The sequence below is a fragment of the Pelodiscus sinensis genome, chromosome 24 (genome assembly GCF_052426305.1).
Source record: "Pelodiscus sinensis isolate ZL-2025 chromosome 24, ASM5242630v1, whole genome shotgun sequence".
In the NCBI taxonomy this organism is placed as follows: Eukaryota; Metazoa; Chordata; order Testudines; family Trionychidae; genus Pelodiscus; species Pelodiscus sinensis.
Genome location: NC_143075.1, coordinates 18085776 through 18224096, shown reverse-complemented (window position 1 = coordinate 18224096; position 138321 = coordinate 18085776). Strand labels below are relative to the sequence as shown.

Genomic DNA, 138321 nt, shown 5'->3' with positions numbered 1-138321 from the left:
GGTTTTACTGAGGCTGAGCTAGGTCTGTGAAGAGCATGGCAGGTGGGGAAGGAAGGAAACTTATGAAACCCTTGGCACCAGTGGACAGAGACTTCTGCTGAGAGCTGATACAAAATGGCCTGGCAGAGAGAGCTACAGCCATCCACGGGCAGAGGGCCCCAGGGTTGGAACACCAAGTCAGTGGCCTTTTAAACATGCTAATCAAGTATAGATCAGATTGCTGGGCTTTCTATTCAAACCATGTTCTGGTTCGAAAATCAATAACCCCTTTACAAACCCTGACCAGGTTCTGAACTAACTGTCCAAAGAGGAGAGAACAGGAACAAACTGCAGCCAGATGAAACAAAGCCCAGCAGCAGAGGCCAAGGGAAACGGCCGAGTCTATTCCTCAGCTGCAAACCGGTTCTCGGAACTGGTTGAGTTGTGTGTGCTGGCTGGCGCTCTTTGCTTTCCTTGCTCTTGGGAGGCAGTAAGTCCTGTTTCACGCCAGTACTCCCCCGATTTTCAGACTTTCTGACCTGTCTTCTCTCTGCTCTCCTGCAGGCAATCGTTCTGGTGCACTGGCTGCTCACGGTGTGGTGAGTAATTTGTACACTGCTGGGACCTGGTGAGACGCGGGGGCCCTGGAGATCGGAGAGTTAGCTGTCCTGGTGTGGGGGAGAGCATGCCCCACACAGCATTATTCTGCCTGAATATCATATAAGCACAGCACAGTGATGTTAGTATGGGCCTGGGGTGGCTTCTTGCTTAAATCATGCCCCAGGATCTTGTTCGCAAGCGGAGCTGGGCTCAGTTTGGGTGGAAACATAAAACAACAGCCAAGGAAATGCGTCTCCTAGTGACTCACGGATTACTCTTCTCTCTGGGCTGGTCCTGGCTAGTGCTTCAGCGTGGTGCTCGGGGAACCTTGCCGCTTGGGTAGCAGGTTTAAAACTAATAAAAGAAAGTTCTTCTTCACACAGCGTGTAGTCAACCTGTGGAACTCCTTGCCAGAGGAGGCTGTGAAGGCTAGGACTATAATAGAGTTTAAAGAGAAGCTCGATAAATTCATGGAGGTTAGGTCCATAAAAGGCTATTAGCCAGGGGATAAAATGGTGTCCTTGGCGTCTGTTTGTCAGAGGTTGGAGAGGGATGGCAGGAGACAAATCGCTTGATCATTGTCTTCGGTCCACCCTCTCTGGGGCACCTGGTGCTGGCCACTGTCAGCAGACAGGCTACTGGGCTAGATGGACCTTTGGTCTGACCCAGTACGGCCGTTCTTATGGGGGTGCTGTCTTTCAGACCAGAGGTAAAAATGACAAACCACAAGGAACATAATGCTCAACTGGTGTCATTTGGTGTTGCGCTGTCGGCTTCCAGGGCATAAGGCTTCCGCTCTATCTCCTAACTACTTGTATGGCCTCGCAGGGGGGCTGCCACCTCCTGAGCAGTCCTAGTGGCCAGAGTTCCCTTTGCAGCAGCCTCCCTCCGCTCCCCTTTTAGAACCCCTCAGAGCCTCACCACAGCCTTGCTTAGGAGACGTCCTGCCGCCCTCCACTTGAGGCTGCTTTCCCTCAAACAATTCCTGCAGTAAAGTCCACCCTGCAATCCAGTGGTTTACGCTTATCTCTGTCTCTTCTGCCCTCCCCTGCCACCGCCAGCTCTTTGTAGGGTCACTGCCAATGTTCCCTCTCAGGTTTTCCATCCGTGTGCAGAATAAATGTTATGTGCATCAAGGCATCAGGGAGCCAGCAGCCTGCACGGGCCCCTGGGCAAAGTGTGCGTGTTCTGCGGCTTTGCTCCCTGTCCCCCTGGTCTGCAGACCAGGGAGACGGGGAGCAAAGCAGAGCAAAGCCGTGGAGCACGCGGGCAGCGGACAGCCCAGACGGGTCTGGGCTCTCCGCTGCCCGCGTGTTCCGCGGCTTTGCTCCCCGTCCCCCTGGTCTGCAGACCAGGGAGACGGGGAGCAAACCAGAGCAAAGCAGCGGAGCACGCGGGCAGCGGACAGCCCAGATGCGTCTGGGCTGTCCGCTGCCCGCGTGCTCCGCCGCTTTGCTTCCTCTCCCTGATCTGCTGGAGACCAGGGAGACGGGCCCCGTTCGTAACTGCGGATCCGACATAAGTCGGATCCGCGTAACTCAGGGACTGCCTGTACTACTCACATCCAAAAAGCTGCTTCTGATTGGTTGGAAGAGAGAGAGGTGCTGTTCCACCCTGTATTACAGGACTCCTCATCCTGGACCCATAAAGGATTAGAGTCTTGGTGTTTTCTTCCTGTCAAACTTCTAATTCCCTGGAACTGCTTCCTTTCGTCCAGGACCGGGGCTTTTCCTGAGTCTTTGTTCATTCCAGCTGCTTGGAACAGGTTCTTCTGCCCCACCCCCTCCCCATTACAGTTCCCATCACCATAGGATCTGAGTACCTCACCGTCTTTATAACTTGCTATTAGCCCATATTTCACAGGTGGGGAACTGAGGCACTGAGAGGCTAATGGCTTGCCCAAGATCACACAGGGAGTCCATGGCAGGGCAGGGACTTGTACCCAGGTCTCCTGAGATGATTCCCTCATGATTGATTCATCCTTTCTTGACCACCTGGGCCACTAAAGAATCTTGTGGCTTGGTTAGCACAAGAACGATTAACTCAAGTGGGATGTCTAAATTCCCTTGCATTGTGTATTAATGCATCTCTGAGGCACTCTTTGTCATATTATCTGGCTATGAATATTACATCAGTGTGAATTAGCAGAAGATTGCTCAGGATGGCTGAAAAGAACTCCCTGCTAGTCTGCCACCTTTTAGATTTAAGATGCTAGTCATGAAGAATCAAATCAAAACAGCTGGGGCCAGTTCCACCAACCAGTTTCTTAGGAAAAAGGCACCCTGCAATATATCCTGTCTATGATCCCTGCAGCTTTAATTGACTCTAATATCCTTCACTTCTTGTTCTAAACTGCCTTCATGCTGTTGTGGGCTGCTAAATTGCTGTCATATTTCACCCTGGGGGTGGCTGCATTTTAGTGATGGGTGAAGGGATCATTCTATCCCTATAGCTCCAGAGAGAGAGGGAGTTTGGCTGTTGAAGCAATTTAGGATTCTTCAGCATTAAAAGTGCATAATGAACATAAGCTGTAAATGATTTGATTTACACTGCAGTTGAGCTTAAAGATCCTTGTGACAGGGAGTTTCTCTGAGCACTATTGTATTACATTTATGAATGGTTTATATATAGGCTTAGCAGGATTCAGCTGTTACATTTTGATCCTTTCATTGGGCAATGTCGATTTTTTTTTATTTTATTTTAAGCATTTTTTTAGATTGTATCAATTAAAATAATTATTTAATGACAGTAGATGTGATTAGGAAAGCTAAAGCTAAAACACAAACTGATGATGTCACATGTCAAAATATACATCATCAATAGCCTTAAACTCGAGGAAGTTCACATGTTGCATTTTTCTTACTTTGCTTGTCTGTACATTTTGATTATCATTAATGGAAATGTTTTTTGTCGGGGTTTGAGTGTACAGTAAAAACTACGTTTATCAGCACTAGTGATGTAAGCGACTAATCGACTAGTCGACTATCTGATAAGCAAAAGCTTAGTTGACCCCTCCGCCCCGCCCTTGCTGCCTCTATCAGAAAGAGGAAGAAGACGGGGAGGGGAAGAACAGGGGGTACTGGAGACCGCTTTCCCCCAGCTTCAGCTCTGTACATTTCGAAGTGGAAGCGCCACATGGAACCTGGGACCAGCGGGGGATTCACAGTCCCCCACTGGTCCCGGGCTGGCAGCTGATGGTCAGGGCTGTGTCCGTGTCCGTGTCCATGTCCGAGAAAAGGTTTAACGTCCGTGTCTTTACTGCTAGGACCGGGGTCCCGTCGCAGAGGGTGGCCAGCAGGCCAACAGACGCCCCTTTTTATAGGAAGAGCTTATTACACCTTAGATTTTAGCAGCTAGAACACAGGGTTCCTTCGCAGCGGGCAGCCTAGGAAAGGCTGAAAGGTGCCCCAACGGACCTGTCACCTGGGAGTGACACAGATCCAAACGCCTAAGCTCTTCCTATGCCTGTCCCTTTATGACTAGCTGAAGTTCTTTTAAATTGTGCTTGGTTCTATTACAGCAACTGAAGGAGTCAGGTTAAAGCTTAAACAGTTACAGGTTTATTAAAGAAGCTTATAAATCATATGGTTACAATGGCTATTGCTCTATTTCTTAAATGCTAGCAAATATATAGATCTTAAAAATGGTTACAGGAAAAAGGTAAAGATAGAAAATAGAAATAATGGTACCAAGTGACAGCTTAATCTTTAAAGAGCTCTAACACTATGTGTATGTATATACTTAAACAAAGGACCACATCCAGGTACAATTTTTACCCCTTTCTGTGCCTCTCGACTCCAGCGTGTCAGGCCAGAGCCGGTCTCTCAATTCCTAGGAAAGACGAATACGAGGTGGGCGTCCCCTTGGAACCTCGGGAGATCAAACACCTAACCCGACCAGCAGATAGATGGTAGATTGACGCTCAAAGTAAATGTGCTGCTGGACCCATCTTCATACCCTTGGAGGCCCGAATCCTCTTTCTTATCTAAGAGGCCAAATTGTACTGGTCCGTTTTGTGGTGCCAGTTCTTACAAGCAAGTTTCAAGTTAATTTACACTTGCAAGAGAGAGAACTAAATTGTGAGTACTAGACATTTTTTTACTGGGCAAGAGATTCCTCCCCCCGCGGACGGCTGTGTGTTCGTATCAATATGGGTTAAGTCAAGGGCACTCCTTGGCAGCCTCTTGGTCAGCAATTGGCGTATCTCTGTTTACAGCCATTCACAGTCACACAGCCTGGGCCTTCTGCTCTGTGTGCCCTGCATGCTCCAGGCAAGCAAAAATGGATGTTACAAGGGGGGTTCCTGTCTGGCTACACGGGCTCCATGCAGTGTTTCAATCTTTGAAATGCACAAGAGCCCCTGCAGGGAGTCTTGTACATTTCAAGGGCAGAATGCTGCACAGCACTTCCGCTTTTGAAATGTAGCAACAGCCAGGCGGGCTCTTGTTAAGTTTCAAAGCGGAAGCGCACTTATCAACTAATTGAATAGTCAGTGGAAATTCCATTGACTATTTGTTTATTCGATTAATCTAACTTAACATTCCTAATCAGCACTTACCAATACAAATCAAACCCTTTAAAGCCTATTTCTGTATCAGTGTGAACCATTAATTGTGTGCTATTCCAGAGGGGGTTACCACTGCCCCTCCAGGAACCAAAAGCTGTAGGGGTGATTAAGGCACATCACGTAGGCTGTGCCTACACACAATTTTTATTTTGGGAGAAGGATGCAAATAGCGCTGCGTATTTGCATACTTCCTCCCGTGTGTTTTTTTTCCTGGAAGACGCTCTTCCAGTATTTACCCGTGTGTACACGTGGCTGAATTTCAGAATAAACCCCTATTTGAAAAGATCCCTGTAAACCTCATTGTAGGAGGAATAAGGGATCTTTCGAAATAGGGGTTTATTTTGAAGAGCGTCTTCCAAAAAGAAGCCCGGAGGAAATATGCAAATGCGCAGCTTTATTTGCATCCTTCTCCTGAAATAAAAATTACGTGTAGACATACCCTTAGTTTGCAAACTCCTCTGGAGAGCTACCTCCCTGGGGAAGTTTATGTATGCTGGGTCAAACTAGGTTTTCTAGACATCAACAAAAAGAACTTTTGGCATAAAAGGGCTGAGTTTAAAATGATTTGGGGCCTTCCTTCTGACCCAGCGAATGGACAGGTCTATGGTGAGACCCCCAACCCCTGTAGAAGAGTTGGAAAGATGCTGGTTTCCTGCAGCCACATTAGACTGATGGTTGATTCCTAGCATGTTTACTGTGCGTGCTTAATCCCATGTATGGTTTTCATTATTTTTCTCTATGATGATTTTACCCTAAGAATAAATGGGCTTGCTTAGAAAAAGCTGTGTGATAACTTGTTAACACAAGGTTTGTAGACCCGGGAGAGGGAGCAATGCATAGGGCAGGGGCGGGGAACCTTTTCTGGGTCAGGGGCCGCTGAGCCACAGAAAAATCAGTTGGGGGCCACAAACAAGTGAGAAGGCAGGGGAAAAAAGCCACCCCTTCACTGCCGTGGCCCCCTGACTGAGGAGAAAGAAACTCCCCATATTCCTCTTGTACACAAGAACCTAGGGGGCCCATCTTACTAGATTTCGGGTGCTCCAGCCCCACAGTGGGGTAGCAGGGAGGCTGGAGCACCAGTGCGGGCTCCCCAGTGCTGGGAGGGGGGGCGAGAGTCTTGGGGGCTGGATCCACGCAAGCTGGGGGCTGCATCTGGCCCCCAGGCCTGAGGTTCCCCACCCCTGGCATAGGAGCTGGCTTCTAGGCAGTCTGGCTTGCTCAGGATAATGCAGCGTGAGGCAGGGAACTGTACAGCCGTAAAATCTCCCAGCCAGAAGGAATGGGACAAGGCTGTCTGTCCAGAGACCGTTACTGGCTGGAAACCTGACTGGGCAATCCTGGAGTGGCCCATGGAGGTGGGGATATAGTTGTAATTACCCAGAAACTGTGATAGTCCCAGACAAGGTCCAGGCCCCGTTGTGGCAGGCACAGTACACACATCTTGTAAGAGATGGTCTCTGCTCCACCAGGTGTGCAGTGTAAACTGACTTCATCCTGAATCAGAGCATTCGGCTAACTGTTGACTGGAACTTTTACTTAAATGTAGGCTCAGAAGCAGGGGTAACTTGTGGGGGCTGCTCCAGCCCTCTGGGGCCTGCCGCTGGAGGGATGCTCCAGCCTGGCCAGTTCAGCTGCTGTCTGTGGTAGGGTGCTGCTCCAGCCTGGCGAGGGTGGAGCCCCCCCTTTAATTAGTTAACTGGTTAAACATTACATTTAACTGGTGAACCAGTTAAGTGGGATTTTATATGCCTACTTGGAAGCATTAGTCTTTTATCGGTAAATGCCAGTAAACATTGATTTCACCTTACACACATTAAGAATACATATTTCTATTAATAATAGAATTTTACACGCAAGCAATGTACGAAAAAGGCTGCGTGAGAACTTTAGAGTTCGGTTTAAGGCTAAAATTTTGACATGATATTGACAATTCATGTTTTAACAATAATAAAGCTTAACGTTTTGAATCTCAGATTCTGCTGTCATTAAATAATTTGTCTGACCGCCCGCTCCAAAATTTCTTGCACCTGTGGAAATTTAAGATACACATTTAAAAAGCTTAAAAATTATCATTGATAATAGCTGTTGTAATTATTTTAAAAATGAATTTCCACTATGGCTGCTTATGTAATTAGGTTTTTACATGTAAATACAGCTCCATAACGGGGTGGAGGTAATTCTATATCTTGCAATGGAGGATAGCTGGGTACAATGTTCTGAACAAACTTCAAGAGCCCCTAAAGAAATTCATCTTTTTGTTTAAAATCCTAACTCTTTGTAGTAGGCATGTGAAAGTGTAACCATATATATGGTTAACTGATGAGCCTGAGTTCATCAGTTAACATGCCTGGTTATATGCAGGCCCATCCACTTTGTGCTGCTGCCTCTGTATCAGAGGCAGCAGTGTGTGAAGCGGGGCAGGCAGGAGCCAGTGCTCATGGAGAGCCACCTGCCTCCCTCTCCTGCATAGAACCATAGAGCTGGAAGAGACCTTAGAAGGCCATCAAGTCCAGCCCCCTGCCCAAGGCAGGACCAATCCCCATTAAATTAACCCAGCCAGGGCTTTATCAAGCTGAGACTTAAATACCTCTAGGGATGGAGACTCCACTACTTCCCTAGGTAACCCATTCCAGTGCTTCACCACCCTCCTAGGGAAATAGTTTTTCCTAATATCCAACCTGGACCTCTCCCACCACAACTTGAGACCACTGCTCCTTGTTCTGCCATCTGTCACTACTGAGAACAGCCTCTCTCCATCCTCTTTGGAACCTCCCTTCAGGAAGTTGAAGGCTGCTATCAAATCCCCCCTCACTCTTCTCTTCTGCAGACTAAATAGACCCAACTCCCTCAGCCTCTCCTTGTAGGTCATATGCTCCAGCCTCCTGGGGGGCCCAAAACTGGACACAATACTTCAGATGTGGCCTCACCAGAGCCGAGTAAAGTGGAATAATCACTTACCATGTAACTGTGAAACTGCTGACTTTTTCAGCCCTTACACATTTACTTAAACGCATTTTAACATCCCTAATTTGTAGGGGGTTTGGTTGTACAAATTGCACTTGTGGTATAGTGAATGCTTGGGCTTAATTGACCTCATTGTTTATGTTGGGATGATAGAGAGAACTCTGGGAAAGGTTAACTAAGACTGCAGAGGGAATAATCTATGGCTATGTCTACACTGGCGCGATCTCGTGCCAGAGCTATGCAAATGAGGCTAAGTGTGGAATATTGTCAAGCCTCATTTGCATATCTAATGAGCCACCATTTTTGCGGAAGAGGCTCTTGCTCCAGAAGGAGCTGTCTACACTGGCCTGTCTTGTGCAAGAAAAGCCCTCTTGCGCAATGCTGTTACACTGATTATTTTCAGGAATAACGGCATCGCGCAAGAGGGTTTTTCTTGCGCAAGAAGGGGCAGTGTAGACACTCCTTCTGGTGCAAGAGCCTCTTCCGCAAAAATGACGGCTCATTAGATATGCAAATGAGGCTCGGCAATATTCCATGCTTAGCCTCATTTGCATAGCTCTGGCGCAAGATCAGGCTATGTCTACGCTGGCGCATCTGTTTTGTAGGGTTGGACCCAGAGACCCTACAGTAGCAAATAGACAGATTTTTGTAGTAGTCATTCTTAGCTCTTACCATGATTGATCCAGACAGCCTATAATTCCTATATATAAAGTGTTCTAGCGGTGGGGAAGTAATCTCTTCATATTGCTGGAACTGGTTATTAGGATAACCTTGGAGTCTTACGTGCAGGGGAAAACCTGGCATCTTTCTGGAGCAGAGCTAGAGTTGCGTATTGAAATCTTGCCCCACACGGATGTAATGGGGTTGAGGTCCAGTGGTTAAGCTCACACTGTTCATGCCACATGTGTTCTGAGTGGGTTTTTGTGCCTTGTTTGCTAGGGCATGCATGGATTATGCAGCGCTTCCTGACTCCTACCAATGGGGAAACTTCACTGTCCTGACTGTGGGGGTTTGGGCAATCGCTCAGCGAGATTCCATTGATGCAATAATCATGGTAAGTGTGGGGGGGGGGAGAGGGAGGGGGAGGGAGGGGGAGGGAGAGGGAGAAGGGGGGGGGAGAGGGAGAGAGAGAGAGGGAGAGGGAGCAGATACCTTCCCGAATGGGCTCTGTAAGAGGCGTTGTGAGGGAAGACGTCACTGCTTTATGGGTAGAAATTCCCTTGAATCGGTTCCACTTTTCATCTGTGTTCGGAATGAAAAAGGGCAGTTCCGATTCTCGGGGCCAAATTTTCACACTAGTTCAGCACCTAACCAAAGGTCAACACCAGTGGGATCTGTGTGCAGAGCTCTGAATGAACTCTTTACCCTGCATCCTGTTACACTTGCAACAAAAGAGATACACCCTCCATCAGGACATTGCAACTACCACCTACTGCCTTAAAACAAACCACAGTGTTCAACTTGTTTGTAGAAATAAATTGGTCTCCCTCTTTGAAAGGGACATATTCTAATTACAAAATTAGTCCCTCAACTTCTTACCTACTATGGCTATAAGTAAGACCTCAGGTAACTATAACTAAAATATATTTGTCCTTTTAAGTCTTATTTTGTGTACAATAATTCCTCATTTAACACGTGTCCACTTAACACGTTTTTGCGATAGCACAATTTTTTTGTAGGGAATGTTTTCTGAATTACACGACCATCCCACCAATAACACGATTTCCCCAGCCGGCTCGTTGCCGGCAGCTGTGTGGGGCTTCCCCCGCCTCCCTGCAAAGCGGCGGGGAGTTTGCTGCTTGCCACACCATTCCCCACTGACTCCCCCTCACTGGACGCCTTCCCCGCTCTCGTCCACCCCCACTTGCAGGCCGGCGGCTGGGTTTCCCCCGGCAGGCCCATTACTGGCAGCTGCGTGGGACTTCCCCCACCTCCCTGCAAAGCAGCGGAGGGTTCGCCGCTCTCCGCGCCATTCCCCGGCGATTCCCCACTCGCCAGACACAGTGCGGGTCCTGGCAAACCCGTCACAGGGGCTTCCCCCCAATCCAGTCCCCCTTCCCTCTCCTCCCCTTCCCTTCCCCAGAGCCAAACATCTCCCCTCCCTGCTGTAACCCAATCCCCTTTCTCCCCCAACCTCATGTCCCAGTCCCAACAGACAGCACCGCTTGAAATGAAACACTCACCTTTTCCATTATTTTCAATGGGAAAATTGACCCCGCATAACACGTTTTCACTTAACACGATCATTTTCTGAAACATATCTATAGTGTTAAATGAGGAATTACCGTACAATTACAGTTCCTCAAAGGCAGCAGTGTGGTGCGGGCTGCTGCGAAGCAGCCTCTGTCCATGATGGGCCTGGGCTCGCTGTGGACAGAGGCTGTTCTGTTGGATGCGGAGCAGCCTCAGTCTGTGGGGATCCCAGATCCCTCGCGAACAGGGGCTGTTGCCACCATGCGCTGCTGCCTCTGTGTCAGAGGCAGCAGCGCAAGGCGGCAGGCAGCCAGTCTGCGTGGGGAGGTGGTTTTTAAACTGGCTCCCCTCGTAGACCAGCTCCTGCCAGCAGAGGCAGCAGTGCAGGGTGGCAGGGGACTCCCCAGGAGTGGGGCCGGAGCCGACTGGCTGCCTACCTCACCCCCAGGGACTACTGAATAGTTGCGTAACCACTAAGATTTCATGCGTTTACATGATTATTCAATTACACCACATCTAACAACCCTAACAGAGGAAAGCGTCCAGTGTTGAGAAAAGTACAGGAGGGAGGAGACACATCTGTCACAGGGGTGTGAAATCCATGTGCGAGAGGTCCCCATAATTACAATTTCGTGCTGGCCTCCAGGTAAGGCAAGGTAAAACCAGTGGCACATGAGCACAGATCTTCAAAGGCAGAGATGTGTAACATCCTAAGACTCTGGCTTCTGTTGGTTTGGGCTGTTTGGCTTTTGTGGGTGAATCAAATGTCCAATCAATGTCCTCATGTTTCTGATTTCCAGTTCCTGATTGGCTTGTTGCTTACGATCCTGACGGACATCATTCACTTGAGCATCTATTATCCCCGGGGTCACAATCTAACGGACCTGCAGCGCTTCACTGCGGGCATGGCCATCTTCAGCCTCCTCCTCAAACCCTTGTCTTGCTTCTTTGTCTATCAGATGTACCGGGAGCGTGGGGGAGAGTACGCCTTCAACCTAGGTAGGAGGCCACAAATCAATGCAGCCTGCCCCTTCCCTGTTGTCCATCTACCTGCTTTTGGTCTGAGATACGCACAGCTGGATTCTGTCTGTACTAGCGGGTGTCTCTGTTGCCCAGTCTGCACTCTCCCCTTGTTCTGTTCTCATGCTCCCTGTTTGTCTCATGCCTCGTGTTTTTTATATTCTCCGTCTTTTCCCTTGCAGACCTGGAGTCCTCGTCCGACAGCCGCTTTACCTTTGATGGTATTGACTCCGCTGCTATCCCCCTTGTTCAACGTAACTGAGCTGCCCTCTTCCTTCTTAGCTATCTGTGTCCCGTGGTTGTGCTGGAAGCCTTTCTGTCTTCCTTCTTCACCAACCATTTCTGTGCCCGCTAGCTGTGACTGGGGAGGAGGTGGGAGGAGAGGGTAAAAGGGAGAAATGAAGGCATGTTGAGAGAACACATGAGGTTGTGTTGCCTACACAACTAAGCATGGATGTGAGAGCCTGGCTTCTCATCCCAGCCTTGCTGTGTGGCCTTGGGCAAATGGTTTTAAACTCCATGCCTCAGTTTCCCCTTCTGAAATACGGGGCGACTATCTACCTCACTGCTGGGAGGGAGGTTCATGGTGGAGAATAGTTGATGTCTCCAGTGTCTGAGATAGGTGAAACACGTCTATACTGTCGTTAACAATTCCTCAGTGACCTCCGCAGAGAAAAGAGGATGTTATATGCTATGAAATGACCGTCTGCTGTGCTTATCAGCCAGTCTTTGAGTCCTCACTAGCTGGCTTGCAAATCCACACTGAGCTTCTCTGCTAGGGCTTTGATGGCCGAGAGTCCTGCAAGTAGAGGCTGCCAAGAGAATTCTGCCCCTGTTGGACCGTACCAATCCCAAGCCTTGGCTGCTTCCTCCCCCTGCCTGTACGGGGTCCCCATGCATGCTGGAGCTTCCTTTTGCTTCCTAAAAACCTGCGGAATAGCAGCCTTCCACCCTTGTCTCTTCAAAGAGCAGGCTAATGCACCCCTCCACCCCTTGGCTCCCTGCTGATGTGTTAGAAGGACCTCACTGGTCTGCTTCTGCACTGCTACAGAAGATAAGGCTTCCCATGAAAGGAGGCACTGGAGTATCCGGATGGGATCAGCTTGGGCATCTGGAGATGCCAGCTGCAGGATGCCAGCCACATCCCACCTAGTGTAATGGCTTTGATGCCTGCCAGTCGCTCCTGTCACACCATCCATGCAAGCAGAACACTGAGGAGCCCAGTCCCTGTGGGTCCTCTGCATGGTCTGGCATAAACCAAGACCATCAGCCTCTTGCTGTGCTTCTAATCCAGACTTCCCACCTGCTTGCTTGTGGCAGGCAGAGTAGGTGTCACTGAGACATGAGCGCTGCTCCCTTCACCTCTCTGGGTTTTAGATGCGGCCTCTTCCAGCCCATAAGTGAGCCATGGACAAGGGTCCCATTTGTAGCCCTACAATGCTCTGTTATCAAACCGAACTCAATAAAAACGGGAGCAACTAGTTCCCTGCGCTGACCCAGACTTGGCTTCTCTGCAGCCTTTCTGTACGAGGCGTGAGTCACTGATCCAAGATTAACACGTTCACCAACTGCCCCCTCTTCTTGGTTCATCACTGCAATGCAACTGTCCCACTTTGTTCCTGTTACACATTTTCCTGGTCACTTGAGCCTGTTCCTTTCTATGCAGAACAGCTGTCTGTTGCTTGGCAGCTCCCCCTACCCCCTGCCTGCTGTCAGCAGGGGCTGTCACATGTGTCAGGAACTAGCATTGATTTAAATAATTTTCTAGCATATGACAGTTGAGCAGCCTAGATAGACAAAAAGCTTCTCTCGCCTTCTCGTCGCCACGGGGATACACCAAGACCCTGTAAGATGCTGAACACAGCAAACCGTGTTTGTAACATAATCAGGGCATGGTTGTATTTAAATTGAAGTGTGATATGTTTTGCTTTGTACCAGTCCTCAGAGATATGAGGCTGGGCTTATTGGAAGAGGGAGGGATGGGTAAATCATACACGATTTCCACCAGCTAGGCATTGTGCCTTCTGTATTTTATTGCAGCATGGATTCAGTAGCCACCCCCTGGATCTCTCAGGAAACTGTTCAAACGGGCGGAACCAAACTATTTCAACAGCATTTCTCCTGGGGGTAATCGGGCAGTGTGGCTATTTGACTTAGCCATATGGCTGCAAGAGCAGTACCCCTCTGAACAAAACGCAGCCCATGCTCACTTCTCACAAGTATTTTTCTTTGGATGCCTGGCACACTCCTATACACGCTCCTGGTACCTTACTCCTTCCAGGACCCGTGTCTATCACGGCCAGCACAGCAGAGTCACCGAATAAGTGTCAGGCCCCTTCTTCCTGAGAAAGATAGTTGGACTGGAGGCCTCGCTTGCAGCATGGTTATACTACGCCATTATTAAAATACCTGATGTGCCATTGTAATTGTAGAGGACCATTGGGCAGCAGTGTTGGGTATTCAGAGCTGTTGGCAAAGTGAGGTGTCTAGAATTAGCCATAGTGCTCCATCCCCTCTGCCTGCATCTGGCCATTGCCCATTTCTGCTTCAGCAACACTCCTGCACCTGGCAAATTGTGCAATGCTGAGCATGGTGCTCGGGCGAGGGAATCCTTCCTGACCCCTGTGCTAATTGTATTCAGAAGGATACGTGCTTTTACCTGAATGAGCATAATTACAAGCACATACGTCACCAAAATCCTGAGGTGCAAGGGTGCAATTACGGGGATGTAGTGCTGAAGTGCACATGAATTTTATGTGGCTTCCTGAGCTGGCATTGTCTGAAAGCTTGTCCTGTGCTTTCTGTATTTTATTGCAGCATGGATTCGGTACCCGCCCCCCTTCCCCTCCACTCCCACTGCCACCCCCTGGATCTCTTAGGAAACTGCTCAAACAGGCCAAACCAAACTATTTCAACAGCATTTCTCCACACAGGTTTTCCCACCGTGAGCCGGGATCGCAGTGCCTACCAGTCGATTGATCAGCAAGATGTACCATGCCCATACCCTGACCTGGACAGCAAGCCAGCCCCACGTCCTTTCTGAGGCATTCCTCCTTGCCAGAAACAGAGAACAGGACTTCACTGATGTTCCCCCTCCTCCACCCAACAACAAATAAAACTACCCCGCCCTGTTCCCCCCCTCCCCTTCTGGTGTACAAGCAAGAGAGGATCTAATTTTGTGCTCCTAGAACATCTATCCTTTCCTGAAACTCTGTCGGTGGATTGGGTCCTGCACTGAGTCCCATTGATGTCAGTGTAAGAACTATGAGGCTGTATAACCCCACCCCGTCTTGCACTGGGATGTCACTGTTGGCTGAGTAGTTGCGTGCTCCTTTCCCATAGGCTCCCAAATCCTGCTCTCCACAGCTCCTGCATCACAGATCCGCCTCACTGCCCAAGGTGTTCATGGAGAAGCTGGCTCTTTTAAATGTCCATAGGTTTGGGCAGCAATCAGTTGAGCCAGAGGGGGTGACGCTGGGTTGTATGTACCAATCTCACTAGTTGTTGCCAATGGAGTTTGCATAAATCTGTTTCAGCGAGGTGGATGTTCACAAAGTTGTATTTTTCATGCTAATAACTGCCCAGACTAGCTGAGAGTAACTGAACACTGGGCTGGATAAAGGTGGGTCAGCACGGCCAAGGAGCTCTCGTATTTCCTCTACCTAGTCTTGGGTTGTTGTTTGATTGTATGTAAGTTTCAAGTCCATCAGGACCCTGTGCGATTACTGTTACTTGTGCGTTGTAAATACGTTGTGCCTTCAAACACTTTTTGCCTTCACTGGACATCTACATAGAACTTTTTTTATTTCTAAAATAAAATGAGCACAGTACCACTGAAGTTAGAACTGTGTGTTAAACATTATACCTCTTGCCCTACTGCCTCATCTGTAAGATGGGAAATTCCTGATGAGTTAGAATCAAGCCCAGTGACATGGAATAGTGATTAAAACAAAAAGGAACATGCCTTTATTTCTAGGTTGCTGGCTCAAATCTAGGAGAGGACGTTGCTGGGAACTTTTTATTGTAGTTAATCAGACTGGAGTGCATGCTGTGTCTTTTGAGAATTCCCAGTGAAATACAGGTCACTCGTGGCTGTCCCAGTAGTATCACATTTTAAAAGATAGTGCAAACCCTCTAGCCAGCTCTCGTATTCTATTATTAATCATCCTACTTCACATTTTTGCTGGTGCCTTTGCTGGGGAAATCACTGCATTGTATAAACAAATCACAACATTCCTGCAAGGTAAGTATTGTGTATTCAACAGATTGCTAAAGGGATACAGTGCCACAAAGAGCCCTACCCCAGCTCATCTAGCAAATCAGTGACAGAGGTAGAGAGTGATAGAGATGTAGCCGTGTTAGTCTGGTGTAGCTGAAACAAAATACAGGACTATGTAGCACTTTAAAGACTAACAAGATGGTTTATTAGATGATGAGCTTTCATCTGGCCCACGAAAGCTCATCATCTAATAAACCATCTTGTTAGTCTTTAAAGTGCTACATAGTCCTGTATTTTGTTAGAGGTAGAGAGAAAATCCCAGAATCCTGGATACTAACAATCATTACATGACACTGTTGAAACAGACTCCTTATTGGACTATAAGCACAAGTGCCCTTGAATTCAAATATCCTAGATTTAGCAAAAGTGAGCAAATGTGTGTATGCCAGTAGGCATACTGGTGTGGCTCTCAATGCAGGCTTTATTCTGTGCCTGTGGAAATGAACACAATCCAGTGTTTCCCAGAGATCCTGTTTTAAACTGACAGTGAAACACAACCAGAAACTTGGAGGCTACGTCTAGACTGGCATGATTTTCCGCAAATGCTTTTAATGGAAAAGTTTTCCATTAAAAGCATTTGCGGAAAAGAGTGTCTAGATTGGCACGGACGCTTTTCCGCAAAAAAGCCAATCTAGACGCTCTTTTCCACAAAAAAGCCCCGATCACCATTTTCGCGATCGGGGCTTTTTTGTGCAAAACAAATCTGAGCTGTCTACACTGGTCCTTTTGCGCAAAAGCTTTGTGCAAAAGGACTTTTGCCCGAATGGGAGCAGCATAGTATTTCCGCAAGAAGCACTGATTTCGACAGTAGGAAGTCAATGTTCTTGCGGAAATTCAAGTGGCCAGTGTAGACAGCTGGCAGCTGCTTTTGCGCAAAAACTTGCCAGTCTAGACACAGCCGGAAGATGGCCAGTAGAATACACCCACTCTCCTTGATTTACAGAGGTTTGCTCCAAGGGGTTGACTTGCCTTACATGTTTCATTATTGACGGGGGACAATTTTCTGGGTTCAAAATAAGTATTTGTGTGGATGTTTTAGTTCCCTTTCCCACTCTGCTGCCAAGAAGTAATAGCAATTTTAAAAACGGTAGGCACAGCTTTTGTAGGGCCTAAGGCAAGGCAAGGCAGCGCATTCCCTCTGGTGCCAGGACCTCTTGCAGACAGAACTAGAAGTGCTTGATCTTTACAAACTGGAGACGTCGAAAGACGACGAGGTGAACGTGACTGGTAGGTTCTACCTCGTGATTTTTGATGGCGGGGGGTTTCCTAAGCCGTGCCCGGTAAAGCCCCCCCGCGGAGTGGATGGTGAGACCCGCATTCGCCGATGGGGAAACTGAGGCACGAAGTGGGGATTTGTGTGGTTTCCACGGGAGATCAGGCGCCGGGGGCGGGTCTCTCTGGACGGGCGGCGCTGTGCAGCGAGGGGCGGGCTGGCCGGGCGGGGAGGCTGAGGGACCCGCCCCCGACCCCGCCCGTGGCGGGCTGAGCGCGCTCGGTTCGAAAGGGGGCGGGAGACGGACAGACCGACCCGCCCAACGGCCGGGCAGAGGCGCCTCCCGGCACGGACAGACGGACACGTGGTAGGACCCGCCCCCCCGGAGAGAGCCCCACGGCCGCCCCCCCCCCCCCCCCCCGCCACCGCCACGGGCAGATGGGCCGCCCCGCCCAGGCTCTGCTCCCCCGCACAGACACAGCAGTAGCTCTCTACCCTCCCCCCCCAGCACAGACAGACAGACGGACACAGCAGTAACCCTCTAACCCCCCCTCCAGCACAGACAGACGGACACAGCAGTAGCCCTTTACCCTCCCCCAGCTCAGACAGACAGACAGACGGACACAGCAGTAGCCCTCTACCCCCCCCCCCAGCCCTCACAGATAGACAGACGGACACAGCAGTAGCCCTCTACCCTCCCCCAGCACAGACAGACAGACGGACACAGCAGTAGCCCTCTACCCTCCCCCAGCACAGACAGACAGACGGACACAGCAGTAGCCCTCTAACCTCCCCCCCAGCACAGACAGACAGACGGACACAGCAGTAGCCCTCTACCCTCCCCCCCAGCACAGACAGACAGACGGACACAGCAGTAGCCCTCTAACCTCCCCCCCAGCACAGACAGACGGACACAGCAGTAGCCCTCTACCCTCCCCCCAGCACAGACAGACGGACACAGCAGTAGCCCTCTAACCCCAGCTCAGACAGATGGACACAGCAGTAACCCTCTAACCCCTGCAGCACAGACAGATGCAGCAGTAACCCTCTGCCCCCCACCACAGCAGTAGCCCTCTAACCCCCCCCAGCACAGACAGACAGACGCAGCAGTAACCCTCTGCTCCCCAGCACAGACAAATACTTGGTAGCCCCTCCCCCCCAGACAGCCACCCAGCTGTACCCCCTGGACAGAGAGAGAGACACTCCATAGCTCCCCTCCCGCATAGACACAGCAGTAGCCCTCTACCTGCCCCCACCTCAGATAGACACAGCACTAGGCCTCTGCCCCCCCGCCCCTCCTCCCGCAGCACAAACACAGCAGTAGCCCTCAGCCCCCCCCCCCAGCACAGACACAGCAGTAACCCTTGGCCTCCCCAGCACAGAGAGACATAGCAGTAGCCCTCTGCCCCCACGGCACAGACACAGCAGTAACCCTTGCCCTCTTCCCAGCACAGACACACTGAAACACAAAGAAAAACAAGGGCATTAAAAGAGTGAGGGGAAAGGCAGCCGGAGACCAGAGGCAATTCAGACTGACTGACTCACTCACACACATAGCCCCAGCTTGATGGGCAATGGAGAGGGAGGGAGACAGGCCCAAACAAGCTGATTTTCCAGCAGTGCAGAGGGGCACATTGAGGCACACTCTATGGGGGGCCTACGGGAAGCCAAGGGAAAACTTCAGGGATGTGCTATTCAATGGGAAACATTATCCTGGCCCCAGGAACATCTGGATGTGCCCATGGCTGTTAGGCCAGCGTGGGATGGTGGAAGGGCATCTGAGTCTGTAGCTTGGAACACACAGATCTGGCTGCTATTACAGCCTGCTCCCCCTGATGTGGTAGGTTTGGTTTCCCTCCCACATCGTGGGCCTGCATTGCTGTGAGAGAGGCCTTTCCATGAAGCCAGTTTGCAGCATGCAGAGGTCTCGTCTGAGCTGTGTAGAGAGCATGGAGAATACGAATAGGAGCTTGAGCAGCAGGAAGAAGGAAAACATCCCGCCTCTGCTGAGACGCTATCTGCAATCAGGTAAGCAACTGTGTCTGCTGTGATGTTTTTAGGGCACATGACACTGTTACCTAGTGTCTGTCCAGGTAACCTACCAAACTGGGTGTCATGACGTGAGGTCCACTGCTTTTCATTTCCCCATTAGCTAATTTATCTGTGCCATCCTGAGGATGTAGCTCTAATTAGACATGGGTCAAAGCTTCTTTTCCATGGACATCTGTAATCACAATGACAAGCCAGCATCACTAATCATGGGCGATAAGCTTCTTAAAGTGCCTCAGCTGGGGTGCACTTGCTGCTGGGATTTGGGGCATTAAGTGGACAAAGCTTCAGGTTTGCAGCGAGTTCAGAGAGCCAAACACACAGAGACATTTGTTCTCGTCCCCGAGGTCCTGGCTGGAGCAAGCGGCATGTCCTGTGGTGGCTATCGAAGTGAGTAACTTCATACAGGGGAGGTGGTTTAGCCCAAAAAGAGACAGTCCCACTGTCTATATGAGCTACACCTTGTCGTGTGGCTGTGGCGCTTGGGTTGTGTGCCAGAGCAATTTCCCCTGGGAACAGCTTAGCTCCTCCAGGCTCGGCCCAGGGAGAGATTTCCCTCTAACCCAACCCGGTACAGATTACAGTGCTGTTAGTGGACCACCATGGGAGCTAGTATGGTTCTTGGCAGGCAGAGTGTGCAGGGCATAAAGTACTGCAAGATTAAGGGGAGAGAAGGTCTGACTATCACTTAGCAGCCAGGGCAGACCTGCCCATTTTCCTGTTCAGCAAAGTAACATTTGCGTGCCTCTTATCTAAACTCAGTGAGTCAAGATTGGGTTAAAAGCCCATGCGCGTGGTGGTCTATAGCACTGAGCAATCAGGAAATCTCTAGTCCAGAATCACTGTGTGACCTTGGGCAAGTCACTGCTCTAAGTCTCCGTTTTCTTGCCTGTGAAATGTAAAAATCTACCATCTTAAATCTCTGTGGATGGGGAAAGAATCCACTATTGGGTTACAAGCCCTTTATGTGCATGGTGGTCCACTGCTCTGAGCAATCAGGAAATCTCTAGTCTGGAATCACTGTGACTTTAGGCTCAGTTTCCTCACCTGTGAAACATAAAAATCTACCATCCTAAATCTCTGTGGATAGGGAAAGAACCTACTGATCTGATTTAAGTGCTGCATGTTTCCTTTGTTATTGATAAAGCCTATTAGTATTGAAACAGAATGAATTTAAAACAACCCAGTTGACTTTTTATTAATTATGCTGTTTGTTTCCTTTCAGAGAAGACATTGAAAATAAACTAATTAGTTTCACTTTTGTTTCTAGTCTGTTTCACTTTCCAGTGCCAGTGTGCTAGGTCAGTGCTGCACAGATTAGTTTGCAATTACTTGGTTGTGTGTAGTGGTGTGTTTTTTTTTTTTTTTTTTTAATCCTGCTAATTGTCTTTGGAATTCCAACAACAAAATAGTCAATTGGTTGGAGAGTTTGTAATACTTGTTTTTATTTCGAAGCCTAAATCTGGGTCTGAGTTTGACCTTGGTCCCTTTTAAGGCTTATCTCTTCTCTTAGTCTAGACTAGTGTTTCCCAATTTTATTTGGCCACGGAACCCTTTTAAACTCGAAAGAATTTTGCAGAACCCCTAATAATAAGTCTAATATATGGACATCAGCACTGAGTAGTGACATCATTGTCCTTACTCTCTGGCTAAGCTGGCATTACACAGGGACACTTATTGTGGCAAACACAAATGAAAATTGTTTTCAATAAAATTAATAAATGCTTACATATTAAGTATTATTTTTAAATAATAAAATATTATTGTAATGGAATTTTCTTATTTTCATTTTGCGGACCACCATTTGGGAAACACTGGTCTAGACACTTTTAAAAATCTTGTTGGCCTTGATCAATAAATCCTGATTTTTAAACTGTGAAACTGCATCCTCACTAGAATTGGGATGACATTTCTCAAAGCGTTAACTAACACAGGTTAGCTAATGTGGATTTAATATATACCATTTTTTTCTAGTCTGCATGAGATCTAAATGGGTTTGGTAAAACAGTTGTTAAAATCTAATCCTAGCTATGTGGTAAGGACCTAGTGCTTGGCAGAAAGAAATGTAATCTGGACTGGCATAGCATATGTGTCTATATGAGGGAGATTGTTTGCTTATAGCTGCTAGATTCTTAAATTTAAAAACAGACGGATATGACACTGTGGTGAGCGTTGACAGAAGGGAACACAGCACCTGAAGGGGCTTATCCCTTTGTGACTTGGGCTTATCATCAAACTCCCCCCCCCCCCCCTTTTTTTTTTTTTGCAACATGCTGCTAGCTGTGTGGAAATTCCTGGGATGCAATGAATCCTTTTTTGAAGAACCATCATGCTGTGCTTTGTGATTATGCTTTATGCAAGAATAGGCACCGATGCCACGCTGGAAACTTGTGGAAAGTCTGTTCGCTTTTTAGATGCCAGCCCCTAATTAAAATCTTCCCCTTTGCAATATGTTTGAGAACGCATAAAAGACCGTGCCAGACGTTCCCAACAGATAATTGTAGTATCAGTGAATGAGTGTCTCCTTCCCGGCTTTGATCAGATCAATGGCTGAATTTCTGTGTCAGAAGCACCCACAGTCCGGGCCTTTTTCCAGGAGAAAGAGGAAGAAATGTACATAGTCTGGAATTAAGCCTCAGTCTGTAACACCTGACTAAAGATAATGTTGGCTTTCAAGTGTATTTTTCCCAACACTCTTCATGTGACAAAGATGATTGGTGTTCATTTCATAGACTGAACCAAGACCCCAGTCCCTAACAAATGGGGGGTGCTCCCCCGATTCACTGAGTTTGCTGAAGGGGGGGACGTGTGTGAGTATATTTCAGAATGTACTTTTCAGCTCATATTCACTGCCCCCCCCTTTCTAAAGTGACCTAGTTAAACTGCTAACTTCAAGCTGTTCTGTCATTTTCCCCTACTTGTCTCTGATACTCTGATTTGTGTGGCTGGAAATAAGTGATTTCCTATTTTAATCAACCAACAGCCCAGGAAGATGGGAGTAGTGGTGGGGATTTCTTCCTGTAAGCATTAAAAAGAGGTGAATGGTAATAGTTCCTGCCAATCTTCTTACAGAAGTCAGGGGAATGAAAGCACCTAGCCCCCTCAGACTGACCTGGTATCTCAACAATGGGTATGAGCCTATACCCTGGAGTGGGCTTTGAACAGAGGCAAGACTGCTAATGAGTGACCTATGTGCACTTCAGCTCTACTTAAAACATGCTCTGGTCTTGTAATGTAGACAAGACTAAACTGTGATTCCTCAATGTGCTGGCAGCCTTGGACTCTTGCATGATTTGGGAACGTGGTTAAAACAAAGTTCAGTTGCATCTGTTCAGCCAGGGCACTCTCAGGTACCCCAACCATGGAGGAATTAGTATGGATGAGACCTATGCCCTGCTGACACAGACGAGGGAGTGTCCATGCTCCAGTTCAACTAACCACCTTGTTTGGAACTGTTTAAACATGGATCTTGCTAATTTGATGGCAGCTGGGCCTACTCATTCTATAGAAAACCATCTGTAGAGTCAGACTAGTATGTGCTCTGGCCAGGGGTCAACTGTATTCGCATCTTACTAGCAAAACCTGTATTTAGTCAAGGTTCTGGTTAATGGATCCTGAGCTGAAGTTTAACTAGGGCCTTAACCGGGGTTATCCTTAGGATTTATGGGGCTCTATGCAGTACTATGGAACTGGTGCTCCTATGCCGCACGACAGCTGGGGGTAAATTTTTTTAGAGATGTGATTTTATAATCTTCAGCAACATAGTAATGATATATGTTCAAAGCAAATTTTAGATTAAGGTCCTGTCAACTAACTCAATAAATTCAAAAGCTTCAGAGGGGTAGCTGAGTTAGTCTGTAACAGGAAATACTTACAAAACAACAAATAGTCTAGCAGCATCTTAAAGACTAACAAAACATGTAGATCCATGGTCCCCAATCCGGTGCCCGCGGGCGCCATGGCGCCCGCCGGGCCCTTTACATGCACCCGCAGAGCAATCTGGGCTGGCCCTGCCCCTGGGCGTGCGGCAGGTGCCAGCCCCGGGCGCATGGCTGGCCCTGACCCCGGGTGCCGCGCGTGCCGGTGCCGACCCTGACCCCCCGCCCCTGGGTGCGCTGCGCGTGCCGGTGCCGACTCTGACCCCCCGCCCCCGGGTGCGCCGCGCGTGCCCTGGCCCTGGGCCCCTGGCCCTGGCGCCGCGCGTGCCCTGGCCCTGGCGCCGGCCTTGGCCCCGCCCCCGGGGGCGCCGCGCCAGCCCTGGCCCCGGCCCCAGCGGCGCCGCGCGGAACCTGGGCAGCCCCTGCCCAGGATAGCAGCACATGCCGGTGCCAACCTCGGGTGTGCGGCGCATGCTTGACCCCGCCCCCAGTCACGTGGCCTGTGAGCGGCCCCGCCCTCATACGCGCAGCGCGTGAGCAGCCCCGCCCCCAGGTGCCCGGCAGCCCCAAAACGTTGAAGACCACTGATGTAGATGGTATCATGAACTTTCATGGGCACAACTCACTTAAGATGACAGGAGTGTTGGAAGTCCAGATTCAAGAATAAATAAGGGAAGGGAGGGTGGGAGAAGGAAAAAAATGGGGGGAGGGGGGGAAAAGACAGTGAGTTCAGAAACTGACAGGATACATCTGGGGTGAGCAAATGCCTGTTAAATGGCTTTGTTACCACTTGAATGGCTCTTTCACAGGTTAGATGTTCTGCAAATGGGTCTGGCAGGCGTTGTCACTTTAAAGTTACCTAGATCCTCTCCAAAGGAAGCAGAGCCACAGAACAAGGATAGGAAGAGATGGCTGAGTGGACATTAAGACCCAGTGGTGCCCAAATTTTCAAGTGCCCTACGTAAATGGGTAAGAATGGCACTGGCCTTAGCAATTGGTGGCTGCAGGTGTAATAATGCTAGAAGAGATCCTTCTTTTTCTAGGCTGCTAGGCTCCTGTTGAGACCTGGGGCTGTTCTCTTAAAATTCCTCCTGCCCTGCCAGAAGATGGTGTCTCTCTCTAACAGGAACCCAGTGAAGTTCATGGTATTTTCAGTTCTGGGATTGAGGCTGACTGGAGAGAGGAGGTTCATTATATGGGGGCCCTTGAGGTGTGTGGAAATCTATGCTGCTGGGGATGTGGTAATGAACTACCGATTCTCTCTTTAAACAAACTGTTGTTGTTTGTCTTCAGAGCACAGAAATATTCAGAAGAATGTGAATGTGAATCTGTATTTGGGCACTGGAAGCCAAGCTGAAGCTACTCATCAGTGGCCCAGTGCTGGTGCATTCACTGTAACCCCTGGCTGGGAAGTGGAGACAGGCAGGACTGCACCAGCTGTGAAAGGCAAAGGGGACAAGAAGAGGGATCCCAGCCTGATACAGACTAATCTTTCTTGCCCTTCTCAGCCTCTCAGGGCTGCTGCTATCCCGCTCTCCAACTTCTGTTCCCAGCAGCAAAATAACCTCTATTGCAGGCTGCAGCGGCACAGCTCTGGAAAGGTGGGATGTGGCAATCCCCCGCTGCCTTCATCAGCTCCACCCCATGTGGATCTTCAGCGGAGACGCTCCTGCCTTGACACAACTGGGGGAGCAGGAAGTGGGGAGAATGTGAGTGTCCACCTTGCAGAGAAGAGCCTGCAGGACAGGAGGAAACCAAAGGAGGGGGTTAGCCCCTGGGACCAATCCTCTGTGCAGTGCTCCTGCCATCACCTTCCAGAGGGACGAAACCAGAGCAATGAGCAAGCAGTGAAAAAGCAGCAACATGGACCTCACGTGACTTATGGTGCAGATGATGGGGATCCTTTACGAGCTAGTACAGAGTTCCTCTCCCCCACAGTAGTGCCTGTAATCACCTCTGCTGGGCTCCTTCCCCCCCATAGCCCAATGGTATGTCCCTCTCCAGGGAGCTCCAAAAGAAGTGTGAACTCCTTTTGTCCGGGGCCTGCCCTCACCTTGGACGAACTAGGTCCCCCCAGCTTGGCTGAGCCCCTTCCCAGCTCTGCAGCCCTTCAGTCTCTCTTGAAGTCCTCCAAGACCTCTGCCAGCCTGCACTGCTCAATCCAGAGGCTTCAGCAAGAAGCTGCTTTCATGGGGATATGGAGCTCCCTCCCTTTGGATCCCAGGTCTTCTCCACCCGCTTGCAGGATGTGCTTTGCACCTGCTGTCCTGAGTGTGGGGGAGCAGCTTGCCAGAGACCAGAGCAGTGCTAAGCAGGCTAGAATGAAATGGGTTCCCCCATTTGTTAGGGACTGGGATCTTGGTTCAGTGTCCTATGACTTGGGGGAAGCCGAACCTACCTCTCTTTGTCAGAGGTGCAGAAATACTGAATTATATCTGCAAAGAAGCAAAGCGTCAGGTAGGATCTGGCCAGGATCCCTCTGTACAGGTGCCAGCTCAGTCTGCCTGGTGGATACAGAAGCAGGAAGTCCCCAGGAGAGCTCTCCCTACCGCAAGTATCAATCTCAGGCACCACACACTCAAGGGGGAGGCACATTTGGCCGCACAAAAACTAATTTCCCTGAAAAGCCACTTGGGGCAGAAGAATCCTTTGCCAGAGCAGCACCCTGTGCGATGTGTTGCAGGAAGGCCCTTCCCTCTGGGTCAGACCCAGGTGATCTGCAGGTTTCACTGGAGACACAGGAGGGTGGGTCTCCAGTGAATGTCAGTGTCACTGTGTATGGGACTCCAAGGGAAGTCCATCTGAAAGTCCAGTCTCCTTCTGGAGATGCAGGGATCAGTCAAGTCCAGCAGCTTAGTGTGGGCTCCATAGATGTCGGCGCCTCAGAGCCTCCTGAAGAAGACCAGGGAGTGTCAGTCAAAGCTTGTGACACCATATTGTCTGCTGCCAGGAGAACAGCCATGGTGAATAACAGGCGGTCTGTGCCTGGTCACCGGTACAGCCTTTTGAGGGGAACAGCCAGCCAAGGTCCCAGTGAACCTTCCTTGGTTGCCACTGACATGGATGGTACAAATGCTCCCAGCGAGGGAGGAATTGAAGAACACTCCCAGGAGGCCTGCAGGGCTCTGGGGCTCAGTGCTGACCAGGACCAATCTGAGATGCTTCCTGCAGAAAGGAGCAGCAGGAAAGTGTGGAACTGCGAGGAAAGCAGCCAGGTGCAGGACGTGTTACCACCATGGGTAAGGCTGCTGTCAGTGCATGACATCTAGGTTCTCCTGTTCATTTCTCTTCCCTGAAGGGGCAGAGTGGTGGTCCGTCCCGCTCGTATCTCTGATGTGGGCCTTAGAGTAAGCGTCACCGTTTCCTCTCCGTAGAGTCGTCTTCTCAAAGATCGGCTTGTCACCTTTGCATGTTAGCATACCCAGGGAGGGAAGGCAGCACGGTGGCTCTGACTCTGTTGCAGGCGTGGCAATGGAGGGCTGAAGGCCAGTTCTCCCACTCTTTCTCATGCTGAAATTAAAGGAAGCACTTGCAGAGCAAGGCTCTACTCAGCATAGATTGAGCTGAGGCAGGCAGCTGGGACCACCTAGCCTCATGGCTGGACGTTAGACTTTTCCAACCAGAAGGGTGGTGTGAGGTTGCCCACCACCCCAACCGCAGACTGATTCTTCCACCTGTGGGTTGTGAGTACTTGTGAAACCAGCACATATGGTGGCTAATACCAGTGTGTCACTGTCTGCTCTTACCTGTAGGATCCAGAGAGCAGCTTCCCATGTTTGGAGATGAAGGAAAGAAGGTAAAATGGGGTTGGGGTCGGGGGTTGCCATGGGAAATGTGTGGCATGGTTCCAGGGACAATACCGCAGGACACATGTAGAGTGGGGAGAGTAGTGAGCCCTTTGAATATAAATACATGCAGCATCCTGAACGGAGTACACTAAAAAACCCCTCTTTGGCACATCTTTTAACTTTCACCTTGGTAGCTACCAGCAGTAAGCAGAAAGCAATACTTACGCCTGTTTGGTGCAGGGCTGTGGCTGAGTACGTGGTGTGGAAGCCGCTTTGGAGAAGCTTGGGATCACAGTCCATGGGAATGAGAGGACTAGCTGAGGTGGTGATTGCTAGACAAGGAGATGGATTCCTACCAGTGTTCCCTGTAAACTGGGCGCTTGTGCGTCCACTCGGGAGATTCCAATACAGCCCAGCTGATTAGCAGAGTGCTCACGGCCAGGTTTTGTGTCTATGGGTGGTGCACTTTTGCACTTGTCTCGGTACACACACATTTACTCTGCCCATATATGGGAAAAATCTGAGGGAACACTGATTCCTACTGATGTGTCCTGGCTGGATTTGACCTTCCTTCCTAAGTTTGGAGTTCAGTCCCTCATTTCTGTTTCAGCTCTCAGGTGCTGGGTAATAGGCGACAACTAGCCCGGTGCTTCCAGGCCTGGAGAGGTTACATCCTCAGGAAGAGGACTGCAGCTAGGGAGCTGTACAGGCAGCAGCTGCTTCGTAAGGGGCTTGGGGCCCTACAGTGGGCGGTGCAGCTGAGGAGGGTGCAGATGGAGACTGCCCAGCGCAGACACGCCCTGGCTGTGTTGGCCGTCAGCTTTCACAGGGTAAGGATGGTGGAGACAATAGAGGAGATGATACCAGGGAGCTGTCCTGCGGTAAGGGGGGCAGGAGAAGCCTGCTGGGGTAGGGTGCAGAGTGGAGTGGGAGCCTGAGGCCTGGGGTTCTGGTGCAGGCGGCTCTCACCATATCGCTCCTCTTCCAGTGGAAGGAAGCTGCGGTGAAGCGAAACGAAAGCCAAACCTCCCAGCAGGAGCCGGTGACTCTCTCCCAGGAGTCGCCAATAGATCTCGTCAGGCTGGGGAGGAGTCCAGCTGTGACCGCGCCAGTGTGGAGCCGGCTGGCTGCAGGGTCCCCACAGGAAGCGATGTGGCCTAGCCGGTAAGCTGGGATTTTCTCATCAATGGCTCTTTGTCTTGGATGGCTGCCAGGCTGGAGCTGGAGGCAGAGGAATTTTCTTTAGTAAGAGAAGCTCAGCTGAAGGGTGAGCTGGTGCACAATCCTTCCCAGCTCTGTGGAGACAAGAGAGGGTTTCCCGGGCGGGAATTTACACTTGTGGCCTCTGAGCACTGGAGGATCCTACCTCAGACATGTTCACGCTAGCATTGTTGGTCAGATTTTGGTGCCGCTGATGGGACAAGAGGGAAACCCTGGGTGACTTCTCAAATCCAGTTGCTTTCCACACGCGTGGAGGGGGGTCAGTGAGTCATCATCCGATTCTTCATCCATCCCTGGCAGGAGGATGGATGTAGCAAGGGGAAAGACATATTTGCTCGGGTTCTGTGGTAGAAAAGCTGAGTCCAGGACAGGAACAGCCCTGGAGGAAAGGGAGGCCTTGGTTGTAACCCCTCCCTTGCTTTGGATCTGCTAGGGCCCTCTCTAGTGGTCTCTGGGGTTAAACGTGAGCTTGGGACTTTTCAGGGTGGAGGCAGACCTGTGGAGGCAGCTTCATCGCAGGCAGAGAGCAGACGAGCTCTGCCAGAGGATACAGGCCATCAGGGACCTGAGGCGGCTGGCTGGTAAGCACTTGCTCCAGAGCATTTGACAGATGTGGTTAAACAGTATGCTCCAGGCTGGAAGGAAGGTGGCATTTCACCTGACTGCTCTGCTGATCTCGAATTCCTGCCTTGTCTTTGCCCTTTCAGGACCTGGTCCTGTGAAGTGATAGAGAAGCTAGATAATTTCATGGAGGTTAGGTCCATAAAAGGCTGTTAGCCAGGGGATAAAATGGTGTCCTTGGCCTCTGTTTGTCAGAAGCTGGAGAGAGATGGCAGGAGACAAATCGCTTGATCATTGTCTTCGGTCCACCCTCTCTGGGGCACCTGGTGCTGGTCACTGTTGGCAGACAGGATACTGGGCTAGAAGGACCTTTGGTCTGACCCAGTATGGCCGTTCTTATGAAGTGCTGAGCAGTGGCTGGTGGGAGTGGAGACTGCTCAGCATCTCATAGGACTGGATACCTATTGTTCTGTTTCAGCACCTCCTTTGCCTTATCTCCTACATGAGTTCAGTGGTAGCAGATGCTCTGGCCACAGCAATGTGAGCTTTCTCTTGGCAGTGCCCAGCCATTGCCTGCAGGAGTCCCACCGATGTGATGGTATGAAAACACAGAATCATAGTACCCTAGAGCTGGAACAGACCGCAAGAGATCAAGTCCAGTTCCCTACCTTCATGGCAGGACCAAGCACCATCTAGATCATCCCTGATAGATGTTTGTCTGACCTGCTCTAAATATTTCCAGTGATGGAGATTCCACAACCTTCCTAGGCAATGTATTCCAGTGCTTAACCACTCTGACAGGAAGTTTTTCCTCATGTCCAACCTAAACCTCCTTTGCTGCAATTTAAGCCCTTTGCTTCTAGTCCTATCATCAGAGATTAAGGGGAATAATTTTTCTCTCTCTTTCTTGTAACACCCTTTTAGGTACTTAAAAGCTGTTATCATATCCCCTCTCAATCTTCTCATTTCCAAACTAAACAAACCAACTTCTTTCACCCTTTCCTCTTAGGTCATGTTTTCTAGACCTTTAATCATTTTGTTCCTCTTCTCTGGACCTTCTCCAGTTTCTGCACATCTTTCCTGAAATGTGGTGCCTTGAACTGGACACAATACTCCAGTTGAGGCCTAATCAGTGCAGAGTAGAGCAGAAGAATGACTTCTCGTGTCTTGCTCACAACGCTCCTGTTGATGCATCCAAGAATAGTATTTGCTTTTTTTGCAACAGTGTCATATTGTTGACTCCTATTTAGTTTGTGGTCCACTCTAATCCCTAGATTTACCTCAGTCAATTTCTCTAGTTTGTCCAGATGATTTTGAATTATGACCCTATCCTCCAACATTTTAAGTTCTCTTCAGATCCAGTTTTTCTCTCCCCCCCCCCCTCCCTTTATCTGGTCTTGTAACACAGCAGCTTTCAGACTGTGGCACTTGCAGAAGGAGCTGCTGGACAAAGAGGAGGCCAGAGTGCAGGAAGCCCGGGCCCTGCTGGAGAAGAAGCAGCTACACAGTATTTTCCGAGCATGGCGTTCACGAAGCTTGGAAACCGAGCGGATTTGGCCTCTGCTGAGTCAGATCCGGAGAGAGCTGGCTGCTCGGTAAGAAAATGTGGTGCAGCTTCCTTCCCCGGGGAATGTCAGATTCAGTCTGGAACATGTTCTGTTGTGAAAAGCCAGGCAGTGACAGATTCAACCCAGAATGACTCTATGGAATTCTGGACAAAGCCCTTCCCTTCTTACTGCTCTAAATAGTTGGAGATTAAGTCAGTGCTTATGGGAGGATGTGGGGCAATGGGTAGAGACAGACGTCACGTGGACCAGTATGGGGCAGCCTCCCTTGCACAGCTCAGTCAAGTCAAGTGTGAGCTCTGTGCTTTGCTAGCCTAGTCACCAAACCAGAGACTGCCAACCTTGCTGAATTGTTACAAAGGGTGCGCTGAGTTTGTGATGTGGGCAAACGGATTAGGGGAGAAGAACCCAACTCCTTTTCCTTTCCTGACCCAATTTGAGACTTGAACTCGGGTCTCCAGAATTGAAAAAGGCTGGCACGCTAATAGCACTGGTGTCTCCCTTCACTTGACATTATCCCACCCTGTCACAGCGCCCACATGAAAGATTCAGACTGTGTTGTGTGTAAGAACTTAACGTTGTAGACTGATGTCTACCATAGTTTGTCAAGGATCGTGGTGGAATCTCCATCACTGGAAATTTTAAAGTCAAGATCTAGGGATGTTAGCTATCGGGTCATTGAATTGTCATGTCATCGCATACAATTTTAGCAGTTACATGACTATTCGATAGTCCCTGGGGGCAAGGCCAGCGGCCAGAGCTCTCCCAGTCCCACTCCTGGGGAGCTCCCTGCTATCCCATGCTGCTGCTTCTCTATCAGAGGGGAGCCAGTTTAAAAACCAGTTCCCCTTGCAGACCAGCTACCAGCTGCCTGGAGCTGTTGCCTCTAATACAGAGGCAGCAGCACAGGGTGGCGGCAGCCCCTGTCTGCAGGGAGCTCGGTCCTGCTGTGGACAGAGACTGCTTTGTGGCAGCCTCCCCTACCCTCACTCCCCAGCGCTGCTGCCTTTGATACAGGGAGCAGCACAGTGGGGACACACAGCACTGCAGAGCCGGCATGCATGGGTTGACTCCAGCCTGACCCCCTCGCCCTCCGCACTGCTGCCACTCTTATCAGAGGCAGCAGTGCGGGGGTAAGGTGGGCAGGCAGATATGGTGCTTGTGAGGAGCCTGCTTAAAGCCAGCTCCTCATGGGCACCGCTCCTGCTCCTCCCACTTTGCTGCTTCTAATACAGAGGCAGCGGAGGGAGGGATGTGAGTAGTCAACAAGATTAACCGATAAGTCTAGTCTTCTTGGTTAATCGTATATGTTGACATCCCTGTCAAGATCACATACTTGTCTAAAAGATCCGCTCTAGTTCGAACAGGAGTTAATTCAGGGAATCCTAAGGCCTGTGTTATACAAGAGGGCAGAGTCGATGATCACACTGGTCCCGGACGACTGAATCCTCTGCTTATCCAAAGATCAGGTACAGCACAGGCAGTACTCGTGCAAACTTCCCCAGTACAGTCCCACTAAGAGGCCTCACCATTGACCTGGGAAGAGGATTGAGAGGATAGTTCAGTCCCCATGGCTCATCCAGCTATTGGTTTTTCTGTTGAGACTGTCAGTAAGGGGGCCAGTTGCTGTTTGGGTGCAGTGGATTCCTGTCCATCGGGAACTGGCCTGAAAAGCCCAATTCATGTCATGTAGGCACCCAATAGCCATCCAGTAGTAAGATGTCTGGAGTCAGGTCTAGGACCGAGAAGTGGAAGATGATTAGTTCAAGGGACTGTAGCATTCTCCCAAGATCCCAACATTACCCAAGCACTCCGGGAACGAGCTAAGGACAAGGGAAGCCTGATTCACAAAAGTCCCAGAAATAACTGGCGATCCAGCGGTTGCAGCTGGATTTATTTTATTTTTTGGTCTCCTCAGGTGCTTCCGAGCCTGGAGGCAGTTTGTGGAGCGGAAGGCATTGTGCAGGCACAGCCTGGAGCATCACAGGGCAAGGTCCTTGAGGAAGTGCTTCCAGCAGTGGGTCCTGATGCTGCAGCGCAATGAAGCAGACAAGAGGACAACGATGAACTTGCTGATCCTGAGGCAGAGGAGATGTTATGGTGAGGAGCTGAGGACCTATCTAGTCCCCTTAGGATCAGAAGATCTGGAAGTGCCTCTGCTTTCCCCTCCGCTTGTGGGGCACTGCAGACTGGATGGGAGCTTTTCCTTGGGCAGCATGAGTCAGGTCTGCTGCACTCAAGAGGAAACATGACACTAATGTGAAGTGGCAAGTTGGGAAGAGGGTTGTCCCCCTTGGCCAGCTTAGTGACACTGCAGGAAGATGGGGTCTTGCTAAGCCTAGAAGGAAACACAAGAGTAATCTAGCAAGGAAGCTGTGGGGCGGGGTAGTTGGTGGCTGTCCCCTGCATCCAGCTGAGTTTCTGAGCATTGAAGAATCACTCCTGACAAATGGCTTCTCTCTCTGTGTGTCTCTTTCTCTCTCCTGTCTGTCTGTGACCTGAAAAGGACAAGTCAGCTCAACTGCCAGTGGGTCTGCGACGAAGGAAGATGAAGCTCATCCATGCTTAGCAGTAAGGAGATGGCCCCTGGGGAAAAGAGGTGGCTCTTTAGATGAGCTCTATCAGCGAATGACACTCCAGAGGATATTTCTGCTGTGGAAGGCGAGGCTCTGTCAGCAGCAACAGGCTGAGTAAGTGTTAAGATCCAAGGCTGAGGGAACACTTGGATTCTTGGAATCCCAAGTTTCCGCTGGGTCCCTGAGCAAGAAACCACTTTGGTCTCTCAAATTGTGCCTGCCACAGAGTCTCTCTCTTGCTGGCACAGATGAAATTACATTCAAAGGAATGAACTGAAGGGATCTGTCTAACCTATCGAAAGCCTTTGAGGGGCTTATCATGGCCCCAGTGAGACCTTTTTGAGGGTCTGTGCATGTGTGCTGTCCATGCCAACCACAGAGGCTGCCAGGAGGGGCTTTGGGCTGCTCTGTCAGGAGAGGTCCCTGCCTAGGAGCAGGGAAGAGATTGCTTCTGATGGTACCTTAGCGGCGCCCCCCTAAAATGTGTATGAGAGGTTTCCTTCTCGTTGATCCTGAATTTCAGAGCTTTTTATACCCACAGCTGCATCATATCTAGTGTGATGGGGAAGAGATGCCTGCATTGCTGCCCATGGTACTAGGCGTGTCACTATCTGAAGGGCAAGTGTTCTGCAAGGCTCTTCAAGGACCTGCTGCAGGCCCTGAGTCTGGAAATGGAGGGGTGGAGGCTGGTGCTAGAACCCATCACGGATTCAGAAATCAGCACAGCACGGTCTTCCTTTCTCTGCCCCCACCAGTGTGCCTCAGTGATCTAGGAGCTGGGGCAGTCTCCATGTTCCACTCAGTACTTGGCCTCCCTGTGGCTGTGTAGGGCCGTTAATGCCAGTTACCGTGGTGGGATCCATCAGGTGACTCTCGGGTGAGACCCCTCACCCACTGTGGAACAACCGTCCCATGGTCACTCGCCCTACTGAGCTGGGCAGGGTTTGAATAGCAACCTTGAGATGAAAGACCCTATAGCCCAGGGCTACTCAGCACACAGCCTGCAGGCCACATGCAGCCAGCAGCCTGTTTTGTTTGTGGCTCACGGTGCAGTTTGGGTTTATGGGGGGCTCAACACGTGGCCCACAGGTGGAGCCAATGTAATGGTCTTCTGTTGACATGGGTTTAGTAGTTAAAATCCTGGACTGTCATTGCTCGTTAAAAGTGCTGTCCTATGGGTGGAAATCGGGTAAATGTTGCATTTTATGAATATCAGCAGAACTGACTTAAACGGGGTCTGTGTGTCGTGTAGTTTTGCCTTAATCTTTGTATTCATGCCCATCAGTGGCAAAAGCTATTTGCATATATATTTGCATGTAGATGCAGCCACACTTAAGTTGCGGCCCTTAGCATGTGCTGTGAGTGTCATTGTGGCCCCTGGGGCTTCCGAAGTTGAGTAGCCCTGCTATAGCCCATCGCCAATCTGCTGCGCCATATGCAAACTTTCCTCACTCTCCCCTCCTCCTCCTCAGTGCCTTCTCCCAAGCTTTGGAGCAGCGCCGACTGCGGGAGGCTCTGAGGTGGTGGCACCAGAAGACACGTCAGCTGAATCCTCTTAACCACGATCCCAGGGCACCTCCTGAGAAGCCTCTTGCCTTGCTGGATTCTGAGGAGTCATCTTTGTCTTCTGGTTTCCACAGCAGCTCCCTCGCTCCTCTTGTTTCCCATGGCTTGTTGGAAAAGGTGAGAGTCCCACTGACAATCCTGTCTGCACCCATGCAAACGTAAGAGCAGGGGTGTTCAGCTCCAGGGGGGCTTGGGACTTGGAGGCAGTGCTGTCTAATAGTGACAGCAGTGCACTGGCAGTCTGCAGTATATTTCTGCCACTGATTAGCTGGGCGGCTGTGGGCAAGCTATTGCAATGCTTCCCCATGTGAACGTCAGGTTGTCCTGGTGCCCTTCGCTTTCACCCTGCCGATGTTGCACTGACCTGCTGCCCTTCACCCGAGTCTCTCAAAATTAAATCGCCCTCATTTTCAGATGGGGAAAGTGAGGCACGGATAAATGATGCCTTACGGCACTGAAATGCTGAATTTGAACCTATTCTGCTTCGGCACAGCCCCCCCACCAACAAGCTGATCTGCTTGGCCTTAGACTTGAAGGCTCCGATGCCAGGGAGTTGGTGTGCTGCCGAGAGTCCTCCAGGCCCGATCTGAGAGAACTCCGAAGGGAAATCTTTCTGGTCCTGCCAGTCCCCAGTGAGGGGTTAGAGGGCAGGCTCCAGGGAGGCCCGGGCTGATGGTTCTGCTGTGTACTCATGACATCTAAGTAGCTAGTTAGAGATCTCTTTGCCATCACATGTGTGCCCATATCATACTGGCTGGCAAGAGCGCTCTCTGGCAGCAGAGGGATGGATGCATCTCCGCTCTCCCTAAGCACCGCGGCTAAGAGGGCTGAGCATAGGGGTTGAGGGTCATGAGCAGAGTGTTGGTTGCTAGGTACACTAAACATACAGCTACATGCTTTCCTCTGTGACCAGGAGAGCAGCTTCTGTGACAGCAGCCGGAACAGTCTCTCCTCCTTCCTGACCACCGAGGATAGCACACATCCATCCCAGTGTGCCTGCTCTCTGCAGCAGCACCGCTGCCCAGACCTTCCAGCCGGGCTGGGGGAAGAGCTCTGTTTGCAGGCGTCCTCTCCTCTGCAGAGTCCCCGAGGCGGGTGAGTTGGATCCTGGAAAGAGGTGGCTCTTCTGTACAGATGGAGGTGGATTGGGTGGCTGCCTGACTCCCACCCCGGTGCCCCTTCCAGCTGCTCTTTTCTCTCCATCCCACTCCACCAGCAACGAGAGCTCAGCCTGGTGCCTGTGTCTTGCAGAGGGAATCAGTTGATGGGAGGCTGGCTCCAAGCGGCAGCTCTGTGTCGACCCTACAGCAGGATCCAGCCTCTTGCCCGTTACTCTGTATGGGAAGAAACAAGGTTCCAAAGTGACGCTCGGCAGGTAACGAAGGGTTTCTCTGTACTGCTCGATTCACTGAAGTCTTTGGGTGTCAGCCACTGCTAACCCCACTCTGGACCTGCCCGCTCTCAGTTGGGTGAGACGGTTCGCCCAACAGACAAGTGTGCGCCGCGGTGGCAGACAAGCAGGGAGACTGGCCCCACACTCCAGAAATGGAAAGGATCCGGTTTGACTTTGGTGGAGGGGTTTGGCGGTGCCGAGCGCAGCGTTGGTGCAGGGCTCGTGGGTTAATCAAGGTCACAGCAGCAGTGAGAGAGAGGAGGATGAATGGGGTCCAAACTCTTCTGGAGCCAGTGGGGCCGACAGGCTCGCTGGACTCCTGGGCAAGGTGGGGGGGAAGGGGACATCTCTGCATGATTAGAATGGGCGGGGCCTTGGGCAGAAGGGGTGGGGCTAAAGGCTAGCCTTTTCCCAGGCAGCCCTCCGTGCCGTGTGGGGCTCTGACGGCAATTTAAGGGGCCTGGGGCTCTGGCCATTGCTGTAGTAGGGGCAGCCGGGAGCCTCAGGCCCAGGGGCAGTTGTCCCCTTTATGCCCCCTCCATTGGCAGGCATGGCTGGATTCCAGACCCCTTTCTGGTTTGTTGTGTTGCAGGATTACGGTTCTGGAGACGAACTGGAGAGTCCCTGCGGCTCCCTCTGGCACCAGGCAGAGCGACGGCTCCTGCAGGAGTATTTTTTGGTCTGGTCTGTTCGGACTCAGCAGCATATAAAGACCCAGCAGCATCACAGGCTTGTCCTGCTATCCCGGTAGGAGCCCTAGAACCAGCTGATACTTGTCAGACACTCTTCTGCTGGCATCGTTTCCAGACAATCTGTAGAAATGGTTTTTGGGTGAAAATAATAGTAACCATCCCTCGCTCTTCTTATCCATAGCTCTCAAAACTCTTAATCTAGGAGCTTGGCAACATTATTCCTATTTTACAGATGGGGAAACTGAGGCACGGAGTGGCAGTGACCTGCCTGAGCTCATCCAGCAGGTTATAGGACCCAGATCCTTAGAGTTTCAGCACTAGGCCACCTGGGCCTTGAGCTCTGAATTAGGCCCAGGATTTTCTTTTCTAGAGTTCCCTCTCCTCTCCCTCCCCTCTTCCCCTACCTTCTGGATTTCTTTTATTTCCCCCTCTCCAGAGCATGGTTTAGGAGCCCCTCGTCGTAGGCTGGGCAAGGAACCTCCTATGTAGAGACTGGCATGTCTGAACAGAACAGCAGATCAGCTTGCCCTGCTGTCTGTGAGAGTGGCCAAACACCCCCCCCCCCACACACCCCTCCTGTCCTCATTCAATGCTCAGTGCAGCTCAAAAAGGAAAGATTAGGGCCTAAATTAACCCCCAAAACTGCCTAGGGGATTTACACACACAGTTCCCATCGAACGTATGCGTTTTGTATGTCTCAATCCAAAGCTATTTGTCTTAAAACTACCTATGATTTTCCAACTGGCTACGCTTACCATGGTCCAGTACGATGCACAATCTCATGGTTAGAGCAGAGAGCTAGGAGTCCCGATGCCTGCATTTACTTCCTGGCTCTGCCACTAACTTGATTGTGACCTTGGACAAGTCACTTAACTTCAATTCCTCAGTCTGCCCATCTGTAACATGGGAAGATATTCATACCCACTCCCCAGGCTGTTATGAAGCTTAATTAATGCTTGTAAAATACTAAGCTCTCAGCTGGAAGGGGCTGCACGTATGCCAAGCACGAGTCCACTGCGTATCATTGGGTAAGAGCTCTTCCCCCAGCAAAGTGATCCCAAGTGACATTCCCAGTGTACTTTGCCTGGCTGTTTAAAACCAGGTCTGATGTAATTGCTGACGTTAGTCTCTCATGTGTTCTGCAACCCTCCCCCCAGGGCACTTCTTGGCTGGCACAAGTGGGTTGTGGAAGATAAGAAGCGGAAAGCCATGGCATCCCAATACCATGGTCTCTGTTGCTGCCAGGCTGCCTTTGACTTGTGGAAGCGGCGGCTAGCTCAGAAAGTGGAAGCTGACAGGAGATTCAGACATCAGATCCGCCAAACGGCAGCAGACGCCCTGCAGTGCTGGCATACCTGCTGGCAGAGTGAGTTAAACCAAGGCATAGCAGGTCCTGAATGCTGTTTGTAGAAGGTGATGAAGGACAAAGATATTTTGCTATTAAAGTGGTTGGAAGGAAATTCTGCCTGCCGAGCTAGCGTTGGGCTCTGTGGATCTTGGTGTTGCCCTTGTAATGACTGGCTAGTATGTGCTCACCACTGCCCTCTGCTGGTTGCAACCAAAATAGCTCAGTTGTATGTGTCATGCCCTGTACTGCTTATTGCGAAGGGAGATTCTCCTTTGGCTCAGGTGGTTTGAAGCAGGAGGATCTGAGTTCTACCCCTTCAGTCACTATAAAGTTCCAGGTGGTTGTGATGGGTAGTAACAACTGCGATGTCCTAGGTGACTATAGTTTTGATGCAACCGAATGGGCTGGATGCTGCTCCCATTTGAATTGTCAAAACTTCCTTTAGCATCAGTGGGAGGATCCAGCCCTCTGCAGCCTGTAATAGTCCTGCTTCCGTAGCACCCTTCATCAGAGGATTTCCAAGTGCTTTATAAAAACAGGTTGAACCTCTCTAGTCTGGGCCCCTCAGGATCTGGCTGATGCTAACACTCCTCCAACCCCCGGGAGGTTGATATTATCTAGCAGCATTACCAGCACTTCCATTGCTTACTGGGCTCTTAGATGAAATAACAACACAGAACACTGAGCACCGGGACTGGTGGCTGGAAACAAACTTTTATGGGACCGCAGAAAACTTGGCCATATCCAAGATAAGTGGACATCTAGCTAACTAAAATCATGCTGGACCACGGATGTTACTGGATCAGAGAGATTCAGCCTGCAGTAAGTTCCCGTAATGCCCAGGGAGGTAGGGAAGAATCCTCTGTTATAGAGGGGTAGCTGAGATGTGGAAGAGCAACAAAGTCATTTACTCACAGTAACACAATGAGGTGGTGACAGGAGATGAATCTAGAGTCCTGATGCCTCGTTGCCAGGTTGAACCACTAGGCCAAACTGCCCGGGAATTGTTTTTCGCGCGCAGTGGCTTGTGTGGCAGGAATGATTAAAAACCCTGCGCGAGCTTGTCTGAGAGTTCGGTCTTTGTGCTGCTGCCTGGCCTTGGTGATGTGGCTGCCTCCTGTGAGCTACTTTGGCCTGACTCTTGGGTTTCCTTTCAGAGCAGCGCGCCCTGAGGGATCTGCAGCTGCAATGGGCCCGGCAAAGCACCCAGCGGAGGAAGAGGATAGTCCTGCAGGCCTGGCGCTGCCGCGCCGCCAAGTGCAGAAGAGCCGCTTTGTGCGGGGAGCGTCTCCTCCTGCGCAGGTTTGTCTGCTCCCCTGGAGGCCTTTCCTAGGGATAGAAATGTCACTAGAGCTGGATCTGACCTGCACGGGGGGAGCTGGAGGCAACAGTTCAGGGGAATCTTGCATGACTGATGTTTCTGTGGAAATGCTCCCTTCCTTCCCCCTTCTCTTCTGCCCCCGCTTTGCTGCCGAAGTCCTGTGTGTGGCATAGCCTGTCAGGGTGGCAGTGACCCATAGCCCGATGCACCTCAGGAGTTCAGGGCGTGAGAACATGTCTTACTGGAGAAGGTGGCCTGGGAGAAGTGAAGTGACACAGCTTGAGTGAGCGATTGTGCAGCCTTCCCTGTTTATAGGCCTTTGACTATTTCTGCTCTCAGATGGGGAGAGCAGAAGAGGAGGGTTATTCAGTCTCCGCAAGGAGTTTCCCCTGGTCTCTGCCAGGTAGGGTCAGGCCCATTGGAGTCTCTTTGAATAGCTCTCTCCAGGCTGTCTGCCTGCTTTGTGAGACTGCTTTGCAAGTGAGTAGGGTCATGCCAGGGATGAACTGGGCCCTCTATGTGCTAGGGCCCTGGCCACCTGACACTCTGGGCTCAGTGCTGAAGGTGTCAGGGTTACAACTAGGCCCCACTTATGACCCCTGTGTTCACATCCTTATGACCCCTGTGTTCACATCCATGCTCCCTCCAGCTGCCAAGACCCCCAATGCCTTTAGAAAGGTTAATCGGTCACCTTCCAGCCATTTGGCTTTGGTTAATAACCCCCTAGTAGGCAGTACCAATTCCGGCGCTTTGCTGTATGTGCTAAGCTGGATCAGGTCTTGGATGGCAGAAAGCAAGAAGCTTTTCCTTTTGAAGATCCCCTTTACAGAAGGGCCTTGTTGCTGGGGATCCCAGGTCAGGCAGCAGGGGCCTGAGAAGCAGAATCTCTGCAGGAGTTCGCCCAGTGGGGCAGGAAGGAAAGATCTGCTTAGCCGAGAGGGAAGAGTCTATTGAATGGGGCTGGAGAAGAAGATGCAGGAGTGTTCAGGGAGAAGGGCTGGTAGGAATAATCTGTGGAATAGAGGATTGTTTTGATGGAGCTGAGTCTCCTGTGGTTTGACTCCCCTCTTCCCCCTGTATGTTCAGAGGAGAAGTTTGTTGGTTTTAAGGTGTCTCCAAGTTTAGCATGGGCTAGTGTCACTGCTTGGGACTCAAGCACAGGGGACAGAAGCGGTCTTTGCTGAGCAGAAAACAACCCGTGGTGCCCGTCAAGCTGCTGTTTTCCAAGCCCACAAGCTAGAGGAGGATACTACCCAAAGAGGAGGATACTACCCAAAAAGCTACTGGCCTCTGGGGAAACATGGTACTGCAGGAGAGCTAATAGGCACCCACCCTGTGGGTCTTTCAGAGCTGGAAGCTGGTGCTCAGCAGGAGACCTGACGTATACAAGCGGGTCCGTCCTCTTTCCTGGTATGAGCAGACCTTGCGGCAGAGACGCGAGAGCCAGCGAGCCTAAGAGATCCAGAAGGAAAGCGAAGAGGGCTGTGCAGTGAAGCACTGGAATCAGGCTGTCGCAGCACATGCTGTCCATGTGCAGCAGATCCCGTTCCACCAGCATCACAAGCCAGCTGTGAAACGTGCCTTAAGTCATCGCCTGAGGGCTGTAAAATTGGGTACCTGGCAGCGATGGGTCTTCAAGGCCACCTGAACTGTCCCGGCAATTCTAGGCATGATCATTGCAGGGTGGTGACTGAGATCCATAGCGCAGGCCTTGCGCAGCCTGATGGGTAATAATATGAACTAGATGTACCTAGTACAGAGAATTTTTGTTCTTTCATGTTAAGTGAAATCCCTTTCCCACTGAAGCCCCACTGACTTCCTAGAGTCAGGATTTCACCCCACCAGGTTAAAAATCCTGATTTTAAAAAATGAGCTCCTCTCTTTTCCTGTGTTACAAATAACATCGTAGATTGTTACAAGTGAGAATTTTAAACCTCTAATTTGCCTATTCCCCTATTTCTGCGTTTCTCCGAGCAGGCCGCGTAGACAAACTATTAATGATTGTCCCTAGTCACTTTTGCTTGCCAGCCCTTCTGCGCTCAGGGCTGCAATGTGTGTGTTGCAAACGCAGCAAGAGAGATCAGTCTTTGTGTGTGTTTAAAAAAGCAACCCCCTCTTTCTTCTGGAGTTGCACAAGTCCCATGTTTGGGGGCCTGAGCACTTGGGAAATCGCTTCTTTACTGAGCCTATGAATGTGAAAAGTTGGAGTAAACGATCTTGTGGAGAGAAGCAGTGTCCATAGAAAACAAGGAGATGAAACTATCTACTGAACCATCACACGCTTCTCATCTGGACCCATTTTACTTGGGGTTGTGGCTTAAACCTGTAAAGCTGTTCGTATTTTTCACAACCTCAAGCTAAAGCCAGACCCTAAGGTCCTCATCCGGAACCAGCATGTTTGAAGCAAAACAAGGAGGAATTCTGCATATAACTATTGGCACAATATAACATCGGTTTTGTTCTGATCTTTTGGTGACGTCAACGAGGACTCATGGCTGGTCTATGGGGCAAGTTATTGCATAACAAGCCAGCATATGACTCTTCTGCACACCAGCTTGCTACCTGCGACTGCCCCCTGTGGATCCTGCTACAGGACACTAGAAGTCCAGCTCTGCTGCTCTAAGCCTGCAGGATTTGGCCCTATAGACTTTCTTGTATGGGGTCAAATTTCCATTAGAAAGCAGCAGAAACAAAAAACCGGTGACCACAAGCTCCCTCTAACTGGGATAGCGATTCAGTCCATGTAGCAACTGTCCCAGAAGGTGTTTGAGAGAGACTCAATTTTTCCTCTGCCTGCTGCGTGTCTGTCTGTCAATAATCTTTCCACTGAGCACTTCTTTGATAGGGAAGCACTTCCCGATTTCCCACCTGAGCATGCTACAGGCTGAGCCGTGCCGCCTCTGAAGGGGGGCATTTTTCATGCTCGGATAACCCACTATAGATGCTCTTGATCTCAAGAGAGGCCTGTCAAATGGAGAATATTTACACCTCAATCCTACAGCACAGTGGGATGACTTGTATAATGGAAACCCTGGTGGAGCAAGGAACAAAGAAGCAGGCCAGAAACTAAAAGTGCATTGGCCTATGAATCTCCAGCAGAAAGCCCCGGTGTATTTCATGTCCGTGTGTTAGGCTTTGGCTTCAACGGGAAGTCCTTCTGGAATAAGGTAGGGTGGGAACTGAAAGTGCAATAGCTTTTCTGGAATAAGAGCTTGCACACCGAAAGCTATTGTGGGATAGGTCTTGTGCTCAGTTTCTCCATGGAGACAAGCCTGTAATTGATCCATATACAAAGCAAAACAGATATAAAACCTTCTTTTTCATTTCTAATCAATCTGCTCCAATCCAGCCCAGGCGTGTGTCTGCCAAGTATGGTGATAGGCTGTTGGTGTTCTTGCTTCAGTTCCCCAAAGAGAGAGAAAATGTGGGCTCTAGGGATGTGAGTGTGTACCTGTTGAAATGATTAACTGATCATCCTGGGCGCATTGGTTAATCCTAATGATTACATGCAACCGTCTCCCCCCCCCCCCCGGCCTCTGTATCAGAGGCAGGGGGGAGGCAGGAGCTGGCGCACATGGAGGCAGCACCGCTGGAGGTGGAGGTAGGCGGGAGCTCCTCTTCAAGTACAGGCTCCTGTGGAGCTGCCTTACCCCCATCTCACACTGCTGCCTCCCACAAAGGCAGCAGCAGTGGGGAGGGGTCAGGCACGTACCAACTCCCAGAGCCACCTGCCCACCTCCCCCGCCTTGGATACAGAGGCAGCAGGGAGGGCAGATGGGAGCTGCCTACCTCCCTCCATGCTGCTGCCTCCCACTGAGACAACAATGCTGGAGTGGAGGGGCAGGCGAACACCAGCTCCTGTGGAGCTGCCTGTCTCCCACTCTGCTGCTCTGATACAGAGCACCGACTCCCGTCGGGCCCCCAGCGATCACAGGTTTACAGAATTAAACGCATTTTAATATCCCTAGTGGACTCCAGTTGATGATACTGGAACCCATCTTGATAGGGAGGAAATGGCTGATCGACTGTGAAGTCTGAACTGCCTTCCTAGCCCTGGCCTGGCAGGCCGTTTCTTGGGGTTCCGTGCAGTGTGGGGGTAGCGTGCCCACGTGGTCTCTGGGCAAAGCAGGCTGTTAGTATCCAGGGCTCTTGCTCGGATGCCTTTTGTGAGCGTAACATTCATGCGATCGGAGCCTCTGCACTGCTAAGCGTCCCAGAGACTCATCGTTACAATGCGACTGAAGGAAGCTGAGGTAAGCACAGACTGGTAACCTGCTGGGAAAGACTATGTGAAGTGATTGGGATCACTGAGCAGAAAGCGGCTGCAGTGCAGAAATCTGGAGCTATTTCACCCCATTCTCCCACTGCACAGGATGAAGGGTGGGGGGTAACACTGCTGCCAGCGGCACAATGTGATCTGGTAGCTTTTTGCACTTGCCCTGAGCAGTTGTAAACGACCCCACTGGATGGCCGGCAGGGGAGACTCGGACTCAGGCCTAGGCCTGTTTGTCTCTAACTGGGGCAGAAATGTTACCGGAGGCACCTGCGATTACTGATTCTTTTCCAGGGTCCTAGTAGCCTGGGCCCAGGTTACCATCTGTGGACACGCGCAGCATGAAGCCCTCGCCCAGTTTGAGCTCGCCAGGCAGCGGCGTAGCCTCGCGCTCTGTTTTGCCCGGTGGAGGACGGGGGTCTTGAGAGCTCAGAAGTGGCCAGGGGAAGATGGCAAACAACCCAGGCCTGCTTGGGCTAAATCCTTTCAGCGCTGGAGAGTGGCCACTAGGGGGCATCAGGCCCTGCACTTAGGCTCCACGGCTGTGGTGAGACAGGTGAGCAGCGTCTGTAGGAGACCACTCCGTGTTCTACAGCTGGGTCACGCCACTCAGATACTCAGTGAGAGGGCTCTGCTCAAAACTTAGATCCACAGGCTCTGATTGTGGGCGTGGGTCTGCAGCTCTGCTTGGCCTCTCCTCTGGAAGTGCTTTGCCAGCTGTAGCCGTGCTGCTTGCCCGCTGACACGCAGCCACCTCTGAGGTTGAGCATCACACTAGCCAGCAAGCAAATCCCCTGCTCCTACAAAAGGTGCCACTGGGTAATTTATGCCCCCCCAGAGCAGACTGGCTCTTGGTTAACCTAGCCCTTTGGGTCAGGCCCGCTGCCAGCAAACTGCCTAGGTCTCTGTTTAGTTTGAAGGCTTTAGTCAGCCCTGCTGGGATTTGACCCAGTGTGGTGTGTCAAACTCGGGGCTTAGCTCGAGAAGCCTCCCCTCCCCGCTGCTTGGATAAACCCCTGTGTTTATATGGTGGGTGGGTGGAGGGGTTCTCCCCCTCCTTGCTTTTGTGTTAGATCTTGACCTCTGCTTTGTAAATTCTGTCCTCAGGCCTGCAAGTACTGGACGAAAGCAGCTGCCTTGTCCCTGAGCGCCCGGCAGCAGTGCACCCTGATAGGAGTCAGGAAGTGCAGGAAACTGCCTCTGTCTTGGTCACGCAGTAAGAAACAAACCTGCTTTCACCTTCCTGGGGGGTGTGCAGGGGTTGTTGGTGCATGTGGGTTTCTGTCTAGAAGGGAACCATCCACTGTTCCCTCTAATTTTTTTCCATTCATGCGCAGAATAAGATTTATGTGCCCTAAGACACGTGTGGATGTGCACCACCTGTAGAAGCACATTGGCAGAGCGCCCACAGCTGGCAATCAGTTGGGTGGCACCTAAATCTCTCCTGGGTGGCCGCCTAAGTGCTCAGCTTACAGGGAACACTAGAGTCCCCTGCTTGAGCTCTTCTGTAAATGAGTTGGTCATTAATTTAACAGGATGGAGGGCGTGCTCTGTCCGTGGGGCTCTTGGAGTTAAACAGAGAAGAACTCCTGCCAGCACTTTATATTGCCACAGTGTCATTCCTTTTGTAACCGCTGTGTCTCCTCCCACAGAGTCAAGACGATGCATTGAAAATGGTCTTGGACCAAGCACAGCGTCTTACCATAGGCTCCTTCCCAGCTCTTTCCGTCGCTGGCTGGTGATCTACAGAAACCAAAGCAGGAAAGAGAGGCTGCCAGTTCATCAGCTTTTGGAGAGGCCCGATATGATGGAAGGGGCACGTGGACATGCCTGGCCCCAGGAGAGCCGCACCGAGCTGGTACCAGATGAGCAGTATAGACGATGGCTTGGGTAAGCACAGGCTGGACTGGATCTGAACAGGGTCAGCACCAAGGGGAAGGAATCACAGGTAACCTGGCTGTCCAGTTCAGGTTGTGTTCCCAGCAGTCAGCACGGGCTGGTGAAGATGGACGTATGTGACCCAGCAGGACTGTTGTTTTTCCATCTCTAGGGGGGCTGGGCATATGGCCTGGCTGTTGAAATGGAAGGAGCGTTGCTTAGGTCTCACTTACGTGCATGTGCCTGGTTTCCATGCTGCTGGGAGGCAGCTCCATGAACCATTTCTTGTGCTCTCGGGGCTCTGAAGCAGGGAAGGGGGCCGGGACAGCGGACTGGGGATGGGATCTGGATTTTTACTTCTGGGTCACTGGTCTGCATCTGGACCAGGTGGGTAGTGACTGAAAGGTGTTACCATCGTACAGACTATGCAGAGTAGGAGGGAGGGGGTTGTCAGTCCAGGCCCTGTGGGAAGTCATTGTTGGGGCACGTTGGCAGGGCAGTGGGGGAAAGTCAGCCCCTTTGAGTGGAGAAACAGAGCCCTTCAGCATGCCGGGTTGTTAATCTGACCCCTTCTCGCTGCACTAAGTGTACCAACCGAATGAGCAGCGAGGAGGCTGATGTCCTTGTTAGAGAGGGCAGTGAGTCATGTCTTGTCCTTGCGGCCCATGGGGAGCGCACAGTAGAAGTGCTGCGAGTCGCGGTTCACTGGTGTAAGGAGCTGAGTGCAGGTTAGACCTAAGAGCTGCCAGCATCACTCCCATCCTTGCCTCGCACAGTGTCAGGTGCCCTGAGAACCTGTCAGGTGCCCTGTCTGCTGAGGGAGAGCAGCAGCAAGTGCAGCTGTCAGTGTGAGCACGTTCCTCTCCCTTCTCCGCCTCCAGGACAAAGTACCTGCGGCGATGGCGACACAACATGCTGCTTCGCCGGTTCCGGCGCGACAGGAGGACGCGCTCTTTGGCGAGTGGGTGGCTGCAGTGGAAGGACGCCTGCAGGACAGCACTGATCGTGCGGGTGCTGGTGAGTGCTTGCCTGGGCCCTTCTCCTGTGTGTCTCAGCTTAAAGTCCTTTCCAAACCTCCACCCTCCTGGGAGGTGAGTGAACGCCTCATCCCCCCTCACAGAAGGGGAAGTGGCTTGCCCCTAAGTCCATGGCAGGAGTGACACGAGAGCCGAGGACTCCTGTCTCGTGTCCTTGACAAATAACTAACCCACATGGCTTGCTCAGGGCCCTCCTTCCTCCTTTACTTCCTGTCCTTCCCACTCATCTATTCAATGCCCATGACGATTGGGACCTGTTCTAAGCCCCACCTGAGGTCCCAGCAACTCGTTCAGCTGGTCTCTGGCCCCTTGTGGACCACACCTAGAGCTCTGCTGGTAAGCAGGGACCCTGGCCCACAGTTTAAACAACCTGAGTGCTGGCTGAGGAGGGGGAAGGAGATGCGTGGCCCAAACCAAGTGACTGAGCAGTTTGCTGCAGGAGTCTTGTAAGCTCGGCGGAAGGGACATGGTGTGAGTGATGGAGGCAGGCCAGGTTTTTGGAGCTGGAAATGTTGCTGCTGAGCAGATGAAACCAATCATGTGGGCCTCCTGGGAGTAGCCTGAGAGGTCTGGCCAAAGGCCACAATCATGCAAAGCAGAAATGGGGTTGAACAAAACGGTGTAAGAAGGGGCAGGGACCTGGAAGCCTAAGAGGCAGATAGTGCTGGGCAGGGGGAGCTCATCTCTGGGCTGTTTTCTCCTCACAGGTTGGGCAGCGGCTGCTGGAATGGGGCTGGAGGATCTGGAGAAGGCGGTATCTGCAATGCCGAGTGTCGCAGGGTTTCCTGGAGGGTGAAGACCGGAGCCTGCTGACCAGGGTAAGAGCTTATTGCTCTTGCAGTTAGTAACTGCAGCATCGGTCCTATGGCCTACAAATCATTTTGTATTATGGGAGCACCTAGAAGCCCCAACCAAGTTCATGCCCCGTCGTGCTGGGCCCTGCACAAATACCTGCTGAGAAATGGTCTCTGCCCACAAAGAGCTTACAGGCTAAAAAGTCTAGATCCCAGAACTATTACTGCCAAGCCCTGGTACACAGAGCTGCAGGGAAGAGGTGGGAGCAGAGGGCACCGAAGGGAACGGTGGGTTTTCATGCTCATCCCATTGCAGGTGGAGGTTCTGTTCTGTGGGCCCCTGCCTTGAAGGGAAAGAGATTTGAGGCCTTTTGGTGCACAGGGATAATTTGGAGACTCAGCTGGCGGCAGGGTGGGACGGGGGCTGTCGTCTGGGACAGTGTGTGGATTAGCATGTTCTGCCTGTGATGGAGCCAGTGCGGGGGCCCTGTTCTCTCAGCTTCTAGGAGGCTGTTTTCAAAGGAGAATGATGCTGTTTATGCTTTAACTAGCAGGGCAAGTAAAGTGGGTTGGGAGGTAGCCTGATCTGAATACACGGACCCAGCTCAGCACCCAAGGAGCTTTTCTGGGCTAGGGCATCAGGGGGATTTTCCTCTGAGGGCCCCTCCTGCAGTCGGCTGAGCACAGGAAGGAGTGAGCCGCGGGGTTAACTCTTTGTGGAAATCTCGCTGCTGGCCCATGTGCTGTATTGCAGAAGCAGTGGAGCATCGGGTCATGAACAGCCTGCCGCTAACGCTGACCTCCTGTGTGCAGCAGATTGGCTGGCTCTGCTGGTGTGATGTGGTCCTTCTGCCTCGGGACAGATTCTGGCTGAGTGCTAGAGCGGGACATGGCTCAGGGCTGGGGGTAGCAGAGAGGCGCCCAGGCAAATGCTCTGGCCCTTGTGTGGAAGGGGATCCCAGTTACGTCCCGGTAGGTGAGCCCAGGCCATGCTCAGCCCTCTTGAGCTGCTTGTGAGAAGCCAGGCTCACACCTAACAGTGTATAGAGAGTGCAGGGCCCACTAGGGCTGTGTCCAGACTCAGGGTTTTTTTTGGGAAAAGTAGCCTTTTTCCGAAAAAACTTCCCCTGCGTCCAGACTCAAGCCGCGTTCTTTTGAAATTAAATCAAAAGAACGCGGCTTTTCTTTTGATGGCGGTAAACCTCATTTCACGAGGAAGAACGCCTTCTTTTGAAAGTTCCTCTTTCGAAAGAAGGCGTTCTTCAATGTAAATAGGGCTTCTTCGAAAGAGAGCATCCAGACTCACTGGATGCTTTCTTTTGAAAAAGCAAGCCGCTTTTTCGAAAGTTCAACGTGCAGTCTAGATGCTCTCTTTCGAAAGAGGCTTGCAGTCTAGACATAGCCTAGGTGTGTCAGCCTGATCCAGAGGGAGCACTGCAAGGTGGGACCTCTAGTCTTGCTTTGTGGTGTACTCAAGGGGAGGGTGACGGGGGCTGCATTGCAGAATGCTGGGGCCACTCGGCTGTGACCCAAGTCTGACTTCTCCCCTCTTCCCTTTCAGGCTTTTGGAAGGTGGCACCAGCTGACAGCATCCCGGCTGGAGGGCCGGGGACACTGCTGAGCTGCTGGAAGGACGGGCCAGAGCTCATCTCCTTGGGCCAGCTGAGAACATGGCTGGGTATTGAATGGAAGAGGAGGGTGTCTCCTTTGAACACTTCCCAGGAACGTGGGGCACTCTCTCCCTTTCAGAACTACCCCCACCAGATAGCTGCAGGGAGCCTCAACTGTTGGCCCAGTCCCTGCTGCTAGTGGCACAGTGGGCTGGCAGAGGGAAGAGCTAGGGAGCTACTAGGTGCAGAATGAAGCTGCACCCTGGGCCGGATCCAAAGTGCGGAACACTGGACTGTCTTCCTGCCCAGCTTTGGGGCACGTTCCTGCTAGTAAGCTGGGGCACACAAGGGCACTCCCCTAGGCCCGGGCCAGGCAGGACTGATGCTTCTGTGGGGGCAAGTGGCTTGCAGGCTGCACGCTGTGCGGAGTTGGAGTTGGGATTAAAGGTCAGTCTGCCACATGCTCTGTCCTTTGAATCAGGTTCAGCAGGGACATGAGCCTTCCAGCTCCTCCAGCCCCCACTTCCACTTCGTGGCAGCCTAGGCTGCCTTGACCGCAGGCTTTATTTTTAGATCTGTGGCTTCTCGTGCAGCCCGCAGCTCCTGCATGTGTTCCCGTCCATCAGCTCCTCATTAAGCCCCTCAGTGGGTGGCCAACCTCTGACCCGCTGCCTCCCACCGCGTCCTTTTGCTGCTGAATGGGGCTGTGATGGAGAAACCTGCTGGGTACAGCTGAGCACCAAACAGCTTTGCTGAGGCCAGCTGGGCATGTCTGTCCCCAATCATTGCTGTGCCCGCCCCCTCCCCTCATTAGCTGCTGCAGTGATTGATCGATGGAGGGTGATTACATGGCATCAGCTATTCCCCACAAGGCCAAAATTAAAGGGACAGAAGGATGCAGAAAGTGCTTCTCTCCGCTGCTCATGTAAAAAAGCCTTCACCCAGCTGGGTGGGGATCTTCAAATCCCTCCAGAAGCTGCCCTGAGGCCCTGGCGCTGTTGGTCAATGGTGACAGCAGCCCAAGCTGTGCAACGCTGGTTTGTCCAACGGTCAGCATAGCCCCTGCAGGCACCTGGCTCCTGCTGCTCCCTGAGGTGCTTGTTTCAGACACAGCCCTGCGCTCTGGGGCCTTGAGCGTTGTCAGGTCTGGGCTCTGCCTCCAGACGCGCCACAGCTGCAGCCTCACTACACGAGCGGGCTGAGGTTTGGCCCAAAGTCACATTTATCTTCATGTGCCAACTCTAGGATTAATGCTGGTGAGACACCTGTGTAGAATGTGCCTTTCCCACTGCCCAGCTAGGCCCTGGAGGGGGCTGAGTCCTTGACTGCACCTGCTGCTGTTTACACAGAACTGCCACTGCTAGAACCCCTAGGCTGTGTCTACACTGGCATGAATTTCCGGAAATGCTTAAAACAGAATAGTTTTCGTTTTTAAGTATTTCTGGAAAAAGAGCGTCTACATTGGCAGGCTGCTTTTCCGGAAAAGGCTGTAGCAGGCTGAGGCAGGACCCTGGCTGTTTTTCAGGGCCCCAGGCCCAGCCACCCTGCTAGCAGAGGCTGTGTTCATAAATGTACACTCAGTGACTCCACCAGGCTGGGCTCTCCCAGTCCTGAAGGGAGAAATAGGTAAAACATGGTGTGGCCTGATCTTGCACACCAATCAGAATACTGTGTTCCCCAATCAGAATACAGGACAGTCTCGGGGTGTTACAGAAGGGAGCCTTGTTTTAAATGTCAGACTTAGTGTTGCCCCAGGTACCCTGCCACTGTAAGAATTAAACACAGTGGCTGCGTTTAGACTGGCATGATTTTGTGGAAATACTTTTAACGGAAAAAATTTTCCGTTAAGTATTTCCACAAAAGAGCATCTAGATTGGCACGGAGGCTTTTGCGCAATTTTGTGTATTTTAGCCATCAGGCTTTCTTGTGCAAAACATTAAGGTGCCTGTCTATACTGGCCCTCTTGCGCAAGTATTCTTGCATAAGAGGGCTTATCCCTGAGCGGGAGTGTCAAAGTATTTGCACAAGAAGCACTGAATTCTTACATTAGAATGTCAGAGCTCTTGTGCAAATTCAAGCAGTCAGTATAGACAGCTGGCAAGCTTTTGCACAAAAGCAGCCGCTTTTGCACAAAATCTTGCCAGTCTAGACGCACCCAGTAGGGTTCACAGTCCAGCCTAGGGCAGGGATAAGGAACAGTTTTTCTTGGCCTAAATGCTGGAAAACAAAAAGCTCACATCCTGCATCCTATTGTGACACACTTCCCTGGACATACAATAAAGCAGGAGTATCCAGTGCCTGAGGCTGAAATCACCAACTCTGGAGCAGGTGTAACGCCATGTGGCCCAGCCCCTGTGACAGGTTGCATGAACACCCTTCTACACCTGTACCAGTGGCAGTCAAGGACTAAAATCCAGGACCTAAGTGCTTGTTGCGTGAAAGGCTCTAGCTTCAATGCTATGGACTCCTCATGCCTACCAGCTTGGCCTGGCTGGCTCCACCATTAAACAGTAAGTGCTGCTGCTTACAGACAGCCTCAGTGTCAACCTTGAGCATAAAGAGGATGTGGATAACCTAGGCTAGTTCATTGTTGTGGGCTGCATGATTGTAGTAACCAAGACTGGCTCCCAGGATAGGGTAGTTTTGCTAACTGTACTTGTCTACCTACAATTTTTAGAAGGTGCCAGCTGCACCATAGCAGCATTGATTAGATGCAGAGGGAGATGGCTCTGTCAGGTGTGTGTGTGTGTGTGTTATATTACTAATACCAGTAGGAAAAACGACTATATGGACAGATGCCAATGGAACCTGGCAACTCTATGCATGGGCAACAGTAAACAAAATGTCTTGTGGGCCATACACAGAACTGCACTGGGCTGCATGTTTTTCCACCAGTGGCCTAAAAGCTCCTTTCAGCTCTATTTAAAGCTGAAATAGCTAAAAAAGAAGCCCAATGAAGAGAGATTTTGAACTTTGTCTTATTGATCCAGAAATCAGGCATGCTTGAGTGTCAGCTATTTATTAATCATTTAAAAATAAAAGCCACACATTTTAATTCTTAGTCACTACACTAGAGATGAAGCAGGCTTGGAGAATTCCCTTATTCATGTTTAAAAAACAAACAAAACAAAAGGGGCTGGGGTGATAGTTAGGAAAACAAAAAAAACTTGACCAAGTCTTTTAGACCATTTAGTGTTTAAATACTCCAGCAGAGACTGGACAAGTCTCCACTACCCTGCTGTTTAAAGCAGACCCTGAAAAAGTAGCTTGTGTTAGAGTGCAGCCTGTAACTGCTGGGAGGTTGTAGTGGTTCTAGCTGCCGTTAGCATAGGAGACCAGACAGTGGGTGTGTTTAGTCTGTAACAGGAGGGATTCTGGGAGCCCCTGGTGGAGTCTTTCACCTTGAGAGAAGGCAGGTCACAGGAGGGGAGTGGCGTGGAGCTGGTCTTCGGGTGGAGTGTCTGGTTCCCTGTCACGTTGAGGAGGGCTCCTCACCCCCTCGGTAGTTGAGCTGCCTGCAGTGAGTGGTGGATGGATGGCACAAGTGCCTGAGACTGTCAGTCACTGCTCTGTGGGACAGTTCAACAGCTCGAAAGTGTCCTCCATGACCTGCCACAGGCAGTTCTCCAGCGGGAAATCGTTGTCCACCAGGTTGACCAGGTAATAGTTGTCGTGGATATACTGGATAATCATGCGAGAGGGAGACTCCTCTTCATATAGCTTAGCCCACTGCTCGATCCACAAAGCAAAGGCCTCATCCTGCCAGGACCAAGGCAGAGAGCTTGGTATCGTCACACGCACGTGTGTTACATTAGCTGAGACTCCTACAATGTCCTCTAGGGGGACTGGTCTTGGGAGGGGAAACTAGAGTGTGTAGGGCTTCACTTCTGCCCCACTCTATAGCTAAGAAGTTGGGCAATCAATGCAGCCGCCTGCTTTCTAGAAAGCATTTGCAGGTGTATTTTTGCACCAGCGCTGCTCCACAATGCCTCAGCACAGAAATACTGGGGCTGGCACTCAAGTCTCCCACTTTGTACAAAGAGCAGATACATAACCCAGGGCAAATCTTGCAGTCCTCAGGAAGAGCTCCCATTGCATAAGGACTCAAGTGCACAGGATAGATTCTATCTAGGCACTAATGTGACCCTATGACTTTATCAAGACCCCCTGGAGAGAGAAGAAAACCCCAAACCAATCCCCACCGCTCCTCTCTAACCCCCAAGTGAGGGGAAATTCAATATTTCTCAGCTGGAGCAAGGCTCTTACCTTCCAATACATGAAGCTAACAGGATCCACAACCGTTGGCTGAATGATCTCTCTGCCTGGGAAGATCCCCCATGTCACAGCATTGGGCTGCAGGTCGGGAGAGTTGGCGATGTTCTCACCCTGCCAAGAGGACAGGACATTGGAAGCAGCTTCTAGAGCAAGATGGTCCTGAGCCAAGAGTGGAGCTAGGACATGGTGCAGAGGTATTTTTAGGGGCCCTACTTTCTGGGAATTAAGCTTCCTCCCTCCCCATGTGAAAAGCCAGCAGGGTTCATCCCACCCAGCTGCCATCTCCCATCTTCCTTCCCTGCTGACACACTGTCCCTATGAGCGAGGCCATCTGTGTCTCCTGTGATGTGGTGGGAGGGAAGCCTGCTCTTACCCGGACGTTGACAATGTGGTAATTCACACGGAGCTCGTACTTCTTCATCTTCAGGACTTTGAGCAGTGCTGTGATGTTCTCACTGGAGGTGAAGAATTCCAGGTATGCCTGCATGGGTGGGAGGAACCGAAGCCACAACTCATTGCAGTGCAGGAAGGAGAGGGGGAAAACCAGTGGGAAGCCCAGCTGTTGGACTCACCCACTTTTCTAAAATCTCCACAGCTAACATGGGGAAGGTACTAAGAATACAGCCATCCCCCCAAGGCAGGCCCATGCAATCCCCATTTTACAGATGGGGAGACTGAGGCAAGTCAGTGGTCAAGCTGGGAATGGCCAAATAAACAAAGGGCAGAAGTGGTGCTGGCATCCAAGGTGCCTAGCTCAGAGAGCCCAACGTAGCAGCCTCTTACCCATCCTCCTAGCTTAGGCCCTTCAGAGCTAAGGGGTCCAAACTCAAGTCTGGGATAGGAGACGTACCCCTAAGTCACAGCCTATGCACCTGTCAGTCCAGGGCCCCATAGAGCAGCAGGTGCTGGCTTGACATCTTTGTTCCGCACTGCCCCCTTGTTGGCAATTTAAGCCCTGCGGCCTGGTGAGCAACGGGTGAGCCCAGCTGGGACTCTGAGGGTCCGACCAGTCACAGCAGCACCTCTTTTGTCTGGTGTGCACTGCGGGTGCCTAAGACAGCCTAAGTCCTCCTTCGCCCCACTGGCTGCCGCTCCTGCCTGGATTCAGCCACTGGCCCTCCCCCGCCCAGCAAGGCACTAGCTCGGTTTCCTGGCCATTGTGTTGGATGATGGATTTCCTTGCTCCTGGGGAATCTTTCTCCACTGAACTGCATTTGCCATCTGCTGGCCCTGCGGCTTTAACAATCCAAATCCCTTTGAATGAGCTTGCTTTGTTCCCCACCATGTGCTCCACTCCCACTGTTTACCTGGGCTCTGGGGGTCCCTGTAATGATATTTTGCACTTCTATAGAGCCATTCACAGGCTGTGTGTGGGGGGGGGGGGGTGGGGGGGGGGGGGTGTCAGTGCTGCATCTTTCACAGGAGACAGGCCAGGGAAATACAGCAGCCGCTGGGGGGCAGTACAGTCACTGCCATGGTAACACTATGAAACTGCTCAGGACAGGCAAGGAAGAACTAGGCAGACAGTAGGGCCCAGAGCTGTGATCTGGGATGCCAGAGACCTGGCTTCTATACCTGGCTCTGAGAGTCAGCTAGGGAGCTTGGACAAGGTATTTCCCCATTCTGTGCCTCAGTTTCCCTGATTATCCTTTGCAAAGCACTTTGATCTGCTGAGAAGTGCTACCTAAGAGTCAGGCATCTCTATCTTTAGAGGGAAACTTCAGGGCATTTAGGGAGGCAGAACAGACTGACACCAGCTGAACAGGACACTGGATTTAACACTGCTGCTCTTGCGGTCATGAGAGGTCCCGTGATACTTTCTCAGGGCTCTATTTCCTCCCAAGGATGATACCTGCCGTGGCCCTGGGTCAGGACTGACGTGGAGGGAAGAGCATCACCTGGATTCCCATGCAGGCAGTACCTAGCATGGGGTCTGCTTCTTGAGCAAATAGGAGGCCTCCTGGGAAAACCTAAAGCATTCTCCATCCCCCAATGTGAACACTTCAAAGATCGGTAAGCGGCACTACTTTACAGATGGGGAAATAGAGGCTCGCACATTAAGTAGTTTGCCCAAGGCTACAGAGTGAGTCAGCGGAAGAGCCAAGAGTACAGTTCAGATCTTGGTCTCCATCTCCTGCCAGACCGCCCTGTCTGCTCTTGCCCAAGACAGCAGAGTCACGGCAAGATGGCAGAAAATCCTCTTACTAGGCACATAGCCAGATGCTATTACTTTCCTGAAGCCCGCATCACAGGCAGCAACAAGCAGAAAGGTCTGGGAGGGAGCTCAAGGAATTGAAGCTAGACTTGTCCTTAGCCCAAAGAACCTCAACTCTGAAATAAGCAGATGTGGAAGAGGGTGAGTGGAAGAGGCTGGTACAGCCACTGGGGTAGGACTTCCCAGGTCTCAAAGCCTGCCTTTCTGTGAGAAACCCTATCTAGTGTATCCATGAGAAGATTGACAGGCGAAGGGCTAATTTGGGAGAAGATACCAGATGATAAAAGGCTCTTTAGTCTTAGCTGGCCCAGATGGGTCTCACATGATCCAGTGGTTGGAAGCTGACACTAGACAAATTCACATTCAAGTCCCATTTTTTAAATGAAGGTAATTGACCATTGAAATAAAGTATCTAGAGAGGAGGTGGGTTCTCCGTTGTATGAAGCCATAAAATGCTAGGCTGGATCTCTTTCTACAGCTACTTCTTGCTCGACCTGCCGTTACTGGTGGCAGAAATCCAAGTTCTTCGATCTCCTACCTAAGATGCCAGGCTAGACGATCAGGGTTCCTTCTAGCTTTGCCCAGCTATAGTTTGGTACCTTCTGGAAGACGTAGCCCCCGCTGGGTCCCCAGCCCACGATGGGATCAGTGGAGGGTTTGCCATTGATGTTTGGCTGGGAGTTGATAGTCAGGATTCCTCTTCTGTTCACCTTCTCCAGCTGCTCTTTCAAGAGGTTGGTTTCAGCCGCCAGAGGGTCGTCATTCCAGGGCAGGCAGGTCACCTACAGGAAGGAAAGAGGGTGAAAGCCAAGCAGCTACCCGTTACCATAACCTCACAGTCCCTCAAGGATGCTGACTGCCTACCTAAGAGGTAAGAAGAGCTTGTGAGAGCACTAGGGATGTAAAACAGACAATCAATTGACTACTCACTCCCCCACCACTGCTTATATCAGAGGCAGCGGGAGGGGAGGGGGGAAGGAGGAGTCAGGGGCCGGCTTAAAAGCCAGTTCCCCCTCAGCACGGTTGCCACGGGCGGGTGGGTGAGGCAGAGGCACAGCAGTCAGGGACTGGCACGAGCCAGGACTGCTAAGTCCCAGCTCGCGCCGGGTCCAAACCTTTTCCTGCTGCAGCTTTTTAAATGCAGTAAGAGGCCTTACTACATTTAAAAGGCAGAGCCGCAGCGGGGTAGGTCTAGGCCCCAGCACGAGCTGGGACTGGAAAGTAGCCCTGCTGTGGCTCTGCAATTTAAATGTAGTAGGAGCAGGGCTGCCTGCATGCCCAGCTCCTACTCCACTGAAACAGCAGAGCGACCCCTTAACTGATCACGTACTCGATGCAAACTGTGTCGGACACGATGAGTCAATTACCCGTTTCTTCACATCCTTAGAGAGCACGTCCCACAAGTGCTCTTACCGTAACCAGCCGAGAGCTCACTTCTGGGTGCAAGATCTCACACCGCTTCTTTAAAGCCCTACGCGGTCTAGGACACCCTGTCTCGGAGACCCCCTTCAAACCACGGGGCTTTCCAGCCTCCGGGCTCCAGGGCTGGACTCATGGGGGTTGTCCCTTCTGATCAGACTCATCTTTACTCTGAAAAAATCAACCCCACCAGTGATCATCTTGCCCCATTCACAGCACAAAGATGTCTTTGTCCAGGCACGTTCCTAGCCCTGGGCGCGGGCTCTCCCGTGCAGAGTCCCCTCCGAGCATGGTCTCAGAGTGGGTTTGGTGAAGAAAAGCCCCAAGTCCTGTTCAGAGGAACATCACAGGGTGCCAGACGCCTTTGAGAGGGTATGAAATAAGCACCATCGTCTCTCCCCAAGCCCATCCTCGGTCTGTGCCACTCTGACTCATCCCATGTTCTCAGCCCTGGGCCTCCACTCACCTTGTGCCCCTCCCTGTTGGGCTCCCCAGAGATGTAACAGGTGAACACCTCGAAGACGCTCTCCTCGCTGGTCAGCTCCTCCCCCCACATCTTCAGAAGTTCCTCCCGGGGAGACTTGCTCTTCAGGTAGAAGAGGTAATAGTCCTTCAGCTCGCCGAAGGCTGGGGAGGAAGAGTTCCCCCTGCGGGATGGAGCAGAGAGGGGGTTTGCGTGCTGCTTGGGGTGGAACGTGACCTGCTTGACTGCTCCAGAGAGTGGGGGGGGAAAGCCACCCCCCCTCCAAGGCAGGGAGAGTAGCCAATACGATCAACCAGGGACCCATGACCTCACTGTGGTGGGGCCACCCACTCAACCCCAGCCAGCAGCTCTGCCCCTCACGTAGCTCCAAGCAACAGGGCATCCCAGAGATTCTCCTAGCAAAGGACCAAATGGACTAAGTGACAGGACTCCAAAAGGGCCCTGAAATGGGTCCAGCAGCCTCTGCCTTTCTGACAGAGTCAGCCTTCCACTTCAGACTGGATGGGCCCATTACTCAAACAGCTTCTTTCTCCCCCCGCCGCAATTCGCCTAGGCCAGAGACTCACCAGCGGCCATTGGGAAAGTCATCCCATTCCTGAGTTCGGTAAATGTAGCTCTTTGGTCTGGAAGCCCAGAAAATAGGCCGGACGTCTTCGACTCTTCTCTTGGGGTGGGCACTGACTGCCCAGGGCAGAGGCCGCCTTGGGGAAAGCAGATTATTAGGATGGTTTCTCTCTCACAGACGCCACGATTTGGGATAGAAAGCGCTGCCAGTAACAGTGGTTTACTGGAGAGGCCAGGCTCTGGGGGAGGCTGATCGGCAGGGGCTGCAGCAGGAAGAATTGAGACTTCCCTGCCTCCAGAGAGCCACCTTCCTCCAGAGCAAACGCCTCTCTCCCCTTTCAGGAGAAGGTGGCTCACGCGGAGGCATTCGTTATCTCTACTCTCACGTATCCTACCTGGCAGCAGGGCAGTTTGCTAAGGATGACTTGCACAGATTAGACACACAAGTGGTTTCCTGCCCTTTTCTGGTGGCTAGAGAACACTATTCCCTTTATTTTTTTCAGTCTCTGTGCGGAATACATTTGGTTATGTGCACCAAGGCATGTGTGGATGTGCACCACCCAAATGTTTGTGCATCACCATCTCCCACCCACCCAATCCTTGCTGGAGATCCTCCTGTTCACTTAGGGAACATTTTCCCTATTTTGGGCTAGAGATCACAGTAGGAGCTTACTCAGCACTTAACAGCAAAGGGCAGGGAGGATGAAAAGTTCCTTCTTCATTGTTCATCAGGCATTTGAGTTAAATATGTTAAAAAAAAAACCCCAAAACCACCACCAAACACACCCCATCACACCGAGCAATAATTTTACATAGTCCAACTACAAAACACCTTCCCCTCTCAGTTGCTGACGCTCTCACAACCTTGGCACTTGGTGATCATAATGCTCCAAGCTATCCAGTCTCCCAGGACATGCCAGACCTGCATTTTTAATGTAGTAATACAAACAGCAGGAGAAGGTGGAAGTGGGTAGAACCACCACGGAAGGCTTCTGTCTCCCGCAGAAAGCAGTAGGAGAGGTGCCAGCTCTTTTTCTCCTCTTCACAGGTCGTATCTATTGAAGATGACACTGACAGGGGAAAGATGCCCCCGGGAGTAGCTTTCTGCTCACCTGGGGTCTTCTTTCCAAATGCCCAAACGTTTGAGGATCTCGGTGGTGGCCACTTCTCTGTTGAGGGTGTAGAAATGCAGACCAGGCACCATCCCACTATCCAGCAGCTCCCGGCACATGGACACCGCCAGCTCCACCCCGTAGTTCCGGATGGCTGCGTCGTTGTCCTTGATGGGCTCGATCACTTCTTTGATCTCCTGTGGCACCTCGAGTTTGGAGAGCTTCACGAGCTGGCGCAGAGAATGGTAGCCCTGGGCACGGGATACAAGGGGAACAGGGGAGGGTAATACCTACGGCCCTACCAAGGTCACAATCCATTTTGGTCCATTTCACTGTCATGGGATTTAAAAATGGGAAAGTTTCATGATTTCAGATACTTAAACTTGAAGGCTACGTCTACACTGCAGGCTTCTTGTGCAAGAGCGTGTCCACATGGTCATGTGCTTTTGCGCAAGAGCATCCATGGCAGCGTGGAGGCTCTCTTGTGCAAGTAAGCTCTGATGGCCATTTTAGTTATAAGGGTTTCTGGCACAAGAAACCCCTGTTGCCTGTCCACACTGCCCTCTGGCTCAAGAGGGCTTATTCCTCGTGGGGAGAGGAATAACTCTTGTGCAAGAAGCCCTCTTTTCTGAGGCTTTACTGTAAATTTACTTGCACAAGAACGCACGTGCAGTGTAAACGCTCCTCAAGTTTTTGCTCAAGAACAGCCGTTCTCGCGCAAGAAGCCTGCAGTGTAGACGTAGCCGAAATGTCAGTGTTGGTCCTCACTCAAAAAGGAGTTGTGGGGGGGGGGGGGGGAGTGGGTAGGGGGGAAGGGTCACAAGGTTATTGTCGGAGGGGTTGTGGCACTGCTACCCTTGCTTCTGCTGGTGGCAGCGGTGCTCTCTTGAGAGCTGGGCAGCTGGAGAGCAGTAGCTGCTGGCCAGCAATGGAGTACTGAAGGCAGAGCTACTGCTAGCAGCAGAGTTGCAGACGTAAGGCTGTATTGTTAGTATGGTATTGCCAGGGCTCGACAAACCGCTGTTTCTACTCGCCTGTGGCAAGTAGATTTCAGCCGGTCGCTCCGTGCGCCCCATTCACTGGCACTGCGCATGCGTGCAGTGCCGGTCTGGCGCATGTGCGGTGCAGGGCTGGCAAGTAGCTCTCGCCACAGTTTGTCAAGCCCTGGGTATTGCCATCTCCATTTCTGCACTGCTGGGTGACATGAGCATGGTATTGCCACCCTGACTTCTGCCCTGCTGCTGGTGGGGTGCTGCTTTCAGAGCTGGGCACCTGGCCAACGTTAAAATCATTGCTTTCCAGTTGCCTGGCTCTGAAGGCAGCACAGACATAGGGGCTGCAATACCATGACTCTCCTAAAATAACCTTGTGATCCCCCTGCAACTCCCTTTTGGGTCAGGACTCCCAATTTGAGAAACGCTGGTCTCCTCCACGAAATCTGTATTGTAGAGGGTAGGGTAAAGGCGCACAAAGCCAGATTTCACAGGACGACACCAGATTTCTCAGTCCATGATGCGTTTTGCATAGCTGTGAATTTGGCAGAGTCCTAGCGACGCCCAAGGGAAAAGTACAGGGCTGCTTACAACGTGTCTCAATTTTCAGGCTTACTTCTGTTTTCCATATAATTGGCAAAGTAAAATCTGTACCAGGAAAGATCCCAGCTAGGGGGAGAGTATTGGTGATAGTCAAAGCAGGACACTGAGTCAGGATTCCTGGATTCTGTTCCCAATTTTTAGTGCAGCCTTAGACGAATCTCTTGATTACCCCTCCACCCACTCATCTTTGAAGAAGGGACCAGTATTTACCTCCTTCAAAGGGGGTGGGTAATCAGGGGTTAATTAACGTCTGAAAAGCACCTGAGACCCCTACTGACAATGCGGAGCACAAAAAGGACCACAAGGTCCGAGCTGCAGTTCTGTACCGTCGCATCCTGCCAGGTGTCAGACTGTAAACTCCGCAGGGAAGAGACATGCAGCTAGCAGCTTGGCTCCGTTTGGCCGACGGCTCCAGTTTACCCACTGCATCATGCTGGCTTTGCTTAGTGACATTACTAATGGAGACTGCGGGGAAAGTGGCTACCACTCTCCTGCCATTACTTTGTCCCTCTGCAGGGATAAGATCCTACAAGCTTCCGGTTGCCTTCTGGGGCACACTCAGCACCCTCATTGACTGGTGAGTTAGAGCCTCAGTTAAGTGTGCTTGGCCCCAAAATCCAACCACTGACCCCTTCCAGCTGCTCACTTCGCTCTCCTGGCATGGGCTGGGGATCTCACCTGTATTGGAAAAATGCCAGGTACAATGGGGCAGGTGATGCCAATGGCCTGACAGTCCTTCATGAACGTGAGGAAGGTCTCAGACCGGAAGAAAAGCTGAGTGATGATGAAGTCAGCCCCAGCGGAGACTTTCTCCCTCAGGTGCCTCAGGTCGGCTTCATAGCTCTCGGCTTCAGGGTGACCTTTGGGATAACCTTCAGAGAGAAGGGGGAAGCTGAGCCAGGAGGCTGCATGCTCTCTCCTGCAGCACCTCAGACCCTGGGGCATCAAACATCTGAACCAGTCAGGACTGAGACCAGCACCCCCCAGCCATCGCTCAGAGCCCTGCCGGCACAGTCTGTCGATTCCGCGATCCAAGACAGACACCGCCACAGTTGGCTCAGAAAAAGATACGTTTACCTGCCACGCAGATGTCAAAGTAGTCATCAAACTCGCAGCGAATGTGCTTCACCAAGTCGACGGCATAGTTGAATCCGTCCACTTCTTCCTCCCACTCCTCGCCAATGGGGTCTGCGTGAGGAGAAATGGAGACCGCACTGACCAACGGCCGGTGTAGAGCAAAGCTCCGCCAGCACCTGATGCCCGTTATTGCGAGGAAGGGGAAATGGAGTTTCTCAAATCCACTGGCTTCCTTATATGGTTTCCACGCCATGAGCCAGCCACCTCCGCCCTGGAGCTGGAGACACCACGCCTCCTGAGTCAAGGTTAACTCAGCTCCCTGAACAACCTGCTCAGCCCTTACCCAAGGGCCGCCCTGTCCTGGGGCAACAGGAGAACAGATCCCAACAGATGTTTAATCCCACAGCCTGAGAACCTGAAGGGACACTAGATTGCCAGGTCGGTTCATTCTGGTCACCCCCTTCCAGAGAGGTCACCTCTGGCATTATCCCCAGGGCCGAGAGGAAGACTCACCTCCTCGCAGTGCCATGATGTTCTTCAGTCCCAGCCGCTTGGCCTTTTGCAGGTGCCCTGTGATCTCCTCCTTGGTCTGGTTGCAGCACGTCATGTGCAGGATGGTCTCCAAGCCACAGTAGTTGACAGCCGTGTTGGCGATGATCATGGAGGAGGTCTCCTTGTCAGAGCCAGGGTCTCCTGCTGGGTGCCAGGTCACATCAATGAAGAGAGGGCCGCCCATCCCCATGCGATCGAACCTGCAGAGCGCGGCAGAAGCAGAGCTCATTGCTAGGCTGTGGGGCTGTCACCCCCATGCCTGGGAGATCACATTCAGTGCCAGGCGCCTCACCACCAGACCGACAGGAGGGAACAGACAAGAGCAGCACAATTACTGGGCTGAAGTGATCGCCTCAGGAGCAAAGACCAAAAACTAACTCACTCCAGGTTGGTAAAGAAACCATGAAAGGCCACGAGAACCCAGCAGATCAACACCACAGAGACAAGCCACATTCTGGGAGGTCCAAAGGGGTGGAAGGAGCAGTTGAGGCAAGGTTTGGTTGGTTTTTAGAGGGAATTCTAGGCTGGATTTCCTGGAAGCTTCCGGTCAGCCACAGCTTTGAGGCTGTGGCATCTTCTTCCAGAGGAGCAAGTGGCAGGCCCGTGGCTAGGATACACATCTGGGGAAGAGGGTAGAATGGGAACATCGGGGGAAGCGGGTGCTGCAGGGGCCATTAGGAAGGGGAATAGGTCGAATCCAACTCCCAATTCCAAACTGTGGCTGCTCCAGATGGCGGAGGCCCCCTGCCTTCAGTGCTGCTGTGCCTGCTTACCCCAGGCCGGAGCCTGGCCAGGGCATGCCAAGCAGGGCCCTGCTATTCCATTAGCATAGGCCAGAGACAGGACAGAGGTGTACAGGCCATGCTTTTCCCTTTGGGCATTGCCACAGGGACTGGGCACGAGGGGCAGAGCGTTTGTGTTGCACAGCACTGCAGAGGTTTGGTCTGGACATGGGGCGAGACTCCCACCAGGAGGAGGAAAGACAATGGCCCAGAGCAAAGCATCCAGATGAGCAGAAGGCAAACAGCCTTCACACTGCATGGCCATGAGCCCTGCAACAAGAGACCAGCCACTGGTCCATCTAATTTGGTCACTGCCAAAGGCAAAAATTAATACACAATGCTTCACCAGGAGACACTCGTACACACCCCACTAATGCACCTTCCAGACCCTGCACACGAAGGCTATGTCTAGACTACGCTGTATTTTCGAAAGAGGATGTGCAAATTCTGCAGGAGCTTTCGAAAGTGAAAGTAGTCAGGACGCAGTTTTTTCGGGGGAGGAACCCCACCACCTTTGTCGGAAAAAACAAAACAAAAAAACCCCACATACCAAACCACTCTTCCTTAAAAAATGAGGTTTATGCGTTTTTTTTAAAAGGGTTTTTTCCCCAAAAGCAGAGTTTTCGAAGGTGAGATCAGAAGACGAAAATACAGCATAGTTTAGAGGTACCCTATGTGGAGGATTGCTTTCTGCTCCCCTACCTGACCCCATGATGATCAGCTCAGACTCTGAAGCATGAGAGTGGATTCATCTGTAGCAGGAATATGTTTGTGTACGAAATGATCCAGCCCCTTAGCAATCCCATCGTGGTGTTTAACTCTACAGGGATGCAAAGATGAATTACCTGGAGTCCATCACCCTTCTCAGCAGGAAAGCACAGACCCATTACCTGCTTCTTCACCTGGAAGGGAGACAGAGCACAGGCCTGAACCTGCTCTATCAGGCTGTCCCCCAATCAAAGCACCTCCTCCCCGTTCCCCCCACCCTGTAGGGCTCACCTGGAGATCAGGTTGACTGCACCGTTGGCCGTCCGAGGGGGGAAGAACTCCAAGGAGAACCACTTGTCTCCAGAGTCGTGGCGCCGGCGCATCTTCTCCCGCAACCTCTCGTGGCGCTCAGCATCCAGGATAGGGGTGGAGCATCGGGAGCTGTCCTTGGAGCTCTCACTGCCGCTGCTGCTGCCGCCGTCTGACCTGGAACTCGCGCTCCCATTGCTGACACAGGGGGGCTCCGTGACCATCATGTACTCTCTGCAAGGCAGAGAGGGGAGCAGGGTGAGCGTTGCGGCCCAGGGGCTTCTGTGGGGTGACTGGGAAGGCGGTTCATAGGAGCTGGAAGAGGGAGCAGGAAGACCAAGGGATCACAATGCACAGGATGTACCAGCTGCCTCCCTAGTGGCAACTAGCCACCACCCCGCAGAAGTCAGTGGAGCGGGCAAGAAACTCAAGGGTTGTTAAAAACCACTCCACACCCTCCCTTCCCTGAATGGTCCATCTGCAAGTGCTCATGATCCTGTTGCTGCCCAGTGGGAGTGCTGGCAGGTACTACAGCTGGCCTCCAAGCTAGCCCCTGCAAGACCCTCGTCAGCCCTACTTGGCAGCCGCACGGGGAGATCGGCCTAAGTATGCAGTTACAAACGGCACCCTTGGGGAGTAGTTAGTGATGCAAATCAGTGGACGTTATTCTACCCTGGAGTTTAACCAGGAGTGATTTTGTTGCTCATCAGAATTGGCAGGGTTCAGGGACTCCTTCTGAACTTTCGACTGCTTTACTATTTATTTACCCCAGCATAAGGTGGTGAAGGTCAATCTGACCTTCTGGACAGCGCCAGCAGCTCTGTCCAGGGTGGGCTGGGTTCAGTCCTGTCTGGCACAACACATGCCCACAGCAGTGTCCTGTTATTTCTCTTCTGCGTATTCCTAAACAGCAATGTTTCTTAAACAAGCATGGAGAGAGAGAGGCTGTATTGCTACTCAGCATGCCCTCCCCTCAAGCCCCTAGCATCCTCCTGTCAGAAGTCAAACGGGAAAGTCCAGCACAGTGATCTAGTCCTAACGCCCTCACGTACGTCAGGTTTGGATGCAGCTCTAGGTAAGGGAACAATATGGCTTCACACAATTTGCACTTCCTAGAATTTGCTGTCAGCTGAGAACTCACCAGTCACCTGGCATTCTCCTCTCCCTGCATTCTGTCTACACACAGCCTCCTTTTCCACGCATCCAGTACACCATGCTGGCTCCTCACCAACTGCACCTGCCTGGATATGAGCTAGGAAAAGCTCTGTTACTTGCCACAGTGCAGCCAAACAGCTACCCCTTTTCTTTTGTTGTCCCTGTGCCTCTAAACTCCACTCCAGTTCATCTGATGAAATGGGTTTTGCCCATGAAAGCTTATGCCCCAATACATCTGCTAGTCTCAGAGGGTGTGTCTAGACTACACCTCTCTGTTGACAGAGCGATGTAGATTAGGCACATCAAAATTACTAATGAAGCAAGGATTTAAATATCCAGTGCTTCATTAGCATAAACATGGCCACTGCTTTTTTCTAAATGGAGCTTTCGAAAAATGGCAGTCTAGATGCGGATCTGTCGAAAATAAACCCTTTTCCTACAGATCCTGTAAACCTCATTTTTTGAGGAATAGGGGAGCTGTCAAAAGGGTTTATTTCTGACAGATCCGCGTCTAGACTGCCGTTTTTTGAAAAAGCGCCGTTTCAAAAAAAGCGGCGGCCATGTTTATGCTAATGAAGCACAGGATATTTAAATCCCTGCTTCATTAGCAATTGCGATGTGCTTGATTTGCATCCCTCTGTCGACAGAGGGATGCAGTCTAGACGTAGCCTAAGGTGCCACAGGACTCCTCGGTTTTAACTTAGTTTATTCTTTGGTGGACAAGCTGCCAAATAGCCCCTTGACAGAGGGGATGCACTAACTGGCAAGTCTAACCCGACACCAGGAATGAGACCAGCCCATCCTGTCACTGGTCTTGTAACCAAATCAGCACTATTAGCTTGGCTTTACAGCTGGGGACAGAGCAGCCGGGAGATGAAGTGACTTGCCCAAAAACATGCAGCAAGTCAGTGGCAGACCTGGAAACAGACTCCAGGCCTCTGAGCTCCCAATTCGGAGTTTGGCTCGCTGGCCTAGAGGCACCGTGCTAAGCATCTCCGCTCAGCTGCGCTCCATCCAGTGCTTTGGAGCACGCAGCCAAGTTAACAATCCAGGTCATCCCAGGACAAGCTGCTTTAACTCCTGAGCCTGTTTGGAAGGCACAACACCACCAACACTGTACATGTGGCACCACCTGGCCATGTCACCCAAACCAGCCACTGATAGTCAGACTTTGCTCTCCCCTTGCCGCTTGCACGAGGGCTCTGGCTGAACCCATCAGGAGAAAGGCTTAGTCTAGCCTCTGGGGACCTGTCCAGCTGGCAGGAGTTGTTAAAGGAGTGGGGGTTGGGTGAGGCTGGTGCCAAGAGGGACCAGGGCCTCCAATCTCTTGTGTGCATACAAACCGGATGTGCAGACAAAGCCATCACAGAAACTCGGCACCACAAAACAACTGGAGCAGAAACCACCAAAAGCAGCACAAAAATTCAGCTTGGCATTGAGGAACTGAGAAATGATACCTGAGCCTCTCCACCCCTCCCACTACGGACGTGGGAATTAGCTATTAGACCAGTGGTTCTCCGCCTGAGGCTCATGGACTGCGTGCAGCCCAATCTGCACACAGCTGCGGCCCATGTGACACCCTCAGTGTCATACAGGTAAGTCTACAGGTTATACAGCTATTGGAGCACAATGGTAATAAGTTGAGAACCAATGGTTAGAATAAAAGTACCAGGAAACAAAAGTCACGGGCTCTCTGCCCAGCTCCGTCACCAAATATCTGCTGTTCCCTGAGCAAATCACAGATGTGCCTCAGTTTCCCTATCGGAGATAACATCTCCAGGGAAGGGTTGAAGCTTCATTCATAAAGGTCCGTGTTGTGCTTTGAAAGCCTTTGATGGGAGTTGCAAGAGGAAAAGGCGCCTGCAGATAAGTTGTCTCCACCAGCAATACGCAAGGCTATGCCCTCAGCCTCAGATTCAATAAGAGCTTATTGGCAAAAGAAGCCAGGCAAAGGTTGGTAACATGTGCGAGACTGTCAGCTGCCCAGACTCTGCCTTCACAGTAGGTTTAGTTCATCCCAGCTACCCATACGCCGTTATTGAAGTGATTGCTTGGATTTGCACAGCCACAGCTGAGACAGCAAGCAGAGGCTGGAGAGCAAGGGCACTAGTAAGAGAGGATAAAGGCTCTCACAGCTTTGTAGGCTACTAAGAAGGACCAATGAAGTTACAAGGGGGAAGGCAGCTGGAGAAGAAAGTGCAGATGCAAGGACGTGCTGCTCCCTGAAGTCAGCAGGTGGAAAGTTTCCAAAAGGCAAAACTCTTCACCAAGGCTCCAGAGGTAAAAGCAACTGGGACTTTTCAGTTTAGAAAAAAGGAGACTGAGGGGGGATATGATAGAGGTCTATAAAATCATGAGTGGTGGGAGAGGGCGAATAAAGAAAAGTTATTTCTTAGTTCCTATAATAGAAGAACTAGAGGACACCAAATGAAGTTAATGGGTAGCAGGTTAAAACTAATAAAAGAAAGTTCTTCACACAGCGTGTAGTCAACCTGTGGAACTCCTTGCCAGAGGAGTCTGTGAAGGCTAGGACTATAACAGAGTTTACAGAGAAGCTAGATAATTTCATGGAGGTTAGGTCCATAAAAGGCTATTAGCCATGGGATAGAAATGGTGTCCCTGGCCTCTGTTTGTCAGAGGCTGGAGCAGGATGGCAGGAGACAAATCACTTGATCACTGTCTTTGGTCCACCCTCTCTGGGGCACCTGGTTCTGGCCACTGTCAGCAGACAGGCTACTGGGCTAGATGGACCTTTGGTCTGACCCAGTATGGCTGTTCTTATGTTCTAGAAGTGCCTAGTGAGAGGAGCAGCTGGAGGCACCAAGCAGGGGCGGATGCTGCCCCTTGTGGTGGCTGAAATAGAGCCAGAACCTGTGGTGGTGAAACATGGCTTTTCTTCCAAGGGCTGGATTAGGACAGCTTGGCCTCTTTCCATGCTCATCTGTTCTTCTATACAGGAAGGAGCATGTGCTTAGCTGCTCAGACAGATTCTCTCTCCTCCAAAGCAGAGCAGAACCAACAGCCAGAAGCAGGGTGCAGTCAGGGCTTGTGATGGACATCTACTTCCCAGCTTTGGGAGGGGTGGTGTAAGCAGGCATCCTGCCTTGGTCTCATATTACCCTGGCAATGGGGGAGCAGACAATTGCCCCAAGTGTCACATTCCCAAACCAAGGTGCTTCCTTCCCTTGTGCATGTTAAGCCAAGAAGCCTCACACAATGGTTCTCAAGCAGGGTACTTCTATCCCTGCAGGTACAGGGAGATCTTCCAGGGAGTACATCAACACAGCTAGAGATTTGCCTAGTTTTACCAGAGGCTACATAAAAAGCACGAGCAAAGTCCGTACAAACTAAAATTTCAGACAATGACTTGTTATACTCCTATATTTTAACACTGCAATGCAAGCACACTATATATGTTCCAATCAAAGTACTTTGTAATTATATGGTAAAAAGCAGAATAAGCAATTGCTCAGTAATTAGGTTCTGTAACGCTTGTATTTTTAGGTCTGATTTTGTAAGCAAGTAGTTTTTAAGTGAGGTGAAAATTGGGGGTACATAAGACCAATTGGAGGCAGACAGTAGCCTGGAAAGGTTAAGAGCCACTGGCCTAGCAGATGAGACATAGCCAAGACATGAAGGGCAGAAATACAGGGTTCCAATGTGGGCTCTCCCACTGAACATGAAATATTACCTGCCTCACTCGGAGTTGAGGATTCGAGTAGTTTTTTCCTTCCCCCCCAAAAGGTGCAAGTCCCTTCTTGCTTCCAACTGCACGGCTGCTGCCAGCCCAGGAAGGCTGGGTCCATGCCACAGCTCACCCATTATTCTCAAGGGCAAAACTTTTCCTCGGGCGTTTTAGGGGAAGCCGGGGAGTGGGTGTTCCAGAAGTTGCTGATGGAGCATTTTTGCAGGACCAGTTCAGTTTCCACTACATTTGGACAGATCACAGGCAGGGTTTGAAAGCTGTATTGGCTTCCGGGGAGCTCAAGGGCTGGGCTCCTCCCTAACCTGCTTGGCAGCAGATTTCATTTGGAAAATGCCATCGATCACAGTTTCCAAAAGAAAATATTGTGAAATTTCAGTTCAATGAAAAATTCCAAATTTTCACCTTTGTGTGTCAGTCCAGCACAGGCAACTTTTTATTTTTTTTTTAATAAACTCTCTCTCTGGATGTCTCAACAGTTTCCCACCCAGGTCTAGGCTCAACCCTCTCCCCCCCCCCCCCGCGTTTCTGTGCTGTCTTGCATCAGGGCTTCCTCCGGATCCGGGTGCTCCACGCTGGGTCCTGCTCGGTCAGCTCCACCACTGCGGTGGCTCTGAGCTTTCCCCGGGGACGGCGTGATCGGGGGGGGGGGAGGGGGTCTCTGTGCACCAGACCCAGGACTGCGGGGGGGGGGGGGTCTCTCCTCCCCCGCGAGCACCCGCCTCAGGGATGGGGTCGGGGAGGAGGGTCCCCCCATGCACGCGCCCCGGGGATCGCAGAGGAGGAAGGATCGCGGGGGTGTCACCGCCCCCCCCGCATGAACCCCGAGGGAGGAGCCAGGCCGCCCCCTCCCGAGTCCGACTCACCCCGGCTTGCAGCTGTCTCAGCTCCAGCACGTTCCTGCGCGCACCCGTTGCCACGGGAGCGCGCATTAAATGCCTCCCGCCCCCCCCCCGAGGAGGAGAAGCCCGGCGCGTCTCACGCTTGTCACGTGATCGGGGACGCGCCTTCCCTCCCCGCCTCTTTCCCCAACATGGCGGCGCACGAGACGGCTTCGCTCTGCCCGCTGGCCCCCTCACCCATGGGAGGGGGGGAGAGCAGGCGGCAGACGACACGTGATCGCTCGGGGAGGGTCACGTGAGGCGCTGTCGGCGGGGCGGGGAAGGCGGCGGAAGATGGCGGGGTGCGGGGCTCCCTGGTGCTGCTGCTGCTGCTGCGGGGAGCGGGAGAGCCGCACCCCGGAGGAGCTGGTAGGGGCGGGGCCCGGCCGGGGGCGGGGCGGGGGTTCCGTTGCCCTGAGGTGAATGGGCTGCGGCGTTCGGTCTCCTTGGAGCCGGGGTGGAGTCCCCCCCCCGGCCCCTCCCCCCCGCTCGCGCCTCTCCTCGCGCCTCCCCCCCCCCCCCCCGCCGCGCGGCCCCATTGGCCCCGCCGCAACCGGGCTCCGCTCTTGGCGCCTCTCCCTCGCGCGGCAGAGGGGGCGGGGCCTGCGAGGCTGACAGGAGGCGCCGGGCGTGTCCAGCGCTGGGCGGTGGCGGGAGCAGGAGCCGTGGCCAGTCCTCGCTTTCCCCGGTGGCCCTGCCCGCCACGTGCCGTGCGGAGTCCCCCCCCTTCCCCGCGCCCACCGGGCCCTGCCTGCCCCTTTGTTCGCACCGTGTCCCTCGCGTGTCGTCTCCCCTCGCGCTGTGCGCGCCAATCCCACGAGTCCTTCCGCCCCCCCCCCCCTCCAGTGAGTATCGGGACCCTGGGAGGGGGGAGCAGGAATTCTTCGCAGCGCGAAGGGGGGTGAGTTCGGATTTGAAGCTTTGCCGGCAGCCCCTGGATACGCACCCTGGGGACTGGCGGGATCGGACTCAGGCAGATAAAATGGCAGTGGCCGCTGAAACTTAGTTGCTAACTCTAGCGGTGCCAGTTAGGGCGGTGAGTGAGCAGGCGATTGCTCGACTGCCCAGTAACCGTAAGTTGGGTGGATACTGAACTACTTACTTTCCATTCACTCTTGCTGCCTCTGTATGAGGGGCAGGGGGAGGGACGGGAGCAGTCTCACCCCAGCACAGTCTCTTTCTCCCCCCCACAGCGGGGAGGGGAAGAGGGGCTGCTGGACCCAGTGTGGGTCCAGGACCACCGTGCCGCTGCATTTTATGTGTCATTAGAGTCGCCAGCTCTTTCTACATTTAAAATATAAGTAGAGCCTGCCCTTATCAACTAATGGTGTAGTCAACACACATTGTATCAACTACACCAGGGGTGGCCAGCAGTTAGACACGAAGAGCTGAAAGAGTTGTGGATAGTAGTGTAAAGAACCACATAGCCTGCCCCGGAGCCAGGCACCCACAGCCCCCCCCAACCCAATACCCTAACCCAGCCCCCCAGCTCTCCCCCCCCCAGCTCTCCCCACTCTAACCCAATGCCTTCCACCTCCCCATGACCTCTCCCATTCTAACCCAGTGCCTGGGTCTCACCGGAGTTCCCACCGCCACAGTCATACACTAAGTACAGCTCTGAATGAGCCGTAACCCTGACAGCCGCATTTCTGTGAGCAAAAAGCTTCATGTGGCTCAAGAGCCACTGGTTGGCCACCCCTGAACTACGCGATTGGCGAAATACTCATTCCTTAATGTCCTTAGTGCTAGTGTCTGTCGTCTTAAGCTGGGAATTACTCCTTCCAGCTGCAGTGTAGACATATGCTCAGTAAGGAACTCCTGAGTTATTGTGTTGGCTGTGCCAATGTGTTCTGGGCAATTCATGTAACTATGGTATTTGCTTCCTCAGCTGTAAAATAGATATATGTATATTTCTTGCTTTGAGGTGTTTTATATGGGTTAGTTAACGTTTGTACTGCATTTTGACAAGGTGAAGCGTTGTAAGTGTGGGTGATTACTATGGTACTGAGTTTGAATATGTCACTATAGCTTCAGGTTCTGCTTTCTTGGATCTGTCTATAATGGGGTAGGCAAAGGGGCCTCTGTGGGCCAGATTCAGACCATGGACACCCTGTCAACCTCTCGCTTCCTGCCCCTGCCCTGCAAGCGCCGTTTGCCTCTTACAGGGAGAGAGAGACTTGGTGCGCTCCTCCTGCCCCCAGGCCCTGATTGGCCTGAGGGCAGGGGAGCACACGAAGTTTCCTCCTGCCCACAAGGGGACAGGCGCCTAGAGGGAATGGCGGGGGCAAAGACTTCATGTGCTCCCCCACCCCCAGGCCAATCAGATTCTGTGGAAGCGGGAACATGGAAGCGTCCTGGTCCTGCCCCTTCCAGGGTGGCCCGGGGTCACTTCAAAAATTAGTGAAATGCACCCCCCGCCCCAGTCTAAAATCATTGCCAACCTTTGGTCTATAAGTTGGAATATCAATCAGCCCCAGAACATAATGGGAAGAGGGTTGGCCTTGCAATGTATCATGGGAAGGTGATTTTTCATCTTTAAGGAGTCCAAGAATGTAAATTATTCTTCACATGCAGCTTGGAGTGCGGTGTCAGGCCTGCACCACGCAGCTGGCTCTAGTCTTCTCTTCAGCAGTAGGACCTGGGGAAGTGACCATACCAGGGGAGTTGGCAGACTTGCTGGGCCCCGGGCTAGGTTTGAGGATGGGGTTTCCCCTCTCCAGCATTTTAGAGCACTGCCCTGTACTGGGTTCCCTCCTTGGGACCTGGATTAACAAACACCTATCTATGAACAATATCTGGTGCCTGTATGTTAGCTCTCCTGACTATTGTTCTGCATCTGGGGTTTATTCCATAGACCATCCTGGGGGAAACACAAGAAGAAGATGAGATTCTTCCACGCAAGGATTATGAGGTGAGAAACTAAATAGTTGCAGCTTGTGAAATGTGTGAGGAAAGAGGTGGGAGGAGACTGGATCTCAATCCTTTGATAGTGACACAAGCACCAAATCATCATTGCAATGAGTGCTATTTGGCACCTTTGGTATTAGCAGACATGCCGAGAATTGGGTGGGCAATAGAGAGCTACCTCTCAGTACTGGAGATGGTTTTGCTAGGCAGGGTTCAGGTCCGATGGCTGGAGGGAAGCCTGCACAGCTGCCATCTAGGCAGGAGCCATTTCTGAGGTCAGGGTCCCAGGATCCTCACACTGGCCCCCTTTCATCAACACTGTATTTATTTGACACTCTAGTTCAATTTCTTATGATTTCCTAGTAGCTGTAGGATGTAAATGTCAACAGTCAGCTATAGCTGCCTCCTTGAAATGTCTGGGAGCTTCCTGGCCAAGAGCCATCCCCTTTCTACTCATCAGGTTCCGATTCCTTGGGAAGTTTTTCATTTTCTTACTGGAGGATGGGTGCAGTTGGGTTGGCCCCAGGGCATCCTTTCGCCATTTGGCTTGTAGAGGGAAAGATGCTGCAGACAACTGAGATGGCTGGAGTGCTGCACTTGCAAACCACAGCTCATGATACAGCTCAGTCTTGCTATGCTTCTCCTATAGTATACAGTACAGTCCAGACCCTGTGTGTTGCTTCCTGCATGTGATGAGCCTGTCATCTGTTCTGGAATCTCTCCAGTTGCCTGGAGAGGAGTTTCTCAGCTGGTGATCTTTGTCTCAAGCAGTTCATATTTCTGGGGAGTTGAGGCATAGGGATGAGGAGAGGCCCTATAGAACCCTTCTGTGACATACATCGCTTTTAGGAGGAGGAGAATTAGGCATACCATTTTAATGCAGTCCATTGCACCGTGGAATTTGAATTAGGGTCTCTGTCAATCAAAAATCCTGCTTCAGTCATGTGTGTTATGACTACTTGAGATTAAAACCAGATGGAAAGCAACTGACATTTTCAATCTCCTACTATGCTTTCTTGTTCACCTGTATATTTTGCACAGTTTGGGCAGTGAACTAGATTGGCTTGTTTCCCTTCCTGGTTTGCAGGTGCTAATAATGCTGTAAGATTTGGGTTTCCAGACCCACAGCAGTAACGTTTCAATCTCTCAAAACCTCTGTAATGCCTCCCAAACACTTCTGCTCTTTATGGAGTCTGTCAAACCTACATATAGAGCCTGAATTATTGCAGCAACCTTTAACATGCTTCCCCATCTCCAGCTGTGAACCTCATAGTTCTAGATCAGTCACAGCTTGATCAGTTTCAGCTGTTTGTCTCCCGTTAACCCTGTGGTGTCCTTTGCCAGAGCTTGGATTATGACCGATGTATCAATGATCCCTACTTGGAAGTACTGGAAAGCATGGACAACAAGGTAGGATCCTATTTGCGCTCTCCCATTTTGCTGGTTTAAGAGAACCAAATCCACTGCAATAAACCTCCCCTGCAGCCAAATCCACCGCAATAACCTCCCCTGCTGACCACTGTTCACATGGGAGAAGTATCATTTACCTTTGTGCTCTGCTCCACTACTTTATCAAAGGGGGAGAAGTAGCCATGGTGCTCCCACAGCACCTATTCCGAACCTCAGGCTTAACATGATGTATTTATCATTCATACTCCCTCTCCCCAGTCCTCTGATTCCTCTCAGGATACTGGTGTGTGCCCACAGTTTTATCTCTCCAGCTGGTGACTATGATGTCACATTTCCCTAGTCCCCATTTGTGTGCTCTTTGACTTGCCTATGTTTCCTTGCCCTACACAGAAAGGCCAGAGGTACGAAGCAGTGAAATGGGTGATGGTTTTCGCCATTGGAGTCTGCACTGGACTGGTAAGGAGCCTGTTGGGTGATAAGCAAGGAAATGTATTGGAACCAAGGACAAACCAAGAGAGCACCTTGTGTTTCATGAAGAAGGCTGCTTTGCCTGTGGCTGCTGCTGGGCCTTTCTGAGCATCGCTAGGGCGTGCATTTTCTTTCTAAAGGGCAGGTTTCTTCTCCTCTTGGTGTGTTTTCCTTGTAGGTCCTCCTTGTAGATCCTCAAATGCTAATATTCTGCTTGCAGTGAGTCCTGCCTTTAAGAAACCATTTGATGGAATCATAAAATTGGACATGAAGTTGGAGTACAACTGTATCCTCAGACATACTGCATGCTAGCTTCACTGTGTGTTTGGATCTTCTGGGGTGCCTCTGAAGTTGGGGAGGCTCTGTGCGTGTCTCAGATTTAATAGGCTGTTAAGATCAGGGCTCTGTTGACAGAGCTGCTCCTGTGAGACAGATGGATTCAGTGGCAACTTGCCCCTGCTGCTGATGTGCTTACATGAAGGTATCTCTTTCCCAGCTCTTATCAGTTTGCCTGGGCAGTCGTATAGAGAGATCATTGCCTCATCTTGATTACAGGAAGGAGGTGAATGCATTTGAGAAGAGCCTGGCAGGGAGCAAGTCTGAACATCCAGAGTTACTTTGTCTTGACTCACCTTCCCTACTCATGGGACTTAGCAGCCTGTATGTGGGCTGTGATGCATAATTGCTGCGTTACCAGTGTTCAATCAGACTGCAGCTGTCCTGGTGGGGTGATCTGTTGGCATTTGCAAGTAATTGATCTCTGATGCCAGGTTTCTCCTCTTCTCTCTTTTACAGGTGGGCCTATTTGTGGATTTCTTTGTGCGACTCTTTTCCCAACTCAAATTCCATGTCGTACAAACCTGTATCCTTTATGTGGTGTCTGGCTTATTGTTGAACTGAATTGACCTCTTCTTTAAAACCATCGCCTTGCCCTGAAAGGCTTCATTCTACCAGGGTGGAGGCGTTTATTAACCAGTAAATTTCCTACTGTGGGTTCTGCTTCAGTAGCTGGGACAGTCCCCCTGGCCAAGGTGACAGAGCATGAATAGCACGGTGTCCTGTGTAACAGGGTGCTTTCCAGCCTGCTCTTCCTACCACTGAAACCGTTGGCAAAACTCTATTAACCAGAATCTGGGCTTTGAATCATTGAGACCAAGAGAACTGGTTGACCTGCCCCTGTTTTGTAAGAAATCCCTGCCAGGGAGTCTCTGCAGCAGCCCCTTTAAAATGATTTGTTGTTAAATCATCAGCAATGCCTGTTAGATCCTCCCTGCTGTCTTTCTGCAAACCTGTGGCTTTCTAAACCATGTGTTTCCCTAGCTCCTTCTCAGAGGAGCTGCTTTATATGTCATGCACAGAAGGGGCCCTCTGCTTTACTTGTCCTTCTCTGTTGCTGGGCCCTGTGAACTGTCCGCCTGGACAGCACATAGAAGAGGAAGCCATAATGAGTTTGCAATGGAGCTGGCGTTCAAGACCACTTTGTGGTTACTGGGGAAGTGCCCAAGGAGTGGGCTGTCTTCCTGGGAAACGCTGATCCATGAAAGAACATCATTGGCCTGTCAGATACTCCTGCTGACTTGTGGTTTGGGCATCTTAGAGTTAGTCCAACTTGGTCAGGGAGGCTGGGGTGGGAGCCTGCCTTCTGAAAATTGGCACGAGAATGGGAGATTCAGCTTTGGACCCTGGTAAGAATGGGCTGACTGAGGTGTGTGTTCCCATTGCCTTGACTCCCTCTCTGCAGCGGTGGAGGAGTGCAGTGAAAAGGGCTGCCTTGCTGTGTCCCTACTGGAACTGCTGGGATTTAACCTGACCTTCGTCTTCCTTGCCAGCCTTCTTGTCCTGATTCAGGTGAGAATGCTTTTAAAACATTCTTTCTGCCCCCTCCCTCCCTTGTGTCAGGCAGGTAACGCACACAGTCTGTTGCCTACTGCAGCACCTTCTGACTCAAGATTTCAGAGCATTTTACAAATATGAATGAGTTTTGCCTTCAGTGCAGTTTCCCGTCATCCCTTTCTGCATTCACTTGTGGGAGATCGTTAGTCTGCGGAGGTGCTGATGCGCTGTGTTGTGTTACGTGTCCTCCCCACAGCCCATAGCAGCTGGCTCTGGAATTCCGGAGATTAAGTGTTACCTGAATGGCGTGAAGGTGCCAGGGATAGTCCGTCTCCGGACGCTGGTGTGCAAAGTGCTTGGAGTGCTCTTCAGCGTGGCTGGAGGTAAGCGGGAGATGGCAGATACATCGTGGACTAAGTGTGTGGTGGTGAGGAGCAGGGTGTGACGGAAAATCTCCAGGAGAGCCAGTCGGTAGTGGCTCTGCACCTTTGTAGCCAGTTATGGCAAGGAGATCTAAGACCCTGCTCATAAATGCTTGCTGGGAACGTGCTGCCTAGAGCTGCCTGAGTGGGCACCAGGAAGCATTTCCACCACGCCTTGGGTGAGCGCAGACACTGGGAATGGCAGCCCTTTCTGATGGGTGTAGTAGTACAGGTGAAGGGCCACGCTTCTGGTGCATGGCTGGTAGCAAGTGCTCACTGTGCAGTAGCATGTCTGCCCAAACATGTATGCGCCCCAGTGGGATCTACCTGCCTTCCATTGCCTGGACTATTGACATCCTGGAATTGTGCAGCATTCCTGGGGTTCTCCCTTCGGTCACCTCTGGAAGAGCAGGCTCCTACTTCGGGGGTCTGCATTCAGCCTCCATGCTGGGTAGAGTGTTGGGATCTAGCTCTTCCCAGGCACAGGAGTGACTGGCTTCCTTGCTCCATGGCCACTCTGTACTCTCCTGGTACTGCAGAGCAGGACAGAGTGTGCTGGGTTTATCTCAGACTTCTGCAACAAGAACACTTTCTGTTTTTTCAGGTCTCTTTGTAGGGAAGGAAGGCCCTATGATACACAGTGGCGCTATTGTGGGTGCTGGCTTGCCTCAGGTTAGTGCTGGAAATGCACTGAGACTCTGACTTGGGTTCTGTCTGGGATAGGTTAGGCAGTGAGAATGTTGTTCGGACGTTTATCCTTTCTTAGACCCATGGATAAGATCAAGCGTAGAGTGTGTTGGATGAGTTCCCTTAGACTGATCTAATGAAGGAAGGATGATATGGCTGCGTTGGCCTGGTTCTGCTCCCTTTCCACTGTGAGTTTCTAGGTCAGACATCTGGGCCATCTTAAATCTGTGCGCATGCTATAATCACCTCCCTCAGCTACCTGGTGAGGACTATTCCAGGCTCAGGAGAAACCCAGCCCTAAGCAGGGATAAAGACAGGCTCCCCGTGACAGGATCAGTCAGAAATCCTCTTGAGATCATTCCCTAATGGGCTGGTCATACTACTAAGCCCACACACCTGCCCTCTGGGGCACCCCTTCACCAATGTTTCCACTAATCTTTTCCACCCATGTGCAGAATAATTTTATATGTGAATGTGCACCACCAGTAGAAACCAAAAACATAGCTGTGGACGCTCTGCTAATCTGCTGGGTGGCATTGAAATCTCTCCTAAGTGGCCGCAGGGAACACTGTCCTCCACCTTGTCCTGCTGAGCCAGACCCTCTGGTCTTTCCCGGCCAAGGCACAGAATTGGGGTCACAACCCACCGCAGAACAACACAAACACTGAGAACAGCTCATCTCAGGAAAGGCTCAGTCACAGGGATGTGACACACGCTCACATGCACAGCCCCAATGAGATCAGAACCCCAGATAACTTACGAGCTTACTCTGTATGAAACTTTCATGCAGAATAAGAAGGATTTGTTTGCTCCCTTTATCAATGAAAAAAAGATCTGCCCAGCTGTTATCCCTCCCCAGATGACAATCATTTACACTTGTTTTATTAATAAACGGATTTTATTAAATAGAAAAAGTAGGATTTAAGCGGCTGCAAGTGATAAGACCTATCAAAGTAAGTTACTAAGCTACATAACACAAAATATGCCAGCTAAGGTTAATATTCAAAGAAACTTGTAAACATGCAATTTTTTACCTTAATGGTAGTTCGTTATCATCTTTACTGACAAGCTATGCAGCTTCCTAGCTTGGGCATGATCCTTTCCTCTGTTCAGTCTTCCCAAAAGCCATCTGGGTGGTCAACAGGGGGTGTCTTGGTGTCCGGCAACTGCCTATTGTTTTGATTTCCTACCTATAATTGGATTTTGGCCAAGGTGGGAATTCTTGGTATTCCTTTTTAATCCCTATGGAAAAGTACCCCCATCCAAAATGGGTTCAAGCATCAGGTGACCTGGTCATATGTCTTGGCAGAACAAGTGCACAGGAAAAACAGGACTATTCACAGATCATTGTCACGAGTACCAGGCTATTAAGTTCCTTGAGTACTATTAATGGCCTTCATTAGCACATCTAGTTCTATAAACAGGTTTATGCTTCATATTTTTAACTTCAAGTATAGGAATGACACATGCACGCAGATACACATTCAGGGGATGGCAGTTTCTCCAAAGATAGGTTACATGCCACGCACTGCATAAAGCATATTCAAGTTAGTTTCTTTTTTAATAAGAATATGCCTATTTCCATAAAAAATATGGGGGTGCAGCATCACAACAATCTCCTTCTGCAGTGGCGGCTCCTAGGTGTGTGACTAAAGCGAAAGGCAGCACACAGGGTAACCGTTTGCCTTGTGCTAGAACAGGTGGCAAATGACAGCGCTTTCTCCAGCTCTCGAGGCCTCCTGAGTACAGACGCTGCCTCCTGGCTCAGCCTTGCGGCCTCTGGAGTGTAAGTGCTGGCTTCAGGGCCCCTGTGTTGGAGTGTCTGGAGATCTTCTGTACATGCTGAGGAAGGAGGAGGAAACTGACCCTGATCCCCAGTGGGATACATGCCTGTTTAAGCCAAGATGTTGCAGGAAGGGAAGGGAGCATTGGACCTTTCTCTCCCTCGTGCTGAGAGGAGAGGTCAGCAGAGGCAGGTAGTGTGTGCTGTGCTGAACTCATCCTAGGGCAAAGCTCCCAGCTCCTGCATGCACTGAGCTCTGCAGGATCTGCTCCTAGAGCAACCAATCCCTTATCACAAAGTACATTTCCTTGTCCCCTTTTCCCTTTGCTACATCCCTATAGTGGGAGTAACAATATACAGGCAAGAGAGTTGCGTGTTTCCTAAGTTTTGGCTGCTCCCAAAGGCTGTTGAGGGTAGGAGGGGGAGGGGGCTGCCTTGGTTTATCATTTTATCAGTTTTGACTCTGTCCTTCTGTTTTTCAGTTCCAGAGCATCTCCCTAAGAAAGATCCAGTTTAACTTTCCCTACTTCCGAAGTGACAGGTACTTAGGGTGGTCAAGGTGGGATGGGCTTGCTGGATTGGGTGGATCAGTCAGCCCAATAAAGGGAGGGTATACAATTGTATATCCAGGAGAGACTCCTTCCTGGAGCACATGGTTGCCCCCACAATTCTCTTGTGCACATCCCCCTCCAAAAGGGGCTGGAGATACATTGTGGTTAATTTTGTATCAGACCACTGCTCCCCCTTCGATCTCAGATCCTATCTCTGGCTGTGGCCAATGTTTACTGCTTTGGGGCGAGATGATAAATCCAGCCGCAGATCGCTAACTGCACGATGCTGCCCACCAGGCACAGCTGGATACAGGAATAAGACCCCCTTCCTGATCCCATCAAGCAATTAGCGTAGTCCCCGGCTTGATTCTCCTTGTGTGTGCGCACGCATTCGGGGTGGGCTGCATCTGAAGAGTTTCTCCAGTTCCTTGAAGATTGTGACTTAATAAACTCTCATTGTTTCCCACTTTGCTTAGGGACAAAAGGGACTTTGTATCTGCAGGGGCTGCTGCGGGGGTTGCTGCAGCCTTTGGGGCCCCAATCGGGGGTACTCTCTTCAGCTTAGAGGAAGGTTCCTCCTTCTGGAACCAGGGGCTCACGTGGAAAGTGGTGAGAACTTGGGCTCTTTAGATTCCTGTTACCTGAGAGATGGGATTCGAGCTAGAACCTGAGAGATGGGATTCGAGCTAGAAGCCAGTGAGCTAGACTGAAGAATCTGAGATACTTGAATCTGTCACACTGAGCTCTCTTGGCACAATGTAGACTGCTTACAGTGTCCATGCCAGAGGGAACTTCCTAACTCTCAGGGTGGTTAAGCAGGGGAATATATTTCTTAGGGAGAACATAAGAATGGCCATACTGAGTCAGACCAAAGGTCCATCCAACCCAGTACCCTGTCTGCCGACTGTGGCCAATGCCAGGTGTCCCAGAGAGAGTGAACAGAACAGATAATGGTCAAGCGATCTCTCTCCTGCGATCCATCTCCACCCTCTGACAAACAGAGGTTGTGGAACCTCCACCCTTGGGGTGTGTCTAGACTACAGGGTTTTGTCGACAAAATGATACCTGCATCTACACTGCCATTGAGTTCTGCCAACATAACGTCTACAGAGCTCAGCAGTTTTGTCGACAGCTGTAAACCTCATTCTACGAGGAATAATACCTTTTGTCGATAGAGTTCTGTTGACAGAGGGCATTATTTCATCTACACTGACCTTTGTGTCTACACTGTCATGTCGAAAAAGCAGCTTGCTTTGTCGACAGAACTGGATGTAGTCTAGACGCTCTTTGTCTACATAAGCTTTGTCAACAGTATCTGTCGACAAAACTTCTGTTGACAAAAGCCTGTAGTCTAGACGTACCCTTGGAGACTTATAAGAGCAGGTTAGACAAACACCTGTCAGGTATGGTCTAGATCTGGGCTACTCAACATGTGGCCTGTTTGTTTACAGTGTGGTTTCAGTTGATAAGTGTTTTAGTAGTTAAATTCCTGGACTGTTGTGAAGCCAAAACAAAAAAGTAGTCAATATAATGGTCTACTGCTGAGATGTGTTTTAGAAGTTAAATTCCTGGACTGTCATTGCTCATTAAAAATGCTGTCATATGGGTGGAAAATGTGGTAAATACTGCATTTTATTATCCACGGAACTGACTTAAATGGGGCCTGTGTGTTGTGTAGTCTTGTCTTAATTTTTGTATTCATGCCTCAGTGTAGAAGAAGCTATTTGCATATATTTGTATATATATTTGCACGTACGTGCAACCACACTTAAGTTGTGGCCCACAGCACGTGCTGAGGGCCACGAGTATCACTGTGGCCTCTGGGGCTTCCAAAGTTGAATAGCCCTGGTCTAGATGGTGCTTTGTTCTGCCATGAGTGCAGAGGCCGGGACTTGACCCCTTGAGGTTCCTTCCAGGTCTGTGATTCTGTGAATTACAGCTGGGGGTCAGTAGCACTTTCCCATAACTCACTTGGAGGAGGAATTGTTCCACATTTGTTGGGGCAGCACTCAGACGCGGCTTTGCTCCTATGTCCCGTCTGGGCAGTGGAAGCACAGTACGCAGCGGTTAGATTGCTGCATCCCCAAGTGCTGTGAGAAACAGACCTGGCTTTGCCTTAGGGTGGGACACATTCTCAGACTCCGATTGCTGCCCTGGGCTGGAGTTGGCAGACTTCTAGTGCAGTCTTTTTTGTCCTAAGAATAGAAGCCTTTGGTGCTGCGACTTGGCCTTTTCTTTTGCCAGACACATAGTGCAACTTGAAAGCTGTGGCAGGCTACCCTCAGCAGAGCCAACTGAAGGGTCTGAGAGCTTCCCCAAGATGGTAATCCAATCCAGAGCAAATTTAGGCCTCAATTTATAAATTACATACACCAACAAGCTGTGTAAGTGATCCTACACAAATCGATTCTAGGTGCTGCAGATCTGTGCTCATGACTAACGGGGCTGGTTGCAGGAATTACTGGATTAAATTCTGGGGAGCCGTGTTATGCAAGAAGTCAGATTAGATCAGCAGCTCTCAACTTTTCCAGATGCTTGTTCAGGAGTCTGTCTCACCCCCAAATTTCACCTCAATTAAGACATTTAAAAATACACAAGTGTCACAGCACTCCGTTACTGGAAAAGAGTTTGCATTCTCATTTTTACCATAAATCCATTGGAATGTAAATATTGTACTTGCATTTCAGTGTAGAGTATGTAGTTGTGTAAAATCATTGTATGAAACTGTAGCTTGTACTGACTTTGTCAGTGCTTTTGATGTAGCCTGTTATCTAGATAGTTGCCTAGTTTTACGAGTTGATGTACTACCTGGAAGATCTCTGCCTACTCTCAGGGGTACATGTACCCTTGTTGAGAGCCACTGGACTAAGTGATTACAATAGTGTCTCTCTGGTCCTAGTCTCTGAACACAGTCAAAGGGTCACATTTTGGAAAGTGCTTGTAGGTTACAAGTTCCCTTCCCCAGACATGATTTGTATGGAGAGACTGGCCTTCTCACTATTGACTTGGGTGTTTTTCTTGCCTCTCTACTCCTCCAGCTCTTTTGTTCCATGGCTGCCACCTTCACCCTGAACTTCTTCCGCTCCGGGATTCAGTTTGGAAGCTGGGGGTCTTTCCAGCTACCTGGGCTGCTAAACTTTGGGGAGTTCAAGGTATGTTTTTCTTGCTTTGCTGCCTTTCCGGGTGTGCCCTTTTGTAGCTCCTGGCTGGCTTTGTGAAAGGAACGAACACTGTTAGTTGCAGTCCCACAAAGGGGAGTGAAGAGCTCCAGCTGGAATGCCCTAGCTGCTCTTTGGAGTAAAGGGGGGGGGGGGTGGGAAACCGCTGCTCTGTTTTGACAAAGGGAATTAATCCGGTTCTGTGATTGGCGCTGTTGAATGTTTCCTGTCTCTGAGGTAGAAGTGGCTGGCGGATTTAGTGGCTGCTTTGGTACGTCTCCATCTTCTCTTTTGCATCTTGCTCTCATTCCTGCATTTCTCCCCCTTTCTTCCTGCCCCTTCCCGTCCCCCCTCCCCCCTCCATCATCCTTCCTAGTGTTCAGACTCTGATAAAAAATGCCACCTCTGGACGGCTGTGGACTTGGGGTTCTTCATTATGATGGGAATCGTGGGAGGCCTTCTTGGAGCCACTTTCAACTGCCTAAATAAGAAGCTGGCGAAGTATCGCATGCGGAACGTACATCCGAAGCCAAAGCTGGTCAGGTATCCGGTCTCCTTTCTGCCTCCCGCGGTGTAATCTCTGTCTATTTTTGCCCACTGCCTGTGTCCACAGAGACTCAAAGAGCTGCAGGGGCTAAAATATGGAAAAATGGGGACTAGAGAACAGAATGCAAATCCCTCTGAATGAACTAACAAAGCCTGGCAAACCTTATAGCAGGGTAGGCAACCTATGACTGGCCCCTGGCTTGCCTGGATCTGGGCCCCGAAGCTCTGGGCTCTCCCCAGCATCTGGGAGCCTGTGCTGGCACTCCAGTCTCACAGGCCAGTCAGATATGGCAGGGCTTGATCCAATGGCAGGCTGTGCCTGGCAGGGGGGAGGAAGCTGCTGCTCTCCCTCTCCATTCCACCCCCTCTCCCCTGCTGGAGAAATCCTGCCTGGAGGCTTCCCTCGCCCTGCTCTGATTGGCCGTAATTGAGGCCAATAAGTGCAGCAGGGGGTGGTGCCTGAGAGCTGTGGAGGACACAGACCTTGCTCCCCCCATTTCACTCCTGCACCCTTTCTCCTATCCAGACCCCCCCCCCCACAGCCCGCTCCTGCACCCTCCTCCAGTCTTGCACACTACCCCACCCCCAATCCGCAGCCCGACCCTGCATCCCCCTTTCCTGCTCCCACCCTGCATCCCCATTCTGCTTCTGTGCCCCAGCCTGCTTCCTGACAACCCCCTCCCACACCCTGAACCCTTCATTTTTGGCTCCACCCCAGAGCCTTGGAAGCCTCCTAGGCTCTATTGTGTGAGGGGACTATGGGGAGTTGGGGGCGTTATCAGTGAGGAGAGTGTGGGTTGTGTGTGTGTGCGTGTTTGTTTCTGACTTTTCTGGCCCCCGACTGATTTTTTTCTGTGTGTCCGTGGTCCTGACGTAAAGGTTCCCCGTCCCGCTTTATGGCTTCTGCAGAGAGAATGCTAAGCTAACCTCAGCTGCTAAAATTCAACTGTCATGCCCCTTGTGATGCAAAGGAACCAGGAGTCCTTTATGATGCATATGAAGGAGATTCTTTGAGAATGCCGTGCAGTGTACACGGACCCTAGGGATCTTTTCAGTTCTTAGATCAGGGGTGTGCAACCTTTTTACATTCGCAACCCCCGGGCCCAATAAAAGGGGTCGGGAAAAATTTTTGTTGAAGGGGGGGAAAAAAAGCCCTTTAATTGCTGCTCAACTTCAGCATGTGTCACCACTAGGTGTCCCCCTAGGTCTTTTTTTCAGGCTAAATAGTCATGGAAGGAACAGCTGTGTCTAGGACAGTGCCTTTTGCTTAATTGGTTCATTCAATCAGAACATCTCAAGTCAAACCGTGTCCACTCCATTGATGCAGGAAATTAGTGCATAATACAAGCTCTGTTTACAGAAAATTACCATGTAGCTAAGAAGGAAGAGACCAGTTCTGAATGATACAGCAAAGCCCATGGAAGGCAACTTAAAGACGGTCTGTCAGGTGATGCCATCGATGCTGTTTCACCATGTGCTGTGTAGGCCAGAAGCCCTTGAGGGCAGGTGGATAAGTGGAGGAAAGGCTGTAGCAGCATCTAAGATCTTAGTCCGGGCCTCTTGGATTAATATGATGGCAGTAAGGGTCAGTGCAGGGCAAGCCTAGTGCAGAGTTAAATGACTGTGTCCAAATCTTCTCTGGCTGCTGAGTAGCTTTCAAAGTCTATCAGCCTTCTCTGGCCAGCGCTGGTTGGAATGACCATGCTCATTAGATGGCCCATCTTACAGGCTGATTTTAGGCTCGGCTGTCTGCTTAGCGGAGCCCCAAATAGCTGGTTACTGTAGCTCTTTCAGAGCAACGTTGGGATGCAGGGCTGTTTGCAAAGACCAAGGATTTGATCATTCTGAGCATGGTTTTCCCTGCATGGTTTGTGCTTTGTGCTTGCAGAGTCTTGGAGAGCCTGCTGGTGTGTCTAACCACCACCATTGTGGTGTTCGTAGCTTCCATGATTCTAGGAGAATGCCGGCAGATGTCTTCCGCCAATCATAGTGGCAACAGCACTCTGAGCCTTCAGGTAACACTTGTCCACCAGACAGGCACTGTCCCCAGCACCCCAGGAAACATGCCATCAGCTACGTTAATATACACCCCTCATATCCCCCTCTCCCTAGAACTAACACTCTGCAGATACGGCTGCATACACTGCTGAAAGCTTGATGTGCAAGAGAATATTGCCCCCTGGACCAAGGGATGGCAATTGTGTATCTGGTCTCATTTCAAGTCCTGTATCATGTGTCTGGATGTGACTGCCCCCACAGGCAGTGCTGAAAGCTGTGCGTGCAGGTTTATTCTGGTCCTGGTGGCCGCTCCCGGTGTGGTGTGATCGGATTATACCTTCACATACTGCCTGATTGCTCCTGTTTAGGACTCTTCCTCGGAGGATGTGAATGCAAGCATCAAGACTTTCTTCTGCCCCAATGAAACCTACAACGACATGGCAACGCTCTTCTTCAACCCCCAGGAATCAGCCATCCTGCAGCTCTTCCACCAGGATGGTGAGTATCCAGGAGACGACCTACTCGGGTTCCATGCCAGCATCTTCAGAGTCTGGTCTAAGCTTTACCTACGATCAGCCAGAAGCATCTTCAGATTCCTGTGGCTTTCAGGGCCTGCTGTGGACCTGGGCTAGCGCTCCAGCTGCAGTGAGTAGGCTCTGCTGTCCTGGCTTCCCCCTTGCTCTGTCTCACCACCGTCCTTGGGGCTCATTGGGACTCTGGGGCTAAGGAGCTGCTTTGAGGTGGAAAGGAGAGTCTGCAGTGAGGAGGTGGGGAGATCCCAGCTTGACTGAAAGGCTTGAGCCCCTGGGTCATAACTCTTCTTGTGTTGCAGGTACTTTCAGCCCAGTTACGCTCTCCCTGTTCTTCCTTCTCTATTTCTTACTCTCCTGCTGGACGTATGGGAGCTCTGTGCCCAGCGGTCTCTTTGTACCGTCGCTGCTTTGCGGGGCTGCCTTTGGACGCCTGGTCGCCAACCTCCTCAAAAGGTGCCTTGTGTGTGTGTGCTGTCAAACGCTGCTGAAGCTGGCTAGGCACTTGAGCAGCTTGGTCCTGATGCCAGGGCACTGTGTGTGCTTCCTCCCTAGCTACATTGGGCTGGACCACATCTACTCAGGGACCTTTGCTCTGATTGGTGCAGCAGCCTTCCTGGGAGGAGTGGTCCGCATGACGATTAGCCTCACCGTTATCCTGATAGAATCCACCAATGAGATCACCTATGGGCTTCCGATAATGATCACCCTGATGGTGAGCACCATTTCAACGCCCCTTTCGTGGTTCTTGGCTAGACTCTGGCTTCTCACTGCTTGGCTGAGGGAGGCTCCCATGCACATCCATGCTATCCATCGCCTCTCCGCTTTGAGACCCAGGAGTCTTGTGCTCGCAAAGCAGGCCAACTGCTGCTTTTCTGTCTTTGCAGGTAGCCAAATGGACAGGAGACTTCTTTAACAAGGGCATCTATGACATCCACGTGAGCCTGCGAGGGGTGCCGCTGCTGGAGTGGGAGACGGAGGTGGAAATTGACAAGTAAGGACGTGGCTCTTGGCCGTACCGGTGTTGGAGAACTGCTTGTTATTCTCTGGACCGGTGGGGAATGGGGCACCCCTTCCTATGGGACTTCCCTGGAGTGTTGGGGAAGTAGGTGGAGATGGTGCATGAAGCCAGAAGTGGGGTGGGAAAGCTGGGGCTTGAGAAAAGGTAGATGGCGGAGTGATCAGCATCAGGGCTATTAGCCAGGATGGCTAGGAATGGTGTCCCTAGCCTCTATTTCTCTGGAGGTGGGTGATGGGAGGGATCACGTGAGGATTACCTGTTGTGTTCCCTTCCTCTGTAGCATCAGGTGTTGGCCACTGTCGGCAGACAGGGCACTGGGCTAGATGGACCTTTGGTCTGACCCAGAACGGCCGATCTTATGTTTTTAAGGCACTCCTGCGTGCTATCCCTTTCTCTGCCACTGTGGACTGGGAAAGTCACCTGATTTCTCTGGACCTCCTTTTTCCCTCTAGAAACAGCACTAATATCTCACCAAGGTTCTTGGACTGACTGAAGTGCGTTCCCCAGCTACTCCGAGAGCCTCTTTGCTCTTTAAGTGAAGGGAGGCAGCCAGGTGGGCTCTGCCTGACATGGCTCTAGAACCACTGACCCCAGGGTGCTTTCCCATATACTCAGGGTGCTTCCTGTAGAACGGCACAGCCTAGTGGTGCGACAGGACAGAGCACCGAGGGGCTTGGTGAAAACGTGGGGGCTGTATCTGCTGGTGGCTTCATGTGACATATCTCTTCCTTGGTTTTCTTTCCCTTTCCTGGTGGTGTTGCAGGAACCTTTGCGTTGTCTAACATAGGTTGCAGGCTCTTTGGGGCAGGAGCCTTTGTCACCTTGTCTAATGCATCGCGTGCTCCTGCGATGCTAGGTAGGGAACGCAGCTGCCTCCGTAACCTTCGAGCTGCTCTCTGCAGACAGGGTTGGTTGGAAGGGCAAAGGCATCGCAGAAGGGAAATGAGTTGCATAGGGTTCTCTGAAGCTTGTTCGGCACCGTCCTGCTTTGCAGCTAGCATGTTAGCACCCCCAGGAGCCACGTAGTGACTTCGCATTTCTCCACTGCTTCAGGCTGAGAGCCAGTGATATCATGGAACCCAACCTGACCTACGTGTATCCCCACACCCGGATCCAGTCGCTGGTCAGTATCCTGCGCACGACAGTCCATCATGCCTTCCCTGTGGTGACGGAGAACCGGGGGAATGAGCGGGAGTTCATGAAGGGGAACCAGTTGATCAGCAACAACATTAAATTCAAGGTGAGGAGGAGGTAGCAGCCTGGTAATCTTGGGAATACGGGGCTTTTCACTGATGCTGGAGGGGGGCGGCTTCCTGTGTTGGCTGGGCTGTCGGTGCATGAGTCATGTTGCCTCAGCGTGCGGCTTGTCCATGACTTTGTCCCCACAATACATTGTGTTGTCAGGAAGAGTTTCCCAATATTCTAAGCGTGTGGCAGGAGGGATGGAGTGAAGTTGTCGTACTGCATGAGGAAAGATCTCCATGGGCCATGGTGAAAATTCATTCCAAGGGGACACTGGCAGGGCTGGATGGGAGGGAGTGAAATGCGAGTGAGTTTGCTGGATGGAGCTCTGCTGAGCTCATAGTAGGCCTGTTTCATCTCTCGTGCCTCTCATTTTTAGAGAGTGAATCCTGCAGGCCTGGGAGCGCCTGCCAATACGATGCAAGCAATCCCTGGGATAGCTTCCTAGCAGATAGCCCTTTGCTAGCCACATATACTAAAGCGAGGCTTAGATCAGAAAGAGCTCATTCTGGCACTCCGTGGATACAGCCCCGATCTCCCTCTTTTGCACAAGATCCATGTCCCTTGGGTAAAGTTTCTGCCCCCACCCCCTCCAGAAATCCAGCATCCTCACCAGAGCCGGAGAACAGCGCAAGCGGAGCCAGTCCATGAAATCGTACCCCTCGAGCGAGCTGCGCAACATGTGCGATGAGCATGTGGCGACGGAGGAGCCGCCCGAGAAGGAGGATCTGCTGCAGCAGATGCTGGAGAGAAGGTGAGCTGGCTGGAAACAGAGTGGGCTTTATCTAGGGTACTTACGTAGTCCCCTTTACCATAGTAACTGAGCACCTCACAACAACTCACTGTAGGTTAGGCCCAGGCCATTGTACAAACAGGCAGCTGAGAGAGATGTGACTTGCCCAAGGTGAGAACTGTCGCTACCCGAGTCTGTTGCAGAGCAGGGACTTGGACCCCGGACTGCCATGTTGTAAGGCTAGTGCTGTAACCACTAACACATTCTTCCTCTCCCTTTACTCCTGCCTGGTCCTCACCACTCCTCACAGCCTCTCCTTTACTCCTCTAGACTTCCCTGCTGCCGCCTGCTGGGTGTCTAACACCGTCCCCTCTTTCATAAGGGGGGCATGGTGCTTGTGAAACATGCCAGCCCGCTGTGTCTGCAGCACAGACGATGGCAGAGCAAGGTTCCCCCTTGTGTGCCTCGCTTGGCCTGGGTGAGCTCTAAGCTAGCAGCCAGGGTCCTGCTACCCAGATCTGGTTTCAGTGTGGCCAGCAGCCTGCTGGGACTGGGCAGGGTGGAGTTTCATCGTTAGAGCAGGGACTGCAGCTTGGGAAGGCTGTTTTCTGGTTTGCTTCCCCCGCTGAGTTGGGGCAAGTCACTTAACCCTCTTTATCTTGGTTTCGTGATCTGTAGAAGAGATGGGCAAGTGTTTTCCCCAGTGTGAAGCGCTTGGACATGCTTGTATGGAAGGCAATCTGTGCATACAAAGCACTCCCCAGCTTGCCAGACACTATCCTATTCAGGTACTTCCAGGCAGTCCCCATTGTAACCAGTGGTGTGAAATCTGTCACAGGTATACTCCCTACCCCAACCTGTACCCAGACCAGTCCCCCAGCGAAGAGTGGACCATGGAGGAGCGCTTCCGACCGCTGACCTTCCACGGCCTGATTTTGCGCTCGCAGCTGGTTACCCTGCTCATCCGAGGAGTCTGTTACTCCGAGAGTCAGTCGGTGGGTCTTGTGGATTCTGGGGGAGATGCGGACTCTCCCTGGGAAGGGAGGAATTGGGCAGACTGCATCCCCAGGGGCTGGCATGCAGGGTTTTAAACTCCTCTGTCCTCTTAGAAGCTGCAGTGTGGAACTGGCATCCCTGCTCCCTGTAAATTGAGCACTTGGGAGACCATCCAGGAGAGATTCAATTGCTGCCCAGCTGATTAGCAGAGCGCCCACAGCCGGCAGCATGTTTTTCTACTGGTGGTGCACATCTGCATGTGTCTGGGTGCATGCCACAATTTATTCCACACATGGATGGAAAAAATGGGGAGTATTGACTGTGACTCTTCCCTTCTGGCTTCGAAGGGAGGGTTAGGCTATGTAACTGGGCAAGTGCAGGAAAAGGTGCAGACCAAACAATAGCAGCTTCTCTGTGAAAATACATCGTGCACTAGTGACATCCCCTTGTGGAGCAGCCAAAGGTGGAGGGAAGGTCTGACAAGCCCTTGTGCACCCATCAGCATGGTGTCTTTGTACCTGGTCTGTCTGCCTCTCCATGGCTTGCTGGACAGACGTCTCTCCGAGCGTGTAGAAAGCAAAACAGTCCAGCCTGTTTGCCCAACTCCTGCATCGTGTCTTGGAGCTGCCTTCCAAAGGGGGGAGTAAACCCCGCAAGGATCGCAGACACGTCAGGCCTTTCCTCTCCTCTGCCAAAACATGGCTCCTTGTGTTGATTTACATGTTCCCTGCTCCACTGAGAGTGATCTCTGAGAACTCTCTCTGGATGTCTGTGTAACTCCCTGAGTGTGTTGGAGGACTGGGGAGAGCTCCAGTCTTGGCTGTGCTCTCGCATGGCTGCGGCTGTTCAGGCACTTGAGGAACACTCTTTAGGAAGGGTAACACTTCTCCTGAGTTGAGTGAGGGCTGTTTTGGGATTGCAGAGCACCAGCCAGCCTCGCCTGTCGTATGCTGAAATGGCTGAGGATTACCCCCGTTACCCAGATATTCATGACCTGGACCTCACGCTGCTGAACCCACGCATGATAGTGGTAAGAGATGCTGATGGGAGCCTGCTGCCGTACAGTGGTGCCCTTTCTCCCTGGTGCATGTTCTTGGGAATGCTCTAAAAACTTCCCTGGCCTGGGGTTACAGAGGCACTTTCTACCTAATCTTACTCCCCCTTCGAATTCTGGTCTCCCTGTACTGCTGCTCTAGCATGAGCCCAAGTTAATGGAGTCCTCTCTGGATGACAGTGATCAAAAATCCTGCACCTCTGATCTCTTGGTCTGAAGTACTCTTCCAACCACTTCGTAGCTCTCTGAGAAATCAATTGCATGTTGGTAGGAGAACAGCTCCTGTTCTCCATAGACTTGGCTCATGGTTCAGATGAATTTGGATCTCCTTCTACTCTTCACTTGTAGCTGTTCAGAGTTTCCCTGCTGGGTTGGACCAACAGGTTCCACCCATTTGCTTGAAAGGGCCCAAGACTCATAGAGTCAACAGGCAAAACAGCACCTCTGTCAACCCCTTGATTCCAGGCAAAGGGAAGTTCACCTTGAAAGTAAATGATTCTGGTATTTCCTTCTTAACTCTCCCCAGGATGTCACCCCTTACATGAACCCGTCTCCCTTCACGGTCTCTCCAAACACTCATGCCTCACAAGTCTTCAACCTGTTTCGGACGATGGGGCTTAGGCACTTACCAGTGGTGAATGCAGTTGGAGAGGTGAGTCCTTCCTGCAGCAGTGTCATGGATAAGTGGGAAGCATTAGGGTGCTGCCCCGTGCTCTGTTTCAGCCCCAGGTTGATGTTTAACAAACCCTGTCTGACCGAGCGCGAGATTTGCAAAATTTCACCTGATTGTGTCTGAACCGACATCTGCTCACTTGAAAATCTTCACTCAGGGCTTGTAATATGGTTGAAATCTTCACTTGTCCCTGGTCTGAATCCAGCTCTGGTTGGCTGTGACTGGAAGCTAATGCTATTGCTGTCTTTTCAGGCCTCTTAGCCCCTTTCCCAGTAGGCAAGGGTCTGCTTCAGAAAAACCACCACAAGTGATACTACCTATCCTCTGTTGTGGCAGCTACCGAAAGCTGAATGAGTCTCAAAGACTGAAAGCTGCCTGCAGCCCTGGGAATGATCTGCCCAGATTGTGGTTGGGACGTATCTTCTGTCAGGCAGGAACTTGTATTTCTAGGAGCAGAGACAATCATGGATAGAACCAGCTGAATTATCAGGATTTGAGATTAATCATCTTGTGATTTTGCAGTGTACAAATTGCCCAGCAGGTGTCCTCAGCTTCCTATAAACACAGTAAAGAATTAGCAGCCCTCCCATGTGCTGGCGCAGGACAAAACTCCGCAAAGCACAGCCAGGACTAACAGCAGATGTGCAGGGACGGGGTCTATCTTGTGGATTGGCTGAGCTGTTGCAGTGGTGGCTTTCTGGACAGTTTATCATGTGATATGAAGCAAAGTTGCCCTGGAGATTGTACGTGTCATTTTCTTACTTAATGTCTGGAACTAGCTCAGGTGTATTTCAGGGATGTGGTGGGCGAGGAGGAGGCTGCAGAAGCTTTCTCTGAATGCCAGGATTTCTGATGTTTACCCCACTGAGCCTGCTAGTGGAATGCAAACATTGCAAACAAGAGTGATTGAGCGGATAGGCATTTTCTACTGTGACCCTACAGAGTATGTGAAAGGATCCTAGCACTGATCTTTACATGCCTCCCCATTCTGCTGAACACCTGGTGTTTCTGCCACTGGCCACACTTCACAAGGTTTGTATCTCCCCCCAGCTGTTTGTGAGGCAGAGCGGTGCTCTAGGAGAGGGCAGTGGTGACTTCTCTTTGAAATGGGGAAGCACCCAGCACTTTATCTTGTTCAGCCATAGTCCTCTAGCTCACCAGGGCTTCCTAGAATTTATTGCTGCTACCTTAAGTCTCCTGTGTTACATCTCAGAGTGGTGTTAATGGGCATCTCTCTCTAGTACAGCCATGCGAGGGTTGTGCTGGCCGGAAAGAGCCACCGAATGGACTCTGAGACTAAAAAGGCAATTAACAAGATGAGCTAAAATGTCTTCATCCAGAAATGCCCAATGCTGCTGGCTCATGAGGAGAGTCCAGTACATCTCTGGGCTGGACTCGATCCTTGTATTGGCCCTTTTAGTGCAAGTTAAGCTGGGTAGAAGGGGAAGAGATCTTGGCTTTAGCTGTCTTTGCAGCTGTAGTATAAAGTACTCCCTGACTGTGTTCCTTGCTCTCCCAGATTTCATAGTGAGTGTGGAGCTGTTCTTGTGGGTGAGGGAGGAAGCTGTAGAGGACCTGGCCATGTAAAGCTGGGCCATGAGCAGATGGACAGGTTTGGAAGAGTGGGTGTCTAAAACCAAGCTAACAAATGGCACTGGGGCACTTCTTTCCTAACGAGACACTGAAATGTAACTAGCACCCTCTAGAAATGGACAAAGCCACATATCGGTGATATTAAAGTAAGGGAAAGGTGTTGACTAGAAACAGACTGGAGAGCATCGACACATTGGCCAAAAACAGTCCATTTAGCTGCCTCTTCCTTTCCAAAGTGATGCACTGAGCACCTCCAGTATCCTGAATACAGAGGTGCCCAATTTTTTAAGCACCTGACCTTGAAAAAGTTGGCAGCATTATATAGCACGTGAAGCATTGCAACCTCATGTGGGCAGTATTAAGCCAGTTTGAGATGGAGAAAGTCTGGGTTAGTGACTTGTCCATGGCTTTGACTACATGCAGGGTTTGTACCAGTATAATTTTGGTTAGTGGTATGTCTTTTCTACAGATGTAGCTAAATTGGAACAACCCCTAGGTTGGATGCAGTTACACCAGTATAAATGTCAGTACAGCCAATTCTCCTTCCTATATGGTTACAGCTATAAAGTCTCTTTATACTCATAGGGTTTGCGACCATTAGCAACCGGTATAGCTACATTGGCCTAACTTGGTGTGTAGACAAGCCCTGAGAAAAGGAATCAGGTCAGAGAAGGGAATAGAACTTGAACCGTCTAGACCAGCCATCTCGGAGAATTGCCTTAGATTTCTCACCTGGTTTTTCAGGTCAGCTAGAAAAAACACTACTGCCTCCTCTCCTCCACCAAGCCCTTGTCTCTTGATGTGACTGACTTGTACACTATCCTCTCTCCCTTCACCAGATTGTTGGAATAATAACTCGACACAACCTGACTCATGAATTTCTGCAGGCAAGACTGAGACAGCACTACCAGACCATTTGACCCTGCTGCCGGTACGGCTCCCTTCTTCCTCCAAGCCTGCACGTGCCCTTGCTTTCTGCTTGGACGCCCCATGTCCAAGGACAGGACAGTGGGTTTCTCTCTCACATAGACTGTGGACCAGAGGACATCTTGCTCATGGAGACTAGAGGAGCGATTTGAGACCAGAGCTGCTAGCTGGCCTCAGAGAGGTGCTTTGTTTGACTGCTCTTTGCCAAAATGCTTTTTTCTCTCCAGCTGTCTCTTTCATCAGAAGTTGCCCTGCACTGCTCTTCCTATAGAAATGCCTACAGTTTGGAGAGTAAAAATAACACCGGCTCCACCACGTCCCATGTGAAGGAGTGCAGCCAATTTCTTCTCTCACTTGTTGATTTCTTCTCCGTCCTTTCTTTGCTGCAGTAGTTGCCTTACTGTCACGAGAAGGGCTTGTTGTCAAAGCTATCAGTGGCAACATCAGACCTCCTTTGGGGGTAGGGTGGGGAATTTTCTGCCGTTGGGAACTCTTAAATTGCCCAGGTTTTTCACTCTTGCTCCATGTTTTTCAGTTCAGTTCTTAAAGCTCCTAATTTCTTAATATCCTTCAGGTGCTGGAATCCCCGCTGTGGATTTGTCTGATAGCAGCTAGCTGCTGAGAGCATCTGGGCAAGCTAAGAATCCAAAACAACTTGGTTCTAATGCCTGTTCTGGATAAACCCTTAACACACTGACAAAACAACATGGAAGAGAGAAATCCCTTCCCCTTCATTTGCTGCTTCCCCTTACAAGAGAAGCCTTTTATCAGGCACTCTTGTCCCTTCCTTGTAATACTATGTTGCACCTCTATGGTGCATTACCTAGTGCTCTGCTGCAGAGACCCAGTGATAGGAGCCTGGTTTCACTTGGGGGTTCTGGATTTCAAGGCATCTCTACTGCCAGGGCTGTGGAGGTGGAGGAAATCTCTCTCACCCCCCAAGCATTGAGCTGCCCATGGAGAAGAGCATGAGCATTACTTCTCCAGCTCAGATTCCCAGCCTCTGGCAGCTGTGCGGGTTTACTTTAGTTTCATGAAACAAGATGATGTGATTTGTGCTGCTGCCGGACAGAAGGAGCCTGGGGAGGTTGAGGCTGCCAGCCAGCCAGAGCTTTGCAGGGAGGTTAGTGGAAGGACTGTCGGCAGCTCTCAGCGTTTGGGATGCTTGCGATAGCAGACTCACCTGCCGGGTACCGTCAGCACCAAGAAGCTGGTCAAAGCCAGTCTGATGCTCTAGCAGGCACCATCCTGGCCAGTACCTGTCGTTCTAGGGGCTACGGAACTGATTGGCTTGCTAAAGCACAGAGCACGCTTGCTCACCTGGGGATGGCATCCCAGACAATTTTCCCCAGAACCCTCTTACCAGCCCTCTGGTTAACTTGTTTCATGGTACTGCATGAAACTAGCTAGCTGTGGAAGAAGCTGCTCGTTTAGGAGTCTGGCTTATTCTAAAACTGAGCCGTCTGGAGGGATGGAAAACTCAGTTGTCACGTGTCCATTGCAGAGCCTGTGATCTTTGATTTTGTCTAGGGACTCTGTGTGTTCCCTCGCTGGGCAGCGCTATGGCAGAGGTTGCGTTGCTCTCATTGCTTTAATTGAAGAGGAGTTAGCGTGCAGAGAGCGCATGTGTCGCACGCTGGGCCTTTCGTTAAGCAGGTTTCTTCTAGGAATTGGTGAAGCTTTCCCCTGTATTGGTTGTGGATGGCTGAGTTGGTACGGGCAGATCGAGTGTCTGGGGATAGCTACATGATACAAAGGAGGTGATAACTCTGCCGTGTTGGCATTAGAACCTGTAACCAGCCACAGGACTCAGCTACATATTGGTTTATTCATTGTGGTGGTTTTCTTCTAGTCTCCCCTCTCCCCCGCGCAATCTAGCAGACTGGAGGTTTTGGCCCTTCTTGCATATCCTGCTGAGCGGAGAGGGAAGAGCTTTGCTGTGTGTAGAGCAAAACTTCCCTTCAGCACATGACATTCCCCCTGCTGGGTCCATCTGGTCGTAGCAGGTACCATCCCAGTTTTGCATGCCGGCCAAGAGGGTGCCCTGTGTGATTCAGGTGCATCGAACACCCCCGGCTTGTGACAGCTGTTCTGTCTCCGCCACAATTGCAAATAGCCTGTGTGCTCAGGAGACCCTTCTGCACTAGCCCTGAAGGGGGGAGGGTTGACCTTTCCGCATGCCAGATAGACGGAATGACATTTTCCCAAGGCCATCACCTATCTCCTACCTCTTCCCCTGGGGCTCCAGAGCTGTGGGGGGAGCGGCCCATACCAAGATGGCTCAGTCCTGGCTGGCCAGGTAGTTCTTCAGGGAGAGCTTTGGTTAGAGGAGTCTAAATGACTGTCAAGGGGGTTGACTTGGGCTTGTGCTTTTGACATAGAGGGTGCCTTGTGCTATGTAAACAGACTAACGATGTAACGATGGTCGGCCTGTTTCGCCCATATGTAGAGCAGGCCTGCAAGTAACTTGTTTTCCCTCTGCTTTGGGCCAGGGGCCAGTCGTTTCTGTAGCTGGAAAGAGACTGAACTTGTCCCAGAAACTCTAGGACCTTTCCCTCCTCGCCCCAGGTGAATGGGATGTTCGAAATATGCTTGTGTTGAACTAGCTTCCAGTCCAGAGGGATCTGGCTCCTGCACAGTCCCCCCCATCACTGGTGTGTGGCCTTGTACACAGTCTTATCTCTTCATTAGCCCAGCGAGAGACCTGGTTCTTCCTCCTCTATTCAGATGCTATGTGGGAGTTCAGCCTCTCTCCCGCCCCATCCCCCCTAATAAAATAGGGCTTGTTAATTTTGTCAGTCGCCTTCACCAGGCATGTCCGGTTTGCTCAGTACATGAGGCGTGGCAGTGTATTTTGCCAAACCACGTCTTGGCCTCACTAGTGAGTTGTGGTGCGAGGAGCCCCAGGCCAGCCAAGCTGAAACATCTCACTCTGGTACATCTGAGCCCTGGCCTTAGTGAAGGCTGCTGGACTCCAGCCTGTGCTCAACCGCACTTGCTCTGCCCAAGCATCCATCCTACTGGTAACTGCTGTGCAAGGAAAACATTTCCTTTCACTGCTACAGCCAGGAGAATGTGTAACTGGCCGCAGTGGGACTCTGCCAGCTGCTTTAAAGGGAATCCACAAATGGACGTGCCCCTGCTCAGCAGTCTTGTCTATGGGCCATAGCAGGGAAATTTCCTTCCTGAAGTAAGGCAGTTCCGGGGTGCCCCTCTCTGAGTGTGGTTCTGAGATGCAGCACTTGCCTCTGCCGCTTATCACGATTGCACAGGATCCCGGATCCTCTCTTCCATCGAGACTTCTCAGACATCGCAGACCACTGCACTCCCTTCTCCCCAACCTTAACTGCTTGTTGTCTGCCCCTGACGGCTAAGCAGCTCACTAGACCGGTGCCTGTAATTCTTATCAGAGTAAAACAGAGAGAGAGTCCACATCGTGGGTCAGTATTGATGGCAAACGCGCAGGCGAGCAGACGGCACTGCTTCCTGTGCAGCGTCTTAACTCTTCTGTGCTACGAGCCACGCCGGTGGCAGTCACGTATCATTTTATTTTGCACTGTTTTGTTACCAGATGATGTAAGCTAATTCCACGGTGTATATAAACTGTATTTTTTTTAAATTTGTATGAATATATATTTTTATTTGAACTTTGGCACTTGGGATGTGGTCTTGTCACCGTAAACTGTCTGAGTAAAATGTCTGTGTCCTTCTGCAACTGCTGGGCCTCGTGATCTTCTTCCTCCCCATTGCATGGGTGGTTTACACTTTATTCGTTCTATTTTCATCCCAATAATAAAAATGGTCGAACAGCTGCAGAGCCAAGGACATGTGTTTTCAAGGTAGGTAGTCATTCGGGCTGTTTGCTGTGTATGCTTTCTGGGCCGGGCCCCTCACTGTTTGTACTAGAAGGCAGTTGCAAATAGGCATCACCCGACTGCTTCAAATCAATGGTTAATCTAGACCCAAACCTCTCTGGCAGGGGCCAGTCCCAGCTGCTTAGCTGAAAGGGAGACACATGTTTCCGGGCAATCTTTTCCCCCTTTCCCCAAGTTCAAAATTTGGTCTTTGGTAGGGATAGCTCAGTGGTTTGAACATTGGTCTGCTCAACCCAGGGTTGTGAGTTCAATCCTCAAGGGGGCCAGTTAGGGATCAGGCAAATTTGTCAGGGACGGTGCTTGGTCCTGCCGTGAGGGCAGGGGAGTGGACTCAATGACCTCTTGAGGTCCCTTCCAGCTCTGAGATTGGTAATACAGGTTGAAGAACATGTAGAGGCTGCATATGACGATAATGTGTTTATCCTTTTCAAAGCCCGTTTGCTTTAATCGTTGCTGCGGTGTGACTGGCGCGTCTCACTGGCCAGAAGTCTGGTCCTTTTTGGAATCCTGCTAAACTTGCGCCTAACGCATTAATTTCAACAGAGGATGGTGCCACTGCTCCTGGACCTAGTTCCATACTCAGTTACTTGATGGGCTAGCTTTGCCATTGATTACAATGGTAACAAGATTGGTCCCATGTGGTTTGTAAATTGGCCCTAACACCCGAGAGCTGATCTGCTTTGTTAGCTAGCCTTCCCCTCCCTCCTTCCCCTGCCCAATAAGCTTTAAAAAATCCAGAGAGAAGTAAGGTATCCTGCCTTTTCCGTAGTGGAGGCAAGTCATCCATATTGGTGGTGCTCTAATTTCATCCTGAGCACTTGCAAGGAGTCCCGGGGGTGGTTTTATCTCAAGCAGCTGTGTTCTCTCCCACTGCCCTACAGAAAACACTAGCTGAAACAAAGCACAGCTTAGCCTTAGGCCTGGCAGAGCTGCCCAAGGTGTAGAACCCTGTGCAGATACAAAAATGTGGATCCACATCCACCAGGCTCAACTCATCCGATCCACAATCCGTGTTCTGGATTTTACTTGCATCTGTGCAGCAAACCCTGGGGAGGGGAGCACAGATGAGCAAGGATGGGGCAGGGAAGAGGCAGGCAGCACAAAAGCAGGGACTTTGGGGATAAGGGGCAGCAGGGACCTGGGTCTGGGCTCTGCAAATCAGTGCTGGTCAGAAAAGAGGGGGGCTGGGCAGGGCTGGCACTCAGCCCCTCATGCAGGGAGACTTAGGATGGAGCTTGTCCTTTCCTTGCCTGCAATGCAGGGGCCTGTTCTGGTGCTCCCCCCATCCTTGGCCAGGCAGAGGGTGGGGAGAGCCCTGCATGGGTCTCTGCTCCCCGATTGGCAGATATGCAGGGCTTGACTAAGGTGTATCCTAAAATGTAATTTATGGGGGTGGCAGCAGCAACATCAGCCCTCCCCCTGAGTTACCAACCAGTATGTCAATGCAGCCGAGAGCGAGACCCTCTCCTGGGTAGGGTTGCCAGATGGTTTCGCCAAAACTACCAAACATCTCTCTCCCCCCGAAAAAACACTAGGGAAAAAATTCTGTTGGGGGGGGGGGGCGAAAGGGAGGGAGCCAAAGTTGAGCAAAAAAAAAGGACTCCAAGTTATTTAATAATAATTAATAAAACAGCACGACCCCTTTCAGAGTGCCTGCAGAGTTAGAATAGGGATAGGAACGGGAGCGGTTGAGCACTAAGACCTAGGGAAGGCATTGCTTCCCCTTAGGCTTTTTGCTGGTGGCCATTTTGTTTTCTTGATCAAGCCAGAACACCACTTCCCTGCGGAACCAGGTAAGCTGGGGTTGTTGGGGACCCAGGCCGGACCCCTGGGCCGGGAAAAAAATCAGAAAGTACTGGACATTTTAGGTGTCCGGTATTTTCTGAATTTTTTTACCGGACAGGAGGTGAAAATACCAGACTGTCTGGGTCAATACCAGACACCTGCAACCCTACTCCTGAGTGGGTGGGTTGGGAAAATTCTAGGGCACCAAGCATCTCTTGGCAGGGAAGGACTGGAGGAGTCAGGCCCAAGGGACAGACGGGGACACTCCTGCCCCTTGGACAGTGGGGATGTTCCAAATTTGGGTTAGTGACTGTGGGTGAAATTGCAACTACTCTGGCCCTAGTCTCTTGCCCTTCTGGGTCAGGGAAGATGTGCTGGGTGGGAGGGAAACCTTTACTCCATCAACACTCCTCCTCCTTCCCCCTTGTCACAGTGTGCTGGGGTGGGACTAGGATCTGCCTTTTTCGATTTCTGTCTCGGGTGTCATGTAAAAATGAGGAAACAGGCTCGGTTTCTCTGAATGGGGCCAAGGCAGCCCTGGGCCATCGTGGTCACCTGACAGCTCAGTGCAGCTGCAGCTACCTTCTGTCAGAAACATCCCCCCAGATACAAAATGGACGCTGTGCACTTGGCTGCAGCATGGCCTGCTTAGGGCCTCGGCCTGTGCTGTGGGGTCAAGGTTGTATATAGGCCAGCGGGTTATTTCCTAGGACGGAAGCAGTGAGTGTCTTTCTGATGGAAGGAAGGAGTAAGCTGATTGGAAACTGTCCCTCCGTGCCCTGGGTTTTATACTCTGCACAGCTGAGTTAATACAGCAGCTATAATAGGGTTACACTTAAACCAGCCTGCTGCCTCTACTCAGGCTTAAATGGGGTTTTTAGGCTTGTTAAATCCCAGCACTCATTAGACCCCAGTACCCTTAAATTACTTACATATACCAGGTGTCTTACTGCAGTTCAGTGAGGTTTTGTCACGGTCTTCTAGCTGCATGTGAGGTGTGTTTTTACAGGGTTTGAAAAAATTAACCGTAGCCTTTTTATTGTACTCATTTATTTGATGGGGCAAGCAAAAAAAACACAGCTCTGCACTTTCTGTCCAAGGTGCTGAACTCTAGGCTGGAATTCTTTCCAGTGCCAAGGGACTGATGATATCCTTTAACGCTTACGATTCAGGGAGAAAGCCACCATCCTGTGCTAAGGTTGGGAGGGTAAATTGTTTGCAAACAGGTGAAGACAGATGGCAGCTTCACTTCATCTACTGTACCTGCTGCAATGCAAGTCACCAATGCGGTGCTAAGAAGATGCAGCTGATTTTGACAGCACTTTGATCTTCGGGGCTCTGAGGAAGATGTTGAGGATTGCCCCCGTCTCCAGATACAGCTTCAAAACTGAAGGAGAGAGAAGAGACCAGCAGATGCAGGAGTGGGACATTTCTCTTTAGGGGGACTTATTTGTGCCAGTGGAGCATAACCTGCTGGTGAGTTTTACAGGTTTGGAACTTTAGCTCAAGCCTATCGACCGATGCGTTTATCTCTAAAGGTCCCTGACTCAATCACCAGCGTGGTGCTCAAGAGGACAGCCATCACGATTGCACCTAGAACCATCAAGAGCAGGCCCCCCATGTGCTAGATGCTGTACATGCCCACAACAGCTAACTGCGCTGGAGACCTGCCTGTCTACAGAAGGGCTGGGGAAGTTTTTTTGGGTCGGGGGGGGCCACTGAAAAAAATCAGTCAGGGGCTGCACAAAAGTGTGAAGCAAAAACCTACATCCACATTCCCCTCGCACGCCAGAACTTGGGGGGTTCCCTATGCTTTGCAGTGGGGCCAAAAAATGAGGGAGCTGCCGGGAAGCAGACTTGGAGTGTGAGGTCTGGGTGGAAGGGAGGGTGTAGGAGTGGGTTGGGATTGGTGGGTCTGGGAGGGAGAGAGGTTGCAGAAGCAGTGTGGGGTCTGGGCAGAAGGGGGGGCTGCAGGGCTGGAGCATCAGCTCCCCAATCCTGAGGGAGAGCCCTGAGGAGCCCGATCCAGGCAAGCTGGGGGCTGGACCCGGACCATGCTTTTCCCCATCCCTGGTCTAAATAAGTGAGGCAGATCGCGAGGGGGAGAATTCTCTCCATTTCCCAGAGGGTGAATTGGGCTAGAAAGAGATGACGCCACTTGCCCGGGGTGCCCTGTAGCAGAGCCAGGGTTTGATTTGTGTTCCACCACTCAACAATCTTTGCTCTTAAAAATAAACCATCGGAATTGGAACCAATGCAACACATGGTTTCAAAGGGTGGATAAAGACAGGAGCAACTTAACCTGCTACTGGTGCCTCGGCAACTCTTTCCCGCCAAGCCATCCAGCAATATTCCTCTTTTCTCTGTTGTTCTTTTCCCTCCCACTCCCTCCTCCTCCCATCTGCAGCTGGGCTGCTGCTGTTTTACATGCTTGGGCCACCCCTCTGTCCTGATCCCATCCCGAGAGAGGTCGGAAGCTGTTTCCCCTCTGGTAGCTCGCTTACGCTTTGACTGTTGCCTTCCCATGCTTTGTGGTAGGGGCGGGACATTTCTCTGCCCTCTTCTTAGGGGGATGATTATCCCTAGCTGGGATCTTAAAGTTCTGAGAAGGTAACAGGCATCCACAACCTGTGCTCCCAAATGTTGCCAGAGCACGGCAGCTTGAGCTGAATAGGTAAAACCTGGCTAAGACAGGAGTGAGAAGTGGGTGTGGCAGGCAAGGCATAAATCTTTATATCCTTGAATTGGTCGAGCACTGAGGCCATTGAGATGTTTAGAGGGGTCCACTGTGGGCTTTGGCATCATTACAGAGCGTTCTTGGGTGAGACCAGGATCTGGAAGAGGTGCGTTAGCTAAGTGATGACTTTGCACTCAGCATAGACAAGGACGGGGGGGTTTGGCGCTGTGCTGGCTAGTTCGTTACTCCTCACTAGGCTGGGATGTCACCGTGAGTAGGTAACATGATGCTGCAGAGGCTTTGCTCTGCGTTCTCGGCCTCAGGCTGGTTGACCCTGAGGCTATGATCTACCCCAGAAAGATGGTGTATTGAGGACATGCCCCGTGAATGAGTTGCTGGAATGACAAAAGGCTGCATTTGAGTCTAAGGAGGGTAAATTTGCTGGCAGTGATACCATTCAAATAGCAGACAAGTTGCCAATGGGAAGAGCAGGTAGAACCCCCTCAGTCTGATTGGAAAAGCCAGCCTGAGCAGAACAGTGAAGGGGGCCCTGCTATGCTGACCCCCCACAAATGAGCTCTGACGTCTCTGATACTTAGGGTGGGAAATTCCATTGCTCTGGAAGCAAATGCATCACCCTGGAAAGGATTCTGCCTAGGGTGGTTCTTCTGGCGCCCAGGACATTGGTGTCTGAGGGTGCGTCTGCACAGCAGGGCTTACCTCCAAATAAGCAACGCAAATTGAGCTGTGTCAATTGCATAGCTTATTTCAAAATAGCTTATTTCGAAGTGTCTGCACAGCTCTTATTTCAAAACCGAGCACTCTTCCTCCGACTTGACCTGTTCCTCCTCCAATGAGGATTACAGAGGTTGAAGTAAGAAGTCCTCCAGCTTGACCGTATTTCAACATTATTGCAAAATAACTGCCGGCTGTGTGGACGTGGGCTTAGTTATTTCGAAATAAGGCCAGTCATTTTGAAATAATGTTGCTGTGGAGACCTATCCTGAGTGCGCTCTTCCACCTGTAAAATGGGGGCACCGAATTCCAGGGACTGAGCCAGAAGAGGACAGTTTTCATTATTGTCTAAAAATTAAAATGTCCTATAAAAGTTCAAAAAAGGCAGGTAAGGCCGAGTGTCACCCACTGCACTGTTAGTTGAACCCCAAACCCATTTCATGTCCCACTGTTTTCTAAATTATCCACCTAGGTGGACACAGCAGCAAAAGAGTTGTGGCAGGTGACCCCTCAAAACCCAGCATCCATCTTTCAGCCTGGACCACTCAGTGCACCTGAAACTTCCCAGGAACTTTGCCCAGACCATGAGCTTGCTTCTTCCTTACTCTACTTGGTATTCAGTCCCCCAGCTGTGCTTGGGTGATTCTAGCCATTCCCTCCCTCTCTTACCCTGTAGCCGTTGCATCCAAGGCCACTCTGGGCTCCTATTCTGTCTATCCGTTGGCCGAAGCAATCCGAGAACCTTCTCATGCTGCGGGGCGAGTTCAGCAGGGCTCGCAGCTTGCTCCTCGGGGCGGAAAGAGGTTTCTCTGGCAGCTCCCAGCTGTTGTGCCCGTAGGCAAGGCCTTCTCTCTGGGGTCTAGCGTATTCATTGTTCCGCAGAGCATCGCTTGCGGCTTCCTCGTTGTGCTCATTCATGTCGTGGGACAGGCCTGTGTCTGCTTCTTCGGAGGGGCCCTTGCTCTGCAGGAGATCCAGCAGGGTCTGCAATGTAGAGACCAGCAGCAGAGGGGAGAGCATTACCCTAGGGGCTGTGCACACCTTCCCCACTCCCCCAGCCCCAGGTGGCAGTGTGTTTGGACAGGCACGCCTGCTGCCCTACCTTGAAGTCGGCAAGTTCAGCGGAAGAGGCCGAGCTGTACATGGGATGAGCTTTAGCTCTTCCTGTGGGCTTCATGGTGAGCAGCAGCAGCAACAGCGAGAACCGGAGAGCAGCTGTAGTCCACCAGCCCATGCCGCAGTCCAAGTTGGGCTCCAGCGTTTAGCCCCCTCTCGCTATGGGCTGCGATCTTGACCCCTCCCTTTTTATACCCACGGAGTCGGCAGGCGGAATGCCCAAGGAATGAAGCCCACTGCATTCCGTCACTTGTCCGCGATGAAGGAGCTGAGGCTGGAGATGGCAGAAGATTCCCTTTTAAAGTTATCCAGTCTGTGTCCGGCTGTCAGGGGGCGGCGAAGCTACATTGGCCCCAGCAGAGCGATGGCCGTGAGGGCCGCATTCCTGTTGATTTGTCTCAAGAGGTTTCACACTTCCAAGGTGTGAGAGAAGCACCAAAAAACACCCCCCCCCCCACCCCCTTTATCTCTCAGCCCTGCATCCGGATTCTTGCTTCCTAACAATGGAAACAATGAGGCAAGTGTTGGACAACTGGCCAGCAAACCTGGAATGGGCCTGGCGGGGGTGTCCAGATATGTAAAGGCGGCACCATGAAAGGATGCCGGAGAACTGGCCACAGAGCTACCATTAAAGCCAGGGACCTAGACTTGTTGGGACAGATTGTCAGCTGGTGTAAATCACTGGAGCTCTGTGGGGCCAGATCCATGTAAAACGGGAGTTCATGCACCAGCCAAGTATCTGTCTCTTAAACTTCTGTCCCGTTCCTTGTGGGCACAGAACCGTGCAACACCCCTTTCAGCATGATGACAGGGCTTCCGGCTCTTACCGCCTGAGACCAGGGATCTCATTCAAGAATGGTGCTAGGAAGGAAGCCGAACAAGGATAGAGAAGGAAAGAAAAATCCTCATATGCTCTTTTCAGACAGACCCAGCATCCTAGTTTGGGCAAAGATTGCAGCACAGGCGTGAGAGGGGTGTAAAGTGTCAGGGCAATTTTGTGTTTCACACCAACTTCTTGTAACTAATCTATCTGCTGAAGGGCAAAACGGCTGGATTTTGAATTTCCTTTCACATTTACCATTTGCATTGATTTCAAGTGTCTTCAAGAGTGTTAGAAGGAGGAGGGGGAAAAATTGTTCTTGGCCTCTGAGGACAGGACAAGCAGCAATGGACTTAAACTGCAGCAAGGGAAGTTTAGGTTGGACATCAGGAAAAACTTCCTGCCTCTCAGGGTGGTGAAACACTGGATTAAATTGCCCAGGGGGGTTGTGGAATCTCCATCACTGGAGATATTTAAGAGCAGGTTAGACAGGCCTGTCAGGGATGATGTAGACGGTGCTTGGTCCTGCTATGAGGGCAGGGGACTGGACTTGATGAGCTGTTGAGGTCTCTTCCAGTTCTAGGATTCTATGATTAACCAGTGAGTCTGCAGATGTTACTGTTGCATTAAAGGAGTCAGGTGTTCTTAAGGGGGACTCTATAGGACTGGCCTCGAACCAGCTGCCTCTAGCTCCCTTTGGGATCTTAGTCAAGTAACAGGACCTCTCTGTCCCAGTCTCCCTCTTTGGTGATGGCGGTGATACATTTCTGATTTTTGAGGCCCTGCTCCGGGCCTCTGGCACCTCCTTCACTCTCGCTATAAAATAACAACAAAGGTTGGTAGCTATTAAATTGCATTGGAAACCAGGGGGGTGCTAGCAGGGTCTCAAAAATGGGAATCACCTAATAAACGGGACCTCGTTAGATGACTTCATTCTCCAGGTCTCTAGGCACCTAGCAGCCACTGTAGCCTGTCTCATGCAGACAGGGTGGCACTGGTCCTAGACCTTTGATCTGGGATTACTGGGCTTGTGATGCTGCAGAAATAGAATCATAGAATACTAGGACTGGAAGGGACCTCGAGAGGTCATCGAGTCCAGTCCCCTGCCCTCATGGCAGGACCAAGCACCGTCTAGACCATGGGCTCCCAAACTGGGGAGCATGCCCCCCTGGGGGGGTGTGAAGAAATTTCGAGGGGGGGGCACAAGGTGACCCAACCTCCCCCCCCCCCATCAAGTTTTGCTGCCCTGCTCAGTTTGTTCTTTCTTTTTTTTCCCCAAGTTTTGCTACTATTTGGGGGGGAGATGGGGGTTTTTCAAAAATCAAAACGGGGAGGGCATGATGCTGAGAAGTTTAGGAACCCGTGGTCTAGACCATCCCTGATAGACATTTATCTAACCTACTCTTAAATATCTCCAGAGATGGAGATTCCACAACCACCCCCAGGCAATTTAAGCCCTCAGAGGCCAGGAAGAACAAGTGTTCTGCCCACTAATGCCAGCAGAGACACAGGCTAAGTTGTCAGTGCTGGGCGGCTAATGTCAAGTTCCTAAATCCCATTGACTAAAACAGGCCTGATTATCTAAGGTGCTTGAGCTCTGTCATTCCCCGAGATCAGTGGAGGTTGCTGGACACGCTTAGCCCCTTGGGAAATCAGGCCATTGACATTTAGGTGTCTAAGTAGAGACTTGAGACACTGAGTACCAGAGAGGGTGGGCAACGTCTCTTTTATTGGACTAACTTCTGTTGGTTAATGGAGACAAGCTTTCACGCTCTTCTGCAGGTCGTCTTCCTCAATCCCTTGCGTGATGGGACTGTTTGAAATTAGGTAAGAGCTAGGTATGGGGATTGTTGTTATAGGCAGCCCCAGAACAACTGTCAGCAAGGTAGCGTGTTTCAGCTAGGCTAGGTCCAGGGAGCCTGAACTCTTAAGTTTCCTACAGGGATTTTAAAACTAGCCCTGCCTGTCCCTAACCTCCATAAAGAACCTTTCTTTGAGACAAAGAAAAGCAGAGTCAGGAGGTCATGGGCAGCTGGTCATGTAGGTCAGGGAAGGCAATTGCCTTCCTAAAACTGCCTACACTCTCCACCGGCTGCCCCCGAGGGCTGGGGCCATGGCATGGCTGCTTCTGGCATTCTGACCACCAGGGAAAGGAGGGACCATGCCACTTGCTGGGGCTGGGGGCACTAATCTGGAGTGGGGGCTGAGCATGACTTCACACGGGGAAGAGGTGGGACCTCCGGCTTGCCTTTCCCAGCTCTGCCTTCACCCAGTGCCTGTGCAGGATGCAGTTTAAGATCGTGCTATAGGATGAGCACACAGTGCAACTCAGGTGAGAGCAGTGATCTCGGGGGGAAGGAATTAGTCACAGTGAAGTGCAGCTGCGTACTTGGCTGGGATTTTGTTTGTGGGTATCAGTGAAGTGGATTAAAGGGTGGAAAAGTGCAATGAAGAGAACTGAAAAAAATACAAAACCAAAAAATCCTTCAGAGCATGTTCCCTCTGTTTTCTAGAATAAATTTCAGTGTGCAGAGTAAATTTTGTTATGTGCACTGAGGCATGTGTGGATGTGCACCACCAGTTAAAAACAAATGTTGCTGGCTGAGGGCACTCTGCTAATCAGCTGGGCAGCATTTGAATGTCTCCTGGGGGGCTGCCCAAGTGCTCAGCTTATGGGGAACACTGTTCAAGAGTAATGAGGGACCATCTATATTTTCAAATATGCTACAAACCACAGGTCTACTCTCTATTGTACCTCACCAACTATAGGAACTCAGTTAATTCTGCCTCATAAACCCTCTTTTCTGGTAGGGAAGTATTAGTGTACCTACCTTTTGATGGGGAGACTGATGCACAGAGCAGGGAAGTGACATACACAAATCACACATGACAAAAAGTCTCAGAGGGGTAGCCCTGTTAGTCTGTAACTGCTCATTGTTTTCACCATGTGGGAGTAGGTTTAAGAGCCCTAACCACTACACAGCACTGCCTCTCTGGGACTGATCTCCAAAGCAGACCATGATTTGCAATTTGGCTGGTGATGAGGACTTTAGGGGATGATTCCCTCCGAGAGTAGAATCCAAAATTTGTATCTGCATCTCTGTTAGCAAAAATGAGCAGTGGCTGCCCATATCTGTGGCTGCAGACACCAATAGATGTAAAGCAGTTACCCACGGATTTGCAGGGCTTTCTTGTTCTTGTGCCCTTTGAAGACAATGGCAGGCTACCCCTTCAGGCCAATGTGAGGCAGGAGCTAAACACCAGGCATTCCTGCCCAGGGGTAAGCACGCGACTCGCCGTTGGAGCAATGTTCCCTCTAATGTTTTCCATCCATGGGCAGAATATATTTAGTTCTGTGCATCGAGACATGTGCGGAGGGGCACGGCCAGTAGAAACACAAGCTGCCAGCTGTGGGCATTCTGCTAATCAGCACCTGAACCCTCCTGGGTGGCTGCCAAAGTGTTCAGCGTACAGGGAACACTGCAGTGGAGCTATTGTCATTGTGCGTGTGATACTCTCGCCAGGTGCTTTGTGCTTACCCCAGAGAGTGATGTCTCCGGAGGAGGGGCAGCAGCAGCACCAGGATCTCTCCTAAGCAGGCCAGGAGCACCCTTCTCTAGGGCTGAAAAGCAAGATCAGTCACCACTCTATAATTGTCCCCTCCATTCAGATTGCTAACGAGAGAGGCGGGGAGGCCGGGCTGTCTCACTGAGGAAGCAGTGGAGGGGAATCTAAAACCACCTCAGTGGTTATAATAGTTTGGGGTGGGGGCTCTCCCCAAGCTCTCCCCACATACCAAGCTCCACCCACAGGGAACAACCTCACAGCAGATTGTGCAGCTTGTCGGAACCAGCTGCCCCTCTTCTGCTGGGAGCACTTTCAGCAGCAGTTGCCAAGTAGTTCAAGTGACATTTGAATCATCCTCCTCATCACCTGGATGCAAAGTTAATGCTCCATTGAGATCAACGGGCAGGCAGCGCAGAGCTCTCGTTCATGTTGCCTGCAGACTCAGGCAGACAATACTGCTTCAGCTACACTCCCTTCACAAGCTGAACTTTAAAAATGAAACTCCAGCTTGTGGATCACACGATAGCAATATCCCCAACTCTCTCCCCCTACCCCCCCCCCCAAAATGGGCTGTTCTGTCACTGTGAGCCTGGTGCGGGTTGCGTTTCAAGCAGTGGTGTCTGTTGGGACCGGGACATAAGGTTGGGGGAGAAAGGGGACTGGGTTACAGCAGGGAGGGGAGGTGTTCGGCTCAAGGGAAGGGAAGAGGAGGAGAGGGGAGGGGGATTGGGTTGGGAGTATGACCCTGTGATGGGTCTGCCGGGACCCGCACTGTGTCCAGCGAGAGGGGGGGGGTTGCTGGGGAATGGCGCGGCGAGTGGCAAACCCTCCACCACTTTGCAGGGAGGCGGGGAAAGCCCCACGCAGCTGCCGGAGATGGGCCGGCTCAGGAAATCATGTTATTCTGGGGACGGTTGTATAATTCAAAAACCGTTCCCTAAAAAAAAATTGTGCTATCACGAAAACATGTGAAGCGGGCACGTGTTAAATGAGGAATTACTGAACCTGACATGCCCAGGACAAAATGGTCACCCAACTCTTAAACTACATATCCCAGAATGCCAGTGGCCAAGGGTCAGAGGTCATATAGTCCAGGTATAAAAACTCCACCCTCTACTTGTAACTCTATTTATTGGTTGTTTCTGCTACCAAGACAGTAGTGAAGGAATGAAGTAACATTGCTCCAGCTGTGTCTGAACATGCCATAGTGCAATCTATCAAGTAACCAGCTTTACTAACACAAAATAAGGTACTTTCTTGACAATTAATGTAGGGTTTGGGTGGGGCTTCATGTAACTGGTCTCATGTTTACTCTTCCCAGTAATAATGCCTTTGGTACTCAAAGCAGCTCAATATACAGTGCTGTAAATATCTCTCTTTCCCCAATGTAGTTAGTCTCTGTCTGGATCAGCTGGGGCTGTCCCAGCACAAAAGGAAACATCTGTTCGCTGGTAAATGCAGGGTAGACTAGAATATCCTTCTACTTACTCCTGTGTGTATTGGCAGTGGTCTGAATTCTCTGTCCCATATCTCTCAACCCCAGGCAATCATTGGATACTATTATTCTAGCATGACTTTAAACCCAAATAAGTATCACCTAAGCCTGGTTTACACTTAAGTTGGGTTACCATTGTTATGGCACTTGGGTGTGCAAAATACCCCCCTCCCCAACAGACAGCTGTAAACTATGCCAACCTAATCCCTGTTGCAGAGATGGCTAAGTTTGTTGACCTAATGATAGTTGGTCAGGGAGGTGGATTACCCTATCACAATGGGAAAAACACCTTCCGTTACTCTAGGATGCATTTAGGCTACAGTTATTGTGCCATAGCTATGCTGTAGTAGCGCTTGTTATGTAGACGTGGCTGTAGTTGAGTAAAGAGAAATCCCCATGCTTTAAAGCTGGCTGGTAATTGTGCTCGTGCTTTTTGTGATGCATTGCTTAGTTAGGAAACAAATTGAGAACATAAGAATGGCCACCCTGGGTCAGACCAAAGGTCCATCAGGCTCAGTATCCTGTCTTCCAACAGTGGCCAATGCCAGGTGTCCCAGAAGGAATGAACAGAGCATATAATCATCAAGTGATCCATCCCGTCACCTTTTCCCAGCTTCTGACAAACAAGCTGGGGACACCATCTATGCCTATTCTGGCTAATAGCCATTGATGGACTTATCCTCCATGAATTTATCTCATTCTTTTTTTAATCTTGTTATAGTCTTGGACTTCACAACATCTTCTGGCTAGGAGTTCCACAGGTTGACTGTGCTTTGTGTGAAGAACAACAGTTCACTTTGTGCAAATCACTGGATAGGTTATGTGCTTATAGCATCTATTTCATCTGCCCTGTGTGGAGTTTGAACTACTGTTCTAGATATAGAAACAGAACTCAGCAGCCCATTATAAAAACCCCAGGTCCTACCACCCCATCTTACCTCTTTAAGTATTTATTGCAGCAGGGTTGACTGTTCCCCACCCATAGGACTCCGAAAGTAGTGTCACAAGAGTAGGTACAATTGGAAAAAGCCTCTCACAATTGGTGTGAACACCAAGGATTTAGAACATAGAGCAGTGCTTGCTTCCTGACTCTCATCAGGACAAAGAAACACTCAGGTGAGAGATCCAGTTATCATGGGAATTAGATAGCAGATACCACTTTCTCTGTGTAAACAGAGGGCTATTCACATCAGCGAGGGATATGTCTACAAGAGTGTGTGTCCCAGTACAGGTTTATAGTGGTGCTCGCTTGGCTCAGCATGCTCAAAATGGCATTTTGGCTGCAGCATGAGGGCTTGGGGTAACCACTTGACCCTCCCCTCCCCCCGAGTACATACAGGAGTGGCTAGTCCCAGCTACTGCAGCTACACAACTATTTTTAGTGAGTTGCCAGACACTGTGTAGCACTGGGTTAGATATCAGGGGACAGGGAGTGGGATAGCTCAGTGGTTTGAGCATTGGCCTGCTAAACCTAGGGTTGTGAGTTCAATCCTTGTGGAGGCCATTTAGGGATTTGGGGCAAAAATTTGCCAGGGATGGTACTCGGTCCTGCTGTGAAGGCAGGGGACTGGACTCAATGACCTTTCAAGGTCCCTTCCAGTTCTATGAGACAGGCAATCTCCATTATTTTTTTTTATCAGCTCAGGAGGAAAAGTGTGAAACCTCCTTTGTTTAATAGAAAGGAAATGAATTTCCCAACCCACAGCTCTTCAGAGCTACTGCAAAATAACTGCCGCAACTACTTGTGGACCCTTGTATGGACAGCAAGCCCTGGTTTGATGCTGTATCATTGTGGTGTTGTGTCTTTGCTGTTGGTGGCCTGGTGTGGGTGGTGATGTGTTACCCACTTAGATTGTCAGTGGGAAGAAGCCGTCCTTTCCGTCACATCACTCTGGAGTCTAGGGTTGTTGAACTGGGGCTGTGCCCCATTGGGGCAGCGTATTACTGATCTTACCCCCAGCTGCATTCGGCCTCGTGACTCTTACAAGGGGGAAGTCCCACAGCAGTCTTTGTGGCAATGTAAGCAGCAATAGAAAGGGCATCAGTTACACATTGGGAGAGCAGACAGCTGAGCAGCGTGACTCCTACAGAGCTGCCATGCTGAAGGTGTGCGAAACTCTCGCGCTGAGAAGGGGCATGAGGGAGTGCATCAGGAAAAGCACCTCGCAGGGAAGTGAGAGGCAAAGCAACTCTGTAATCTCAGTGGGAGCAATTGTAATTCCTGGGCAACTTGACTTGCCGCAGTGTAACTGTCACTGTCATTGGGGTTACTCCTGTTTTCCACTAGCATGTTTGAGACTGTGGTTAGACTTGCTGCAGTGGTCCCTGTAAGCAGAGTGCTTGTGCAGCTGATCAGGAGCAATTCATGTGCCACCCAGCTGATTAGAAGAGGGCCGACAGTGCAGATTTACATATGCCTTGGTGCACATAGAAAAATTTATTCTGCATATGGATAGAAAAATCCACACATGGATGGAGAGGGAACATTGCTGTTGGGACACATTCATTTTGGCACCGGTGCGGCGACAGATACCTTGCTCTTCTGCTCTCCAGACCTGTGCTTGGGTGTGCAGTGAAGAAAAGATTCTGGGCCTGAGATTTTCAGAAATTGGTTCCCAAAGTTAAGCACCCAAATGAGTGACTTGATTTCCCAAAGTGCCTGGAATCCATTGCTTCTCTAGTCCATTAGGCACTTTAACAAATCGGGCTACTTATTTAGCCTATGGGCTTGATTTAGGTGCCTAGACATGGACTTAGGTGTCTAATGTTAGATAATACAACACAGAGTCTAACACATAGCTTTCTTTTTAAATAGTTTGTTCTGGGGCCTGTTTCGGATCGTGACTGTAAATCAGGAGTTAAATCCATTGACATCAGCAATTACATGAGTGTAAATGAAATCAGGATCAAGCCCACAGCATGCAGGTGGCAGTGATTAAGGGCGAAGGGATGTCAATGGAAGCTGGGGAATGTTAAACAGAATTTGCTACAGAATCATGGTAATCAAACCTGCAGAGTCCAGAATCTTGGAAACTTTGCAGTAGAATCCCAAATGCCAAGGTGTCCTGCCTCACCCCAGATATGGGAATGTTGCAAATGCGACACTTGGGCTGTGAATCTAAAAGCAACTGATGATGGATTTCTCCCTAAGTGCTCAGGGCGTTCATTTGGTCTGGCAGTTAAACACATGCAATTTACCCACCCTCCATGGCTCCAAAATATATTAGAAACTGGCTCCTAGTGATAGACAAATCTCTGTCCCATCTCTGCCAAGCGTGCTGCTTTTGAATCTCCAAACCATAGTAGCAAGTGCACCTAATAAAATGTAGGCATTTGAATTCAGGGACGTACAGGGATTTTTAATGCAACAGACAGAGGGAAAAAATTCAGCATAAAAGACTAATGTGTTAGTTTTATTTAAACATGATTTGTTTGAAGCTAAAGTAAGAAATGTTCTTATAAAACATCAAATAAATAAATAAATAAATAAAAATAAATAGGAATAACTTTTTCCATGAAAGAGTTTAGAAAGCACATGTAAAGCATCCTGGGAGGAATCAGCGCTGTAACACATTTCTTCAGAGCTCTGCAGAGTTGCCTTAATTCTTCCTGGAACCTGCAAGCAAGTCATGAAATAGGAGTTATGGCAAGAAAAGGCAGAGACCTCGAATGCACTTTGCTCTTATGTCTTTTAGTGTTTGCCATCTTCATTCTCACCCTAGATCTAGGCTTTGAAAATCAAATTCCTAAGAAAGGAGCATCCTTTATTAAAACGCAGAAGGTGGTTTTGTGGGGCAATCTTTGACAAACCATTTCCCTTGCTGTCCCTCAAATTAACCCGTGGTACTAGAATGAGATTTTATAATCTATTATAAAGCACATTGAGATCTACAGATGAAAATCACTACAGAATATGAAAGCTGAGCAATATTGTTAAATCCTGGGTTAATATAAATAGTCTGGAGAAAGGGGAGGGGGAGGCTAAAGAAAAACACCTCTCTGTGGTCAGAAATCATTACCAGGGTTGCTTTTAAAGGACATGGTTAGCTTAAAAATTATAACTAGGCTTGGGAGAATGAGGTGTTTATCGGTAAATGTCAGTAGATGTCAATTTCACTGTATGCACACAAAGGAAAAAATATACAGCTTAGCAAGGTCTGATGCGGCTTGAGAACGTACTACAGCTTGATTTAAGATTATTTACTTGCTATATGTTGACATGTCCTGTTAACAGCTTGTGTTCCTGACTCATAAAACTGTAGCTGTTGGCGTGTCAACATTTGCGGCATAAATAATTGGCTGCCCCGTTCCCTGGCTAATTTCCTGCAACTGAAAATTTAAAGGATAAAAATGCTTAAAAATAAACATTGATATTATCAGTTGAAACTCTTTAAAAATAATCAGTCTTGCAAGCCTGGCTATCCTAAAATAGTCTCAGAGGGGTAGCTGTGTTAGTTTGTATCTTTTAAAAACAAGTATTCCTGTGGCAGTTTAGAGACTAACAAAAATATATATAGTATCATGAGCTTTTGTGAGCAAAATCACTTCTTCAGAAGGGCCAGAGTGGGGAAAAAACGGGAACCCAGAATAAAATAAACTTTCAAAAAATGTATTTTGTTATTTGTAATAATCACTGCAGATTATTAAAATGAGGGCTATTGTGAATCAGCAAAGCTCTACTGAAGACCGTGAAGACCGTTTATACCACCTGAGGATCTGGCTCTGAAATCCGAGGCCACTTCCTCCAGGAGTGTTTCATTTGTACACTATACTGGTATCCTCCTGTCCCAGTAAAGAGCTCCTAGCATGGAAGAAGCTATAGCAGCAAAGCTGGGCTTTTGAAGGCATAACTTATTCCAACCTGCCCCCTCTCCCCCCGTCCTGAAAAAAAACTGCATTCATAGCAGGACCTTTTGTAGGTACAAATCAGCTGGTCATGCCCTGAGCAACACAGCCATAGCAGCCCAAGTCTGTAGTGTGGACATCATTTGAATCACTTCTCCCCATCTTTGTGGCTGGGTTTACTTTTTGTTCTTCGCTCAGACAGGTCGATGAAAACAGACCTAGCCTAATGCAGCAATGAGTGGTTACCAAATTAAATTAAACCCAAACCAAACACTACGGCTGTGTCTACATTGGCACCCTTTTCTGGAAAAGGGATGCTAATGAGACCAGTCGGAATTGCAAATTCTGCGGGGATTTAAATTTTCCCCGCGGCATTTGCATGAACATGGCTGCCGCTTTTTTCCAGCTCGGGGCTTTGCTGGAGAAAAGCGCCAGACTAGACAGGGATCTTTCGGAAAATAAACCCTTTTCCAGAAGATCCTTTATTCCTTCTTGAAATCAGGAAAAGGGTTTATTTTCCGAAAGATCCCTGTCTAGACTGGCGCTTTTCTCCGGCAAAGCCCCGAGCTGGAAAAAAGCGGCAGCCATACTCATGCAAATGCTGCGGGGAAAATTTAAATCCCCAGGGCATTTGCAATTCTGACTGGTCTCATTAGCATTCCTTTCCCGGAAAAGGGTGCCAATGTAGACACAGCCTATGTATATGGAGACTCCTCTAGACTAATGCCACTAAAACATTTTCATTTTAAATGTGTTCCTTGTCTTAAGCAAAAGCCAAATTTGAGGCCCAAGCTAAGGCACATCATTTCTTTAAAAGATGTCTTGGCAGCAGAAGCAGCTCTCAGTGCAGATTTTTATGCTATGCCTAGCAGTCTGGTGTCCGGACAATTAATACCACTATTAAAATAAATATATATAGGAGCACTCATTTGCATGGTGACTTGCAAAAACGGGCTTAGATCCTACACCTGGCCCCTTGTACTCCCAGCTGACTGGGTCCCAGCCATAGACCTGAAGGTCCTTACTGCACAGAGCGGACACTTTCAATGCGCTGCGATGAAGGCTGGACAGGGCACAGGCCTGGAGAAGGAGGGTGAGGTGGGTGTCGAGGGTGGATTTGGAGAAGGAAGCCTGGTGCAAGGGGTGTGTGTATGACATAGGGGTAGATGGTAAAAGGCCCAAGGACGGGAAGAGGCGAGGGCACAAGGAGTGAGTGTGCACTGGGCAGGAAGGCATGGGAATGGGCAGAGGACGGGGTGGTTTGACAGGACAGGGCTTTAGTCTGGAAGCGCATTCCAGAGATCATGGTTATACAGAGCCTAGCACAGGGGGTGCTGCTCTGTGCCTGGGGCTTCTAGGTGCTATGGCAACACACATCAATAAGAATGGTACATTAGGAAGGAGGAGGGACTCACCATTGCAGCCCATCCCGCTCAGCGAGCCGATCCGGTCAATTCTCCTCCCAAAGCAGCCTGATTCTCTCATCATCTTGGGAGCTTGCAGCCCCCTCAGTCGCTTGAGGAAGGGGTCCCTATAAGACAGAGGGGCGCTGGGAGCCAGCCTGGGCTCGGGCTGCTGGTCATTGCTCTCATCCATGAGTTCTGGTGGGATCTCTTGCTGAGTGTCGGGCTCCTGCAGATCGGGGTTGGACCCCAGGGCTTCCATCAAGGAGAACTTGTCCTCCAGCCTCTCCAACAGAGCCTGCAACAGAAGGGCACAGGCTGAAACTCCCATCCCGGTGGATTTTCCCTTTCCTCCTATCGGCTCAATCTGTGCTACCAGCAGTCACCCCATCGCCACCCAGCCTGGGGGGATTGTGGGACCGGCTGGCCTCTCCCGCCCCAAATTTAACAGTTTGACTCAACTTGTGCCTGTTTTATTATGAGAGGCTGTTGTAATACTTTTAGGGGGCTTGTTATTTAAGGGCTTGGTCCTGCATAGGGCTGCTCATGCCAATCCCAGTCCAGCCAAGCACTTAAGCATATGCTTAATTTAAATCACATGCAGAATCCTATTAAAGTCACTGGGATCCTTCGTCATGCATGTCCGAACCTGAACGTTGGCTGCTATGACAATGGATGCTATGAATCCCTTGGGTGCGTGATGATTTCCCAGCTCTGGGTTTTTGGTTTTTTCCTGAGGGAGTCCAGCTATGTGATCACACACATTTCTTAAAGAAAATGAATGATCTTCCAAAAATTCCTACCCTCCACCCCTCTCCCCTGCCCAGGCAGACTCGGATTCTTTCCTCGTGTTTCCCAAATGTGCATCCGCGTGCTCTCCTCTTCCGTGCAGCTTAGCGAGAGAAATTGGACGAGGGACCTCCTCTTAAAAATGCATTATGTCCTCTTGTAAAGCTACACGGATCCCTTTATAATTCTCCCTTGAGGAAGGTCCCTAAGTTCTAATCAAGCCTTAAGGAAAGGCGGTTTCTGCATTGAAGAGGGAGAGGTTCCGCAGCCTTGGGTCCCTCTTCATCCCTGCTACCGCCAAAGATCATCAGCTCAACCCACTAGCTGAAGGAATTGCTCCCTCCAGGCTGCTGGGTTCTCTGAAATAGGAACCCTGTCTGCATATGGCTTTGCCGTTGACTGTACAAACCATATGAATTTGGCTGGCTCACCATGGGCCCTGTGAGTCTTCGCTAGCTACACTACTGCCCTAGAGAAAGATGCTGTCTGCACACCGCTGAACCCTATGAAATCTAACAATGTTCTCACCTCCATGCTGGCCAGTTCTTTGGCCGGGCTGAGCCCAGCGAGAGGGTTGGTTCGGCTGGACTGGAACTGAAGGAGCAGCAGCAACAGGAACCCGCAGGCAAATGAACCTTTAGTGTCCATCCCTCTGGATCAGTTTGGCCGATGGGAAAGTTCAAGCTTCTTTGGAGATGTCCCTTCAAGTCTCTCTTCCTTGTCCTGTGCGCTCCCTCCCCGGCTGGTCTTTTATACCATTTGGGTGTGATCCCTGCTCCCTAGGTTATCTGTGGATTTATCTGGGGCACATTCCAGTCCCATGGCAGGCATGCAGCTCTGTCAGGAGAAGATTCCCTTTATTAGCTGTCATTAGGAGGCAGCTGCTGCCGCTGAGGAATGTATGTCACAAGTCAGTGATTTCATGTCACTCTTTCCCCACCCCACCTCCCCCCGCCTTGATACCAGGCACAGAGATTACATAGTCCACTTGGAAATCTTAACAATTTTGTATGAGACCCCTGTGATCAAATTCATGGTGATGGGGGGGAGAGAGGCGGAGGGGAGAACAACCCTGAAACTGCTCTGAACACCTCTTAATTAAGAGGGAAATCACCTTGTTCGGGGAATGGAAAAGATCCCAGGCCCTGCCTTTGGGGAGGTAGAATCTGGAGAAGGCAAATCTCCTAAAAGTAAATGGGAAGTGCTGAACACCGGCTTCCCTTCTATATATGGAATATGTGCGGCAGCTGCATACCATGGCATGTGCTGAACATCCAGACCTGGGGCTAGTCTCTTCTCATAGGGTTAGGAGGCAATAGCACTATAGGAATTGTCTTCGTGTGTGTTTGCACAAAGGGACCCTAAGTCTCTTTTTTTTGCCCTCTCCCTTCCATTGCAACCCAAATGGACCTTCAGGGTGACTCTTCAAAGGTTCTGAGTACCTCCTCAGCCCCGTGACTTCAGTGGCAATTGTGGATATTCAGCACATTTTGGAAATCAGGCTACCAGCCTAACTATAAGGGTGTGCGTGTGTAAGTGTAGAATATATTAAGGTCAATGCTTGTTTTGTCTAAACGCGAATTGCAGGGTTTGGTCCTCAATGACTTTGGCGAAGGCATGATAAGCAACCAAAGGTTCAGGAATCATCTCTGAGAGCCAGAGTCTAATGCCCATGTGCAGAACAGCACCTCATTCCACAAGCAGTCATGCTGACTTGGGTGTAACAGTGACAGATGGCTGCTCAGTGTGAGTAAGGGCATCAGATTCTGGCCCTATGAAAATGTGTGGGATGCACCCACAAGCACGTGTGTGGTATAACACATTTGGGGTGTTTTTTCTTAAAGATCTGAAATTTTCAATCTGAATTAAAAGCCCCAGTGCTTAACAGTTATCACATCCGATGCCTTTGGAAAATATTGATCCATCATGAATTCACTCTTCAGCCTTGTACACAGAGGCAGATGAGGATTTTGCGGGGCCCAGGGCAGCACAATTTTGTGGGGCTCCCCCTTTAACACAGCGCATGCGCGGTGGCGCCACGGTGCATGCGCGGGGCTTCTTGAAGCGTGGGGCCCGGGGCGGCCGCCCCACTCGCCCTGCTCTATATCCGCCCCTGCTTGTAGATGTAACACAAGAGCCCATAACAATGACTCAATTGATAGATGTTGCAGGTGAGATCTAAGCTTGGAAACAGAACCTTCTCTTTGGATCCCTTTTCTGTAAAGGGAAATCCTGTCTTACTAATCTATTAGTTCTTTGAAGGGGTTAACAAACATGCAGACAAGGGGGATCCAGTAGATATAGTATACTTGGATTTTCAGAAAGCCTTTGACAAGGTCCCTCACTAAAGGCTCTTGTGTAAATTACATTGTCATGGGATAGAGGGAAGGTCCTTTCATGGATTGAGAACTGGCTACAAGACAGGAAACAAAGGGTAGGAATAAATGGTAAATTTTCAGAATGGAAAGGGGTAACTAGTGGTGTCCCCAAAGGGTTAGTCCTGGGACCAATCCTGCTCAACTTATTCATAAATGTTCTGGAGAAAGGGGTAAGCAGTGAGGTGGTAAAGTTTGCAGATGACACTAAACTGTTTAGGATACTCAAGACAGAAGCAGACTGTGAAGAACTTCAAAAAGACCTCACCAAACTGAGTGATTGGGCAACAAAATGACAAATGAAATTTAATGTGGATAAGTGTAAAGTAATGCACATTGGAAAAAATAACCCCAACTATACATACAGTATGATGGGAGCTACTTTGGCTATGACAAATCAGGAAAGAGATCTTGGAGTTATCATGGATAGTTCTCTGAAAACTTCCACACAGTGTGCAGCGGCGGTCAAAAAGGCAAATAGGATGTTAGGAATTATTAAGAAAGGGATAGAAAATAAGACACAGAATATCTTACTGCCCCTGTATAAAACTATGATTCGCCCACATCTTGAATACTGTGTACAGATGTGGTCTCCTCACCTCAAAAAAGATATTTTGGCCTTGGAAAGGATTCAGAAAAGGGCAACTAAAATGATTAGGGGTTTGGAATGGGTCCCCTATGAAGAGAGGCTAAAGTGACTGGGACTTTTCAGTTTAGAAAAGAGGAGACCGAGGGGGGATATGATAGAGGTCTATAAAATCACGAGTGGTGTGGAGAGGGCGAATAAAGAAAAGTTATTTATTAGTTCCCATAATAGAAGAACTAGAGGTCACCAAATGAAATTAATGGATAGCAGGTTTAAAACTAATAAAAGAAAGTTCTTCTTCACACAGCGTGTAGTCAACCTGTGGAACTCCTTGCCAGAGGAGGCTGTGAAGGCTATGCCAATACAGAGTTTAAAGAGAAGCTCGATAATTTCATAGAGGTTAGGTCCATAAAAGGCTATTAGCCAGGGAATAGAAATGGTGTCCCTGGCCTCTGTTTGTCAGAGGCTGGAGACGGATGGCACAAGACAAATCGCTTGATTATTGTCTTCGGTCCACCCCTTCTGGGGCATCTGGCACTGGCCACTGTCGGCATAAAGGCTACTGGGCTAGATGGACCTATGGTCTGACCCAGTATGGCCATTCTTCTGATCTTACTGGCTAGAACCAGAGTTGTTGACTCGAGTCCCATGACTTGAACTCGAGTCCGACTTAAGTCGCCTAGGTGACTTGACTTGAGACTCGACTCAGGTTCATTGTTTGTGACTTGAGACTCGACTTGAGACTTGCTAATTTTGTTAAATCGACTTGGTGAAAAAATTGTCCAAAAATGCCTATTTCGATGGCTTGTACAAAAGTGACTTGACATTTTTTTAAACTAAGACTTGAGACTCGACTTGGGACTTGACTCAAAAGTGACTTTAGGGACGCGAGACTCAACTTGAGGCTTGAACTGTAGTGACTTGAGACTCGACTTGGACTTGACAATGACAACGTGAAGACAGCACTGGCTAGAACAGCAAAGCTGAAGCAGAGGAATTGATTCCTGAGGGAGCTGGATTTCCCAGCCTAATCTAAAACAAATTGTTTTATCAAAAAGCCAAATCAGTTATTGAAAAGACTCTCCCCACACATTATGTATATATTTATAAATCTATACATAATTTTCACTATAGTCATGTGTATAATGTATTTGTATATATGCACACACTTTGTGTATAAGTGTGTGTGTAATATATATATATAACTTCATTAAAGCTGAAAAACCAAACTCTCAAAAGTTAGGAAATGCCAAAATGAAGGGGAACTGTGCAATTTTAAGTGAGCCCTGGCATGCATGTGCTTTATGCTAATCTTTAATTACACCCTCAGATACCAGTTCACCATCTCTCACAAACCCTCTTCCTCATTCTGTGCACAGGAGGGAGAGTGCACAATTAATGAGCAGCTATTCAAGAGGTTGGTTTTCTTCTCATTGTTCACTGCATGGCCCTGGGCCTTATTTGCTGCACATAATTCAAACCCTGCTCTGAAGAATTATTAATGCCCTCCTGGGCTTTTCTGTGACACTCATCACCATGGTATCTGAGTGCGTCACAAATGTTAATGCATTTATTTTGAATTGAAGGGGTATTATTCCTGGTTTATGGGTGCAGAAGCTGAAGCAGAGAGATGATCAAAAGTATCCACTAATTCTGGGTGCCCAATTTGGGACCTGATTCTCTTATATAACCCCCATTCGTCGTCAGGTTAAACCTGTTTTTAGTGGAAATTTCCCAGGTTTTACAAAGTTATTCTTCCTCCAATTTTTCACCCTACTTCCCCATCATTCAAATATATAAAAATAACTTGCTTTATTAGGAAAATACAATACACTGCATAAGATATGTTACTATAGTAAACCAGTCTGTGTGTAGATGCAAAGCTGCCTGTTGACTAATACACAGCCTTACTTCTAGAAGATGCACACAATAAATAAACAGGCATGCATGCAAACTCTGAAGTGCATGCACATCTGAACGTAATGATGAATCTGACAGTCAGCACGTACCCACTTCAAGCTCTTAGCAGATAACGGTTTAAAGATTTCACACCCAAACATGGGAAGAAAATGATCTATCTGAATGTTTCAGAATATAAGGATGTATTTGAAAGCTTTTAAAAAAAACAAAAACAGGAGAAAAGGATGGAGTGTGTGTGCAGCAAATGGTGTGATCTGGATATTATATGTAAATATGTATAGGCTAATGAGTCTACAACAGTAAACTGTTTATTCAAATGAAAATTTTACTTGGAAATTAGAGATGTGGTGTTTTCTGAAACTCCAAGGGTGCATTGTGTTGTGAGGTAGGTTTTAGTTCTGCAGCAAACCACACTGAATGATGAAATACAAGTATTAATCTACTGAATATTTTCCCTGACAAACTTTGATATTTACCCAGAAAAATAGGTTTTTATTTTTTACTGATTTTCATCTGTTCTTGTGGAAATAACTGATAAATTCCTGGGATGTGTTTGTGGGAGGGATTAAATAAAATAAAAACTGAAAACAAGGGGCCCTAGTAATACACCCTTATATGGCACCTTACATGTTCAAAGCACAGCTTTCTGACTTTAGGAGCAGCTGTGCACTTACCTCCGCCTCACAGGATTGGCCTCCAGAAAAGTAGAAGCCCATAATTAGCAACTACTTGTGAAAAGGGTGATTTTTTTTCTTAAGTGACTTTCCCAACATGGCCTAGGAAATCAGAGGCAGGGACAGATTCCTGTTTGCCAGGGCAGTTTTCAGCTCCCTTATCCATGATAGCTCCCTCCTTCGGGACTCGCGTCCAACTCGGGGAGCAAATGAAACACTCCCAAGGGCTTGACTTGGCAACTTTGTATCATGCTCTTTTAAGGGGCTTTGTGTGTGCACGAGTGTGTGTGTGTGTATGTGAGTGAGTGAATGAGTCATTAGTATTCCTGAGTGCGTGGGTAGCTACTGGATTCATAGGTCCCTATTGTGCCTTTCCTGGCCCTCCGGGGGTGACTAAAACCAGTTGGGGCGGGGGGGGGAATGCAAGGAGCTGCCGAACTTGGTCCGTGCTTAATCCAGCCGCTGGGCGAGACTCGGAATTTCTGGAGGAGGCAGGCTGTGAACCCCAAAGCGGCAGGTGGCTCATTGCAGGGGCGCTGCCCCCACCCCCAGCCAGGCAGCCCCGCGGTAGCAGGGCGTTGGCAGGCGCCCCCTCCCCGCATAGGAGAAATTCTAGGTGTTCATCGCTGGGAAGCCGCCCCGGGGGGCTCTTCTCCCCTCCTTCCCCCCAGCCCGGGTATCTGATTCCTGCTCCCCATCTTGGCCACCCTGCGACACCGATTCGCCCAGGGCTGCGGCCCGGCGGAAGGTCCCTGGGGTGTGAGTTCACGGGACCCTCCCCAGTCGTCCAAGGAACCGCTGCCTTTCCACCCTACGCCCCCCGCAGCCGTCCCAGCCCCTGCTACGTGCACCGGTCCGTGCAGACACTGCAAGGAAGTGGGGTGGGCCGCCTTCTTCCGGGGGAGCGGGCGGGGAAATCTCTTCAACCCGAGTCTGGCACCCTGTGCGTGCGCCCAGCTCCGCCATGGGCCCGCCGTCCGCGCTCTGAGCACCTCCCCGCGCTGTGCGGGAGGCTCAGCCCGGCTGTGACCCTGCCAGAGGGCTCCAGGCCCAGCCGGGGGCCATGGGGGACGATCCGTCCCGTCCCTCCCTCCACCCAAGGCTGGGGTGGAGGGGAAAAGGCTCCCTCGGGGGTCAATACACCCCGCGCCCGGGCGCGCCTGGCCGAGTCCTTCCGCGGGAGCCGCGCTCCCAGGCCGGGCACGGGCGGATCTGGCGCGGTTCGCTCAGCCGGCCAGAGAGCCGGGCCGCGGGGAGCAGGACGGGGCCCGAGGGACCCCTAGCGGGTGCCACGACGCGCGCACGCCGGCTGCTGTCCGAGGTGCTGAAGCGGGGGAGCCCTGCGGAGCCAAGGCCCGGGCCGCGCTCCTAGAGAAGTTTCCGCCCAGCCCCGCACTGATCCCTCCGTCTGCCCCGGCCCCGGCGGGTCCCCTGCACTCTCCGCCCCTCCTGGGACAGGCATCCCGGGCGGATCCCCTCCTGCCCCCTCTCCTCCCCTCCTCCTGCAGGCAGCCCCCTCCCTCTGGCCGCTGCGGCTCCTGCGGAAAGCGCTGTGGGGCAGGGCCCCGTGGCCCGGAGGATGTTGTGCCAGGCTGTGCTGGCTCTCGCACCCGCGCTCTTCAGCCAGCCTGTGTAAACCCAGAGCCCGCCATGCGCCAGTGGAACCGGGTCTACTCCGCCAAGGGGCAATGCGGGGGGGGGGGGACTTGGGCAGTGAGAAAGGGGGAGGAGTTTGCCCCCCAAGATACTCACTTGCCGCAGTGTCAACCCGGGGTGGGCTTAGGAGCCCCCCGAGTCAGTCCCCCCGGGAAATGAAGGCAGGATGGGACCCTGGTGCAATGCAGGAACGCTCAGGGCGAGTTCCCCCCAGGGTCCCAGGCTAGCCCACGTGAGCAAGCGAGGTGAGACGCGGCCGGGGCACAGAGCTTGGGCAGGGCACTGGTTCCAGGGCAGAAGGGACTCGCCCCTTGGGGGCCTGCGGGGCAACATGAGTGATTTATACAAACTATTTATTGGAGATGCCCCATGACCCCACCCAGGCTTGAGAGGGGAGATTTCAGCTCTCGTCCCAGCTGGTGTGCTGCTAGCTACCAGTCCTGCCCCGCACGAATCCATCCACCAGACCACCCCTCGGCCTGGCACGCTCCCGAGGGGTCACTTCCAGCCAAGCTGCCAGGCCATACAAGAGAGGTCCCAACAACAGGAGAGAGGCTGGGGGGAAGCTCTAGACTCAGCTCCTCAGCCTCCTCTTCCAGAAACCTAAAACCAAGGGGGAAAGACTGTGAGGGTGCCACTCAGATGTTCAGCTTCACTTCTCGGCTTGCCCCGAGGCTGCCGGCCTGTTCTCTGCTTGGTCCGTGGCTAATACAACGGAGCTGTAGGTACCCCCTGGTAAGTCCTTCTGCTTGGCCTTTCTGCTAGAGACTCCAAAGGGAAGCTAAGGTCCATCCCCCAAGGCAGGGGATGAGGAGGGTCTTGTGGAGCTATTGGCCATTCCTGGCCACATGGTGAGCGCCACCAGCCTTCGTGCGCCAGGGTCTATGGGGCAGAACCTGGGCTGAGGGCAGGCTAAGGTTGTACTGAGACCTACCAGCCTGGTCCCAAAGCACCTGGAGAAATGCCTCGTCCTCCTGGGAGAAGCCACAAGCTTCCTCCAGTGGCTCTCCACCACCCCTGAGGCACAGGAGGCTGGGAATGGGGAACGCGGCTGCTGTCTGGCTCAGCTAAGACCCAGCTGGGGTTGTGGTCTTGCCTCTGTAGTCCAGCCCCAGAGGCTCCTCTTCCTCCCCCTGACTTTGCTCCTTCTGCAGCTCCAGGAGGCTCTAGAACAGGTGCTGGAACCTTTTTTGGGGTTGGGGGTCATTGACCCACAGAAAAATCAGCCAGGGGCTGCACACAAATGAGAAGCAAACCCCCCCCCCCCCCCCAACCCAACAATCTCACTGACATGGACCCAGACTGAGGAGACAGACACTCCCCACATTCCCCTCCCACACCAGAGCCTGGGGTGGGGGCAGACTAGCAGATTTTGTGTGCTCCAGTCCTGCCAGGAGAGGATGCGGGGGGGGGGCAGTGCACCAGTTCAGGCTCCCCAATGCTGAGTGGGGAGCCCTAAGCATCAGGGACTGGAGCCAGGCAAGCTGGGGACTGCACCAGCCCCTGGGCCTTAGGTTCCCCATCTCTGCCCCAGAACAAGAGGGGAAAGGCACTCCGGGTGCGCGGGGCAGGGCATGGGAGTGTGTGACTGTATCGCTGGTGGGGCGTGGGTGTGTGTGCAGCTGTGGACTGCTCCTCTCTCTGACAATCACCCTGCTCAGAAGGGATCCTCCCTGGGCGAGCAGTGCTAGCAACGGCCCCTGTGCACAGAGCCCCAGCTCCCCTCCCCCCAGGCTAGCTGCAGCCATGTTGTTCTGCCTCTCCTCACCTGCAGGGCCTGGAGCTGCTGGCTGGTGTATTTCCTGGGCAGCGGGTGTCCGCCTGCCGGCCCCCACAGAGCGACAAGGAGCACAGAGGCCCTGCAGCCCAGCACGGTGCCTTTCATCCTGGCTGGCTCTGGCATTGCCTGGAGACCTGTGCGCTTTGGCTGGGGCTTTGGGCTTCCTTTATATCCCCCGGCACCTCCTGGCTGCTTCCTGCCAGGTGCTGGCAAAGAGCACTCGGATTCTGGCTCTCAGCCCTGAGAAGGGAGCTGGTTCCAGGCAGTGGTGCTGAGGTTTGCCTCTCAGAGAGTGAAGGAGGGGAGGTTGGTGCTGTGAGTCCCCTCACTGGAGCAACATAAAGCATCCAAGCCCCTTCCAAAGGCCTCCTTGGTGTGTCCCTCCCTAGGAAGGAAATTACCCCCATTCCTAGCAGTCGCTTGGTGGAGTGGACTGGGGTCCCTTCAGTGCTTTGAGCTCATCCTCCTGCCCCATTGCTCAGCCCCTAGGAAGGGAAATCAACCCCTGTTGGGCCAGGCTGCAGCCTCCTGTCTCGGGGTAGGGGGAGCAGTAGGGGTGCAGGGAGGGTTGGGAACTGGTGTCTCTCCACTGGCAGCAGATCGCACCCTGTTGGGTGTTGCCTTAGTTGTGACCACAGGCAGGTGTTAGGGAAATCTCCCTGCCAAGGTCTCTCCCCACCTGCAGCCCCTGTGCCACTGACAGTGGAGTGGGGGGTTGGCAGGTTCTGGTCTGGGGGCTATTGGGGTTGTTTACTCTGCCACTAGAGGTGCCAGCCAGCAGTGGCATTAGCTACCAGTTTACGCTACTTTTCTGCTAGTGCATTGCTAGCTTTCTCTGGGCAGGGGTGCACCCTATTACATGCCGCCCAGGGGTGTCTGCGTAACAGTCTGTTTCAAGGGACTGCCACCTTATATGCTCAAATTTGCACTGATCTCAGCCACGGATGATCAGGAATTGGGGTAGCTCCATTAATGTAAACCCCAAGTGTAGACATGGAAAGAACTGATTCACACCCAGGGAGTTTACCCCTGCTTCAAATTGGGGTTAACTGCTCTGGTACAAATTCCACGAGGAATAACGGGGCTGCCGTCAAAGGGCTTTGATATCGGCAGGGGAGCGCCCAGACTAGCGCACTGAGCGGACAAACACCTGATCAGCTGTTTGTCGGCTCAGCGCGGGAGCCATGTAAATTTAAATGAAGTGGCGATTATTTAAATCTCCGCTTCATTTCCCTTTGCCTATAAGCCTAATCTACATGGCTCCGTCAACGGAGCCATGTAGTTTAGACACAGCCTCAGGGAGGGATATGATAGAGGTCTGTAAAATCATGACTGGTGTGGAAAATGTGAATAAGGTAAAGTGATTTACTTATTCCCACAATATAAGAACTAAGGGTTGCCAAATGAAATTAATGGGCAGCAGGTTTAAATCAAACAAAAGGAAGTTTTTTCTTCACTCAGTGCACAGTCAATCTATGGAACTCCTTGCCAGAGGATGTGGTGAAGGTTAGGGCTTTAACAGGGTTCAAAAAAGAGCTAGATAGATTCATGGACGGTAGGTCCATCAATGGCTATGAGCCAGGATGGGTAGGAGTGGTGTCCTAGCCTGTTTGTCTGTAAATGGGTGACAGCAGGAGAGGGATCACATGAGGATTACCTGTTGTGTTCCCTCCCTCTGGGGCATCTGGCATTGGCCACTGTTAGCAGACAGGATACTGGGCTGGATGGATCATTAGTATGGCCATTCTTATGTTCTTTGCCAGCCCCAGATATATACTGTCAGTTTTACGGTGGTAACCAACAGGACCTTCATTTACAATTTCCTTTAAAACTGTCATTAGTGTGTTGCTGAAGATCATAAAATCACATCTCTAAAAATCATCATCCCCCAGGCTGCTGTCAGGTATTGGGCCACCCTAGGGCCACTAGTATCATAGCACTGTGTAGGGTCCCCTAAACCCTAAGGATGTCCCTATTTTCTGGTCATCTATGGCTAAGATCAGGGCAAATTCTCAACACAGACAGGGACTCAGCAGCACGTCCCCATTTCTGTGAATTTTTAAATGTGTCTAACTTCAGGCTTTTTGGTGCTGCGGGATCTGACTGAGCCTCACAATTTGCTAGGACACGCCTATTTCCCCCTCTCCACCTTAAAATGCTGCTTTTCCCAAGACTCAGGAGGATGGTCTCCGTGGCTTTGTGTGCACACTAATTAATCTCCGTTTCAGATGCACTACAATTTCATTAGACTGTTTGCCTAGTACCAGCAGTGCCAGTTTAACAACTCATTGCAAAATAGTTATTCCCCAGTGACTCAGTGGGTACGTCTACACTAGCCCCCTAGATCGATCTAGGGAGGCTAATGAGAGCTACCGGAATTGCAAATCAAGCCCGGGATTTAAATATCCCGCTCTTGATTTGCATGTTCCCGGCCGGTCACCATTTTAGAAATTGACTAGCCCGAAATAACTGCCCGCATCTACAAGTGGCAGTGAAACGGGATTCCAGAATAAAGCCCCTAAATCGAATTAGGTGGTAAACCTCATTCCACGAGGAATACCCCCTAATTCGATTTAGGGCTTTAATCCAGAATCCCATTTCACTGCCACGTGTAGACGTGGACAGTTACTTCGGGCTAGTCAATTTCTAAAAATGGTAACCGGCTGGGGATATGCTAATCAAGTGCACGATATTTAAATTCCAGGCTTGATTTGCAATTCCGGTCTCCCTCATTAGCCTCCCTAGATCGATCTAGCGGGGTAGGGTAGATGTACCCTGACAAACTAGCCATTATGTGAGTGATGAGTGCAGGCCGGTCACCATTCACTTGCCAGATCTCCTCCCACTTGCCTGTACATGGGACGGTCCATACACGCCCCCCACCCTGCACACTTGTCGTCCAATGAGAGACAATCCTTAGGCAAGATCATCCTTCATGGACTGCCCACCTGTCATGCTCGGAGGACGAGGTCACCTTATTAAGCATTAGTTTGAGACTCTCTAGGCCACAAGCACTTGTGTCATTGAACTGGTTACGGTAATGGATGGCCCACCTTTTGCAAGGCCTTGCTACTGTTTCTTATCCACCACAGCCAAACAAACCCATCTACAAATGACCATGTGTGAAAGGGTGTCATTTCATTGGTGCTGGGACAAATCCCCAGCCTCTGAAGCATCAGGGATGGCCAAGGCTGGAGATAAGATGTTGACTGGGGAAGAGCCGGGCTCGGCGGTGGTGCCAAAAAGGCTGGAACGCTTTGGTCTAATTTCAGGGGGTGGGTTAGCAGGAGAATACTGAGTAGTGTGGGTGGCCTGTGATAGATAGACAGGTCCTACAGGATGTGCTAATAGTCCCTTCTGGCCTCAAACGCTATGACTGTAAACCCTGAGGGTCTCAGTCAATTTTCACGTAGTCCTAAGGCCAATACACGACACAGAGGGTGCGTTCTCCAGTGGCGAGGGCACTGGGCTAGCCATTGGGAATCTTAGTTTCTGTTTCTGGCTCTGCCACAGGCTTGCCAAGTGACCATGGGAAAGTCACTTCCCCTTTTCCCCCTCCCAACCTTTCTGTCTTGTCTATTTAGCCTGCAAACTCTGTACAGTGTTGGGCCCTGATCAGTGCTCCCTGTAAGCTGGGCACTTGTGCAGCCACTTAGGAATAATTCAAGTGGTGGTGCACATTCGCACATGCCCCAGTGCACATAAAATTTATTCTGCAGTTGGACAGAAAAGATTGAAGGGAATGTTGGTCCTGATCTCTGCTGGGGTCCTGACGGTGCCATGGTAATAATACATCCCCCAGTGCTGGATCCAAAGCCTACTGAAGTCAGGAATCTTTCTGCTGAATTCAGTGGCCTTTGGAGCTTGACTACCACAGGAATGTTGCCTGAAAAGGGATTTAGCCCTATGACAATGAAATAAGCAGAACTGACTTGCACACAAGCTGCATGCTGGGAGGTTCTGAGCATCTCTCTCAACATGTTGAGTGAGATGATGCCTCGATGCTTTCGAGGTCAGAGGTCATTGTACTCCATTCCTAGCATTCGACAGAATGTGGTTTTGGTCATTAAGGAAGAGGAAAAGGCACTTCTGGTCTTCTCACCTGCTTTCATACCTTCTGTATGTAAATCCATGCTGTGCTGCTTTGTTCAGTCTGCTCCAGCCAGACTGAAACAACAATGCTTCTGGAACAATGAGCTTTTTCCCCATTTAGCTTGCTAGGAGACTAAATTAAGGTTAGCTGGGAACATTTTAAATACTCCTCGTAATAAGCAAGTTACCTAAAGGGCAAACACATCCAGTGTGAGTCCTTGGGATTTAATTAGAGAACCTTTGATGTGATGTAAATTGTTCTCATGACATTTTGAAAAACAACATTTTAAAAGGATGACACAAAATGCCCGGGTAATAGGTTTAGCTGGCATCACAGCTTCCTCTGTAGAATTGGAGTTCTTGTCCATTTCAGGTACGCCCTTGTTTACCTTCTGTAGGATTCTGTTCAAAAGTGGGCCGTTCCTAGTCCTAAACCACAGCGATCTAGATTCTCATCCCCATTACAAAAGTGTGAATCTGGAGTAACTTCACTGACCCTGGGTGTACACCAGTGAAATGGAGACCAGAGACTGGCAGAGGATGTTCAGGAAATAAGCCTATAGAGTAGGGCTGTCCTTTGGATGTATGGGGTGCGGGCTATGCAGTACTATGAAATGGATGCCCCTATTCCTGATGGCAGTCGGAATGGAGGGGCAATTTTTTTAAAAATTTAATTTTATGATTTTCAGCAACACCTAATGATATAATTTTAAAGCAAATTTTAAACTAAGGTCCTGTAGACTCACCAGGGCTGGATTACCCAATAGGCAGACTAAGCATGTACTTATGGCACCAGCAAAGCAGGGGCACCAAAAAAAAAAAAAAGAGATTTTACAGTATAGCGTTGTTTTTATTTTGAATTACATATGAAGGGCACCATAATCTTTTCAGTCCTTAGGGCCTCTAAAGGTCTTAACCTGGCCCTGTGTGCCTAAGCAAAGAGACTGTTTTATTCATTCTTGGTGATAACAGCTGATTAATTTTTCAGAATGAAAAACAAAGTTGGTCTCTTAGGGTTTGTCTACACTTGCACCCTCTTTCGAGAGAGGGATGCAAATGAAGACATTCGAAATTGCAAATGAAGCCGGGATTTAAATATCCTGCGCTTCATTTGCATATTCACATTATGGCGCCATTTCGAAATAGCCCTATTTCAAAATAACAGACGCTGTTAAGACGCGGTTATTTTGAGAGAAAACCCTTCTCTTGAAATAACTGGTAAACCTCGTATGAGGAATACGGGTTATTTTGAGAGAAGGGTTTTCTTTCGAAATAACTGCTTCTAGACTGCGTTTCTTTTTTAGAAATAGCGACATAATACGAATATGCAAATGAAGTGTGGGATATTTAAATCCCAGCTTCATTTGCAATTTCAATTGTCTTCATTTGCATCCCTCTCTCAAAAAAGGGTGCAAGTGTAGACATACCCTTACATAGAATATATGGTGAATGCTAAGACAGCTACCTTCAGGAATGACTGTTGGACTTTCCCACTCCTGGGCTGTGAGATCGTCAGTTCATTGGCTGCTTGAGATCAATCCACTAAGCTTGTGTGTCTGCTTTGAGGAGAAAATAGTGTTTTTGGGGGGGTGGTTGTTTTGTTTTCTCTCTTGAAATGTGGAGAATAAGGAACTTGACAGAACCAGGGATAAAAGGGAAATGAAAGGGAGATAAAGGAGTAGCAGGAGCGAATAAACAGATGGTGACTTCTAAATGTTAAAAGGATTTATAAAGGATAAAGTGGAACCACAAGTGAGAGAGAAAAGGACACCTCTGCTGGCGAGTAATTCGTCCCCTCCCCTCAGGGGGTTCTGATAGTTTCCATGGAACTGTGAACATGAGTTTGCAGCATTCCCCTGGGGAGTGTGTTTGCATGCAGAAGTGTACTTGAAAATATACAAGGTAGGAATCCGCACTTGCTTTACACTGGTTTCCAGCTGGGGCAATGCTGCTGGCTGAGTGGCACATGTCTCTGATGTGTACTGGAGTAAATCCTCCAGAACTCTTCTGGATTTCACAGGAGCGCTAAAGAAGTCAACAAAGCCACGGAAGGCTTGGAGGATGGGCTCCCCTAGACACACCATGGATAAGAGCAGGTCTAGGAACAACACGTGTGTCTGCCCTGCAGCTCAGGTAGCCAGATCCGAACATAGCTGACCTAGCTTTGCTCCAAGTCCTAGGATATTGGAGCAGTGAAGCCTCAAGCTGCAACAGCCTGGGCTAGATGCTCGAGTAACTACCCAGGGTTCTGCAGGGCTTGAACGGCCCATATTGAAGTCCTGTTGCTGCAGCTTCAGTGCTCTGGGGTACCCAGACTAGCTGGATTACGTCTACATGAGCTCCGCTCACACCTGAGACTGACATGCAGCCATACTCGCCAGCTGCAGCTATTTGACAGGTGCAAGATCCCTGTTGGCAGGAAATAGCTGTGCTCACAGCTTCCCTTGACTTCCACTGGGGTTGTCAGTGCCCAGTTGTTGGTGATTTGGTTTTGAGGGTGTCTGTGCACCCCTGTTGGGTGTTCTTTCTGGGAATGCTGTGGAGAGCCAGTTTCCAGGCAGAGTGTTTGCTCAGGACAGTAAGTAAATTTCAGATCAGTGATTGGAAGAGTTGTCACTGGACACCTGCTTTTAAGAATGCAACTCTTGCAATCAGGGAAGGGAAGCACCACAGTGGGGCTTACATACGCAGTCCAGCCAAGGGGGGATCTGCACTGAAAATCTGCTGGACTATCCTGGCAGGCAGCCGACCGTCTGTGCCCAATAACCTGACCCCTGTTCCTATCTGAACAGTCCCCATAATGATGTCAGTGGCACTGCTCCCCTGCGTCGGGGCTGCCCACTCCTCTCCTCAGTGAGCAGCCTTTGGACCGAATTACGTTCACACACATCAAGCAACCCTGAACCAGTCTGGGGCCAGGCCTGCAGTTACCGCGCTGCAGCTGTGTGGGTGCCGCACGTCCGGTGACGATGCTCCGTGCCGACAGGAGAGAGCGCTCCCGATGGCATGATAAAACCACCTCCGCACGCAGCACAAGCTGTGTCAGGGGGAGAAGCTCTTCTGCCAACACAGAGCTCTGCACGTGAGCGCTTATGACGGCGTAACTTACGTGGCTGAGGAGGTTGGTACACAGGCTGTAGTGTGGATGTAGCTTGAGACACAGGAAAACAGGGGTAGGATCAGTGGCTAAACTCTTTGTTGCAAAGAGCTGACCTGGGTAATTTTGGACATAACCTTGACTTTTGTCAGAAAAATAGCCTGTGTCCCAAGTGATCCGTGCGTAAGAGGGAGTAGGGTTTGCCATGAGCTTCCCTTCAAGGAGAACAATGTTTTTCTAGACAAGACTGAGCCTTAGACATGCAAACCTCCCACAAGCACTTCAGCTGGGACTTTGTGGCGCTTAACAAGGTGAAAACTTCCTTAGAATAGGTACGCACAAGGGCATCAGCTCACTGTATCTGGCTTGTGAAGTGTGTGTCATCCCCTTCTAGCTGCTGGGCCACATTGTGAATAACACCCTACCACTGCTGCAAATTCATGAAGTTACCCCTTTATCTCAAGTGACAGAGACAAATGCTTTGGTGCTACAGGGTGAGGGTTTGATCCCTGCTGAGGGCTGTTACGTCAGCTATGCACACGATGCACAGTCAACCTGTGGAACTCCTTGCCAGAGGATGTTGTGAAGGGCAGGACTTTAGCAGGGTTCAAAAAGAGCTAGATAAATTCATGAAAGATAAGGTTCATCAGTATTTATTAACCAGAATGGGTAGGAAGGGTGTCCCTTTCCCTCTGTTTGTTAGAGACTGGGAATGGGTGATAGGAAAGGGATCATATGATGATTATCTATCCTGTTCACTTGCTCTGGGGCACCTGGCATTTGGCCACTGTTGTAAAACAGGATACTGGGCTAGATGGACCTTTGCTCTGCTCCAGTATGGCTATTCTTATGTTCCTAGCTACGCTGTGTTCTCTTGGGCTTTTCTTTCTCCCTAAGCTGCTTTTCTTAAGTAATGCCCTTTTTCTTCAGACAGCCTCTCAGGACATGCATGTTAGCCATTGACCAGCATTCAGATGAATTGGAATAGTTCATATTTATTAGATCAGATGTAAATCAGGGCAACCCTTTGTCCTCAGGAATGATGGATGAGGAAGAAAATCAGAGGGGAGGTTTGAAATAAATTCAACATCTGTTGAAAACTGATGTATTTTCAGCACAATGAGGACAGCTCTGGGAGAGCATTTTCATACATATGGCCTATAAACAAGATAGATAAACGAAAGAGAGAACAGTCTGGCTAAGTTTATACAGTGATACCTACAATGGCCCGTTTCGACAGTGTGGGATGGCACTGGAGGAACTCCTTCCAGGCAACGTCAACAAGGGAGTGGGAACAATTTGAGTTGGACATCTCATGGAAAGGCAGTGGGTCCTCCAGGTCCTGAAAATCTTAGTCCTGCCAAGGAAACAGAAGGAATAAGTGACAGAGAGGAAAGCAGTAAAGTCTCACCAATGGGAGCTAATTAATTTCCCTCTTCTAGGGCCCGGTTCTGCTTGCTTACCCTGCTCTGAGGCAGGACAAACCACAGGCAGCTGATTTGGAGAAGGCGGAGGAGGTGAAGAGGAAAGTGTGGGGGTGGGGGGTGAGATGAATGAGCCAAATGTGTAGGCGGTGCCGGGGACGTCCGTGTAGTTGCACGAGGGTGAAGCTGATCCTGAGGGAAGGAGGAATGGTAAGGGCTATACGGCTCTTTTCTTTCCATTTCAGCCTTAAATTCTTCCTCCTCTGTGTTTTCCTACCCCTGCCAGACAGACAGACAGACAGACACACACACACACACACACACACACACACACACACACACACACACAGTCTCCTCTCTCTCTCTCTCTCTCACACACACACACACACACACACACACACACACACACACACACACACACAGTCTCCTCTTACCCTCATGAACAGTTAGCATCCCAGTCCGCTCAAGGAGCCAATTCGGTCCAGCTTGACACCAAAACAGCCCCTGGACAGGCCCTTTTTGCTCCTGCCTCTGTATCTCCTGGATGAACCCAGGAGATCGCTGAAGAGCCTCTGGAAAGTACTGTCGCTCACGGGGCCCCTCTCGGGCTGGTCCCTGGAGTGTCCGGCCCATTGGAGCTCGGAATCCTGTAGGTCGAAGGCACCTGCGGGGATCATGTCTTCTCGCTCCTGGTCCATCTCCTCTGAGGCCAGGGGATGCTCCTGCTCCTCCTCTAGCAATCTGGACAGGCTCTGAAAGACAATGGGGAGAGAGGAGGAGGGATGGCGGTTCAGCGACTCCGTTGATTATTGACATCGCTGCTAATTTGGAAAGACCCCATTGGATGCTTGGTGTAGACAAGAAAATGTGCTAGCACGTCAGCCAAGTAATGATCTTGCTTCTTCACTGTCCCAGTGACTCCATTTTCCGTAGCGCGCTGGGTCGCCAATGCATAGACTGCTGCGATCTTAGTTTGACTTGGTCATGGAAATTGAGGGGTGTAAGAAGAGGCTCTCCTAAAGCTGAGAGCCTGGTGCCTGGGATGGTAAACGAAGAGGCTTGGGGGGGACTAAAGGAAGAGTAGGAAAAGGATGGAGGTGGTGGAGTGGCTGGGGAGAGGCTAGCCTGATGCTGGAAGGATTTGCTCTGCGGGGACTGCAGGGTTACATGGTGTATATAGGGATGTTGGGCTGCTGATGGGATAATTAGGAGAAATTCTTCCTACCAGAGATACTTAAAATGCTTTTTTATTAAAAGCTGAGGATTCCGCCTCTCTCCCAGGTTCTCAAGCAAGAGACTGAATCCTTTGCCGTTCTGTTGCGAGACGATTCCCCTGCTTGTTTAATATCATGTTGCCTGAACCAGAGACTCCTGCTAAAGACCAAGGCAGCTTAGGAACTGAAGGGATGAGCTTGCTAGTGCCTGGGTCAGAACTCCAGATGGGAGGGCAGCCAGGCTCAGAAGAACGGCCACACTGGGTCAGTCAAAAGGTCCATCTAGACCAGTATCCTGTGCTCCCACAGTGGCCAATGCCAGGTGCCCCCAGGGGGAATGAACAGAGCAGGGAATCAAGTGATCCCTCCCCTGTCGCCCATTCCCAGCTCCTGACAGACAGAGGCCAGGGGCACCATCCCTGCCCATCGTGGCTACTAGCCAGTGATGGACCTGCCCTCCATGAATGTAAGTAGCTCTTTTTTGAATCCTATTAAAATCCCACTCTGGGTAAGAACATGCAGCTTCCTTCCCTCTGAAGTTTCATAACTTCACCCAATCCCAGACTGCCCCTAAACTTTGCAGCCTCCCTCCCGCTGAGGGAACAAACAGCACTTGGCCTCCAACTATCTGAAGCCCCTTGAGACAGAAATCAGTCAAGGAATAGTTTTGCTTTTGCTCCATTAATAACCTCTGTCTGCCCGCTTGGTGACCCTGATGTCCTGAGCCCTTGGGCGTCTTCCAGCAGCCAGAGAGGGCTAAGAAGAGCCATATTGAGTCTGAAGCTTTGGAGCAAGTAATTCTCATTTGCAAGGCATCATCAGCCACCCGATGTTGAAACGAGCAGCTGCTCTCTTACCTGTAAACTGGAGATGGGTTTAGCTCTTGCTTGGTCCTGGCTGAGGAGAAGCAGCATCAGAAATCCACCGGAGAAAATAAGCTTCGGGTTCATCGTCGTGTTGCGGTGTCTCCCCGGGTGACAGTGCGTCTCTGGCTCCTCTTCCCTTCCAGTCTCTCCTGTTGCAATGTCACTCTGAGTCTCTGGTGACCAGCCTTTATACCTCCCCTCCACCCATCTCGGGCCACCTCTGAGCTCCTGCCACAGCCACGATTGGTTGGAGAGGTTCTGATCGGCTTTCAGTAGCCCATGGAAAGGAGAGAACTTAACTCTCTCTTTGGCTGGCAAGGAGAAGAGCATTTTGCTCTCCTTGAGCTGTGCGGCAGCCCCATCCTGTCATTGTTCATCTGCAGCCTGCTCTTCTGAGGCCACCTGTGTCCGTGTGTTTTGCTCAGGGTTGCCTGACTGCGTCACTCACCCTGCTACCTGCTTTTCTGTGCTCCTGTAGAGCAATCGAGGAAGAGGCAGGGTCTGCAGAGCATCCCCCTCCCATACACACAGCTGCTCTGTCATTGCGGAACAGCACTTGCCGGGGAGCCCTGCAGATCCCATAAACATGCATGCTAGAGAAGAGTGTGTTCTCTTAATTGCACTGGTACCTGGTGAGAGGAGGGGAGAGGGTGCGGTCTGGAGCGTGCAAGAGAATTCTAAGTCTTGCAGATGTGACCAGTGGGCTCAGAAAGCTGCAATTGTTGCCATGTATGTTCTCGCTGGCTTGGAGGCTGAGGAGTGAAGTTAGAACCTGATTTAAATGCCGAGAGAATTCCCTAGTGCAGGGGTGGGGAACCCCAAGCCCAGGGGCTAAATGCATCCACCAGCTTGCCTGGATCCAGCCCCGGAGGCTCAGGAATCCCTTCCCCTCCCCCCCCGCACTGGGGAGCCCAAGCTGGTGCTTCCACCCCCCGTCACCCACCACTGGGCTGGAGCACACAAAATCTACGAGCCTGGGTCCCTCTAGGCTCTGGGAATATGGGGAGTGTCTTTTTTCTTCTCAGTCAGGGGCTTCTCACTTGTGTGTGGCCCCCGAATGATTTTTCTGTGGGTTAGTGGCCCCTGACCCCCAAAAAAGGTTCCCCGCCTCTGCCCTGGTGTCTTGTGCATGAAGAGTGAAGAAAATCTCTTCCTCCCGGAATGTCTAGCGGGACAGCATTGGCCTGGGTGTCTTCTGAAGTGTACTTTTCCCACGAAGAGCATTGCTTTGAAATCGGGGACATGCCTGAACCAACCCCCCTTTGTAGGGGTTCACCCTGAGCTCCAGACGGGGACCTTGCAAGTGGCTCCCTCCTCCCCTTCTCGCAGATTGAATTGCACCCCTGGCCTGGCTTCAGGGGTGTCTGGGAGCATCTTCTCTTGCCTTTTCTCACCTGTCGCCTTTTCCCGTCTCTCAGGCCTACGTGCAGCATGGGGTTACAAGCAGGACTGGGCCTTGGGTGCCCAGCTGTCTGGGGCTTTGCTGCAAATGCAGACTCTGCCCGGGAGGGCAGGCAGGAGCGGCCGCTCTGGCCCAGCAGCAGCATTCGCTCTTCTCCCTGGGTCTGCAGGGAGCTCCCCCCATAGCGAAGCTGCATGGTCAGAAGCATTCGCAGGAAATGGTGGCTCTGGCCCCAGCTGGGCAAGGCCTTGGCTCTCGGCTTTGGGAGGCTGGGAGAGCCAGCCACAGTCTGGCCGGGAGGTTGGGGTCAACCAGCACACGAAGGTGGTTGTGCATTTACGTCCCGTTTCCCAGCCGGGGGGCGAGCTCCCCGTGCGCTACAGCTCGCCGCACTTCTCCT

General features: G+C 50.8%; 7 protein-coding genes across 14 annotated transcripts in view; 3 read left to right on the top strand and 4 right to left on the bottom strand.

Annotated features, from left to right (window-relative positions):
- AGTRAP (angiotensin II receptor associated protein) overlaps positions 1–15161 on the top strand; it is a 26936-nt gene extending 11775 nt beyond the window's left edge. Inside the window, exons 2-6 of one of the 4 annotated variants that reach the window (XM_075906107.2) lie at positions 1–22; positions 544–578; positions 9050–9164; positions 11104–11302; positions 14257–15161. The exon at positions 1–22 is cut by the window's left edge and continues 50 nt beyond it. In XM_075906107.2, coding sequence (XP_075762222.1) covers positions 9057–9164; positions 11104–11302; positions 14257–14366 — 417 coding nt within the window. In that variant the 5' untranslated portion in view covers positions 1–22; positions 544–578; positions 9050–9056 and the 3' untranslated portion in view covers positions 14367–15161. Of the gene's footprint in view, positions 23–59; positions 177–543; positions 579–9049; positions 9165–11103; positions 11303–14256 lie in introns of those variants that run through there. The other 3 variants (XM_075906106.2, XM_075906105.2, XM_075906108.2) reach the window with 3 other exon arrangements.
- A 1896-nt stretch (positions 15162–17057) lies between these two features.
- On the top strand, positions 17058–49403 carry C24H1orf167 (chromosome 24 C1orf167 homolog). Of its 3 annotated transcripts, XM_089773163.1 has the most exons (23): positions 17058–17182; positions 18660–18843; positions 19189–19254; positions 24036–25981; positions 26495–26538; positions 27141–27360; positions 27519–27694; positions 28235–28332; positions 29721–29907; positions 31796–31977; positions 32384–32567; positions 33926–34136; positions 34933–35114; positions 35271–35394; positions 36005–36159; positions 37262–37470; positions 38610–38754; positions 43341–43602; positions 44154–44262; positions 44699–44936; positions 45806–45941; positions 46669–46779; positions 48317–49403. In XM_089773163.1, the coding sequence occupies exons 2-23, from the start codon at positions 18714–18716 to the stop codon at positions 48374–48376; spliced, it is 5175 nt and encodes a 1724-aa protein (XP_089629289.1). In that variant the 5' UTR covers positions 17058–17182; positions 18660–18713; the 3' UTR covers positions 48377–49403. The 3 variants fall into 3 exon arrangements, with proteins under 3 accessions (XP_089629289.1, XP_075762716.2, XP_075762715.2); XM_075906601.2 differs by lacking the exon at positions 19189–19254 and having other exon boundaries at positions 29724–29907; XM_075906600.2 differs by lacking the exon at positions 19189–19254.
- A 1965-nt stretch (positions 49404–51368) lies between these two features.
- MTHFR (methylenetetrahydrofolate reductase) lies at positions 51369–69327 on the bottom strand. Of its 3 annotated transcripts, none has more exons than XM_075906605.2 (12): positions 69182–69327; positions 63440–63691; positions 61620–61858; positions 61107–61217; positions 60708–60901; positions 58435–58685; positions 57325–57459; positions 56741–56921; positions 55455–55637; positions 53014–53121; positions 52632–52751; positions 51369–52124 (listed from the first exon to the last, which is right to left on the bottom strand). In XM_075906605.2, the coding sequence occupies exons 2-12, from the start codon at positions 63682–63684 to the stop codon at positions 51927–51929; spliced, it is 1965 nt and encodes a 654-aa protein (XP_075762720.1). In that variant the 5' UTR covers positions 63685–63691; positions 69182–69327; the 3' UTR covers positions 51369–51926. The 3 variants fall into 3 exon arrangements, with proteins under 3 accessions (XP_075762720.1, XP_075762721.1, XP_075762722.1); XM_075906606.2 differs by having other exon boundaries at positions 63440–63772; positions 69182–69304; XM_075906607.2 differs by lacking the exon at positions 69182–69327 and adding an exon at positions 63286–63342 and having other exon boundaries at positions 63440–63576.
- Positions 69328–69408: 81 nt separating this feature from the next.
- On the top strand, positions 69409–97540 carry CLCN6 (Cl-/H+ antiporter 6). Its single transcript, XM_075906604.2, has 23 exons — positions 69409–69565; positions 72051–72107; positions 73448–73513; positions 73904–73969; positions 74777–74843; positions 75723–75829; positions 76071–76197; positions 76841–76908; positions 79189–79247; positions 79734–79866; positions 82296–82409; positions 82792–82958; positions 84850–84976; positions 85328–85457; positions 85792–85945; positions 86045–86204; positions 86377–86483; positions 87564–87750; positions 88349–88506; positions 89324–89480; positions 90404–90511; positions 91062–91187; positions 93641–97540. Exons 1-23 carry the CDS (start codon positions 69491–69493, stop codon positions 93719–93721), a joined length of 2601 nt encoding a protein of 866 aa, XP_075762719.2. The 5' UTR covers positions 69409–69490; the 3' UTR covers positions 93722–97540.
- A 2892-nt stretch (positions 97541–100432) lies between these two features.
- Positions 100433–104064, bottom strand: LOC102448016 (natriuretic peptides A-like). The gene is made up of 3 exons (XM_014575886.4): positions 103903–104064; positions 103470–103784; positions 100433–100775 (listed from the first exon to the last, which is right to left on the bottom strand). Exons 1-3 carry the CDS (start codon positions 104032–104034, stop codon positions 100770–100772), a joined length of 453 nt encoding a protein of 150 aa, XP_014431372.3. The 5' UTR covers positions 104035–104064; the 3' UTR covers positions 100433–100769.
- Positions 104065–112976: 8912 nt separating this feature from the next.
- Positions 112977–117547, bottom strand: LOC102447765 (natriuretic peptides A-like). Its single transcript, XM_006127908.5, has 3 exons — positions 117364–117547; positions 116059–116344; positions 112977–113414 (listed from the first exon to the last, which is right to left on the bottom strand). The coding sequence occupies exons 1-3, from the start codon at positions 117481–117483 to the stop codon at positions 113398–113400; spliced, it is 423 nt and encodes a 140-aa protein (XP_006127970.1). The 5' UTR covers positions 117484–117547; the 3' UTR covers positions 112977–113397.
- Positions 117548–134884: 17337 nt separating this feature from the next.
- Positions 134885–136656, bottom strand: LOC102447515 (C-type natriuretic peptide 1). Its single transcript, XM_006127907.4, has 2 exons — positions 136511–136656; positions 134885–135191 (listed from the first exon to the last, which is right to left on the bottom strand). Exons 1-2 carry the CDS (start codon positions 136601–136603, stop codon positions 134886–134888), a joined length of 399 nt encoding a protein of 132 aa, XP_006127969.3. The 5' UTR covers positions 136604–136656; the 3' UTR covers position 134885.
- Between the last annotated feature and the right edge of the window lie 1665 nt (positions 136657–138321).

What these genes read in the sequence shown, in the direction of transcription:
- LOC102447765 (XM_006127908.5), bottom strand. Translation starts at nt 117,483, where the DNA reads ATGGACACTAAAGGTTCATTTGCCTGCGGGTTCCTGTTGCTGCTGCTC. An exon ending in AAGAACTGGCCAGCATGGAG is followed by an intron (nt 116,345 to 117,363) that starts GTGAGAACATTG and finishes CTTCTGTTGCAG; the next exon opens with GCTCTGTTGGAGAGGCTGGA.
- LOC102447515 (XM_006127907.4), bottom strand. Translation starts at nt 136,603, where the DNA reads ATGAACCCGAAGCTTATTTTCTCCGGTGGATTTCTGATGCTGCTTCTC. An exon ending in AACCCATCTCCAGTTTACAG is followed by an intron (nt 135,192 to 136,510) that starts GTAAGAGAGCAG and finishes ATTGTCTTTCAG; the next exon opens with AGCCTGTCCAGATTGCTAGA.
- LOC102448016 (XM_014575886.4), bottom strand. Translation starts at nt 104,034, where the DNA reads ATGGGCTGGTGGACTACAGCTGCTCTCCGGTTCTCGCTGTTGCTGCTG. An exon ending in CTGAACTTGCCGACTTCAAG is followed by an intron (nt 103,785 to 103,902) that starts GTAGGGCAGCAG and finishes TCTACATTGCAG; the next exon opens with ACCCTGCTGGATCTCCTGCA.
- MTHFR (XM_075906605.2), bottom strand. Translation starts at nt 63,684, where the DNA reads ATGATGGTCACGGAGCCCCCCTGTGTCAGCAATGGGAGCGCGAGTTCC. An exon ending in GACTTTCCCAATGGCCGCTG is followed by an intron (nt 56,922 to 57,324) that starts GTGAGTCTCTGG and finishes TCCATCCCGCAG; the next exon opens with GGGGAACTCTTCCTCCCCAG. An exon ending in CCAACAGGGAGGGGCACAAG is followed by an intron (nt 55,638 to 56,740) that starts GTGAGTGGAGGC and finishes TCCTTCCTGTAG; the next exon opens with GTGACCTGCCTGCCCTGGAA.
- C24H1orf167 (XM_089773163.1), top strand. Translation starts at nt 18,714, where the DNA reads ATGAAGCCAGTTTGCAGCATGCAGAGGTCTCGTCTGAGCTGTGTAGAG. An exon ending in AGGCTTGTCCTGCTATCCCG is followed by an intron (nt 36,160 to 37,261) that starts GTAGGAGCCCTA and finishes CCCTCCCCCCAG; the next exon opens with GGCACTTCTTGGCTGGCACA. An exon ending in CTGGCATACCTGCTGGCAGA is followed by an intron (nt 37,471 to 38,609) that starts GTGAGTTAAACC and finishes GTTTCCTTTCAG; the next exon opens with AGCAGCGCGCCCTGAGGGAT.
- CLCN6 (XM_075906604.2), top strand. Translation starts at nt 69,491, where the DNA reads ATGGCGGGGTGCGGGGCTCCCTGGTGCTGCTGCTGCTGCTGCGGGGAG. An exon ending in TGGAAAGCATGGACAACAAG is followed by an intron (nt 73,514 to 73,903) that starts GTAGGATCCTAT and finishes TGCCCTACACAG; the next exon opens with AAAGGCCAGAGGTACGAAGC. An exon ending in ATTCCATGTCGTACAAACCT is followed by an intron (nt 74,844 to 75,722) that starts GTATCCTTTATG and finishes CCCTCTCTGCAG; the next exon opens with CGGTGGAGGAGTGCAGTGAA.